We start from the raw sequence: 119,694 nt of genomic DNA on the forward strand, positions 1-119,694 counted from the left end.
TTTCTAAGAGAGAACTGTTAATTGTCTAAGAAAAGGTAGATACCTGGGGCGCCTGGGTGGCGCAGTCGGTTAAGCGTCCGACTTAAACCAGGTCACGATCTCACGATCGGCGAGTTCGAGCCCCACGTCAGGCTCTGGGCTGATGGCTCAGAGCCTGGAGCCTGTTTCCGATTCTGTGTCTCCCTCTCTCTCTGCCCCTCCCCCGTTCATGCTCTGTCTCTCTCTGTCCCAAAAAAATAAATAAACGTTGAAAAAAAAAAATTAAAAAAAAAAAAGAAAAGGTAGATACCTGGCTGAAATATTCCTGAAATCAAGAACATTTTACAAATACATACTGTCTACTTTTAGAGTACTTCTTTAACGTTTATTTATTTTTGAGACAGAGAGAGACAGAGCATGAACGGGGGAGGGGCAGAGAGAGAGGGAGACGCAGAATCTGAAGCAGGCTCCAGGCTCCGAGCTCCGAGCTCCGAGCTCCGAGCTGTCAGCACAGAGCCCGATGCGGGGCTTGAACTCGTGAACCGTGAGATCATGACCTGAGCTGAAGTCGGACGTTTAACCGACTGAGCCACCCAGGTGCCCCTCTAAGGACATTGTTAAGTGAAAATACATTTGCTGACTATTTCCACTGTTGACATTCCAGTGCAAAAGAAAAAGCAACTGTTGTGGATCACAGGTAATGATATTTTAAAAGTAGAAGAGAATATAGAGATTATAGAATCTTAAGATTTTGGAAATGAAAATCCTTTAATCCCATTTCTCAGATGGAGAAAATAAGACCCAGAGAAATTAGATGATTTTAGGACCAAGTTAGATAGAACAGTCACCTATCTTACAGGTTAATATCTTTTGTGGTGAAGTGGACAAGGCTAGAATTTAAATCAGAAGAACTGAGTTTGTATTGTATCTCTGCTTCTTCTAAAAGATGTTATGGGGTGAGTAACATAACATCTCAGGACCTCAGTTTGATTATCTGTAAAATGTTGACCATCACAAGTGTGTAAGATTCAAAGAAGATAATTCATATGAGACGACTTTGTAGAGCTACGAAGCATTCTATGAATGCAAGGTAGTACGGTGACCATTGAGTACTTACCTCGCACCATGCTTGATATTGTAGGACAAATGAAATTGAAGTCCTGGTATTTGCTTCTGAAGAATTTGAGGGCTACTTGAAAAGATATGACTATGTATTTAAAATAACAATTTTCTCTCCTTTCCAACTCTGGTACAATAAAAAATACACTTGGTCTTTTTTCCTCGTTCCCGGCAATCTGAAAGCTCCTAAAACCCTTGGATTTCCTGAGTAATAGGAGTGTTTTTCGTTAATCATAACAATGATGATTGTTCCAATCACACCTAAGTTTATGCTAATGAGGTAGCAGGGTGGGGCCCCCAGATGGCCCGTGACGGGGCTGGTCTCCTGAAAGAGCAAAGGGTAGAAACCTTTGGTTCCTTTGTTTTGGGACCCACTCTCCAACCTCCAGGGAGGAGAAGGGGTGCTGGAGATGTTAACAACTTCAATAATGAGATTTGCTAAGCTTCCAAGTTGGTGAATGTGTCCACCTGCAGAGAGACTGAGACTGAGGTTCCTGTGCTTGGTACCCTTCCGGACCTTGTCCCATGGACCTCTTCATCTGGCTGTTTTTTTGTATCCTTTATAATAAGCTGGAAAATGTAAGGAAAGTGTTTTCCCGAGGTCTATGAGCCATTCTAGCAAATTATCAAATGTGAGCAGGGGGTCGTGGCAATCCCTGATTTATAGCCAGTGGGTCAGAAGTATGGGTTGTTCCTAACACTTGAAACAGCCATCTACGATTTTTTTAAAGTTTATTTATTTTGAAGAGAGAGCAGGGAAGGAGCAGAGAGAGAGGGAGACAATCCCAAGCAGGCTCCGCACGGTCAGCGCAGAGCCTAACATGGGGCTTGAACCCATAAACTGTGAGATCAAACCTGAGCCAAAATCAAGAGTCAGATGCTTAACTGACTGAGCCATCCAGGCATTCCAAAACAGACATCTAAAGTGGAGGCAGTCTTGTGGGACCGAGCCCTTCATTTGTAGAGTAGTTAGTGTCAGAATTGAATGATAGGACACAGTTGGTGTCTGAGAATCAGATCAGCACATGGATTATTTAAATATAAGAATTTGCATATTGCAAAATAGTGAACATTCCAATCAATTTGAGAATACTACCAAATGATAGTTAATGTTTACACACAATTACCACATGAAGGACACTAAGTTGTTTTTATCTATTAACTAATTCCATCCTCCCAGTAGAATTATGCTATTATCCCAAGTTGAGGAAATTGAGGCATATAGCAACTTAAGTACTTGTCTCAGAAATGGTAGAACTGGGATTTGGGCCCAGCCTTCCTAGCCCCATACTCCATGCTTTTAACTCTAGGCTATTACTTCCAGGTAAAGACTAAGTCACTTGGAATTATTATAGCTTAAGGAGATAAATTTCAAGCTATCATGCCAACTTTTCCAGTTATGTATACTGTAAAGACTGTACTAAAAGTCTATGTCATACTTGAAATATATAAGAAGTAGAGTAAAACTGCCTATAGAAAGTCTGAAGATTTTCCTTTTTAAAAGCTTATTTTAGAAATGTCTTGAAATTTGCTGTATCCATTGATAGTGCAGTACTGAGTGCTCAGATATTCAGTAACTTCAAATTTATACCCTCTGTGAAAAAGTTGACTTGTTGCAGCTTAGTACATTATCTGAGTCTTTCAGATAAAATCACGAAATATGGCAAAGTAATGTAGGACCACTATAAGATTCCTTATGTCTATACAATCCGTAATATAGTGTTTGCATTTTTTAACCTTTTCACGATAAATGAAACATGCATATTGTTTTGTTTTTGTGTTTGCCAAGGGCCCATCGTGTGTTTTTGCAAAACCATTTGTCAAGTCATAACCATCTTGTCTACATAAGCACACAGATGAAATACCAGCTGTTCTCAAAAGTGTGGCCTGGGGACACCTAGTAGGTCCCAGAATATCAGTTGGTCCCTAAGATCCTTTCAGAGGCTCTATAGGTCAAAACTATTTTCAGATGGCAATAGTAAGTTCTTCCCCATCAGTAATTACTTTATTTTTATTTATTTATTTTTGATAGAGAGCACAAGTGGAGGAGGGGCAGAGAGAGAAGGAGACACAGAAACCAGGCTCTGAGCTGTCAGCACAAAGCCCGACACAGGGCTTGAACTCACAAACTGAGATCATGACCTGAGTCAAAGTCGGACGCTTAACCGACTGAGCCACCCAGGCGCTCCAGTAATTGCTTTAAATATAAGTGAATAAAACTCCCCAATCAAAAGACACAGATTGGCTGAATGAATTAAAAATAAATAAGCAACAACAACAAAAAGCCAGGATCCAAAACTATATGCCAACTCTCACTATTGCTGCTCAACATAGTACTAGAAGTTAAATCAGTTGCATTTCTATGTACTAATAAAGAACTACCTCAAAAGGAAATTAAGAAAACAAATTCATTTACAGTAACACCAAAAAGAATAAAATAATTAGGAATAAACTTAAGGAAATTAAAGATTTATACTCTGAAAACTACAAAACATTGCTGAAAGAAAGCAAAGAAGACACAGATAAATGGAAAGACTGCCCATGTTCATGGATTGGAAGATTATTGTTAAAGATGTCAGTACTACCCAAAGTGATGTACAGATTTAATGCAATCCTTATGAAAATCTCAATGGGATTTTTTTTTGCAGAAATAGAAAAATCCATCCTAAAATTAATATGGAATCTCAAGGGACCCCAAATGGCCAAAACAATCTGGAAAAAGAAGAGCAAAGTTGAAGGACTCACACTCCTGATTTAAAAACTTATCACAAAGCTACAGTAATCAAAACAGTGTGGTACTGGCATAAAGACACATAGACCAACAAATAGAATAGAAAGTCTAGAAATGAGCTTTCATATGCACAAATGATTTTTGACAAGAGTACCAAGACCATTCAATGGGGAAAGGATAGTGTTTTCAACAAACGGAGTTGGATAAACTGGAGAAACATGCAAAAAAAAAAAAAAAGGAAGTTGGACAGGCACACACATGCACACACAGATTATAAGTATGTGAGGGATAGATGTGTTATGTCACTTTATTGTGGTAATCCTTTTGCAATATATACGTAAATCACCATGTACACTTGCACAGCGTTATATGTAAATTATATCCCAATAAAGCTGGGGGACCCTTTCTTACACTATAAACAAAAATTAAAATGGATTGAAGACCAAACGTATAAAACTCTTAGAAGAAAGTGGATGCATGGCTAAACAAAATGTAGCACAGACATAAAATAGAGTATCAATCAGCCTTTAAAAGGAAGCAAATTCTGATACATGGTATAACATGGATGAACTTTGAAGACTATGCCAAGTGAGATAAGCCAGTTAAAAAAAAAGACAAATTGTTTGATTCCACTTATAAGAGGTACTTAAAACAGAAAAACTCATAGAAATAGAAAGTAGAATGATGATTGCCTGATGGTTAGGGCATAGAGTTTCTGTTTTTTAAGATTGAAAAGTTCTAGAGACCTGTTGCACAACGCTGTTAATATACTTAACACTACTGAACTGAATACTTAAGAATGGCTAAAAGGATAAATTTTATGTTACTGTAGTGTTTTTTTTCCACAATTAAATTTTTTTCTTTTTCTTTTTAAAGGTTTTTTTTTTAATGTTTACTGTTTATTTTTGAGAGAGATAGAGCATGAGAGGGGAGGGGCAGAGAAAGAGGGAGACACAGAATCTGAAGGAGGCTCCAGGCTCTGAGCTGTCAGCACAGAGCTCAATGTGGGACTTGAACCCAGGAGCCACGAGATCATGACCTGAGCTGACGTGAGACGCTTAACCGACTGAACCACCCAGGCACCCCAATTTCTTTTTTAAAAGACCAATATAGGGTGCCTGGGTGACTCAGTCAGTTGAGTGTCCTACCTCAGCTCAGGTCATGATCTCACAGTCTGTGAGTTCAAGCCTCATGTCAGACTCTGCTGACAGCTCAGAGCCTGGAGCCTGTTTCCGATTTTGTGTCTCCCTCTCTGACCTTCTCCTGCTCATGCTCTGTCTCTCTCTCTCTGTCACTCAAAAATAAACATTAAAAAAATCAATTAAAAAATAAAAAATCAATATAAACATCCCATTTTTCATGTGAAGTTTGATGACTTTGCTTAAATAAAATAATTGGAAAATTATTTTCATAATAAAACTAAGATATTATTTGCCTTTTTATTCTCTTTCTTTCAGTGTGAACAGTGGGGTTTTCCAAAGGCTGCATGATACGTGATGTCACCATGTATTGAGTATGAAGACACATATGTGAATGTAGTTGTCTTCCATTAAGACAAACATTAAAGAAAACTGCAAAAATGTAAAAACAATGCCACTTATCTCACTGAATTTTTGTTTTAAAATATTTATTTGGAGATCTCAAATATTAAATACTTTACTAAGATACAGCGCATTTTTGGTGTGTGTGCATGTGAGTTATCAGCAAGAAGTAGCTGGAGAGTGGCTGTATCCCTCCTCCTGTCACTACCTACCATCCCAAAATTTATTTTTGAGCCAACTTAACTTTTAGAATGCAAAATCAGGACTTTTCTCCTGCCGTTGACCTCTGTAGTACAATAATTTTGTAGTCTATTTTTCTTTTTCTTTTTTTCTTCACTTATATAAAAACTTAGTGACTCCCCTGTTAAGAAAAATGCTTCTAACCAATAACCGGATAGAACACTCCACATTGCTTGTATGTAGAGCTCAATATTAGAAGCCGTCAATTAGGGGTGTCTGGCTAGGGCAGTCCCTAGGCCATGGAACTCTTGATCTTGGGTGTGTGACTTTGAGCCCCAGGCTGGGGGTAGAGTTTACTTAGTTTAAAAAAGAAGAAGAGGAAGGAGAAGAGGAAGAAGAGGAAGAATAGGGAGGGGAGGGGAAGGGGAAGGGGAAGGGGAAGAAGAAAGCATCCATCAAATCAAAACTTTCTGAGATTGTGATAAAGACCTTTTATGTTTTTCCAGAGAACTTTCTGGGACTAACCCTATCACCAACAACCTGAAGACATGAGTTATTCACAGATTCTCACGGGCTCCAAATGAACCCACCTGCTGCAGGAGACCCCTCCCAGAACTGCTTTGTGACATGATGGAGGACTCAAGTCTAAGAGGTTACTAGCTGACGTGGGGTTTGCTGCACAGTTCAAGTGCATGATGCTACAGCCAGGCCATGCAAGGGCAGGGGGCTGTTGGGTTCACAGCACCCTCAGGAGCTTTCCTGATATAGATGGAAACTGGTCCCCATAAGCAGAGGGCAGGGAGAGACTGAAGAAAAAGGGGGCCACTTCAGGGTTGGTAGGTAGCAGGTTTTTTTTTTTTTTAATGTTTATTTTTGGGAGAGAGAGAGAGAGAGAGAGAGACCAGGTGAGGGGCAGAGAGAACGGGAGACAGAATCAGAAGCAAGCTCCAGGCTCCGAGCTGTCAGTACACATCCTGATGCGGGGCTCGAACTCACAAACCGTGAGATCATGACCTGAGCCGAAGTCGGTCTCTCAACCGACTGAGCCACCCAGGTGCCCCTAGAAGGACTTTTGGTATCAGCGCAGGTCAGGATCTCTCGCTTTGTGAGATCGAGCCCCACGTCGGGCTCTATGCTGACTGCTTGGAGCCTGCTTGGGATTCTCTGTCTCCCACTCTCTCTGCCCTCCTCTGCTCTCTCTCACACATACCCTCTCTCTCTTTCTCAAAATAAATAGACATTTAAAAAAATTTCTAAGTGCTCTGTCAGGTATATGGTGCAGTTGTTCTCGGCACCAAATCATTTCAAGGCTATGTCCCTGGAGCAGCCTCTGGGGGTGGGAAAAGCAAGTGGAACCCACATTCCAAGGGTGCCTGGGCCCAGCTCATAGGTCAATTGGCAGTCGTGTCTCTTTGATGACGTTCCCCAACAGGAGCGTCCCGACCTGGAAAACGGAATGACTTCTAAACAGCCTGGAGCTGCTGAAACGGAGCGTCCGTGGCAAGACTGGAAAGGTGCCGTTGAGAGAGGGGGTGTTAGCGGATGCTGCAGCGTGTCAGAATCCAGATCCTGGGCCATTGGCGGTGGTGGAGTGTGAGAGGGTCTGGAAGAGGGGTGGGCAAAAGGACGGCTTGTTCTTGGCCTGGAAGTTCCTCTCAAGCAAGCCTGCTAAGCCTTTTCGAGCCACATCAAGGGGACGAAATCCTGCAATTTCCTCTGGTTGTCGAGAAGAATCCAAGCCAGAGCTGCTCGCCAGCGGGCAGAGGATGACAGTGACATGCTTTCTTTTCTTTTTTTTTTTTTAAAGCTTATTTGTTTATTTTGAGAGAGACAGACGGCACAAGTGGGAGAGAGGGAGAGAGAGAATCCCAAGCGGGCTCCGCACGGCCAGCACAGAGCCTGATGCGGGGCTCAAACCCACGAAGCCACGAGATCATGACCTGAGCCGAAACCAAGAGTCAGACGCTTAACCAACGGAGCCACCCAGGCGCCCCTGATAGGGACACAATTTCTTCTGTGAGGAGGTGACACAGGCCAGTCCCTGGATGTTGTGGAAGGCTGGAGAAAGGAGGAAGCTCACCTGTGATAAGGTTGGGTTGTCTGAGAGCGACAACTCTCTTGTGACTCTGTCTCTGCCCTCCCCACAAAGGGGACCGTGCTCCGTGGCCGCAAGAGCTGAGAGGAATGACCGGGCTGGATTTTGATAAACCAGTGGGCGAGTGAAGGCCTATATCGCTGTCAGATGTCTGTGGGGACTGTCACTTCCCTGTAAGGGAGAATCTGCAGTGATGTTGCTTTGCCCTAATTCTTAACATTTAAACCCGTGGATGGTCACGGAAAAGTGGGATTAATTTCTGAAGTTCTTCCCGCAGCTTCTGTTCATGCTCTTGGTGCTCTGGCCTCGTCCTCAGATTCGTGTACACACGAGCAGTGCGTCTTCTTCGAGCAGCCGCCGCAGTAGGTGGCTGCCCCTAGAGACGCCTCAGGTGGTTCTGTGGCCTCCAGCATGCTGTCGTCACGCGGCGTGGCCCAGAAAGCACCTTCTGCCCCAAGTGCGTAATATGAACACTGGTACCTGGACCCCGTGGGCCTGAGTAGAACGTATTGTTATTGATGGCACCTTTTTTGCCAAGCATCCTAAAATATCCTGGTCCATAAAGCCTCCGGGTCACCTAGGCACTGAGAAGGACCTGGAACAAAGACAGGGTTCTTTGAACAACAGGAACACAGAGCAGTTGTTATCAGTTTTCTGATAGACACCCTGAAGGAGAGTGGGGAAAACCCCTCAGCTTCTGTAAGCAATCTCTTCAGTGGAGAGGGGGCCTCTTAGCTTTCAGTGGGTCCCTTGTGAATACTTTTTTTAAGACTGTGGAGGTGTTCAAGAGGCGCCTGGGTGGCTCAGTCGGTTAAGCGTCCGACTTTGGCTCAGGTCATGATCTCACTGTCCGTGAGCCAGAGCCCCACGTCGGGCTCTGTGCTGATGCCTCGGAGCCTGGAGCCCGCTTCGGATTCTGTGTCTCCCTCTCTCTCTGCCCCTCTCCTGCTCGTGCTCTGTCTCACTCTGTCTTTCAAAAATAAATAAATGTAAATAATAATAATAATAATAAAGAATGTGGAGGCGTTCCAAAACAAAAACTTTGAGAACCGCTGCTTTAGAGGATGCATCTCTTTGGAATAGCATCCTCTGATGCTAGGGCATGGTATTTGGCAAGAGCTGGGTTTGCTTGTTTTTGAACTACAGAAGTCATAATCTACCTCAGCCAGGCTGGTTCCCCTGTCGTAGAGACCAGCCACAGCAGCTGCATTTGGGCCTCTGCCCTCTGACTGTCGCCTCACCTGGAATAGGATCCTGTCTCCTGCAATGATTTTCCTTCTATTTATCTTCCAACAAAGCTCAAGCCCACTTCTTGTCAAAGACTGCCCCAACCAGTCCTCCTTACACATTTACTTAAAAGAAAGAAAGAGTCATATCTGAAGTAAAACTGTGTTCTTTCTGTAATCTTAAAGTAATTCTCTCTCCAGAGTTCTAAATTCATCTAAATCTGGAAGGTATTACTTACTACAAATGTCAACGTTTAAAAAAAATTATTTTTTTAAAATTTTTTTAATATTTATTTATTTCTGAGACAGAGAGAGACAGAGCATGAGAGGGGGAGGGGCAGAGAGAGAGGGAGACCCAGAATCCGAAGCAGGCTCCAGGCTCCGAGCTGTCAGCACAGAGCCTGACACGGGGCTCAAACTCACAAACTGTGAGATCATGACCTGAGCCGAAGTCGGTCACTCAACCCACTGAGCCACCCAGGCACCCCCCCAAAAAAAATTATTTTAAATAATCTCTACACCCAGCATGGGGCTTGGACTTACAACCCTGATATCAAGAGTTACACGCTGTACCAACTGAGCCAGCCAGGTGCCCCTACTAATTTCAACTTTGATGAAAGTAAAGACCTTAGAGCTTATGAATGGAATCAGATAATCCTACCTGCCTTATTGTGTTGTTCTGCAAAGACTCGTGATAAGTTTATGTAGAAATGCCCAGGGATTTTACATTCAAGCTTTGATTTTAAGCATTCAATCAATCTGTACAAAGTGATGCTCAATACCTACATTGGACATAATGCTGCTCAGTATATTTTTGTTGACTCAGTATGGAATGAACAAATATTAGGTGTCTAATGGCTCAAGAACAGAGTAAGTCATGCCATTCAAGGGTCCCTCAACAATTCTCCAGGGTTTTTTTGGGGGGAGGGGGTTGCATATACTGCAGATTTGCCTTAACGTTATAGAAACCTGTTTCTGACTATGTAGCTTCAACAGCACCTTCCTAGAATGTATAAATATAGAAGGAAAAACCTAAAAGAAAACATTGCAATTCACAGGTGATTTGACAAAGAATTCTTATTTTCCTCTCCATGAAAATAGCTTGCCAAGAAATTTTATGGACCCTTGGAGTGAACAGATCTCACTTGCAAAAGTACTTCACCAGCTCCCTCTGCTGTTTGTTGGTTTGATTTGGAACTCCAAGAAGCTATGGTACTTAGTATGGACTGAGTACCCCTAAGTATCGGCTAAAATAATGAATAGAATTCAGGATAAATTGTCTACTGGATTAGGCACAGACAAGTATATCATTATCAGTATATTCTGTACTCTATTCTAGAGTAAAGGAAATCAAACCACTAAATATATTTGCCTGAGAGTATTTCCACACGTATTCTTATTATCTTAATATCTGTTTTTGTTTCAGCTGTGATCACATAACGTAACCTATTATCGTGAAGAAAAAAGACTTGCAGCAGTTATCTATTTGTATTTATTTGGTATAAACTCTCTCTAAATACATACACACATACATACTTAAAAAAAAAGAGAAACAGGTAGCATTAAATGATTTCTGTAGCATTCGCAATCATCGATTGTCAGACACAAACATTTTGAGGTTTCTTTTATGAGTTAGAGAGATTGTTCTCTTTATTTTTCTCAAATAACCATTTTAACCTAGAAGTGATGAAGGAAGACGCAAGATTAGGTCTCTAGAAAGTAAACTTTTTTTAAAACCATTTTTTGGGGATTTTATTTTTTACAGTAATCTCTATACCCAACGTGGGGCTCGAACTCATGACCCCAAGATCAAGAGCCACAAACTCAACCTACTGAGCCAACCGGGCGTCCCTACAAAGTAAACTTCTAATTTTATTTTTTTATTTTTTTAAAGTTTATTTCTTTTGAGAGAGAGAGAGAAAGAGAGGAGAGAGGGAAGAGAGAGAATCCCAAGCAGGCTCCGCACTGTCAGCATGGAGCCTGACAGCGGGACCCAAACTCACAAACCATGAAATCATGACCTGAGCCAAAGGGTTGGATGCTCAACCCACTGAGCTACCCAGGTGCTGAAAGTAAGCTTGTAATTTTAAAAAATGAATTTGACCTGCTGAAATTTAGAAGAGCAGAAGATTCCAGTTAGCACAATAATTGGCCTTTCTGTCTGAATGGTTACTTCAAAAATAATTAACACATTAATTTTTTTAGAGACATCCTAGGAAGAAGTGACATTTTGAAAGCTTAAAGAGGTTCATATAAAAGGAAATTCATGGAAAGAATAAATATAAATGACCAGTAAACATATGTACAAAAAATGCTTGCCTTCACTAATATTCAAACAACTGGTATTTTTTTCCTATCAAATTGACATTTAAAAAAAATTTTTTTTTTTAAATTTTTTTTTTTTCAATGTTTATTTTTGGGACAGAGAGAGACAGAGCATGAACGGGGGAGGGGCAGAGAGAGAGGGAGACACAGAATCGGAAACAGGCTCCAGGCTCTGAGCCATCAGCCCAGAGCCCGACGCGGGGCTCGAACTCACGGACCGCGAGATCATGACCTGGCTGAAGTCGGACGCTTAACCGACTGCGCCACCCAGGCGCCCCTCAAATTGACATTTTTTAACAATTACATATATATGTATACATATATATACATACATATGTATATATATGTATATGTATATATATATATACATATACATATACATATATACATAAAAAGATAATATACATGGGGTGCCTGGCTAGCTTAGTCAGTAGAGCATGTGTCCCTTGATCTCAGGGTTGGGTCTCACCCATGTTGGGTATAGAGATTACTTAAAAATAAAATCCTAAATATCTAAAGCTGGCACAAAGGTAATATAGAGTAAATCTAAGAGCTCTGACCCTGAAGGCATGATTGAGGGTGTGGATTTGGGCAGTTAATTAGCCTCCGAGTGTCAGTGTCCTCATCTATAAAACAGGAGTAATCACAGCATCTGTATCCTAGGGGATTCAATTCATTAAAACATGCAAAGCTTAGAAGAGTGCTTGACACAAAGTGAAATTTAAATAAATGTTAGCTACTATTATGTGCATTAAATATCTCTAGGACATACAATACATAAGTATCTGTAGTTGCCTCCCTGGGTGGGAACTTACTGGCAGAGAGGGAGACCTACTTACTATTGAACGTTCTAGTCTGTGTATTCTAGTGTTTCAGGAATATTTTCTCAGGGCTCCGATGCCAAAACAACCACCTGATACTTCCATTTATTATATAGTTAGTTCTAAGCAACTTAGTATCTGTGTCCCAAAAACCTAGTAGTCGTTTGAAAAAAAAATTTCATTTAAACTGAAAGAAAAATGCAATTTTTATTTTATCCTTAAGTAACCGCAATTGCTAATCGGATGTGTGTGCTTCTTGGGCACTGCACAACTCCTCAAATCCCGGAACGAGACTAGATGCCATTGCCACTCCTTTCCCATTCCGCAGTGATCTTCACAAGGTACTTGCTTTTTGTCATGGCACCCACAAAATCCCAGCTTTGCAAAGAAATATGTCATTGCAAGGAAAGTAGTGTGATCTGATGTTGAAACTATGAGCTCCCCGGAGTTAGTAGAATGGTTACTTCTGTTTTCCTATCAATTTGTGAATTAAAGGGAAAAAAATTAGAACATCTCTTACTGCCCTTGTGAATTGACTGTGCACAGGGTACCTCAACATATAGTTTGAGAACCACAGTTAAACACCTTTTCATAACTTAACATTTTTTTAATTTTTTAAATGTTTGTTTATTTTTGAAGGAGAGAGAGATGGAGTGTGAGTGGCAGGTGGGGGGCAGAGAGAGAGGGAGACACAGAATCCGAAGCAGGCTCCAGGCTTGAGCTGTCAGCACAGAGCCTGATGCGGGGCTCGAACCCACGAACCTCGAGATCATGACCTGAGCCGAAGTCGGCCGCTTAACCGACTGAGCCACCCAGGCGCCCCTGTAACTTTTTGTAACTTTTGAATCTAGTTCATTTAAATCCATTAGAATGTAACATAAAATATAGTATATATCCCTCTCCCCCAGCAGTTTTTTCCAAAATCAAGTTACCTTTCCCACCAGGTAGCTATTCCCTTGAAGACATTTTGGGCGGATTCTTTACTTTCAAATGCAGGCTGCACAAATGCCTTGGAACCTGAAATGGGTGGTGGGTAAATCAACCTCCCCACCTTTTCCTCTTTCCTGGCATCTTTGATGCTGGAGAAAGAAAGAAGAGTGTAAGAGACAGAGGTCTCCTTATGTGACTGCCTGTCAGGTGCAGACCCAGGATTTAGGGCTAAAGCTTATAAAAATGTATGAAACATTGGAGACACTTGAGTACTAAAGTTGAAATGGGCTTATGCAGGTGAGGGGCCCTGGGGTTTCACTTCATTATCTCATGCTAAGTTCCTCCTTCGGTTGGTCATCCCTGTCTCTCTAGCCAGTCCTGATTGACATGAGCTCTGTGAGGTTGTCCCCCAAGGCTGGCACTTCCGTGGGAGCATGGGAGGGGACCTGTGGAGGGAGATTCACACGCCAGGAGCAGTGAATCTGGACAAGACCCTGACTTGGGAGGTCCAGCTCCTATCTGGCCTGTTGTACAGGCTTCTGCTCCCCTTGGCCCTCCACACCTGCTACACCTGGCTCGATGGGCGGCCTTCTTGGCTGGGCTTGTCAGGTACGGCTCTCACCCATGGCATCCACTCAACTCACACAATCTTACTTCACGGAAGGGCAGAAATCTAGCCACGTGATTACTGTGAACTGCTTCTTGCCTTCCCTCTTTCACCCTTCATCCCCTCCCTGGTGTCCTTCCCTGCTTAGATGACAGTTTCCTGATGAGCAACGACTCCGGCTGAGCCAAAGTCCAACGAGTGAGTAAAAAGCTTTATCCTGACTGGGGAAGTGAGAGGGTTTGGAGAGCTGACTGGTGATGGGGTGGGCTGTCCCCTGGCATTTCTCAGGAAGCCCAGAGGGGTCTCGAAGTCTCCCTGAACATAGAATGTGGAGTTCTTAGCATCCTTTGTGCATGGCTTTGGGCGTCAGCCACAATTCCAGAATGAAAAACAAAAGCCTACATGAAACATCATGTTGTATATATTCATGTATATACATGTTGTGGATATTCAAAATCCAGAAATGAAATATTTAAAGAGTAAGATAAAGACAACGTTCACAAGAGATATTATCAAGTCAACACTCTCATGGGAGTATAAATCGGCACAATCCTTCTGGAAAGTCAAGTTGAAAATATGTGCCAAGGGCCTTAAAAATGTTCTTAAGGATATAATTAGAGATGCAGAAAAAGATTTGTGTACAAAGATATGCCTTTTTCTGTTTTTTAGAAAGTATTTGTTTTCTGTTACCCTTACTTCTGTTTTCTACTTAAGAGCCTGTGGGAGAACAGCCAACCCTTCCAGTGGCCTGAGCAGTGGGAGCTACAGACCAGTCTTCGGCGGTGGGCTGGGCCCTCCGGGCTTCAGTAGGGAACCACCGGACAGGCACAGAGGGCGCTTGTGCCTTCACACTAGGCTATAACCTTGGGTTGAGTAGCAGTAAGTACCAACCTATCACAAAGGATGTGCCCACAAGATTGAGCCATCTTTGCTCAGGAGGAGAGAGGAACCCATGGCGGGGACATGGCAGGGGATTGTAGGAGATTTGGGTTCTGGTTTTAAGGGATCATCTACAAGACTGCTGTGAAAGAAGACAAAGAAAGGGCCTTTTGTGTAGGAAGATACAAAAGGATGGGACAGCTGGAGAGAGAGAAGGAACAAATCAGGAATTGCTGGGCTGGGTCACCAAAGGCCTGGGACATAAACCTGGACACTTGTTCCAGAAGGGGCCCCCACTCTCTTGAATGTGGTGGCGAAGAGCGGCATCGCTGTGAGGGACAATAGGCAAGAACTTGAGAGGCTTTGCACCTGAAACCCACCAGGACCTGACCGAATGCCCTGCTTTGACTTACGCAAGAGCCACTCTGGGGAGTCAGCCCAGGGCCTCAACCACTTCTTCCCACAGTGGCCCAGAGAAGGGAATGTCTGCCCCGCAGCTAAGTGCCAGAGACTATGCCCCAGACAGTTCCCTCACCAGCTGGGGGACCTCCTACCCTTCCCTGGAGCAGACGGCAGGCCCAGAGGTAAGACACCCCATTCCCTGCTTCTGGACACCTTCTCCCCAGGAGGGAACAAAGGACGAGACTTTGGGCGTGACAGGCACGTGGCCACACATCCAAATGCACTAGTGTTACCTAGTTGTTTATCATTCTGAGCAGACTGGGTTGATCTCCTTGTCTTAAAGAAATTATTACACGTGTTATTATAATGTAGTAAAATCAAGACGTCTCTTGGATGATTCGTGGCTGCATTAACTGTTATATTACCGGGAATGTCACATTTATAAGTAAAACTTTATCATCTTCTACTCATATTACTATCTTAAGGATTCGTCTTCTGGCAGCATTGACAAACTTCTTAAAAGATCGCAATCTTGCACTTAAGTTCTACAGACAGCATTGAAGTCTTGTCCAAGATCTAGAAATCTGAGGCAATGACATGCCACAACAACACTGCAAACTTGTAATATACTCGGTTATCATCAGTGGGGGGTGGGGAGGTCAAAAAAACCTAGTGATAAGAATGGGGACGCCTGGATGTCTTAGTCGGTGGAGCATGTGACTCTTGATCTCAGGGTCGTGAGTTTGAGCCCCACATTGGGTGTAAAGCTTACTTAAAAAAAAAAAAAAAAGAATACACTGTGAATTATAGCTCAAAGTAACCTAGTGGCCTTAGAGCCCAGCCCCTTTTATTTATTTTGAGAGAGGGTGAGCAAGTGTGAGCTGGGCAGAGAGATAGATGGAAAGAGAGAATCCCAAGCAGGCTCCATACTGGCAGCACAGCACAGACTCGGGGCTAGATCTCACGGAGAGATGATCTGAGCTGAAATCAAGAGTCAGCCACTTCAACGACCAAGCCACCCAGGCGCCCCACATTTTTACCTTCTTATAATTATATAAAGCATCATACTTTCATTGCAGAAAATTTAGAAATATATAGAAAATATAAAGAAGAAGGAAGAAAAAAGCACCCACGATTACACCACCTCAAAAAGGCAACCATTTTTTAACTTTGTCATATTTCTTTTCAGACATTTAAAATTTTGATATATTTCACTTTCTTTTTCTCTCTACTTTCCATAACTGAGATCACAGTATACATATAGCTTTATTTTACATATAAATAAATACATATAGCATTTTTAAACTTAACATTATATATTGATTATTTAGCTTGCCATTAAAAACTCTTTGGAAAATAGGGGTGCCTGGATGGCTCCGTCGGTTAGACACCCGACTTTGGCTCAGGTCATGATCTCACAGTTCATGAGTTCGAGTCCCACATCGGGCTCTGTGCTGACAGCTCAGAGCCTGGAGCCTGTCTCCCTCTCTCTCTGCCCCTCCCCTGCTTGTGCTGTCTCTCTCTCTCTCTCTCAAAAATAAACATTAAAAAAAAGAGACTTTAAGCAAAAATTAAAAAAAAACCTCTTTGGAAACAAGATATCTAAAGATTCATAAAATGTCAATATGGCAGTAGAATTAGATCATAATATTGTTCATTGTCATCATATTACTGGACATAAAATTGCTTTTTAAAAATACTGTTATAAAAGTGTTGGGGCACCTGGGTGGCGCAGTCGGTTAAGCATCCGACTTCAGCCAGGTCACGATCTCGCACTCTGTGAGTTCGAGCCCCGCGTCGGGCTCTGGGCTGATGGCTCAGAGCCTGGAGCCTGTTTTCGATTCTGTTTCTCCCTCTCTTTCTGCCCCTCCCCCGTTCATGCTCTGTCTCTCTCTGTCCCAAAAATAAATAAACGTTAAAAAAAAAAATTAAAAAAAAAGTGTTAAAATAAATACTTGTGTGCATAAATGTTTGTCCTCAGTTTTCATTGATTCCTTAGAAATGATCGCCAAATCATTCTCTAGAAGAGTTGTAACCATGTTTATTTTCATCAACAGCACAGGAGTGTCCATTTCAATGTAACCATATCAGAACGTCATCGTTTTTAGTCTTTGCCATAGTGTTAGGAGAAAATGGTATCTCAGTATTTTAATTTGCATTTGTTCACCTAATGGTGGAGATTAGGTGAAGTATCTGTCATACATTATTGGTGCCTTGTTTCCCTTCTGTGAACTTCCTGTTCATAATCCTCACCCATTTTTCATATCAGGATGCTGTTATTATTCTTTTTTTTTAAATTTTTTTCTTACATTTCTTACATTTTTTCTTACATTTTCTTACATTTATTTACATTTTTTTTAATTTTTTATTTTTTTTATTAAAAAAATTTTTTTTTCAACGTTTATTTATTTTTGGGACAGAGAGAGACAGAGCATGAACGGGGGAGGGTCAGAGAGAGAGGGACACACAGAATCGGAAACAGGCTCCTGGCTCTGAGCCATCAGCCCAGAGCCTGACGCGGGGCTCGAACTCACGGACCGTGAGATCGTGACCTGGCTGAAGTCGGACGCTTAACCGACTGCGCCACCCAGGCGCCCCTTTACATTTTTTTACATTACATTTTACATTACATTTTACATTTATTTACATTTATTTACATTTATTTACATTTTTTCTTACATTTTCTTACATTTATTTATTTTTGAGAAACAGAGTGAGACAAAGCATGAGTGGGGGAGGGGCAGAGAGAGAAGGAGACACAGAATCCAAAGCAGGCTCCAGACTCTGAGCTGTCAGCACAGAACCTGATGCGGGGCTCGAACCCAGGAACTGTGAGATCATGACCTGAGCTGAAGTCGGACACTCAACTGACTGAGCCACCCAGGTGTCCCAATTATTCTTGTCACTTTGTAGGTGTTCATTGCATACTAAACACATAAGCTCTTAGAATAAATTTAAGTCAGAGTGTCTTCTCACATCATACATGAGAGTATGTTTCAGATGATTAATGAGTGAAATGTAAGCATGAAAATAAAGCAACACTAGAATGAAAAAAGATTAATAGCCAATTTCTGGATAGATGAGAACACACATTTAAACATCTCAGAGGAAATAATGTCACATTTGACTTTATAAAAAATCTAAAAATTTTGTACACTAAAAAATTATTCACTTATTCTTCCAATAAAAATTAAAAGGCAAATCACAAAATGTTAAAAATGTTTTTCATTCTCTCCATAAAAGCCTGGTTCTTTTATCTATTTATTTTTTAATGTTTATTTATTTATTTTGAGAGAGACAAAGAGAGAGAGAATCCCAAGCAGCCTCCACACTATCCGTGCAGAGCCCGATGTGGGGCTGGAACTCACGAACCGTGAGATCATGACCTGAGCCAAAACCAAGAGTCTGACGCTTAACCAACTGGGCCATCCAGGCGCCCCTGGCCTGATTATCTTAATCCCAGAATTTATTACATTAAAAAAGAGTAGCTGTCTATGTGTTTGTCTTCCCTACAGTGTGAGCTCCCTGATGGCAGGACTGTGCCTTAGTTATTTTGTTTTCTTGTCTCCTGCACAAGGCCTGTCACTGGTGGGTGCTCTGTGCAGGTCTGTTGAAAGCGAGAAGGAAGTAGGGAAGGGGGGGGGAGTGCCGAGAGGGGAAACAGAGGAGGGAGGAGGAGCAGGAAGATGGAAAAGGGGGAGAGGAATGAATTATTTTCCAAGAAAAAGTGGGCCTGTTGAGGACTGAGCAAGGCTGTCCAGCAAGCGGTCTTGGATGGCTGAGCCCACCAGGGACTCACCGTTTACTGAAGGGGGTGCGTTGGCACAGAGCAGTTGGACCGGGAGAGGCCGACCCGAGTCAGACAGAAGGGCACTCTACTCCTTGGGGCATCGGTAAGGGACGCAGTCTCTTCAACCGCAGTGGGGAGTAGGCCCATTGGTGCTGAGGCAAGCGTCCAAGACGCAGACCTGGAAGTGACCTTGAAGAGTCTTAAGAGACAGCTCTTCTGGCGGCCACAGCCCCCGCAGCTGTCCTCGGTGCTCATGGGAACCGACCCTTCCCTGGACTGCGGCCGGCCTGGAGGTGAAAGGGCTGGGGAAGGGAAAGCAAGAAACACCGGCCGGTGGTGGCGTGCTTCTGCATGACACTTCCCTTCTCCCTTCTCGAACCCCTCCTGCGACAGTAAATACCACGTCCCCTTTGTCATGCAAGCCGGCCGCAGCTTCTTCAGCTCACCTCTGTTTTCCTGGCAAGACTGCGATTTGCACTGAAGATTGGCCAGGTTGCTTGCTATTGAACACAGCATCCTGATTCGTAAAGTTGAGGAGGCTGTGAGGACGGCAGTAAGACCACGAAGGCGATAAGCTACAAATAATGACACACGCAGCCACTTTGGAGAACGGTTGGGCACTTTCTTAGAAGGCTAAACATAAACCCGCCAAACGACCCAGCGGTTTCACTCCCGGGAGAGATGAAATCGTGCATCCGCACACAGACTCACATGTGAATATTCAGCCAGCATTATGCCCAATAGCCAAAAAGAGCAGGAAAAAACCCCGCAAATATCCGTCAGCTGGTGAGGGGACAAAATGTGATATCCTCACACAATGGAATACTGTTGGGCAGTAAAAAGGAAGGCGATACCGTGACATAGACGACACGGATGGACCTTGACAACGTTAGGCTGAGCGGAAGAAGCCAGTCACAAAGGGCCACATGTTGTATGATTTTATTTCAATGTCTGGAAAGGGTGAACCATAGGGACAGAAAGTAGATCAGTGGTTTCCTGGGGGTGGGGTTGGGGTTGGATAATGGTGAATGGGTGTGAACGATCTCATTAGGGTAACGGAAATATCCTAACACCGGATGGGGTGATGGTTGCACAGTAGAAACACTTACTTAAAAGCACTCAGTGCTATATTTTTTAAGTGTGAATTTTATGACATGACAATTATATAAGTTACATCTCAAGGTTTCAAAAAATTTGAATGGGATAAGTAAAAACTCAAAAAGAGGGAATTCCTGATTTCTCCTTTATTATGTAACATGTGTAGTAGATGAACTTGAGTCAATACAACAATTTCACACAAATTCCTTTAAGGATACAGACATACAGACTATATATTTTGAGAGTTTTTTTTTTTTAAGTTTATGTATTTATTTTGAGGGAGAAAGGGACAACGCGAGTGGGGGAGGGGCAGAGAGAGAAGAGAGGGAGAATCCCAAGCAGGCTCCATGCTGCCAGCACAGAGCCCAATGAGGGGCTCAAACCCACAAAGCCACAAGATCATGACCCGAGCTGAAACCAAGAGTCGGACGCTTGACTGACGGGGCCACCCAGGCGCCCCTGTATCTTGAGAGCTTTGAGAGAGCCTGAACACCCTGCATGGTAAATAATAACATTTTGCATAGTAGAAAAGAACGTCGCTTTGGGAAACCCTGAGGCTTTCGTTCTCGGGAGACTGCGGTGCTGGCAGCGGCTGCTTTGACCTCATCTTGTGGCTCTGAGTCCAATGAAATGGCAAAATAACTCACGAGAAGTGCCGCTCTCTTTTGAAGATCATTTGGCGGATGCTGAGAATATGGGGAAACGGCCAACTCTGCCCAGGCCTCGCTTCACAGAATTACAGTTTTGAGAGAGGCCTTGACCGCAAGGGCCAAGGAGCTAGTCGCCACTGGCCCCCAGCGCACCTACCTCACTGCTCCGGCTCCTGGGGGGGCTGCAGAGAAGGCTGGGCCTCAGCACGGCCCGTGGCAGGCAGGGAGGAGAGAGACACGTCTGCTTGCTCCCAAATCTCATTGGTCCAAGGCTGATCCCACAGGCTTCAACTTCCTTGCCCTCCTGGGTTCCCAGTGCGGGGGCCAGAAGTCCCAGGGTGCTGGTGTGAGGTGAGGGCCATTGGTGGCGCCACATGGGGCCGTGGAGTCCACACACAGCCGGTCTCCTGGTGGCGGTGCAGGGGAAGCGCCTGCCCGAAGGCACCAGAGACAGTGAAGGGCAAACACCTAGAGGGACACAGAAGGTGTCTCCTACAACCTCACAAGCAGGAGATGTTGGGCCTTCAAGCAGAGGTTGATGGAAAGACCGGTGCAAGTTAACCTGATTCTCCACCCTTATGCGGTTCTGAGTCACTCACCCGTCCACGTTCGGTGGTGTTTTGAACGCTCAGGACGACCTGTTGCTCTATTCCAGCTGGTCTCCAACTTTTTGTGCTCACGACCCCTTGACGCTCTTAACCATTAGCGAAGACCCCATGGAACTTTGTGGGTGTGGAGTGAGGGAGTGCAGCAGGGTTATGTCTATCAATGTTTATCATGTAGAAATTAAAACTTAGAAATTTAAAAAGTATTTGTTAATTGAAAAGTATTACGTGTTACCATAAACAACATGCTTTTTGCAAAATAACTATCTTTTCCAAGAAAAAAACCCCTCAAAAGTTATGGTGATGGGGTATCATTATTTTACATTTTGCAAATCTCTTGAAATATATGCTTTAATAGAAGACAGCGGGATTCTTATTTCTTCTTCTACTTTCTTAAAAAAAAATTTTTTTTTAAGTTTATTCATTTTTGAGAGAGAGAGAGAGAGACAGAGTGTGAGCAGGGGAGGGGCAGAGAGAGAGGGAGACACAGAATCCGAAGCGGGCTCCAGGTTCTGAGCTCTGAGCTGTCAGCATGGAGCCTGACACAGGGCTCGAACTCGCGAATTGCAAGATCATGACCTGAGCTGATGTTGGACGTTTAACCAACTGCGCCATCCAGGCGACCCTCTTCCTCCACTTTCAACCTGTTGTGATATGTTGTTTTTTTTTTTTTTGGATGACATAGTTGAAATGTAGTCGGAGAAGGTGACTTCATGGACCTCCTGAGTCCCACAGACCCCACTCTGAGAACTACTGCTCTGGCCTAAGTCACGAGTTGTTCAGTCATACAATGCTCTTAGCAGAAATCCATACTGCCTGCACTCAACAGAGACTGGAGATTAATTCTGTCTGAAAAAGGGTGTCCTGGGAGTTGCTGTAAACCACACAACTCCTTTGAACATTTTTATTACTTTGAAAAATGCTTTAGCTTTACAGCCTGTTCCTTTTTTAAACCAAAAACGTTTGCCTCGTTAAACAGCCATGTTCTGCACTACTCTGACCACAAGGTGGCTCCCAGCCCAGACTTTTCTAGATGGACCCACCCCGGGCCTTTGGTTCCTTCGCGGTGCATAAGCTGCTGAAGTCCTTTGAGGGTAACTTTCTTTGGGTGGTTCAACGCAAGAAAAGAATCTTTTGGTTATGAGGAGGCATTAATTTCAAGAAAAAAAAAAAGGAAAGTTAAGAAAGATTAGAACGATATTTTAACATGGTGCGGAGGGTGGGTAGTACGTAAAAAAAATTCCAAAGTGTTGTTCTAAATATTGTTTTAAATGTTGTTCCAAATAAGTACTATTTGGCACTTTCTCTCTCTTACCAGCGAATGTGGTTTTTTTCTCCTATTATTTTCAGTTGAAAATAATGCTTAAATTCTGTATTACTATCTCTACTAAAATGATTCTCTGTCAGAGCAAGGCATTGTCCTGGAAAACACATGTGATAAATAAATGGTGGCGGTGGGGGGAGGCACTCCATCCTGAGCCACTGGGGCCCGAGTTTTTGTCTTCACTCACTGTGACGTGGGACGGGTTACACACGTTTCCTCTGCTGGAGCCATCCCCTCCGTTTCTACCTGCCCAAAGGCTGCGTTCCAAACCAACGATGTCCGGAATTCCTCTCTGGCTTTGAGATGTATGAATCCATGACTCAGTCTGAATCTGGTAGAGTTCTTGAGTTGCAACACAAACCAGTGTTGGCGAACCCTGCCCAGTTCCCTTAACAAAACTCATATCGCCCTGCAGGGTCCGGGCCTGCCTATGTCTCTGGCCTTAAATCTCCGTTGGCACCATAGAGCTCCAGCTATAATCCGCCGTAATGCCTCCCACCCGTCGTGCCCCCCTTACCTGATCATCTAGCTGCTAGTAGGTCTCAGCGCGGGCATCACTTCTGCTGAGCTGCCTTCTCTCACCTCCCCAGTCTGGCTCAGGTGCCAGGTACCTCTTGTTGGTGCTCCCACAGCAGCCTGTACCGCCCCGTCACACCTTTTAGACTGTCCCATTGTAATTTTCTAAATGTTTTACTCCACTGTGCATCCTGGGGGACAAGAAGCACATCTGCCTTCTTCATGGGTGTCCTCAATATATAGCATTCTTTCTGGCACATAGAAGGCACACAAGAAAATACTTATTGTATGAATGAAGAAAGGAAGGGAGGACATCTTCCCTTGGGTGATGCCAGTCACGTAGTAGGTGATCATGAAGCGCTTGTTAAACTGAACCGAAAACACGAATATCCTTAAAATGATATTTTAAAGAAGCAATAAAATGAACAAAAATGCTAACAGAAAATTCTGATAATAGAGTGATTCCCTTAGCATCAGCCTAAGTGGCAGATCTGAGACCTGAGTCAAAATATCCTGGTTCCAACGTCTTTCACAATAATTTTGTTTAGAAAAGGAAAACGCTGCCTTCTTTATTGTACACAGACACAGCCTTAATAATTGCCTCTCAGGACACACAGTTAAGCACAGACTGCTCTCTTGAGATCAACCCCAAGGAAGGAGGAAAGGACACAAGGAGAGACTGAGGAAGGATGGCTGGACAGTTGGATGCTAAGATCGAAGCGAGGAGGTAGGGAGACTTTTCCGGTATTGCAGTCAGAATAGGCACTGCCTGATTGGGAAAAACAAGAAGATAAACAGACTGAGATAGCCTTTGCCTGAGCGTAAAGCACACTCTCGCCCGTGCACATCCTCTCTGCTCGCTTTTCTTGCCCTTGCTGCCCACTAATCCTGATGAAGTCACAGCAGATGGGTCCCCATTCATGAGCAGTGGTGTGAGACACTTCCCTTGCGTGGCTCTTGCACAAATGTGGTCTGAGCTTCTGAAGGGGCCTGGGCGTGGGACTGAGCAGCTCAGAAAGACGTGGCCCTTCAGTGTCAGACGCCAGAGACCAGCAACGCTGACACATTGACCCGGGATGACCGGACCCCACTGAAGGCTCCTGACGAGCGTGGCCCATAAGCAGGTGGCCTCAAGTCCTCCTCCAGACCCGTGTCCCCTGGAGGGTTATTTATTTATTTTATTTCTACTTGTCGTAAGACACACATAATATAAAGTTCACCACCTTAGTCATTTGTAAGCATACGGTTCAGCCCTCTTACGTGTACCCATGTGGTTATGCAACCATCATCACCATCCATCTTCAGAATTTTTCATCTTTCCAAACTGAAACTCTGTACCCAGGAAGGGACAGCTCCCCATGTCCCCTCCCTCTAGTCCCTGGCAACCACCACTCTACTTTATGTCTCCGTGATTTTGGCTACCATAGGTAACCTACATCGGCGGAATCACACAGTGTTTGTCTTTTGGCATAATGTGTTCCCATTCCATCTATTTTCATAGCATGTGTCAGAATGGGTTCTTTTTAAGGCCTGAATAGTATTCCTTTGTATCTGTATACCATATACAGATCTGTATATCTTGTTTGTTCATCCTCCTACCGACTGCCTCCGTATTTTGGCTACTGTAAATAATGCCGCAGTGAAGTTGGGGTGCATATATCTTTTTGAATGAGCGTCTTTGTTTTCTTCGGGTAAATACCCAAAAGTGAAATTGCTGGGTCATACAGCATTTCTACTTTTAGTTATTTGAAGAAACTCCATACTGTTTTCTACCGTGTCTACACCAAGTCACATTCCCACCAACAGTGCTCGAGCCTTCCCTTTTCTCCACATTCTTGTCCACCTTGTTATTTCTCGTCTCTTTGATACAAGCCGTTCTGACAGCTGTGAGGTGCTATCTTGTTGTGGTTTTGATTTGCATTTCTCTGATGATTAGTGATGTTGAGCATCTTTTCAATCTTTTCATGTATCTATTGGCCATCTGTATGTCTTCTTTGGAGAAGTGTCTATACAGGCCCTCTGCCCATTTTTTAAAAAGTTGGATTGTTTGTTTTTGTCGCTGAGTCATACGGATTCTTTATACATTTTGGATATCAACCCATTATCAGATATATCATTTGCAAATATCTTCTCCCATTCAGTAGGTTACCTTTTTGTTGAGGGTTTCCTTTGCTGTGTTAACGTTTTTTAGTTTAATGTAGTCCTGATTGTTTATTTTTGCTTTAGTTGTCTTTGCCTGAGAAGACAGATCCCAAAAAATATTGTTTAAAAAAATTTTTTAATGTTTATTTTTGAGAGAGAGAGAGAGAGAGACAGAGACAGAGCACGAGTGGGGAAGGGGCTGAAGCAGGCTCCAGGCTCCAACCTGTCAACACAGAGACCAACACAGGGCTCGAACTCACGAACCATGAGATCATGACCTGAGCCAAAGTCACGGGCTCAACTGACTACACCACCCCGGCGCCCCAATATTGTTAAGACCTATGTCCAACAGTTATTGCCTATGTTTTCTTTCAGGAGCTTTATGGTGTGGGGTCATACATTTAGGTCTTGAATCCATTTTGAGTTTATTTTTGTATATAGTGTGATAAAGTGGTCAAGTTTTATTCCTTTGCATGTGGCTGTCCAGTTTTCCCAGAACCATTTATTGAAGAGACTGTCTTTCCCACATTTGTGCCTCCTCTGCCATAAATTGGCTGTATAAGTGTGGGTTTATTTCTGGGCTTTCTATTCTGTTCTACTAATCTATGTGTCTATTTTTGTGTCGGTAACATACTGTTTTGTTTACTGTAGCTTTGTAGTAGTTTGAAATCTGGGAGTGTGATACCTCCAAATTTGTCCTTCTTTCTCAAGATTATTTTGATTATTAAAAGTCTATTGTGATTCCATACAAGTTTTAGGATTCTTCATTCTAGATCTGTGAAAAATACTACTGATAATTTGATAGGGATTGCAGTGAATCCATAGGTTGCTTGGGGTAGGATGGGCACTTTAACAATATTAATTCTTCCAATCCAACAGCATGGTATATCTTTCCATTTACTTGTGACATCTTCAATTTCTTTCAACAATCTTATAGTTTCCAGAGTACAGGTTTTTCACCTCCTTGGTTAAGTTTATTCCTAGGTATTTTATTATTTTGGGTACAATTGTAAATGGGATTACTTTATTACTTTCTCTTTCTGCTGCTTCATTATTAGTGTATAGAAAGGCAACAGATTTCTGTATATTGATTTTGTATCCTGCGACCTTACTGAATTCATTTATCAGTATTAGTAGTTATTTGCTAGAGTCATTAGGGTTTTCTATATATAGTTTCATGTCAAGTGAAAGTTTTACTTCTTGCTTACCAATTTGGATGCCTTTTATTTCTTTTTCTTGTCTGATTGCTGTGGCCAGGACTTCCAGTCCCATGTGTAATAAAGTGGTGAGAATGGGCATCCTTGCCTTGATCCTCATCTTAGAGGAAAAGCTTTTGGCTTTTCTGCTGAATATGATGTTAGCTGTGAGTTTTTCATATATGGCCCTTATTATGCTGAGGTATGTTCCCTCTATATACACTTTGTTGAGAGTTTTTTTTTTATCATGAATATATGTTGAATCTTGTCAAATGATTTTTCTGCACCCACTGTTATCATATGATTTTCGTCCTTTATTTTGTTAACTTGATGTATAATGGTGATTGATTTCTAGATGTTGAACCATCCTTGGACTAAAAAACGCACTTGGTCATGATGACTGTTCCTTTTGATTTATTGTTGAATTCAGCTTCCTAATATTTTGTTGAGAATTTTTACTTCTATGTTCATCAGGGCTATTGGCCTGTATTTTATTTTTTGTATTAGCTTTGTCCGGTTTTGGTATGAGGGTAATGCTGGCCATAAAGAATAAAATCATTCCTTCCTCTTCTATTTTTTGGAATAGCTTGAGAAGAATAGGTATTAACTCCTCTTTTCGTGTGTCTGTTAGCCATCTGGATGTCTTCTTTGGAAAAGTGTCTATTCATGTCTTTTGCCCATTTTTTCACTGGATTATTTGTTTTTTGGGTGTTGAGTTTAGTAAGTTCTTTATAGATTTTGAATACTAACTCTTTATCTGATATGTCCTGTGCAAATATCTTCTCTCATTCCTTTGGTTGCCTTTTAGTTTTGTTGATTGTTTCCTTTGGTGTGCAGAAGTTTTTTATCCTGGTGAGGTCCCGATAGTTCATTTTTGCTTTTTCCCCTCTGGAGATGTATTAAGATGTTGTTGTGACTGAGGTCAAACAGGTTTTTGCTTGCTTTTTCTTGTAGGATTTTGATAGCTTCCTCTCTTACATTTAGGTCTTTTATCCATTTTGAGTTTATTTTTGTGTATGGTGTAAGAAAGTGGTCCAGGTTCATTCTGCATGTCACTGTCCAGTTTTCCCAGCACCATTTGCTGAAGACACTGTCTTTATTCCATTGGACATTCTTTCCTGCTTTGCCAAAGGTTAGTTGGCCATACATTTATGGGTCCATTTCTGGGTTCTCTATTCTGTTCCATTGATCTATGTGTCTGTTTTTGCGCCATTACCATACTGTCTTGATGATTACAGCTTTATAATACATCTTAAAATCTGGGATTGTGAAGCCTCCAGCTTTGTTTTTTTTTTTTTTTCAGCAATGCTTTGGGTATTCAGGGTCTTTTATGATTCCATACACATTTAAAAATTTTTTGTTCTAGCTCTGTGAAGAATGCTGGTGTTATTTTGATTGGGATTGCATTAAATATGTAGATTGCTGAGGGCGCCTGGGTGGCTTAGTCAGTTAAGCATCTGACTTCAGCTCAGGTCATGATCTCATAATTTGTGAGTTAGAGCCCCACGTTGGGCTCTGTGCTGACAGTTCAGAACCTGGAATATGCTTCAGATTCTGTCTCCCCTTCTCTCTGTCCCTCCCATGCTCATGCTCTATCTCTCTCTGTTTCTCAATAATAAATAAATGTTAAAAAATTTTTTTTAAAACCCATGTAGATTGCTGTGGGTAGTATCAACATTTTAACAATATTTGTTCTTCCAATCCATGAGCATGGAATATTTTTCCATTGTTTTGTGTCTTCTTTGATTTCTTTCATAAGCTTTCTATAGTTTTCAGTGTATAAATTTTTCACTTCTTTGGTTAGGTTTATTCCTAGGTATTTTATGGGTTTTAGTGCAACTGTAAATGGGATCAAGTCCTTGATTTCTCTTTCTGTTGTTTAATTATTGGTATATAGAAATGCAACCGATTTCTGTGCATTGATATTCTATCCTGTCACTTTGCTGAATTCCTGGATCAGTTCTAGCAGTTTTTTGGTGGAATCTTTTGGGTTTTTCATATGGAGTATCATATTGTCTGCAAAGAGTGAAAGTTTGAATTCCTCTTTGCAGATTTGGATGCCTTTTATTCCTTTGTGTTGTCTGATTCCTGAGGCTAGGATTTCCAATATAAGGTTGAATAACAGTGGTGAGAGTGGACATCCCTGTCGTGTTCCTGATCTTAGGGGGAAGCTCTCAGTTTTTCTCCATTGAGGATGATATTAGCAGTGGGTCTCTTGTATATGGCTTTTATGATCTTGAGGTATGATCCTTTTATCCCTACTTTCTTGAGGATTTTATCAAGAAAGGATGCTGTATTTTGTCAAATGCTTTCTCTGCATCTATTGAGAGGATCATGTGGTTCTTGTCTTTTATTAATGTGATGTATCACATTGATTGATTTGTGGATGTTGAACCAGCCTTCATCCCAGGTATTCCACTCAATCATGGTGAATAAATATTTTAATGTATTCTTGGATGCGGTTGGCTAGTATCTTGTCGAGGATTTTTGCATCCATGTTCAACAGGGAAATGGTTCTGTAGATCTCCTTTTTAGTGGGGTCATTGTCTGGTTTTGGAATCAAAGTAATGCTGGCCTCATAGAATGAGTTTTGAAGTTTTCCTTCCATTTCTATGTTTTGGAACAGCTTCAAAAGAATAGGTGTTAACTCTTCTTTAAATATTTGATAGAATTCCCCTGGAAAGCCATCCGGGCCTGGACTCTTGTTTTTTGGGAGATTTCTGATTACTAATTCAATTTCTTTACTGGTTATGGGTCTGTTCAAATTTTCTATTTCTTCTTGGTTAAGTTTTGGTGTTTCTTTTTTTTTTTTAATTTTTTTTCAACGTTTATTTATTTTTGGGACAGAGAGAGACAGAGCATGAACGGGGAGGGGCAGAGAGAGAGGGAGACACAGAATCGGAAACAGGCTCCAGGCTCTGAGCCATCAGCCCAGAGCCTGACGCGGGGCTCGAACTCACGGACCGTGAGATCGTGACCTGGCTGAAGTCAGACGCTTAACCGACTGCGCCACCCAGGCGCCCCTGGTATGTGTTTCTAGGAATTTGTCCATTTCCAGATTGCCCAATTTATTGGCATATAATTGCTCATAAAATTCTCTTATTACTGTTTGTATTGTGCAGTTTTGGTTGTGATCTCTACTCTTTCATTCTTGATTTTATTTATTTGGGTCCTTTCCTTTTTCTTTTTGGTCAATCTGGCTGGGAGTTATCAATTTTGTTAATTATTTCAAAGAACCAGCTCCTGGTTTCATTGATCTGTTCTACTGTGTTTTGTTTGTTTGTTTTTTATTTTGATAGCATTGAGTTCCACTCTAATCTTTATTATTTCTGGTCTTCTGCTGGTTTGGGGTTTTATTTTCTGTGTTTTTTTTCCCCAGCTCTTTTAGGTGTAAGGTTAGGTTGTGTGCCTGAGACCTTTCTTCTTTCTTTAGGAAGACCTCAATTGCTATATACTTCCCTCTATGACCACCTTTGCTGCATCCCAGGGGTTTTAAGTTGTCATGTTTTCATTTTCAATGGCTTCCATGTACTTTTTAATTTTCTCTTTAACTTCCTGGTTAATCCATTCATTCTTTAGTAGGATGTTCTTTAGTCTCCAAGTATTTGTTGTCTTTCCAAATTTTTTCTTGTGGTTGATTTCAAGTTTCATAGTGTTGTTGTCTGAAAATATGCACAGTATGATCTCAATCTTTTTGTACTTGTTGAAGGCTGATTTGTGTCCCAGTATGTGATCTATTCTGGAGAATGTTCCATGTGAACTTGAGAAGAATGTGTATTCTGCTGCCCTAGGATGAAATGTTGTGAATATATCTGTTAAGTCCATCTGGTCCAGTGTGTCATTTAAAGCCAGTGTTTCCTGGTTGATTTTCTGCTTAGATAATCTGTCCATGCTGTAAGTGGGGTGTTGAAGTCCCCTACTATTATGGTATTATTAATGAGTTTCTTTATGTTTGTAATTAATTGATTTCTATATTTGGGTGCTATATGTTGGGGGCATAAATGTTTACAATTGTTAGATCTTCTTGGTGGATAGACCCCTTAATTATGATACAATGCCCTTCTTCACCTCTTGTTACAGTCTTTATTTTAAAATCTAGATTGTCTGATATAAGTATGGCTAGTCCAGCTTTCTTTTGGCAACCATTAGCATGATAGATGGTTCTCCACCCCCTTACTTTCAATCTGAAGGTGTCTTTAGGTCTAAAATGGGTCTCCTGTAAACAGCATATAGATGGATCTTGTTTTCTTATCCATTCTATTACCCTATGTCTTTTTTCAAAAATTTTAAAATGTTTATTTATTTTTGATAGATAGAACACAAGAGTGGGGAAGGAGAGAGAAAGGGAGACACAGAATCTGAAGCAGGCTCCAGGCTCTGAGCTCTCAGCACAGAGCCCTATATGGGGCTCGAACCCACAGACCATGAGATCATGACCTGAGGTGAAGTTGGTTGCCCAACCAAATGAGCCACCCAGGCGCCCCTACCTTTGTCTTTTGATTGGAGTGTTTAGTCCACTGACATTTAGAGTGAGTACTGAAATATATGAACTTATTGCCATTGTGTTGCCTGTAGAGTTGGAGTTTCTAGTGGTGTTCTCTGGTCCTTTCTAGTCCTTGTTGCTTTAGTCTTTTTTGTTTTGTTTCATCTTTTCTCCCTTAAAGAGTGTCCCCTTTAAAATTGCTTGCAGGGCTGGTTTAGTGGATATGAACTCCTTTACTTTTATTTGTCTGGGAAACTCTTTATCTCTCCTTTTATTTTGAATGACAGCCTTGTTGGGTAAAGAATTCTTGGCTGCATATTTTTCTGATTGAGTACATTGAATACATCTTGCCACTCCTTTCTGGCCTGCCAAGTTTCTGTGGATAGGTCTGCTCTGAGCCTGATCTGTCTTCCCTTATAGGTTAAGGAGTTTTTTTTTCCCTTGCTGCTTTCATAATTCTTTCCTTGTCTGTGTATTTTGTGAATTTGTGATATGCCTTGTTGATGGTCAGTTTTTGTTGAATCTAATGGGGGTTCTCTGTGCTTCCTGGATTTTGATGTCTGTGTCTTACCCCAGGTTAGGAAAGTTTCCCACTATGATTTATTCACATAAACCTTCTACCCTTTTTTCTCTCTCCGTTTTCTGGGACCCCTATGATTTGGATGTTGTTCCTTTTTAATGAGTCACTGAGTTCTCTAATTCTTAGATCTGCTCTTTTGCCTTAGTCTCTCTCTTTTTTTCTGCTTCATTATTCTGCATAAGTTTGTCCTCTATATTGCTGATTTGCTGCTCTGCTTCATCCATCCTTGCCACCATGGCATCCATGTGAGATTGCATCTCCGTTATTGCATTTTTAATTTCATCCTGACTAGATTTTACTTCTTTTATCTCCTCAGAAAGGGATTCTATGCCTGTTTTCGACCCCAGCTAATAATCTTATTACTGTGACTCTAAATTCTGGCTCAGGCATCTTGCTTGTATCTGTGTTGATTAAGTCACTGACTGTCATTTCTTCCTGTTCTTTCTTTTGGGGTAAATTCCTTCATTTCATCATTTTTGAGGAAGAAAAAGAATAGAATAAAAAGTAAAATTTTAAAAATTAAAAACAACACAAAAACATTCAAATGAAGGAAGCAAGATCCAAGGTGTGTTTTAGTCTGCTTGTTGAAAGATGCTTGATAGAATAGAGAAGAAAGGGAAAGAAATGAAAAGAAAAAAGGGGGGGTGGGAGAAAAGTAAAGTAAGTAAATATTAAAATTTTTTTAAAGCATACAATAAAATAGAACAAAATTAAATGAAGAAAGTAAAATAGACTAAAAAATTTACAAAAATATTTTAAAATATGTTAGAAAAATGAGGAAAAATCTTTTTTATAGAAACAGAAAATGTTTTTTCTCTTTCTGTATCCAAGAATGAGAAAAGAGAAAAAAGAAAGAATATATGGACGATTGAACAGAATGAAATATGATTGAAATTACATCCAGATTCCCCTAGGAGACAAACTATGAAGCACTTCACAAACTATGAAGGAGTCTTGTGGTCGTCCTTTAGGGTTTGATTGGCGCAGTTGGACAGGGCTTGGTGTAATGGCTCCGTTCTCCACTAGGTGGCACTGTATAGCTTACTGGGGTGGATCAGTGTGGTGCGCATGTGCTTGTATGCACATGTGCAGGGGAGGTGGAAATGGCAGCACCCAGCTACCCAGTCTGTAGTATCAGAACTCTGCTCTCCTGGCCAGCAATTAAGCACCCTTCCTTTGTCTTCAGCTTCTCCATCTTCTCCCCGATTCTATACTGTCCACAACCAAATGGTCAGCTAGCCAAGTGGCACCTCCCTCCCAAATTTTATCTCAGATGGGGCTCTCTTTCCAAACCCCTCACTTCTGAAGGCCCTCCGGCTGAACCTACTACAACCATCTGGGGGATGGTCTCCCTGAGCAATGACTGGGTGCCAGACCATTCTGGGAGCGCTCATGCAACCATGCCACGGCAGGGGCCCAGAGACTGTGGCTGGGTGCCAGCCCGCCTCAGAAAAATTTTGTGTGATTGTGCAGCAGCAGCAGTTCAGGGACTATGGTAAATCACAATACACACCTGGCACCAGGCTTCACCACATCCTTGCATCTTTGTTCCAACACCAGAAAACATGGCTGTAATCTGGAGTCTGCTGGGACCTTTTCCTGTGGGTAAAATGTATAGCTTTACCAAATGTCCTCCTGGCAAGGGAACTGCCTCTCACCGTGTGTCCCGAGGACCCCGAGGACCTCGCTGTCTTCTCCTGGGGATTCACCCTTCCCAACAGAGCTAGGAGTTTCCAACTCTGTGCTCATCTGTTTATAGAGTTCTTTTTTTTAAATTTTTTTCCCAACGTTTATTTATTTTTGGGACAGAGAGAGACAGAGCATGAACGGGGGAGGGGCAGAGAGAGAGGGAGACACAGAATCGGAAACAGGCTCCAGGCTCTGAGCCATCAGCCCAGAGCCCGACGCGGGGCTCGAACTCCCGGACCGCGAGATCGTGACCTGGCTGAAGTCGGACGCTTAACCGACTGCGCCACCCAGGCGCCCCTGTAATTTGTAATTTAAAAACACATTACTATTTACGATAGAACCACAAAAAATGAAGCACATAAGTATAAATCTAACAAAACATATACAAGAGCTACAGAGGAAAACTACACAGGTCGGATGAAAGAACTAAATACATGGAGAAATATTCCATGTTCGTGAATAGGAAGACAATGTTACCAAGGTGTCAGTTCTTCTCGACTTAATCTAGAGGACCTACACGATCCAAATCAAAATCCCAGCAAGTTATTTTGTAGGTATTTTTAAGCTGATTCTAAAGTTTACGTAGAGAGGTAAAAGACCCAGAATAGGCAACTCAATGTTGAAGGGGAATAACAAATTTGGAGGACTGACACGACCTGAATTTAAGACTTATTGTAAAGCTACGGTAATCAAAGCCGTATGATACTGGCAAAAAAGTGGACAAACAGATCAATGTAAAAAGATAGGGACCTTGGAAATAAATCCATAGATATCGTAAACTGATCTTTAACAAAGATGATTGGAGCAGAGATAATCTTTTCAACAAATGGTGCTGGAACGAGTGGACATCTGCAGGCAGAATCTCTAGACACACACCTTACACCCTTCACAAAGAATATTTTCACAAAAAATCGTGAACCTAAATGTAAAACACGAAATTAGGAAAGCCCTAGAACAGGAGGAAGCCTAGGTGAGCTGAGGCATGGCAATGACATTTTGTTTATTTATTTATTTATTTATTTATTTATTTAGAACATTTTCTTGGAACTTGTCATTGTAATGGCTTAAATTTCTTCTTAAAAAATAACTTTCCGTAAGTTACAATTAGCATTTTCACCAATACTAACAGGGTCACTCAATGAAATATCAACAGCAAAGGAAAAAACACGATTGACGAAGAAGTTAAATGTTTTAGTATTAAACTACTTATCTTCCTGAAAGGTTGTTGCCGCGTTGTATAAAAATGGCACCAGGAGGTCACCTGGGTGGCTCAGTCAGTTGAGCATCTGACTCTCGATTCTGGCTTAGGTCATGATCCCAGGGTTATGGGATCAAGCCCCCATTGGGCTCCATGCTGAGCATAGAGCTTGCTTAAGATTCTCTCTGTCTCTCTCTGTCTCTGTCTCTCTGTCTCCCTGTATCCCTCTCCCCCACTCATTCTCTCTCTCTCTCTCTCTCAAAAATAAAAATAAAGAAAAATGTTAAAAATGGCACCAGGAAGCAGTATATTGCCAAATTGCTCTTTATCTGACACTGTACAGCTAAGAAACCTTTCTCCATGGCCATTTATTTCCAAGCGGAAGATCATTTAGATATTTCCACTCCAATCCAGGAATACATGTAAGCAAGTTACAATATTCCCTGAGACTTAAGATAACAATGTTATCCTCGAATTACATAATTTTTATAACTAGTTTTTTTTTTTAACGTTTTTATTTATTTTTGGGACAGAGAGAGACAGAGCATGAATGGGGGAGGGGCAGAGAGAGAGAGGGAGACACAGAATCGGAAGCAGGCTCCAGGTTCTGAGCCATCAGCCCAGAGCCTGACGCGGGGCTCCAACTCACGGAGTGTGAGATCGTGACCTGGCTGAAGTCGGACGCTTAACCGACTGCGCCACCCAGGCGCCCTATAACTAGTTTTTAAGCACGGATACTTTCAGGCCTCTGAATGTTATAAATGGAACCTAGCCTAAAAATCATAAGGTTTTGCAAAAATAAACGCACGCTGTGTTTATCTGCAGTCATTAGAGAGGTAGGGGGTGTTTTCTTCCGTTAGCATTGTTGCAAGTACGTTCTTTGTCCGTTGGTATTGTTAAAAATTGCTATTTTAAAATCCTCTATGTACCACTAATTTAAGACATCTATGCTAGATTAAGTTCTTTCATAGTAGTTCGTTTAGGAGTTCCGTTTTCACTCCTCAGTAGGGTTTATGTATTTCTCATATGCTTCTCATTACTTCTCGTTACTTCACACGGTTCTGGAGGATTACTGAGTGTTATTTTGATCAGCCAACCATCTTCATAACAAGATTTGTTGACAAGTCCTGGATTTTCTGCAAGAGCTTCATTAATTTCAGTTACTTCTCCTGATAGAGGAGAATAGAGTTCCCTAGCAGCTTTCACACTTTCTAAAGACCAAACTCATGTTTGTTCAATTTTGTCCCAACTTCAGGCAGACTACAGTGAACAACATCTCCCAAAGCTTCCTGTACAAAATTGCTGGCTCCCCCTGCTCCGGTTCCATTTTTCGTTGTTACCCATTCGTGTTTGTCTGTGAATTTATGCACATAGAGCAGAGCGGAGCCCGCACACTGCTCCCAGACGGTGCCAGCTCCCAGCCCCAGGGTCGCAGCCTCCAAATTCCACACTGCTCCTAGTGCCAGGTTCTCATGTTTGCAGAGGTGTTGGGCTCACAGTCTGGCAATGACATTTTATTTCATTTTATTTTATTTTATTTTAATTTATTTTATTTTAATTTAATTTAATTTAATTTTATTTTATTTTATTTTAATTTGAGAGACAGAGAGAGAGCATGTGCACAAGCAGGGGAGGGGGCAGAGGGGGAGAATCTTAGGCAGGCTCCACACTCACTGTGGAGCCCAACACAGGGCCGGATGACATTGGGATCATGACCTGAGCCGGAATCAAGAGTCGGATGCTCAACCAACTGAGCCACCAGGCACCTCTAGCACCGACATTTTAGATAGAACATTGAAGGCACGATCCATGGAAGAAAGAAAGAATTGGTTAGCTGAACTTTATTGAAATTAAAGATTTCTTCACTGTGAAACACAATGTCAAGAGAATGAGATGATAAACCACAGACGGGGAGAAATTGTTTGCAAAGGACACATCTGAAAAAGGACATAATATACATAGAATTCTTAAAATTCAACAATAATAGAACAAGTATTCTGATTTTAAAATAGGCTAATGATCTGAAAAGAAGCCTCACTACAGAAGATATACAGATGGCAAGTTAGCATATGGAAAAATGTCCAACATTATACGTCATCAGGGAATCGCTAATTGAAACAGTGAGATATCACATTATACACCTGTTAGAAGGGCCAAGATCCCAAACACCGACCACACCAAATGCTGGTGAGGAGGTGGGGCAATGGGAACTCATTCACTGCCGGTAGGAATGCAAAATGGCTCAGCCACATCAATGGCTCACGAAACTAACATACTCCCACCGTATGATCTAGCAATCGTGCTCCCTGGAATTTACCCGGAGTTGAAAAGTACAGCAGTCCACCCTTATCTGTGCTCTCACTTCCCACGGCCCAGTTACCCACCATCAACCACCGGCTTAAAGCAGAAGATCCTCTTTCTAACTTATTGTCAGAAGGTTAGCATTAGCCTAATTCTACACCACCAATGCCTAGGTCGTTCACCTCACTCGGTCCCACTGCAGGGGCATGTTACCACCTCATACTGTCACAAGAAGCGTGAGCACAGTACAGTTAGGTATTTTGAGAAAGAGAAAAACCACAGTCACATAACTGTCATTACAGGAGAGTGTTACAAGTGTTCTATTATTAGTTCTTGTTAATGGCTTACCGTGTCTCACTGACAAATTAAACCGTATCACAGGTATACACGTACAGGGAGAGTATAGCATATATAGGGTTCCGTACTATCTGAGGCTTCAGGCATCCGGTGGGGACATTGGACACGTCCCCCATGGATAAGGGGAGACTACGTATGTCCACACAAGAACCTGCACGTGGGTGTTTAAAACAGTTTTATTCATAACTGCCCAAACTTGGAAGCAACTAAAATGTCCTTCAGCAGGTGAGTAGATAAATAAACCATGGTACATTCAGACAATGGAATATTATTCAGTGCCAAAGAGGAATGAGCCATCGAGCCATGAAAAGTCACGGAGGAACCTTAAATGCCTACTAAGTGAAAGAAGCCAGTCTTAAAAGACTATACATATTGTATGATTTCAACTCTATGACATTCTGGAAAAGGCAAAACTATAGACTGTAAAAAGCCAGTGGTTCCCAGAGGCTTAAGGAGGTTAAGTCAGTGAAGCAAAGGATTCTCAGGGCGTGAAACTACTGTGTACGATGCTGTGATGGTGGATACACGACACGATATATTTGCCAAAACCCATAGAATGTACAACACTAAGTTGAATTCTAATGTAAACTATGGACTTTGAATGAGAACGACGTGTCAGCATGACTTCTTTGATTACAACAAATGTACTCTGGTGGGGGTGTTGATAACGTGGGAGGCTATGCACGCGTCGGGGCAGGGTGTATGGGAAACTTCTGTACTTTCCATTTCATTTTGCCGTGAACCTAAAGCTGCTCTAAAAAAAAAAAAGGCATATTAGGGGCACCTGGGTGGCTCAATCAGTTAAGCGTCTGATTTCGGCTCAGGTCATGATCTCGTGGTCCATGAGTTCAAGCCCCACGTTGGGTTCTGTGCTGACAGCTGGGGGCCTGGAGTCTGCTTTGGATTCTGTGTCTCCCTCTCTCTCTGCCCCTCCCCCACTAATGCTCTGTCTCTCTGTGTCAAAAATAAACATTAGAAAAAAACACTAATACTGAAGACATAAAACAAGAAAAGGTTTCTTAGAGATTAAGAATGAGCTCTTGGGAATTAAAAAGATATTGCTTGCCCCTCCCCCCCAAAGGTTAATATGAAATCCGCAAGATAATGTCAATGAACTCTTCTAGAAAGTGGAATCAAAAGACTTGACAGCATATAAACAAGAAAATCGGAGGATAAATTGAGAAGTCCCAACATATGGGAGTTCGAGAACAAAGTGAATAAAATTCAAAGTAACACAAGGAAACTTCCCAGAACTGAAGGGCACAAGCCTCTAGGTTGAAAGCTCCGTGTGTTCAGGATAATCAATGAAAAACAGCATATATCAAGGAACGTCATCATCAAGTGGAGAGCGCTGGGTATACAGACATGACTCTAAATCCTTCCAGAGACAGAGATAAAAGGCCACTCATACAGGACTGAGAATCCCAACGGCATCAGACTGCTGACAGCAACAGCTGAAGCAGGAAACAAAGGATGAACGCCTTCCAAATGCATGTGAATTTTCATCCCGGAATTTTATGCGTGCCCATATTTTCAATCAAGTACCAAAGGGGTATTTTCAGACAAGCAAGGACTCTGAACGTTTTTTAGGTATAAATCCTGCAAAACGAAGATACAGCTTTTGGCAAAAATGGGATCCGACACAGGAAAGTGACAAAGAGAACTCCCAAGACGACAGCCGCTTGTCGGGTTTGGAGAGCAGCCGGTGCAGACTGGGAGGAGGTGGACAAAGCATTTGTGCTCCTGGAACACAGTCTGGCATTTGGCAGATCTGTTGCAGCGACTGGGAAGGAAGGAAGGAAGGAAGGGAAGAAGGAAGGGAGCGAGGGAGGGAGAAAGGAAGGGAGGGAGGAGAAAAGGGTGGATGGACAGACAAAAACACGTGTAGGTTCAAAGAAAACAAAGCAAATGGAAAAATGAGGTAGTTATTAAGAACAAGAGGGGACAAAATTTCTATAAGAAGAGAAACATAGTCACAATATAGTATTCGGTTCCAAGGCTACTTAGCATAGTCTTAGTAGTAATATTTCCATTGACAATTGATTTAAAAATTGTGATTGAACTCTATTAGGAAACAGAGGTTGGGAAGAGGACTGTAAGAGAATCAGCAGGAAATGCTATTGACAAAAATAGTTGAAATAAGTAAGTCAAGCAATAGTATTAAAAGTTTATTACAAATGATGGAAATGCTAGAAGAAATAACATAGAAGACATGGGGGTTGTGTCTGGGGAGCAAGAAATGGCAAGAGATGGACAGAGACTTTTTTTCAGTCATACAACTTTTTAAAAACTATACACATTTATTGTTTATAAAGTTTAAAATTAGCTTTAAACAAAAAAGAAAAGACATTACTCATCATTGAAACCAGTGGTCTTAAAACTTGTTTTGTTTAGAATGCTTTTTTGGGAAATCTCATGCAAGAAAAAAGCACAGTTAATATATGACAGAAGCAGGGGGCAGAGGCCCTCCTGCCCTAGCAGCCTCTGAGACAACTCTTAGAAGCCACTAATTCTTAAGAAGAATTTAAAAATTGGACTCTCTCTGACCCATGTTACTAATAAATCTGCAGAAGTTCTAACTTACCCAAAGTTATACAAAGCTGGGCTTTAGAATCAAAAAACCCCAGACTCCCTACCTAAGACTCTTTCACGTATACGGTCCTGCTTCAGAAATTTAAAAACAAAAGACACAGAGGCATCAATTAAAGCCAGTTCCTTTTTAGAGACAGGGAAAATGTAGACACCTTTGATCCTGTTGGTGTAGGAGTTAGAGGCCAGTGGAAAGAAATAAATGAGTGTTGAGGCTTTCACAAGACGTAAGGGACAATAAGGTCAAAGGAGAAAGAGAGGAAGTTAAGAGGTTGGCGTTATTACGCCGAGAGTGGCAACTAGGTATTATCTCAAGTACCTAGTTTGATCAAGCGATAAGATTTACTCCAAGCACTGAGTTGGATTTTGAGGCCGAGTCTGGGTTCAGCTGGAAGGTGTATCTTGGTTGATTAGTGACGTCTGGCAAGAAAAGTAAGAGATTGCTGTGGTAGATGTGCTACGTATCTGCTATTCTTGTCTTATTTCCACAAGCTGTCATGATCCTTTTGGAGACATTAGGCACCAGCTTCAAGAAATAGGAAAACAGCGATGCTGGGAAGTACCACATAGTCAGAGCAGCAAAGCAGCAAAGGAATAGGCAATGACGCTGCTGAACCAAAGACAAGTTGGGACGCACTGTAGATTTTTAGTTAACTCTGCTCCTTGAGGAATAATGTGGTCTCTCCCTTGCCCAAGTGTAAATGACACGTAAGAGATGAAGGGTAACTTACCCATCTTAAAATTCAGCAAGATGTTTGTCGATGCAGGGATTAATGCAAAACTAGAGAACTATTCTCTCGGATCTGAGCTATCCAATATGGCAGCCATTAACCACATGTCGCTACTGAGCATGTGAAATGTGGCTGGCGTGACTGAGGAATTGAATGCTGAGTTTTCATTGGTTAAAACTGAATTGCCTCTTCCAGATGGCGTAGACATACTTTTCCCTATTCCTTCCACTAAGTACAAGTAAAACTCTTAGACATTATATATAAAAGAAACAAAAGACACTGAAAGGTGGACAGGAGGAGGCAGAACAGCTAGGGACCTCGTACCCAAGGAATGACACAGTGGTGAATTCCCTGGTTTTCCTTCTGCCTCCATGATCCAGACTTGAAGCTAAAGAAGTCAGCAAATTGGAATGCCAACAAGCACAGACAAAAAGGGTCCCAACAAGGATCTGCTCTCTCCACCGAAGGAGAAAGAATAGGGTAGACTAGCAAGACGGCTTTTACACCATAACTGCTCTACTCCAGCCAACTGCCACAGAAAAAACGGTGGCCCCATATACTTATCCTAAAATGCCATGCCAGCAAAGGCAGAGTGGGGGAGCCTGGAGTTCTACCCTCGCAAGACTGAGATGAGGCTTCCTGCTGGGGTGATTTCAGAGAACTCCTAGCAGGATGCTGAGATGTTCATCCCCACTGGCTGGTAACGCCTTCCCCAACTTGGCAGTCTAAGTGGAAAATGTGGGGACACTGGACTTCGATACCTATGTCACCATAATGAGGCACCCTTTTCTCTCTGTCACTAGGGTGGTGTCAGAGAAGGCCTCCTGCCGGCGACAGGACTGCTTGGTGTTAATGAGGCCACCCTGACATAATGTCAGCAGACACAACTTGGACGGCAGGTACTGCACCCCTGCTCAGCAGTAACGATGAGACTTCTCTGTCCCTGAGCATCCAAAGAGGCCAAGTGGCGGCTTCTATCTCCACCAGGCAATGAGGAGGCAGTATGGCCCTCTTTCCTACCAGAGCAGTGTCAATGACAGCCACACAGAAGATCCAAAGTCTCGGATCATGATGCAAAATGGCCAGGTTTGAGGGGAGTATCATTTATCACAACAAGAAACAGTAAGATCTTTAAAAAAAAAAAATCAATAGACGACAACACTGAGATATCAGACTTGTCTAAGATAATAAACGCTTCAAAGAGCAACCACGCTTCTTAAAAAATGAAAGCTTCAGCAAAAAAGTAGAAGATATAAAGAAGAATGAAACGGAACTTTTTGAACTAAAAAATACGATCACTAAAATAAAGAGCTCGGTGGATGGGCTCAAGAGTAGAATGGAAGGACAGAGGAAAGAACCTGTGAACTAAAAGATAGAACAATAGAAATTATCCAACCTGAACAACAGCACAGAGGTGGGGGTGGGGAACGAACAGAGCCTCGGGGATAACAAAAGATGTAATACTTGTGTCCTCGGAGAACTGTAAGGAGATGGGAAGTGGGGCAGGGATGAAAAAACAACCAATGAGACAATGGCCAGGAACTCAAAACTTTGGCAAGAGAAGTGAACCTGCATGCTCAAGAATCTGAGCGCGGGGCGCCTGGGTGGCTCAGTCAGTTGAGCCTTTGACTTCGGCTCAGGTCATGATCTCACTGTTCGTGAGTTCGAGCCCCACACGGGGCTCTGTGCTGACAGCTTGGAGCCTGGAACCTGCTTCGGATTCTGTGTCTCCCTTTCTCTGTGCCTCCCCAGCTCTCTCTCCCTCTCTCCCTCTCAAAAAAAAAAAAAAAAAAAAAAAAAGGATCTGAGTGAACCACAAACCAGGTAAACCCAAGGAAATCCAAGCCAACACATATCATAATTAAACTTCTGAAAAGCAATCAGAGAAAACATGTTGAAAGCAGTCAGAGAAGAACACCTGGTCTCTAGAAGGAAAATAGAATGACAACAGATTGTCATCAGAGACCGTGCAGGCTGGAAGGAAGTGACACACTCTTTGTCACATGCTGAAAGAACAGCTATCAATCTAGAATCCTACATCCAAAATAGGATGATAGCTCGAATTTAGACATACCTAAAATATCTTCCAGAGCAAAAGGGGAAAGGAAGACATTCTCAGACGAAGGAAACAAGAAAATGTGTCGCCAGTTGACCTAACCCTAAAAGAGTGGATAAAGGACATTTTCTAACAAGAAAGGAAAAGATTAAAAAAAACCTCATAACATGGGGAGGTAAGACACGGTCAGCAAAACTATCAGTAAATGCAGCAGGCTTTCCTTCTGGAGCTTTCTGAAGTATGTTTGATGGTGAAAACAGTTTTCAATTGTCTGCTGTGAGTTGCAAAAGAAAAACAAAGTTGCCATTCAAGCTAACGTGTTCCCTTTAACCGTGGGTCCTATGTATTTCATCTCAATGTTCAACAATAGAATCTTTCTTCCTTTCTACAGTGAATAAGCACATTTTGCCCAGTAACTTTAAGCTGCCATTTTTGCAAATTGAAATTCTCTTACTAAGGAAAAGTTCTTTACTGATGGAAAACGATATAATTAATGGTTAATAATGCCAGCATAGTACTACTTACACGCACAAAGATCTTTTTTATATTATGCTGAATTTTTGCCAGTGGAAATAAGATATTAATGAAGTACCGGGGCTTTAAAGGTGGTTTATAAGTAAAATCTGGAAGATGCAGGATGAGTTTGATAAACTCCATCTTAAAAATTTCCAACTGAATAATGGTTTGGACCACAGGACGTTCAGAGGAAGTCTGCCACGCTGGATAGCGTCTTTCTCTCCGTGATTTGTGTTTAGATTTAGCAAGGGACACGTAACGTGCCAAGTGCGAAGAAGGAAACTTCGAAGGAATGTGGTATTTGTTCCCTCAATGCACTCCAATCACACCCAGCAATGACCACGGATGCACCGAAGCCGGGCCTGGCTGTGTCCTTGCAACATCCTGAGCGGAGTATTCACTTCCTGTGGAATTTGTCAAAAACACTGAAGCAGTCTGTTCGCGGTAATCTGTTATCTGGCCATCAGCCCAGTTAAACAATTCACTTCAGCTGAGCAGGAAGGAGACGTTGAAGAGTGAGAAGCGAATGGAAATCTTCTGGGATTCCCTTAGGGGCCGCCACTCAAAAAGTGCATAATATTAGGACCATTGCTTTTTAAGGATATTCAAATGAATATGAAGCATACACAAGTATGTTCTACCTCTTTCAAAATAAGAGGAACATCAAGCAAAAGTATATCAAAGGCGCACACACACACACACACACACACACTTTAGTCAATGGACAAAGATCAAAAAGGTTGGTAATACACAGTGCATTTGGCAAGGCAGTAAGTAAATACTCTTGTGTATTTTTATTGGGAGTACATACTGCCATAATACCTGTTGGCAGGTGAAAGATTTGCTTTTACCCTACTTATGAGCTAAGAAGTCAGTCTATTACTCCTTCATGAATCCTGAAATCAGACAAGGGACTCCAGGATCAGACACACTGGACTTTATTACTCACAGCACACTTGTGATGAGAAGTACCATGCGGTCTAATAAAGCATGACAAGTGTCTGTGAGTGCGGGCTCGGATTGCCAAGTGAAGGAAACAGATGCAGAAAAGTACACGTAACGTTCTCACATTTGTGCAGATGGGGCAAAATATACGTGCATACGTGTTTCCCTGTGCTGTGTGTGCGTGAGAGGTGTCCTTTCTCTAAGGACACGATAAACTGAGAGGTGAACTCAATGGCTGAGACAAGGAGTAGGAGACATTTCATTGTATATCCTTTTTACACGTTTGGATTTTTTTTCCTTTTTTAAACGTTTATTGATTTTCGAGAGAGAGAGACAGAGAGCGCGTGTGCGAGTGGGGGAGGGGCGAGAGAGGGGGACAGAGGATCCAAAACAGGCTCTGTGCCAACAACACAGAGCCCAACGCAGGGCTCGAACTCACAAACCATGAGATCATGACCTGAGCCGAAGTCAGACGCTCCACCGACTGGGCCACCCCGGTGCTCCTACATGTTTTGATTTTTAAATCATGTGATTGTACCTACTCAAAAGATTAACCCCAAAAAAAGAAAGTATTATCTCTTCTGAAATTCCACCAACCATTTTATTTTAATTTTTTAAATGCTTATTATTATTTTTTATCGTTTATTTATTATTGAGAGACAGAGGGAGACAGAGCATGAGCAGGGGAGGGGCAGAGGGAGGAGGAGACACAGAATCGGAAGCAGGCCCCAGGCCCCGGGCTGTCAGCCCAGAGCCCGACACTGGGCTCGAACCCACAGACCGCGAGATCGTGACCTGAGCCGAAGTCGGAGGCTCAACCGACTGAGCCCCCCGGGCGCCCCTCCACCAACCATTTTAAACCTAATCAGGGCACTACACCGTTCCCTCTCCATTTGAGCACTTCATGCGGGGGGATCGGCTCGTATCATGATTGACTTCATCACCCGCCAGACACGTTCAATATCTCACTCGATCCGCTGGGCTTCGACTTCTTGTGTATAAACTGAAAGCCCATTTTTACCACACCTCAGACCCTTCCTTCCTGAGCCAGCTCCCCCCCCCATCCCCACCCCCAGTCTGGGCGGCGCCTGTCCCTCCCCTCTCGTGACAGTGCCTCCAGCAGCTGGCAACCCTAGCTGCACACGGGTCACTGGGAAGCAAGTCACAGATTAAAGCGGGAAGTTACACATTCAGCACGACGTGACACCAAGGGATTTGGATTCAAACTTTTAATAATAAATTGTGCCAGTAGAAGCTTTTCAAAGGCAATGATGTATCAATAAATAATAGTTAAATTGAGTTCCTGAGAAAGAACCTACCACATGAAAGTATGTCAGCGCGGTAAATAACGGGCTTTACTGCAAAATAGCGAAAATACTGAGTCACAGTACAAGCACAGCAGACTTCAGAATTTGCCATTCATACAATGTAAACCAGTACAGTTTCGTTTGTTTGTTTAGTTTAGACACTGATAGACTTGTGAGTGTTGTTGCCTAGATATACACTAAATAATGGATACGTTATGCTAAAAACTTCGAGGAAAAATATGTGGAATAATATAATGAAAAATACGATGCGTCAGGTTTTTAAAAAGCAAAAAAGAATTGAACTTTTAACTCAGATATAAATCACTTTAAATAGGAATCATACTAATTTGAAAAAAGAAATATTTGGTGTGTTTATCTATGTAGTTATATATACATCTACACTTCTAAGAAAATATGTATGGCTTCATTTTTTTTTTATTCCAATGTCACTTTGAATAATCCTTGCTGTTTTACAAAGATTAGAAAAATGTACTGTTAAAACCCAGTTAAGTTTGATACTTCAAAGCACACGCACACACGCACGCACACACACACACACAAATGTGGAAGACCTAAATTCCATCCTGGTAGCCATACCTCGGCTGTCCAAGACCACAGGAGGAACGACGTCCCGAAACCTCTCAGTGGCAGTAGGTCGCTGCCACTGGGTCCCACGTGTCAGCGATGCCGGTGAGAGTGTCCGGACGAGCGAAACGGACACAGTCCCAGGATGAGCTTAAAATTTTTGGCATGGCTAAATTAATCCCTTTTGACGTGTACGAGTTTAGTATATGACAAGTGTTGAAGTTTGCCCCCCAAGACACACACACAAAGATCGCTTCTCAGTTACACATCTGCGTTTCTTTAACAAAACAGTAAGGGTTACTTACAATCACAGCGAAGAAGTCACCCACACGATACGTTATCAGCACACTGTCTAGAACATCTCATTTAAAGATACTCAGTAAAAACATATTCACAGAACCTGCTGTGAATGGCAAGATATGGTAATTTTATAATAGAAAAACCCTGCTCATGCAGTACTTTCTCATACCAGACATCTGAAATCACACCCACATGATCACCTTGCTCACACTTTCTATTATACTATAATATGCAAAAAGCAAAAAAAAAAAAAAAAAAAAGCAGCTTTTAACATTATATCACAATTTTGAAATGTGGGAAAAAATATAAAACAAAAACCATCGTGTGAATAAAATGGCATCAGTAATATCAGAACAGTGTTATCTTTTTTTTTTTTACACATTATTGCACAGAGATTTCTTATCACATGTTCTTCAGTTTTTATGTCTTTTCCTAAATGTGAATAAGTGCTATGGATAAAATACAAATGTAGAAAATAACAGCAGCATGATTTGTCAAAGTTAATCCCTATAATTTAGTAAGAAAATGGCTATAAACAAAATAAGTGCTCTTTCTAAACTGTACTAAGTTTTAAAAATATTGTTTTAATGCAGTGAAGGTCCTCGAAAGCCAATTCAAAGCAATGTCGACACCCGCCCCCCCAACCCCCATCATTCGGAACCTGTTAGGCTTGAGTCCTCGAGTAAAAAGCTTTCTTGCTTCTTTTGCGGGTTTTGGCGGAGACCAGAACTTCCACTGCCAGACTCAACCCACCTTGAACACGGCTGAGCTCAGCTGTCCACCGGGCCTGCGGGGAGACCGGCCGCGGGCACCCCGGGCCCCCGCGGAGGCAGAGCGTCGGCGAAGCTGAGTCTACACATACACTGGCTGGCACCCTTCGGTCTGATCCCCCATATCAGAATTTTCCACGTCAGAGTCCTCGGCCTGTGAAGCGTCTGCTCCCGAAGGCTTTGGGCACCTAAAGGGGTAGCCGTTGTCATCAAAGAACCTCCGGAAAGTGAATTCATAAAACGCGTGCTCAGGGTGTTTGTTGTTGGGAGAGGTGAGCGTGTCCCAGGCCTTAGTGCTGTCTTCACTAGCGTCGTTCCAAGGGCTCTCTTCGTCTACGGGGTCAAAGTTGGAGGTGTCCATGGGGTGGCTGATCTTGGGCACATAGGGGGCCGGCTGCTTCCGGATGTCACTGGAGAAGTCGATGGCCCCGAAGAAGGGGTGGGCCTTCAGATCGTCGGCCCCGTTCCTCCCCAGGCGCTGGTCAGCAGCACAGCACAGTTTGGTGATAAGGTCCCGGGCTTCGGCGCTCAGCTTGACCTGGGCTGGAATGTGGAGCGTGTTCTCCCAGTTTATCACCTGCAGAGACGACAGAACCAAAGTTTTCCTCTCTGTGCGCTTTTCACAGCCAACGTGAGGCCATTGTGAGACTACGTGACGAGGTGGCTTTTAAATACTTTGACCTTCGTGATGGGAGAACGATTAGAATAGGAGTACTGGCGCCACCCTGAGCAGCTGTCAAAGGCCAGTGCCGCCGAGGAGGGGGCTCACAGGCTGAGGCAGAGGGGCATGAAGCCAAATACAGACCAAAAGACACTGATTTTCTTGGATCAGGAATACACGTCAGGGGGAGAATTTTGTGATTTCCCTAAGAACCAAGAGTTTAACCCTCTAGGAGAATCATCACGGTTCTCATTCAGTACTTCCGGCTGAGACATGTTCAGCTGGAGGGTCAGTTAAACAAACAAACAAAGAAGGCAACCCTACAGAGAAGGAGAATAAAGGTGCTGGTCCTATGGCCTTCGCCTCATGTTCACAGTCAACTGCACAGACTAGCCATTGACATGTTCAGCAAATATACTGGTTACGAAACGTGGCTACCATGAAGCGGAAACCGAAGGGCCTTCTTTATCATTTATACTCAGAATCGGGATAAAGCAAGGCCAAACTAATGGGCTTCGGGCTGGGGTGATGGGGCACTGGGTGAGGCATGGAGGTAGCTGAGTGTACGGGTGGGAGGGCTGGTCTGAACTTGAGTAGATGTTCTAGTAGAGCTAAAACTGTAAAAGTCATAGAAGAAAATGGGAAAATACTCATGACATTAGATATGGCAATGATCTCTTGGAAGACACCAAAAGCACAGGCAACAAAAAAGTACCTAAAACGGACTTCAGCAAAATTTAAAACTTTTATGCACCAAAGGACACCATGAACAGAGTGGAAAGGTAACTCCCAGAATGGGAGAATATATTTGCAAAGTGTTTCTCTGATCAGGGATTCATGCCCAGAATATATAAAGAACTCCTACAATTCAACAACAAAAACCACCTGATTTAAAAAGGGCAAAAGACTTAAATAGACATTCTCCAAAGAAGATGTACAGATGTCCAATAAGCACACGAAGAAAGGCTCAGTTGCTAACCATCAGGGAAATATAAATCAGAGCCACGATAAGATACCACCTCACACCCACAGGATGACAGTTTAAAGTAAGTCGATGAAGACGGAAGAGACTGGAACCCTGGGCACTGGTGACGGACGTGTACAATCAGGCAGCCACTGTACCGAACAGTGTGGTGGTTCCTCAAAACGTTAAACACAGAATGACCCTATGATCTGGCCATCGCACTTCTGGGTATAAAGCTGCAAAATCAGAGCAGGGACGCAGATTCTTGAATACGTTCTTCGCGTTAGCCAAAAGGTAGAAACAACCCAAGTGTGCACCACCAGATGATGGGTAAATAAATGTGGTTTACACACACAATGGAATATTCCTCAGCCTCAGCAAGGAAGGAAGTTGTGACACATGCTACAACGCGGATGAACTCTGAAGACGTGATGCTCAGGGAAAGAAGCCAGTCGTGAAATGAGGTGCCTCGAACAGGCAACTTCCCAGAGACCAGAAGAGGGGTTACGGGGTCCGGAGGAGGCAGGAATGGGGAGCTGCTGTTTCCTGGGTACAGTTTCTGTTTGGGAGGATCAAAGTATCTGGAAATAGGTAGCGGTTAGAGTTGCACAACACTGTGAGTGCACTTAATGCCACTGGACTGTAAAATTAAAACTGGCTAAAGTGGTAAATTTTATCACAATAAAAATATTGGGTTATCATCACGCAGGCAAATTAGTAAATTAGTGGCTGGTTTGGCAATTCAATTAGGATGCAGATAATGTCAAGTTCCAATTTTATTGTTACCAGAGTGGAAACTAAGCCTTCATTTAGGGTTTTTCTAAATAAGGGATCATTAATTTAGGGTCTAACACAGACTCTGGGACACATGAATACTTCACAGAATTGTTAGTAAACACGCACGCTGGTGGGTAAGTTCTAAGAAGTACCAGGGCGCCTGGGCGGCTCGGTCGGTTAAGTGTCCGACTCTTGATTTTGGCTCAGGTCATGATCTCAAGGTCTCAAGAGGGAGCCCCGCACTGGGCTGTGTGCTGGGTGTGGAGTCTGTTTAAGATTCATTCTCTCTCTCTCTGTCTCTCTGTTTCTCTCTCTCTGTCTCTCTCTCCCCCTCCCCTGCTCACACACACATGCTCTTTTCTCAAAAAAAAAAAAAAAAAAAAGAGGTTCCAAAGATTCCATCAGATTCTCAATTCAATCCTTCTTAAGTAATCAAATCATTTATATCAGAGGACAAATGGCTATCACTCCTTTTAAATGTTTATTTACTTCGGAGAGAGCACGAGCGGGCGAGCAGGGAAGGGGCAGAGAGAGAAAGGGGGACACAGGATCCAAAGCAGGCTCCGCCCTGATAGCACAGAGCCTAATGTGGGGCTTGAACTCATGAACCGTGAGATCATGACCCAGGCCGAAGTCGGACGCCTGACTGAGCCGCCCAGGTGCTCCTAAATAGCTATCATTCTAAAACTATTTAGTATTAAATGATGGACAGAGGACTTAAGTATTTCAAATTAATATTAGAAATACGTACTGCAAGCCTGACCGCATAGTTGATAATCTGCGGACAGATTACTGTTGATAAAACATCCAAACAAACAACTGATTTCTTTAAATCCAGTTCCTGAAGGTTTCAGTGTCTTTTGCCTGGTAGGCACAGGTGGCGACAGAAAATGGAGGTACACGGATCTAACGGTGCGGCTTCACTTGATTAAACAAAAATTTTATAGAGCTAATAATAGTAACACTTTGACAGCATGCAACTGACACTCCTACGCTACTCAGAATAAAAGGTCCAACGTTGACCAGACATTCGGGGCTTCATCAGAAAACCACGTGTGTTTGCAGCAAGCAGGTGCATGCCTCCTCCACGGGGCTGCTTAGTTCCTACCTTCAGCTGGGTCTCCGTGGGAGTCGGGGCCAAGAAGGGTGGCTGTCCCACCAGCATCTCGAAGAGAATCACGCCAACACTCCACCAGTCACAGAGCTGCGTGTACCCTGAAAGACAAGGGCTCACTCAATTCCAACACGGGCATGGATGACTCTTAGAGAAGAATTTTGGGAAATTCTCCAATACTAATTTACTGGGAAGGGGGAAAGCGTGTTCGCGCAGCATACATGTTTTGTGGCTCAGATCAGAAGGCTGGATGGGACACCTGCCAGGGACCTGACAGATTTTCTCTTATTTTCTCTCATTCGTCTGTGATACCCACGGGATGCTTTTGTAATAAGACTTCTTCATCTTAAAAGATTATTATTATTGTTAGTAACATTACAACCGGGATTTTAGGTTCTTAAAGGACACAAAGACACAAATGAAAATAGTACTGACTGAAAAACAGGGCTACGCTGGTGAATGGTCAGCTGCGGCCAGTCGCGAGGGCTTCCCGGGGACGCTGGCGAAGTCAGTTTTGGAAGGAGGTGCGGGACGAGAAGAGGAAGAGAGAGAGTGCCCTTTGGCAAAGCAAACAACTGTCCCCTGAGACCCGGCAAGAGGCGCTACCTGAGCCAGGCCCTTGGTCACGGAGCTCCCGAGACGCGCCAGCTGAGGCCAGGGCACCCTGCGGCTCGGACAGGACCAGCCTCACCGAGGCAGGAGGACAGGCTCATTTTTCTTTGATCTTCTCTCGCTTTGCCTTCAAAGCTCTGCATCCCAGTCCCAGCTACGCTCCAGTCTTGGTGTCACCTCATCCCCGCTAACCTGAACTGGGCCTTGGGACGTGCCAGCAGCATTTGCCAACTCTGTTCTCCCTCCGTCCCATGCCTTCCACCCCAGCCTGGCACTGGAGGCAGGGGGGTGGGGATGGGGGAGAAGGGGAAGTCTGCCCCCTAGTTCCCGGACTCCTGCACGTGTTGGGGTGCTGGAGACAGTGGGAAGGGGATGGGGGAGACACCGCCACAGGAAGGAGAGAATGAGGCTGTTACTGGGCGGTGAGGCTGATAATCACAACCACCTCTCAAGGTAGTTCTTGTGATGCCTGTGGCTCTGAGTGGTTAAGTGATTTGCCTTGGATTTCCACGGCTGGCAGAGAAAACTCGGGTCCGAACAAACTCCATAGACCTGAAACCACACGTGTGAAAAGACAGGTCACCGATCTCTGGACGTATCACACTGTTGCCGTGAGCCACGTGACTGATCACTGAAAGCTTCCTCTTGTACTCAACCAAATGTCGTCGTTGGTAGAACACAGCATCCACACGGAGGCCGATCTTACTGAACACTTGTACTTTTATGCGCACCACCGTCCCCAAATGTCACCCTCCAGCGATCCTGGACTAGCAGAGAGAAGTGGAGGGAAGCACTATTTGTGTTTTGACATACCGGATCACCAGTGGAATTTGGTAGGAGCAGCTGGGAGCCTGGGCAAGGAAGAGTCAGAGCGAGAGCATGGCTCAGGCAGACCGAGAAGTGTCCGGGTGACCTCACGGTTGGTTCTTAAAAACCAGGCGCGAAGAGATCTCTCTTGGGGTCTAGATGGAAAGCCCACGCCCACTCTACACCCTACACCCACTCTATCCCTTCCCGGCCCACGGAGGGGCTAGCGAGGTAGGCCAATGGCGGACGTCGTCTTTCACGCTGATAGCAACAGCAGCTACAGAACCGACGGGCGGTGCTGCGCTGGAGGCCTGCTTGTTAAGGAAATCGTTTCCCTCTCAGGCTTCCGTGAGAATAAACATACAACGAGACTATTCGGAGTCTCAGAAAGCTGGAGCTCGAGACTCTTAGAGGTCATGGCTGTGGCCGGAAGCGCGTACCTTTTCGCAGCAGCACTTCGGGTGCGATGTAATTTGGGGTCCCGACCAGGGAGTGGGCCAGACACCTCTGGTGCTGCTTCCGGGCTCTCTGCTCCAGCGTCTTCAGCCGGTCTCCACATCGACAGTTAGACACGTCATCCCAGAGGTCGCTGGGCTCCATGCTGTCCTGTCTGATGTGGCTCCCTTTCACCGCGGAATCGGCGGCAAAGAAGAGAATAAAAACCCAGGTGAATTTGCACTATTCAACAACGCAGCAAATCCACAACTTCAAAGGGGAAAGTAATTCAGTTCAGCTCCCGGCATGTTAAGAGAAAGAATCCTCCCCAACTGCTCTGCAGGGATGGCCTGTGATTCCTGGGTCTGAGACTCGAGCCGTGAGGAGCCGTGAGGAGCCGTGAGGAAACACAAACACTACGACAGAACACACGAGGGGCGCCTGAGTGGCTCAGCTGGCTAAGCATCTGACTCTTGGTTTCAGCTCAGGTCGTGATCTCACGGTTCGTGGGTTCGAGCCCCGTGTCGGGGTCTGCGCTGACAGCGCAAAGCCTGCTTGGGATTCTCTTTCTCTCCCTCTCTCGTTCAAAAACAAATACATAAACTTAAAAAAAAAAATGACAGAGGAAGCGATGACGAGCTGGGTGCTACACGGGGTAGCAGTGTGATGCTATGGAAGAAAGGCTCACGTAACTTGGGGACATCATGCGTAACACTCAGGCCCGTCTCAGAAGTCTACTACCTGTTGGACAGGACGTGTTTCAAGAGGACCACGGAAAAGCAGGAGAGGATTTAAAAAAGATAAACAAAAGTGACTGAAATACCAGAAAATGGGAACGCATTAAACGTATAGGATTAGTTTTGAGTTAAAAAATAGAAGGGCTCTTGGCTGGCTCGGTCCATACAGCGTGCAACTCTTGATCTTGGGATTGTGAGTTCGATCTCCACATTGGGTGTAGAGATTACTGAGAAAAAAAAATAAGGTTAAAAAAAAGTAACAGAAGCCTGAGCCATCGCATTAAGACCACTATTTCCAGAAACTGAGCCATAAATAAGATAATGGCCAGCAGACCTACAGCAGATGGAGTTACACCCAACCTTCACCATGGATGGTGAAGTGTCATCACCTGACGCCTATAGATACATTCACGTTCGCTATTAGGACTCTTTGCGAGGTGGTGAGACTTTTAAGGCTCATTTTATAAGGGCAGAGTGATGGTTCCTAACCACGTTCCCATGGCACCCCGTAGACTACTGTCCTAAAAATGCTACAGTAAAACTTAAATCTGTTAACTTCAAAAAACTTCTTTTACACGTACCACGCTACTGCTTTAGGGAGAAAAGGATGTCACGCTAAGTTATATTAAACAGATAATTTCAAAATGACCAGGAGCCACCAGGATGCGAAACAGCGGCCTGAGTTTGGTCCTATCTAGACGTAGAAGGTGGGTGCGGCGTATCTAGGACAATACCTTTCTGGTAGTATTTGGAATTGTGAGTCCACCTGAACCCAGTGCAGAGGCCAAAATCCGTCAGTTTGATGTGACCATCGAGATCTATCAAAATGTTGTCTGGCTTGATGTCTCGGTGGATGAAGCCCATCTTGTGGACGCTCTCAATGGCCAGGGTCAACTCTGCGATGTAGAACCGGGCCAGGTGCTCGGGGAAGACCTCCATCCGGATCAGCAGGCTCATCATGTCCCCCCCCGGGATGTAGTCCATCACAAAGTACAGGCTGTCCTTGTCTTGGAAGGAATAGTAGAGCTTGACCACCCACTCGTTGTCTGCCTCAGCCAGGATGTCCCTCTCGGCCTTGACATGGGCCACCTGATTCCGGTTCAGGACGTCCTTCTTCCTGAGGGTCTTCATGGCGTAGAGGGCGTGCGTGTCCACCTTACAAGCAAGGCACACTTCTCCAAAGGCACCGATCCCCAGGGTTTTGATTTTCACAAACATGGACTTATCCATTTTGGCCCTCTTCAGCCTGTTGTAGTTAGATTCCTTCTGGTAGAGGATCTTCCTCATCTGTGCCTGTTCAGCTTCACAGAGTCCAGCCTGTGGAGAAGGGGAACAAGGAAGTCACGTCAGAGGACCCCACGGGAGGAAACAGCCAGGGCGGGAGACGGCTGAGAACCGCGAGGGTCCTGACTCGACTTACGGAACCAAGAACACATATGGGTCCAGTATACTACAAGCAAGACAACAACTGGGTCTGCTCTTCATCTACTTATGTAGACACAAATCTGGACTCTAAAGGGAGGACAAAACCGGTGACTTTAGGCTCTCAGGAAACCTCTATAAACAAACACCGGTGGAAAAGGAGACAGACCACAACATCCCCGGAACTCTCAGCGCAATCTAATATTTTACCGGCTCAGGGAAAATGGGAACAAAGAAAAGTCAATGAAAATGGGGCAGCAGACAGTAAGAGCGCAGATCTGATTTTTAGAATTTGAAATCGCTGGCTTTTTTTTTTTTTTCAACGTTTATTTATTTTTGGGACAGAGAGAGACAGAGCATGAACGGGGGAGGGGCAGAGAGAGAGGGAGACACAGAATCTGAAACAGGCTCCAGGCTCTGAGCCATCAGCCCAGAGCCTGACGCGGGGCTCGAACTCACGGACCGCGAGATCGTGACCTGGCTGAAGTCGGACGCTTAACCGACTGCGCCACCCAGGCGCCCCTGAAATCGCTGGCTTTGTGTGATCTAAATTTACTGTAAGATTTTAATTTAAATCATTTCATTAATTACCTTCTCTAGCAGTTTAGTGTCAACTAAGGTATATTTAAAATACTATTTGCTGGGGCGCCTGGGTGGCTCAGCCGGTTGAGTGTGACTTTTGATTTCGGCTCAGGTCATAATCCCAAAGTTGTGGGATTGAGCCCCGCTTTAGGCTGCGCACGGAGCACGGGGCCTGCTTCGGATTCTCTCTCCCCCTCTGCCCCTCCCCTGCTTGCGTGTGCACGCACGCTCTCCCACTCTCTCTCTCAAAAAATAGAATAAAATGAGTAAAAGGAAGTAAAACAAATAAGTAAAATAGTAAAATGAAATGAAAGAAAATGAAATAAAAATATCGCCGTGGTCACGTGCCCACCGGCGGGGTCAGGCGCAGTGCTCACGGCCCCCCTACAGAGCCGGGGGGACCCGTGAGGGAGCCTGCACCATCGGCCATCCCTCCAAGTCGTTGGCCCCATAACCACACCATCGCCCGGGACGCGAACCGTGCGTAATAACCGGGGCAAAGCAGAAGCAAAACAGAGGTTCCGCCGCGAGCGCCACCGCCAATTAGAAAAGAGCCGGCCCGGCGGCGGGAACACGAGGACAGCTTACTTTCGCCATTTCCTGCTCCAGCTGCAGCCTCCGGTTGACCTTCTGCTGGTAGGTTTTTATGACATTCTCCACGTGCTGCTCCATGAAGAACTTGAACGCATACGGTGAGTAGCTCTTGATGCGCGACTCCCTCTTCTCCTCGTCCCTGCTGGCTTTCCGGACGGGGACAGGAGAGGTCTGGATCTGCTTTTTATCCTTCCCCGGCCTCTCCCCTTTGGCGCCTTTGTGGCTCTTGTCGCTCCGGTCGGCGGGCTCGGCGGCCGGGCCCCCCCGGAGGCTCTGCTCCACGCCGGCGCACAGGCCGTCCACGTCGTACTGCTCGGACTTGCTGTGCAGCAGCAGGTGCTTGGGGTAGGGCGGGGGCGGGCACCTCAGGTCCGGGCCGCCGTACTCCACGTCCAGCGGGTACGCACCGGCGCCCCCCAGCGGCAGGGAGTGCTCGTCCTTCGAGTCCAGACTCTCCACCCCGGGCGCGGGCGCGGGCGCGGGCACCCAGGCCGGGTGCGAGGGCCCCACGGCCGTCTGGGGCTCGGGCCGCATCACCCTCACGCTCTTGACCGGGTGCAGGATGTGGGCGGCCGTCACGGCCGTGATGGTGTTGGGGGAGGGCACGGAGGGCTCCGTCTTGCCGGGCACGCCCGCCCGCATGGGCACGGCCACGGGCGGCTGGTGGCTGTTGAAGGAGTTGGTCCTGCTGGGGACCGGGCCTTCAGGCAGGAAGGCCACGTGCTGGCGGGGGGGTGCCTCCAGGCCCGGCTTCTGCAGAGAGTCGCGGCGGGACAGGGTGGAGGCCTGCCACTGCTGGACGGGGGCACCGCTCAGGTCGTACAGGTCCACGTTGAGGCTGTTCCTGGAGGGCGCCATCAGACTCTGCGGGGGGCTGTCGCTGGCGAACACCTGGCCCCGGGAGCCCATCACGTGCACCTGGTGGGCCTGCTTGTGGTGCGGGTGGGGCAGGTACAGACCGGCCGCCGCTCCCGCGGCCGGAAACGCGTGGCCGGCGCCCGGCTGCACCTGCACCTGCACCGCGGGGCCCTTGGCGGCCGGGCTCGCGTACGCTCCCGCCTCCTTGTTTTGGAAGGAGGGGCTGCGCTGCAGGCCGTAGCCCAGCGGCTCCCCCGGCACCAGCAGGTGCGGCCTGTAGGGGGGGCCTTGCAGCGGGAGGGCTTGGCCCGCCGGCGCGGCCACCGGGAAGCTCATCCCCGCGGACTCCAGGTTGGCCGCGTAGCCTTTGGGCTGGTGCTGATGGCCGCCGGGCACGCTGCGAGTGCTTCCGGAGAAAAGAAAGTCCATGTACTGCCGGGGCACCTCCTCCAGCGGACCGCTGCCCTCGTAGGCTGCCCCGCTCATCTGATGGTAGGGCGGGAAGGGGTCGCCTGTTCCTTCGAAGCTCGGCCTCCGCGGCCCGGGGGCCGGCGCGATGCCCTTCCCTGCAGCGGAAAGAACGCGGACACGGCGTTAGAGGGGAACGGCTCTCGCGGGCTGGCTCCCGGCGCTGGCCGCGTCCTTGGGGGTGGACGCCGCTGCGCAGGCTCTTCCACCGCTCGAGGCCGCCCGATGCAGGCTGAACTCTGCTCTGGCAAACCCGGGCTGCCTTGTGGGTCAGAGCCCCTCGCGGGGGGACCCGGCAGAGCCCACAACCTGTCTTCCTGGGCTAAGAACATGTGTCAAAGGCACACGTAGGAGGGAATCGTCACAGATGTGGGTCTGCAGTTTCCCTTTGGGGCTCTGCGGCAACACAGACCCTGGGACTCCAAGAATCTGGAAATGGACTGCCAGCAGGCAGCAGTTTAATACGAGTCTCCTATCAACGAGAAAACAAAAGTTTAACAACGAAGACGCAACTTCTCACTCGACAGACGAAGTGGGAAAGCTCCTTTGGCTGAATGTCGTGAGTCCCTTATCACACTCAGGACCTCACCTACCAAAAATTCTCCCATCTGTCCATCCTCTAAGAGGAACATTCACTGACAGCCAGTGAGGTACAGCATTTGGTGCTGGTGCCTCTGGCCCTTCCCGGGGGACACTAGGGGGGCTGTCCCAGCGCCACTGCCCGTGGCATCCAGCCCAGGGAGGCGCCTGCCAGCCTGCTCTGAGGCTCCGGTGTGAGAAAAGGTGTGTTTTAAAAATCCGTGAAATAGGGGCGCCTGGGTGGCGCAGTCGGTTAAGCGTCCGACTTCAGCCAGGTCACGATCTCGCGGTCCGTGAGTTCGAGCCCCGCGTCGGGCTCTGGGCTGATGGCTCAGAGCCTGGAGCCTGCTTCCGATTCTTTGTCTCCCTCTCTCTCTGCCCCTCCCCCGTTCATGCTCTGTCTCTCTCTGTCCCAAAAATAAATAAACGTTGAAAAAAAAATTAAAAAAATAAAAATAAAAATAAAAATAAAAATAAAAACCGTGAAATAAACCTTCCTTTTAATAAACAGACTCCCTCACAGGCCCAAGAGAAAGTAAAAAGCCCACTTTAGATCTCACTCTGCACGTTGCCTAACTTTAATATCCACTGAGTTTTCCAATCTCTGTAATGTCCGCAGCCACCGGCCGCAGGAAGTACCCCAGGTTACTTCAGACGGGGAGAGGGAGCACCCAGGGAAGTCCCAGGATCTGCCCCTGCTGCCTCCCCTTCTAGGCCCTGAGTGCAGAGCAGGGCAACATGCCAAGAGATAATCTGCTGACCTGGGCCACACTGAACCTCCCTTCCTGCAAACGGATTTGTGCTTTGCGATGGCAAATCTTCCTCCCCCAGGGCTGCGGGTCTGAGCTCACCTGGGGAGGTCTGCTTAATGACTCGCACAATCTGCTCATTTCTGGGGTCCAGGTAGCCCATCTTGCTGATGTACTCCAGGGCGGCTTCGATGCTCCGGCTGCCAGTCTGCTTGAGAGCCCTGCCGGCCATCTCCTGGGGGGAGGGGGGGGGGGGAAGCACACAGATGCTTCACTGGGAGGTACAAACGCATGACATCTTCCCACAAAGCCCCTCGGGGACTTCCGATGCTGCAATGTTCACCTCTCTGTGCCTGCTGGGGGCCTGCACCGTGAAATGTCTGCATGAGATGCCCTCAGGTGCCCACGACAAACGCTTAACACACACTGAACCACAGGCTATAGAGAGTATGTGACGAACAAACAGGTGTTCTGATGGTGGACCAGAAAGAATCTAAGTTCTGCTTCTCCTTAGAAAACTTCCGGTTGGACTGGTAAGTTCTGCTCTGTGAGTAAACCTATGACTAGAACAGTTTAACGTGAAAACTAGTTGAAGTCAGAGACCCTGGCTGCAGCTCCAGCCCACCTGCAGGCTAACTGGGAGAGGGAGTGACCCGCCCCCAGGGGAGGGGAGGGTTGCCAGAGTCAATTATGAAGAGCTGGCTGAAGGCCTACTGTTCGCAGTGCCCAGTGCTCGCTCTGGTAGTTGGGAACTTGCGGCTGGGCTCCTGGTGTAGTGGGAGAAAGAGACAGACCCCGAAAGAGCCCTTGGAGCAGTGCCCAGCACAGGACACGGCCTCCGAAAACTGCCTGCGAGATGAACAGGAGACAAGCTGGACCCACCATGGGAGACACAGCAGACAAGGGTCGGGGAATAGGAAAGAGGGTCAGAGGAGACGGATTCTTCCGGCTCAGAGCGAGGGCACCAGGGACTGACTGTTCGTGGAACAGACGGCAATACACCTGGCTCCCCAAGGTCGGCCCAAAATTGGGCAGATGGAAGGCACAGCAGAGGAAAGGTATTCTTGGCAGGTGGAAGCGTCAAAGCAGCAGAGGCCTGGGGCGGGGGGGGGGGGGGGGGGGTGCGTGGAGAACAGGCTGAGGGGCCAGCAGGGACATGAGAGACAGCAGAGAGGGAGCCACAGACTGGGCCCGACTGTCCCCAGGTTTTGGCCCTCTTGGAAGGCAGGGACACGGAGCCACGAGATCGGTTTGGGGCAGAACTGGAGGTGTAAGACAGGCCAGAGTGCACGGGAGACAGGAGGGAACACGCACCTGTGAGTCGGCTCAGCAGGGCTGTGGGCAAACAGGATGGACGGGACAGGAGAGAGAACGCCTCCTGGAGACAAGGGCGGAACACACAGAGGGAGTCTCAGGGGCGGGAGAGCATGGCCAAGGGGACCCCGTGGCTCAGACAGGAGAGAAAAGGGCTGAGGGTGCAGGAAGACCCCAGGACAGTGAGAAGGCAGCTTGGGGCTGTTCTGGGCAGAGAGCGGCTGTGCTGGCCAAGGGCCACTCTGGAGAAACAGCACTTGTCCCCGACACTGAGAATGCACCAGTCTCCCTGCCCTCCGAGCCAAGCATTGTCCAGGCTGACTCGGATCTGTGCTCCTGCCGGCCCCGGGAACGAGGCATCACACACCCGTGACCTTTACCAGCCCCATCTGTCTGTCTGAATGTCTGCCTCCTCCTCTAGGACCGGGAGAACCCACTGGGGCCTGGATTCCACGTCACTCGTGGCTGTAGCCACCCGCCCAACGCATCAGCCGGGACAACGTGAGTGCTTGCGTAACAGCAAAATCGAGTTTCCCGTTCCTGGCCATATCCCCAGCGCGTGGCAGGACAAAACACGTTGGCTGTAACCTGTGCCTACGTTCTGGGTGATGCCAAGAGACTCGGCAAGACAGCGGGGGGGGGGGGGGGGGCCGAGACGGGGGGCCCAGCGAGGCCGTGCCGGAGAGCAGGACGGGCAGTGGGACGTGTGGGTGCGTGTGAGGGGGCCGCGTCCGGGGCCGAGGGGCCCGAAGAGACATGGCGAGGCAGACGGGGCCACGGCAGTAAGGACAGAGCTCCCGGTTTAGAAGCAGAGCTCGGACCGACAGAGCGAGTGCCTGACGCGCGGCGGCGGCGCTGTGGAGAGAGAGGTGCAGGGTGAGCACGGCGATGCCCACCCGCAGACGGGAGGCAACGCTGCACCCCCCCCCCCCCCCCACAGCTATGTTATGCGATGAGGTCATGGCTGCAGAGAGCTCTCGGCGGCTTGGAGAGAGACACGGTATAGGGCCGCATCTTCTCAGGATGACCCTGGAGTTCTTGGCACCCATTTAAAAACTGGGGGAGCCGACCCCAACCGCAGCCCCTCGGTCAGCACCGACCGCGCCACCTGCCGGGTCTGAAGCGCGGGCGCCGGCTCCCGCGCCCTTCGGGGGGACCCCAGACACGCGCACCACCTCGGTGCCTGCCCGTCGACCGAGTCCGAACGAACAGCTTCTCCACCTCTGCCCGTTGCCCGGGCACTCGCGACTCCCACGTTTGCATGTTTACTGAGCTCTGAATCCAGGAACTTAACCGAGCAAGATCAACGGGAGGCCAGAAACGACGACTGTGGTCACAGCAGTGCTTCAACTCGTAAAGCCCAAGCGACACGATGAGACGACTTGCTTGTCAAGAACCACCGAATAATCCAGCTCGGCTGTGTCCCGTCCTCGACGTCTGCTCCCCGTGCTCACCTAGCAGGTCAGTGGTGCCTCGACATCAACTCTCGGAGACACCACCGTGCGTGCAGGTATCGCTAGGTCCCACGGCTGCGGGAGATCCAGGGTCATTTCCGAACCCACCGGGAACACGCACGCTGTCTCTCCTCCAGCCTCACCGTCAGCCGCAGACTGCGAACAGACCCCCCGCAGGCGCCAGTCAGAGAGCACTGAACGCAGCCACCGGCACCACCTGCTGCCTGCGCGGTCGCTCTGGTGACCTCTCGCCCGCTCCAGGGGACTCCGGTTCTCAGACATCAGGCCGGCAGCTTGGAACGTCGCCATGGGCAGTGGCCCCGGGGCTGCGTGGGGACAGGTGCAGGGAGAGGGGAGGGACGGGCTGCCTGGTGGGAGAAGGCCTGGGCCTCTGCCCTACAGGTCGGATGCCCCTCCTGGCACAGGTCAGCGGGTATAGTGGAGCCAAGGGGCCATTACATACAGCGTTTCTTTTTCTGTTTCCTTTTTTGGTTTCAGGAGTAGAATCCAGCGACTCATCACTTACACACAACACCCAGTGCTCTTCCCCACAAGCACCCTCCTTAATGCCCATCACCCGTCTAGACCCCCCCCCCCATAACCCTGTTTTTTCTCTCGAGCTAAGAGTCTCTTATGGTTTGCTTCCCTCTCTGCTTTTATTTTGTTTTTCCTTTCTCTTCCCCTATTTTCATCTGTTGTATTTCTTAAATTCCACACGGGTGAAATCATACGGTATTTTTCTTTCTCTGCCTGATTTACTTCGCTTATTGGCAAGATTCGCTTATATGGCAAGATTTTATTTTGTTGATGGCTCAGTAGTACTCCCGTGTATATATAAACCACATTTGCTTTATCCATTCATCAGTTCATGGGCACTTGGGCTCTTTCCCTAATTTGGCCACTGTTGGAAGTGCTGCTATAAACCTTGGGGTGCATGCACCCTCTTCAAGTCTAGATTTTTGTATCCTTTGGATATATACCTAGTCGTGCAATTGCTGGGTCATGGGGCAGTCCTCTAACTTTCTGAGGAGCCTCCACACTGTCTTCCAGGGTGGCTGCACCAGTTTGCATTCCACCGACAGCAGACCAAAGTGCCCCCAAGAATGCCCAAATCCTGCCCCAGCGCTTGGGCACTTCTCCGGGACGGTACGCGCTCAAACATCAGCATATTGCGCGCCAGGTGCCTGCTCCTCCAAGCATCCTGCACGGGCCGGCGCACACGGGCCCTCCTTGGCCCTTCCTCCCGCAGCACACACGCATGGCCCAGGGGCCTCTGAACTGTCTCTTCCTCTTGCCTGTCCCCACGCCACCCCTGCACCCCACCCCACGTGCTCCTCCGTCCCTCGTGCTCCTATTACCGATCCGCCCCGGGACAGATATAAAGGCGTAAAGCGCAAGGCTTTACGCTTTGTTCTTCTTCCCATAATTCTAAAGAGGAAGGGAACGCGTTCTTTCCACCAGGTCTCGACGGACACTTCCGATCTCTTCCACTCCACTTCACCTTGGGATGCCCCTCAAAAGTAAGTACGTTCTGTGGGTGCGGAGATGAGACCGAGGTGGGGCGGCCCTGCCCTGAAGCGAGCACGTGGCCCCAGTTTAAAGGGAAGGACAGTCAGGCATCCGGTCCTGTGTCTGACACTAGGAAGACACGGCTAAGTGATGGAACGGCTGAGTGGGACTGTGACCTGACATCAGTAGAGGAGGAAGGAGCCGCCAGCTGGGAGACAGACGGGAGAGGCCGTGGGTTCCCTGGGCGGGCTGCCTCCCGCTGTGTGGGAAGACAGGTAAAGCGCCCACGCCAACGAGGGCTACCCCCAAACGCAGGCTGGGAATGTGATAATCAACCTGTCTCCCTAATTTTACTCTATGACCCAATTTGCATACCTGGGCCCTTCTTCAGGAGCCTCTGCTACAGAAGTTCACAAAATCTTAAAGCTGTCCCACTGTGTGTCTCTGAACCGCTTACCACTCACTGACGCAGACGGAGCGGTACGTCCGTCGACAAGACTTTGATGCCTTTATGTCATCCATCACCGTGCACCAAGAAGATCTTACGTACAACTGAATTCTCGAAAACACTCTAGAAGGCTTCAGTTAGGGCTGAACGTCTCACACGAAAGGCCTGCTTCCCCAGCAGGGACGAAGGTTTCTCTTCGAGACGGCCGCGCGTGCCGGGATGGGAGCCGTCGTACGAGGTGCGTGAGCTGTGACACAAGATGCCTCCAGGGTCCCCACGAGCTTCACGGCGACTGCTCCGTGCCACCTGCTGCAGACCCGACCTGTGCGGACTCGACCTGTCCCTTCCAGGCCTCCGTTCAGGAAACAGCCACGCCTCCCCCCAACCTCCGCGTCCCGCACCCAATCTAGAAGCTCTGTTTGTCTGCTTTACCCACACCAGGGTGGTGGACGCTCGGTGCTCTGAAGGCGAGAGCATTCCACCTTAGGCGTCTCTCCCAAGAGGTTTCTCCTCTTACGTTTTACCAACAAACGGCTGGGAACTGAAAATGGCTTCTAGCCACAACAAATTCTGGAAAGCGGGAATCCCCCACATCTTGTCTGATGTGCAAGGGGCTGCGGAGAGGCAGTTTAACAAGTGGCCAAGTGGGTGAGGTTGGGGGCACGTGGCCACACCGCTCTCCCGCTGCCCCGGCAGGATCTGGGGCGGCTCCACGCTGGGACCGTCCCACAGCGTCCGCTGGGATCGGCCAAGGCCTCCACTGCAGGTGCATTACCACCTGACATCCCTGCCACCTGGTCCAGATCCTGCCCCTCCCTCTGAGCCTCCTCCCCAGCAGCCTTGCCCAGGGACCGGCTCCCTGGCAACCAGCTTTGCTGTCCCTCGGCCCCAGACGCATGGGCTCTCGGTCCGGGGAAGGGGCTGTGGTCTGGCCAGGTATGTGCCCCACCTGCCTTTGCTCTCCTGACGTGGTCACCCTCAAATGGGTGCATTTTCTCCACCACTCACACTCACAGGTCCTCTGGGGAAGAGCTGTTGCAAACCTAGTCATGCTCCTGCAATTTCTGACTCAGAACTCATAGGAAGACGAGAGTTGGGTTCACATACTGTATATAGCTCGATTATTTTATGGGCATCGACACAAGACTGAGAGTAATTGAAATTCAGTGAAAAGTTATTATGTATGAAGGAAGGAATTTCCTACGGAGATCTTTCCCCCACCTCCTTCCTGGTTAGGAAGCATTTTTCAAACATTAGCAAAGCCATATCCCCAACATTTTAACATTCCAGCTATGAATTTTGGCTGAAAAACTAGAAATGTAGAACTCAGGCCTTGCTGGCTCTATGTGGGCCTGTGTCTCAGTCCTTCCCATACCCACTATCGATTTAAGTTCAAAGTTAAAACGGAGGGAGAGAGGGTCTGGCCGTCGCTCACTGGAGGCCCCATCTCTGGCCACCCGAGCACTGCTGTCCTGGGACTCCAACACCCGCTCTCTCCCCAAGTCCAACGGGCACTTGCTCAGCTTGCCAAGGAAGAAGACAGCACAGCCAGCTTTGAAACTGGGCGGTACTCCTCTTCTCCACCTTAAAAAGGAATGGGATCCAGCAGACTCGATTTCCTGAGAGAACAGCGGGAGGAAGATCCGGAAATGCTAGCAGGGTAGGTAGCCTTGGAGGAAGCGTGCCCGCAGGGGAGGGGAGGTGCCTGGGTGAGCAGGGAAGCGACAGCCGCTCCTGGGAGCGCCAGGAGGCAGCCCAGGAGGCCCACACACTGCAGCAGGGTCTGCTGTTGCCTCTCATTCCCCGAACCAGATGCTTCCAAGAGTTCTTCTGGAAACAAAGCGGAACACAGTGTTTCGGCGCATCCGGCCGCCAGTCTGTCAAGCCTTAATCAGAAACACAGGCCTGGGGCGGGATGGATGTGAATCACCAGCCAGCCCCGCGGACCGGCCTCCCACCTCCCGCCATTCTTTGCACGGTATGTACTTCCCAGAGAAGGAAGCACGCTCTCCGCGGGCTTAGGAGAGCTTCTGTGCGCGTGCGCTCCAACGACGGCTGGAAAGTCAGGCGGGGAACGAACGGAAGCAACCTTTAGATTAGAAAGGTGAGGTGTGTACAAGAAAAGAAAATCAGTCACCACCGCACATCCGTGTGACTCACAGAAACATCAGCCCCTGGTGGTGGCCTCTCAAAGGTCTGCTGGACGAAGCCACGGCACCTACACCGTGTTTACACAGCAAGTGCCTCTGGGGAGGGTAACTGCTCAGCACGTTAGAGGGAAAAGAAACTCGGAGGTAGGGAATGAAGAATAAATTCAGCCTGAAATTAAACAAACATGAAAAAGCTGCAACCCAGCCAACGATGAAAGAAGCACGAATACACTAGCATTTGATAAGTAGCATTTGATAACCAAGATAAAACAAGTGATTATAAAGATAAATGGGCCAGTGAAATAGAAACCATAATTCTCCTTTGAGGTGAATGCTTGTTAATAAGTATCAAAAGTTAGGGGTGCCTGGGCGGTTCAGCCGGTTAAGTGTCCGACTTCTGCTCAGGTCATGATCTCCTGGTTGGAGGGTTCGAGCCCCGCGTCGGGCTCTGTGCCGACAGCTCGGAGCCTGGAGCCTGCTTCGGATTCTGTGTCTCCCTCTCTCTCTGCCCCTCCCCTGCTCATGCTCTCTCTCTCTTAAAAATGAACATTAAAAAAAAAAAATGAGAAAAAAAAGTTTTGACTTAATTTTGTTTTATGTTGAAACGTCTTTGTTAAAGACAGGTCACAATAAGAGTATTTATTTATGCCTATGCCATGTTCCATTAAAGTAAACCTGCCTGTAGTGTGTAGCTACATCATTGTGGGCAGATGACCAAATTCTTCAGATCCCAGTTGAGTCCAGTGAAAGACCAAGATTTCACAAGGGAACCCCTCGGTTTTGAGGGATATTTGCTAAAATGCTAAAGATGTTTAGTTTTGCCACTTTGGAGATAGGTGGAGAGAGGTATAACACACTCCATGGAAACGTCACATAGCAAAACTCCCTTTGGCTTTCAAACACACACGACACACGGTGACTGTCCAGAAATAAGCACCGACAACCGCCTGTCGCCTGGACACGCGGGCTGCAGCCCCCGGAGGAAGGCGAGTCCCTCGCCCTCCCCTCCGGTCGCGGCCGGCCTGGGACTTGCTCCAGTGAATGAACCACCACCGATAACCGTGCCAGTCCCGAGCCTCGCCTGGCCTTTAAGAGGCCGGGCTGCTTCCGTCTGGACTCTATGGCTCCCTGTGGAGCGGGAGAGAGCCCCATCCAGCCTCGGTGGCTCCAGCTGTCCTGCCGCAGCCCTGGCGTGTGGGTGGCGCCGTTTCGGATGCTCCGGCCTGAGCTGAGCCCCCAGCGGAATGAGCTGCACTGAACCCCGGGAGAAGCCACGCGGAGCAGAGGAACCGTCCAGCAGAGGCCAGCCAAGCCAGACGGTCGTCATAAGTAACACGTTATTACTTTTCGGGATGGTTTGTTACACGGCAGTAAAAAACTGGGTCCGAGGCTGCTACTTCTGCAGCCTATAATCTGAGAAAGTATGTTCACCTATTCACCTTAAACTTTGAGTGGTTTGGTCTGCTAAACTTTTAAACAGTTTAACTTTGCAGAAATGTAAGATTATTACTATTAACGGGGACCTAACAAAATGCCAAGAAACAAAACTTCATCAGAAGGGGAGATGATCTCAATACTGATTGCTGGTATGCTTAGTGAAGTTTGAGAACTTCTGTAAACATCTTTATTGTAGTATATCCCCTTAGTCGGTCTAGTTTTCTGTAATGGCCCCAATAATAAAATACTTGTTTCGTCTTTGGTTATCGTAACTGGGCTGCATACTCAGCAGTAAGCACTGCCTTTTTACATAGTCTTGTAACGTTGTAGGCCCTCAAATAAATATTTGCTTGGGTTACTACTTGACCACAAAATTATTATTATACCTTTAAATGTTCCTGTTCTCTCAAGGGTACTAAATTCCTGGGTGTGACTTATGAGAATTTAGGTCCAATCCCTTTTTGAGAAAAAATACACAATTTTTTTTGGTAATGGAAGTAACAGGAAAATAGATGTAACACACAAAGTGTGTTCGGGAGGGGAGCCCACGTGGCTCCGTCTGTTGGGTGTCCGACCCTTGATTCTGGCTCAGGTCACCACAGTCGCGGGGCTCTGCCCTGACAGCTCGGACTCCGCTTGGGGTTCTCACTCCCTCTCTTCCCCTCAGCCGCTAGTGCTCGTGCTCTCTCTCAATAGATAAATAAACATTAAAGAGAATTAAAGTGCTTCAGGAAAGAATGGGCCAATGAGGTTTTTTTTTTTTTTTAAGTAATCTCTAACCCAGGAAGGGCTCAAACCCACGACCCCGAAATCAAGAATTGCCTGCTCTGCCGACTGAGTCAGCCAGGGGCCCCCGGGCGACTGTGTCAGTGTCTGCTGTGGGAGAGCTTCCTGGGTCCCGACCATACGTGGGCATAGGCATGAACTTGTGTGTGCACACGGCCCGCCGCCCGGGCTTAGGAAATGAGTACTGCACTGGGCTTCCCAGCCCCAGCCCCTGACCTGCGGGCACCCTGAGCTCTGGCAGGAAGCCCTTTGGCCCCAGCAGCGCCACGGAACAATCCCGCAGCATCCTGATCCAAGGAGTAAGAGCCAGGGCCCAAGAGAGATCACCCAAGGGCCTCATGAGGCAGAACTGGCTCCGGCCGCTTCCAGAGCACAGACCCCAGTGTTCCTCGTGCCTGGGGAAGCAAGACGTCTTTGGCCGACGCCCCAGGAACGGTGCGGTGGAAGCAACGAAGCCGGGAGCCCCACACAAGGCAGAACTGTAGGCACAGCTCTGGGCACCATTAGCCAGAGGGCCTGACGTCACAGGCAGGCAGAGGTCCACGTTTTCCCAACACAAAAGAAGACCTAAGTGGAGCCGCACATGTTCAAACGACGAGCTGAAGGCTGCCAGGCGGAGGGTGGGGCTGGGTGCAGGTGGACTTCGGAAGACAGATCAACCAACCGTGCGGTAGACAGGACAAGGTGATGTGCAGAGACAGGGCGGAGGGCTGGGCAGAGGCCGCGAGACCCAAAGCCGGCCTTCCTGACCCCCGCAGCTGCACAGGGCTCAGGCTGGCCAGGGCCGCACCGACCGCAGGCTCTCCCGTGGCTTCCTCTTCCCGTGGCTCAGACGTCAGGACAAAGGTGCAGTGGGAAGGGCTCGCCGTGCGCGCAGTTCACCCACAGACTTAACTCTGAACCTCCACCGTGGTCTGACAGGGACGGAGGTAAGACACTAAAGGCAAGTTAAGACAAAAGGCCACCTGCCACGTATGTTCTGCGGCCTGGAGGAGCCTTGCTCAGTGGTAAGGAGAAGGATGAAGGAAGGTAATTTGGAGATTTTTTAAAAAAATTTCTCAGATGTTTATTTATTTTTAAGAGAGACAGAACAGAACGTGAGCAGGGGAGGGGCAGAGAGAGAGACAGAGAGGGAGACACAGGACCTGAGAAGCAGGCTCTGGGCTCTGAGCTGTGAGCACAGAGCCCGATGTGGGAGCTATAAGATTATGACCTGAGCGCAAGTCGGACGCTTAACCAACCGAGCCACCCAGGCGCCCCGGTAATTTGGGAGTTTTGATTCACACTCTTGGTGGGAACTCTACCTTGAGAGGAAAAGGTCTCCAAAAAGGAAAAGATTCAGTCTCTACCTCAACCCGTGAAGCTTTAGGAAGAAAAATCAGAGCAAGAATGATGACAGACCAGCGAGTGAGGCATGGAAATCTGTCATCAGTGAGCAAAAGAAAACTGTTGCCCGAGATGTGCACATTTCTGCTGAAGACAGCACTACCCATCCCGGGTCTCTAACGCCACTGTATACACACTTGAAGAGGACAAGTGGGTGGCCGGTTCGATTCTATGAAGGACCGTCTGCCACCAAAGTTTGCGTGCTGTGACGAAGGACCAGCCTGTGCCGGCACTGGACACCAAGCCGGCCGACAGATGCGCCGGAGTCACCGAAGCTGAAGCACAAACAGCTTAAACGTGATTCTGGAAGAACAGATTTCTTCTCCTGGGCTCCGAGCCAGCCCTGGCTCTTGCAATTAAGCCCACGGGATACGTGGGAAGCCTGGCTTCTCTTCACTTGCGGACAAATGCTGCCTGTGAGCTTCTCCCCTGGTCTGTCTCTGCACGACCCACTTACCTGGAGGCAGCACCTGGGCCTACTTCGCTGGCACATGCCTCTGTCACAGAACCTGAAGCTTGTTTCCTCTGCTTTTTGAGTCAGTAGCTGTTTTTGTTTTTGTGTGTTCCGGGCCCTCAATGCCTCTGTCGCACGCTGTTGGGGATGGCCGGCCCACAAGCATCAAGGGCAGGGGTGTCTCATGCCGTGCACCCACAGCTCTCTTCCCTGTGGTTACTATTTTTTTTTAATATTACCAAGTAAATGGGAAGGTCTAGGAAGCTAAGGTTCATTTAAGAAAGAAGACAGTAATCTGCTACTTTTACAAAGTACCCTTGAAGGATACAGTGTAACACATTAAGTACACTATAATTTACTAAAATGTATAAATATTTTTGTTATGAAACCTGGTAGTGAAAACTAAAATTCCCTACTTTTTATGTATTTTTCACAAAAAGTTACAGTATAACTTTGAAATGGATACATATCGGAGAGTTAACTTTTAATTCACATCCTCAAGGGCTCAGAAGCTCTGTAACAATTTTCATTTTCCAACAATGTTTTAAAACCCACTCACTTTGTTTCAAATCTGGCTGTGACTACCAGTTATAATTTTTCTGGATTCTATGCTGCTGACAGTGAAATCCCAGGACACGCATTGCCAAGTAGCGTTACAAATTTTATGTTAACAAAATACCTATCTGTTCGGCGAGAATGTGGAGAAAAGGGAACCCTTGTGCACTGTTGGTGGGAATGCAAACTGGTGCAGCCACTGAGGAAAACAGCATGGAGGTTCCTGAAAACATTAAAAATAGGACTACCATATGGCCCGGGATTCCACTTCAGGGCATTTATCCAAAGGAAACACACACACTAGCTCGAGAAGATATTTCCATCCCCACGTTTGTTGCAGCATTATTTACAACATAAGTATCCACTGATGGATGAATGGATAAAGAAAATGCTGTGGGCACATCCACACACACACACACACACACACACACACACACACAGAATCTTATTCGGCCATAAAAAAATAAGCCAGATAATGACAAACGCTACACGACCTCACATATATGTAGAATCTTTAAATACCCAAAACCTAAAGAGGGGCCTTCCTTTAAAATTACAAAAGGACCCAAGAACACCCAGCTCCAGTACCAGTGTTCTCCATGCCAGTAACTGTCCCCATCACCCCTCAGCGCCTTCAATCCTGCCGGCCTAACCGTCTCACAAAACTTCGTAACTGGAACTGAGTTATGGGGCGCCTGGGTGGCTCGGTCCATAGAGGGTCCGACTCTTGATGTCGGCCCAGGTCATGACCCCAAGGTCATAGGGCTGAGGGCTGAGCCCCACACTGGGCTCCATGCTGAGTGTGGAGCCTGCTTAAGATCCTCTCCCTCTTGCTCTCCTTCTCCCTCTGCCCCTCTCCCCTCCTCGCTCTCCCTCTCTAGAATAAAAATAAAACAGAACTTTGTAATTGGAGGAAAGTTATCCTTATTAGTGAGGATATATAATTAACTACATAGTGAAGGAACCAATCTGAGATGTTAACGCTGCATCATCTCTCTGTGTGGCAGGATCAGGTGTGAATTTTATTTCCTTCATACTTTTCCTACACTTTGCAAATCTGTAATGACTTTGCATTGGTTTTGTATTTAGAAAATAAAATCTCAATAAAAATGCATCAACCCCAGGGGCCCCTGGGTGGCTCAGTCGGTTGAGCGTCCGACTTCGGCTCAGGTCATGATCTTGCAGTTCGTGGGTTTGAGCCCCGCGTCAGGCTCTGTGCCGACAGCTCAGAGCCTGGAGCCTGCTTCACATTCTGTGTCTCCCTCTCTCTCTCTCTCTCTGCCCCTCCCCTGCTCACGGTCTGTCTCTCTCTGTCTCTCAATAATAAATAAACGTTAAAAATTTTTTTTAAAATGCATCAACCCCACACTCTCATACATATACGCAAACACCCCACCGGTAATGCCTGAACTCAGTCAGGTGCTCCTCTCCCCCTGGCCTTTCTCACTCTGGCTGGAATCTCCTCCCCGCAGGGCCCGCCAGCACTCCTGCCCTCTTTGGCCTCCGTCCCCTCCCCCCGAGCTACGATCCACCACGTGGCTGTACTCTCAGTGGCTTGCCACTCTGAAATGCACCACAGACATCTGCCCTGTGGCTGAATGTCCTGGGACCCTTGCTCACACGGCTTCCAATGCGGGAGTGTCAGCTCGCTCCCAGCTCCAGCTTCACAACTGCCTACACACTTCTGCAGCCTGGGCTCAAGCCCTTACCCCAGCATGGGCACTCCCCGACGCCCGTCCCCTCACCCTGCAGCCAGCACCCGGGAGAACGGACTTCTGTCTCCTCGTATCAGAATGCCTTGTACACGCCACCGTCGAACCGATGCCCCTGAGTTGCACTTACTGGTTCGTATGCCGTCTGCCCCTACTGGACTGTGGGAACCTTGAATGAAAGCCCACTACTGAGTCATTTCGAGAAACGTACCTACTGAGAGCCCACCACATGCCAGGCATCATCATAGGCCCTGGGGAGACAGAGGTGAACAAAACTGAGGAAAATCACAAAGTGACGACCGAATGTGTAGGTGTTGCGACGGTGACAAGCGCTAAGTGGAAAAGTCAAATGAGGCTTATGGGGAGAAGGTGACGTCAGGTCAAGGGTAGTGGGGCTGATGCGGAGTGTGTGAGGTCAGGTCAGAGGTATTGGGTTGCCATTTTATAAAGGAGGCTCAGGGTGCCCGGACGGCTCGGTCAGTGAAGCAGCCGACTTCGGCTCACGTCATGATCTCGCGGTCCGTGGGTTCGAGCCCCGCGTCGGGCTCTGGGCTGACAGCTCGGAGCCTGGAGCCCGTTTCAGATCCTGTGTCTCCCTCTCTCTCTGCCCCTCCCCCACTCACACTCTGTCTCTATCTCAAAAATAAATAAAGGATGTTCCCAGACCTCTCTATTATGGGAACATGTGGACAGAGATCTGAAGGAAGGGAGAGAGGGAGCCCAAAGGTTTCTGCAGGAAGGGGGCAGTGACTAAAAGGCCTTGAGGCAGGCAAAAGACTGTTGAGGAAAAAGCAGGCTCGGGGTGGCTAGAACAGAGCAGGGGGTCAGGGTGCTGAGACTCAGGCCCCGAGTTACTGGGACGCTGCTCACAGGAAGCAGTGCGTTTACGTGAAACCAACCGATGCAACTGATTTCACCCCAGCTGCCAGCGGCACCCTGCCCTCCCCTCCACTCCCCTCCACATCGTGGTTCTGACGTGCGGGACCTGGTCCCCCAGGCTCATTTCGGCATTTCAGCAGTGACAAGCCACCGGGCAGGATCTCCGTGCACACAGGCCACGATGAGGACCTGGCTTTCACCGAGTGAGATCAGAAGCCACCCGAGAGCACAAGACCTGCTTTCTGCTTTAAAAGGGTCGCTGCGGCCACTGTGCGAACGGACTCTAATAGTACGCAGGGAGAGAGGGGGTCAGCCGACACCCCAGACCCGACTGGCTGTCCACATGCTCTGCCCTGCGGCAGGGGCTCTGCTGGGCCTCCTGCTGGGCTCTCAGGAGGGTCCTCTCAGCTCCCACAGGGCCTCGGTTACCGGCTCCTTTGGCTCCAGACCACAGCCCTTGCGGGGGGGGGGGGGTGTCCTCCTCAATGTGGGGGCAGCCTTCTGGGTGTTGTTGGAAGAATGACTCAAGACTGAGACAGAAACAGAGCCAGGAACTGTGCACGTGGTCTCCAACCCTCAGAATGACTCCAAAATGTCGGCATTCACGTTTTATGAAAGCCAGGAGACTGAGGCTCGGAATGAGTAATCATGTCTCAAGTTCATGCCATCGGTGGTTCAAAACCCAAGCAGTCAACAAAAAGTCCGATGTCCTTAGTAATCACAGAAACTGCATTTTTCTTTTAAACAAGGGGCTATTTCACACCCCTCAGATTGACATATATTTAAAATGTCTGGGAGCTCCAGTGGTGCAATCGGTTAGCGCGTGGTACTTACAAAATGTCTGATGTCACCAGGCATTGGGAAGGAGAGAGACCTGCCCCGATAAACCGAGGAAAGAAGTGCGAATTGGTGTAACCATGTAGGTGAATACTTTGACAATACCTAGGAAAGTTAAAGATGCTCCGATCCTGTGACCCTAACATCCTAACATCCTTCAGAGAAATTTCCATGTTCATAAGGAGACATACAGAAGAACGCTCACTGGACTTCTGCTGGTAAAAGAAAGCTGGAATCAATCTGAATGTCCGTCGACAGAGTAATGGATGGATAAGGGGGGGACATAATTACACGGTGCAATACTGAGCAATTAAAATGAAGTACAGCCTCTTCTATCAACAAGGAAAAATCTCAAAAACATGCTGAATAAAAAAAGCAAGTCGCAAAATCGTATCGTATAGAGTTTTTTCGAATTTGTAAAACAATAGCGTAGATTGGTTATAGTATGCCAGGGAATGAGAAGATGGATTCAGGACAGTACTTGCTAGGGAGAGAGGGAAGAGATCAAGGTTGGAGAAGCCAGAGAAGCTTGATTACATATGTAATACAGAGTTCCTTTAACAGTCTCTGAAACAGTATTGCAATTCCAGACTTCAGTTCTATTACACAGCTGTAGAAACCAAAACAGTATGGTACCGGTACAAGAATAGACACGTAGAACAGACACAGTGTAACAGAATAGGAAACTCAGGAATAAATCCACAATTATAAGATGAATACTATATGATAAAGCATATCTAATGGGAAAAAGACAGTCTTTTTAGCAAATGGTACTGGGAAAACTGGACAGCAACACGCAAAAGAATGAAACGGGGCCACTTTCTTAGACCACACCCAAATATAAACTCAAAATGGATGAAGGACCTAAATGTGAGACAGGAAACCATCAAAATCCCAGAAGAGAGCTCAGGCAGTAATGTCTCCGACATCAACCATAGCAACATTTTTCTAGAGATGTCTCCTGGGGCAAGGGAAACAAAAGCAAAAATAAACTATTGGGACTACATCAAAATAAAAAAGCTTCTGCACAGAGAAGGAAACAATCAGTAAGACTAAAAGGCAGCAGTGTCCAAAATACGGAAAAAAACTTCTGCAACTCCACACCCCACAAACAAATAATCGAATTAAAAAATGGGCAGAAGACACCGAACGCACATTTCTCCGAAGAAGGTATACAGATGGTCCACAGACACATGGAGAGATGCTCGACATCACTTACCATTGGGGAAAGGCACATCCAAACCACAGCAACATGTTACCTCACACCTGTCTGAAGAGCTAAAACCCACAACACAAGGAGCAAGTCTTGGAGAGGATACTGAGGAAAAAGGAGCCCCCCCTGCACTGCTGGTGGGAATGCAAACTGGTGTAGCCACTCTGGGAAACAGCATGGAGGTTCCTCAAAAAGTAAAAATAGAACTACCCTACCCCATGACCCAGTAAGTCCACTACTGGGTATTTACCCAAAGAATACAGAAACACTAATCAAAAGAATACAGGCACCCCAATGTTTACAGCAGCATTATTTATAATAGCCAAATTTTGGAAGCAGCCCAAGTGTCCATCGATAGACAAATGGATAAAGAAGAGGTGATCTATCATGGATAGATACACACACACACACACACACACACACAATGGAATATCGTTCAGCCGTAGAAAAGGATGAAATCTTGCCATTTGCAACAATACGGTGCTAAGCGAAACAAGTCAGAGAAAGACAAGTACCATGTGATTTCACTCCTGTGTGGAATTGAAGAAACAAAACAAAGAAGCAAAGGGAAACACAGAGAGAGGCAAACCATGAAACAGACTCTTAACTACAGACAACAATCTGAGGGTTGCCAGAGGGGAGGTGGGGGGGGGTAGCGGGGAACCAGGCGAGGGGACTAGGGAGTGCTCCTGCTGGGATGAGCGCTGCGTGAGGCATGGGACTGGGAAGCACTGGACTGCACACCTGAAACTAGGATTACACGTATGCTAACTAACTGGAATTAAAATAAAACTAAAGAAAAGAGGCTCTGAGACAAATGGGGGGAAATGCTCTCTTTTCCTCCGTTCACAAATGTTTGAAAGATGACATCATCATCGTCATCAATCACCAAATATACTGAACAATAAAACCAACACCCAGTTTCTCTTTGTCCCACGGTCTTTCTTCACAGTCCTGCCTCCTTATCCTGTAAGCATTGAGGGCCAAAAACTGAGTCATATTCATGTCTGTATTCCACTGTGCTTGGCGAACAGGGACTGCTCACGGTTTGGTTAAGTACCGAGCGAATGAACACATGTGCAGAAGCACAGCCCTGCATCCCGTGGTTTCCCCACCACCTTGCAAGTTCTCGGAAGGCAGGAAAAAGCACCATTTCCCATCCGAGTCAGTGTCCTTGAGACCTTTTCAAATAACCCATTCTTCCTTTGCACCTGTCCTATCTCCTCACCTCTCCTCTCAGGCAACTATCTGAAATCCCTCTTGCAAATTGGTCCAAATTCAAATTGTCTGGGGACAACTGGCCCAGCAAATAATGTCTAGGAATGAAATAGTTAATTAGAAGTATATCTATCTGGGTGTTGCCTATGGAGTGAAAAGTTACAAATGGACTGAGTGTCCCAACATAAACTAATGTCTATCATTCATGTAGTGAACTACAACACCATTTAAAAAAAAAACAGTGTGAGGGAATAAAATTTCATGACATGGGAAAACGTTTCTACTATACTGCCAAGTAAAAATAAACCAACAGGGGCTCCGGAGTGGCTCAGCCGGTTAAGCGTCTGACTCTTGATTTTGGTTCAGGTCATGATCTCAGGGTTGCTGAGGTCAAGCCCTGCGTCTGACTCTGTGCTGACAGCTCGGAGCCTGCCTGGGATCCTCTCTTTCCCTCTCTCTCTGTCCCTTGCCCCCCTCCCCCCCACCTTTTCCGTAAAATAAATAAATATTAGAAACAAAAAATGGTAACAAAGATACATATACGACTTCAGCTCATACTTGGTGCATTAGCCGCAAGTCTGGTTACTCTTGGTTTACGTTTCGTTTTCCGTCATAGCTCTTACACGACAATCACGGTGAAGAAGGGATCTCAGTAGCTGGTAGAACACAGAACTAAACGCAGAAGAGCTACAGACCCCACAGATGCCCAAGCGCGTGACGTGAGCCCACAGGGCAGGGGAGGGTGAGGTGTGCAGCGGAAAACAGGTGCTCTGCCGGAGGTCCATATGCAGGGCACCTGTGTCCTCAGGTCCCCACCCTGGGCAGGAGGCACTGAACCAGAAGCACTGGCATCGGAGACCGTAGCGCAGCCAGGGGCAGACAGGAAGCACCAGAAGGAAGCAGAGACCGGGCCAGACATGCTGGATCGACGATGGCCCGCCAGCGACCCTCTCCTGTCCTGTGGACAGACCTCCCAGAGCCACTGCCCATCCCCCCTGCATCTCACAGACTTGAGGGGCTCCCCTGGAAAAACCCAAGTGTCCCCGAGACGAGCCTCCAGAAACAGACAGTTGTGGGACTGGCTCTCTGCCTGATCTCCCTACAGCGAAGAGCCCATCAACAGGCGCCACCCCACAGTCCCCCCGCTCAGCATCTCAGTGCGTCACTCCCAAATATGAACAGCCCCCGATCACCAGACCCTCGGGAAAGTCTTCCAACAGGAAGTCAGCACAAATCAAACAGTACATGCGACAGGACCCTGTTCTCGTGAGACCTTACGAAATCACAGCTTATCCCACACATTCACGGTAGCCGCCTCGCGGTGGCAACAGCATGACTCTCCTTAAACGTGCGCCAAACACCCCCTGAGGGACCCGTGACCCTTCCTGCTTCCTCTCGCTTCTCCTTTAGCCACTATTCTGAAACATCTGCTCCCCCTCACTCAGCCTATCAAAGGCTGACACGGACTTGTCAACGCGGCAAATGTGTGCCAACTTCTGGTTGAAAGAATCGACACATCGTCTCCGCCCCGCCATGGGTCTCAGACCTTCACCAAATGCGAAGGCACGCTGACCCTTTGCTGCAAAAGACGTGGCTGGAAGTAATGTTTCTCGTTTCAGGGAGGATCGTGTTCTTAAACTGGTCACTGGACCCACAAGTGGCAGAAAGCGGATTTAAAAAAAATCAGAAAATGTACAACTTCTTAGGCGCATTAACATTTTCTCTGAGAAAACAGCGGTTTTGAACGGCAAGTGACCCCATGTGATGGATGATGAAACAGTTCTCAGTACACGCTACTGCTGGGAGGCTCTGCCCCGGTCCAGGAATTTCAAGATCTGTTGTGCTTCTGTCTCGACTGGACAATCTGGGGGCAAAATACCACCGGCAGGCTAGGACAGAGCTAAGAGTTCCAAAAATGATAGAACACTGCACTTATTAATTTTTGCCGGAAGCTTCAGCCCTCCCACGAGGAAATTTTCTATTCCTGTTTTCTACCTAACAGTGCTCCGACCCTCAGAGTGAATTCTTAGGAAATGCCATTTATGCCACCGGCCACAGCCCACAACTATAAGCGGTTTGGTAGATTTTTGAAGGAAATGGGCAGCTTGAGAGGATGACGTTGGCACAGGGCCACGTGCTGTACAGGACCCTTTACCTAAATCATCTGCCGTCAACCCCACAACTACCCTGTGAAATGAGAATTACCCACCACGGTTCCGAGACGGAAAAACCGAGACTAGAACAGATCAGTAATTCACCTAGAGTGACAGAGACAACACGGCTCTCTGCCTGATCACGGACGGGGCTGGTGTTAAGAAGCTGGTGTTGTTTCTGTTACAGAGCAACTAGTTGAGGTACAGGGGTTTTGTTCAAGCCAACGACTTTGTGATTTCAGCTGTTAACGTTTCGTTTGTTCGGAACAGTTACTAAAGCACCAACCAGTAAGGGGCCCTGCTCTGGGTACTGGGGCTGCAGCAGTGACAGAGCAGACCAAAGTCCCTCTGCTCATGGGACTTCCATTCTGGGGGTGGGGAACGTTCCTACACCTAACGATTCTCGTTGCTTGCTCACTCAGGCCAGTTACGTCAACCAGCTGTAGCACTTAGGTGCAGTGGGGGCTGCTTTTAGGGGTTACTGGTAACTACTCAGTAGAGTTACGGAAGCATGAGGTTGGTCCCGGTGGGACCTGGCCCGTTGTCCTCGCTTGATGCCCAAATCATAGGCCCGTCCTCAGGGTGCGAGCAACGAGCTTGAGCCAGGACTATCATACCTCGGAAAAGCAAAACCAAGTGTGTGCTAATTCCAAAACGCATGGAAAGAGTCGAATTCTCCGTAGACAAGATCTAAAACAGGCAGGCAAGGTAAAGGTGGGGTTGTTTGAAAAGCTGCACTCGGAAGTCTGTGATACAAAGTCTTGACCTTGTTTCAAGGCCGCAGCAGAGTTCCATTTTAACGGTTCGCCTTTCACATTTATGTTGGAATGCTCTTTGCTCTTACTCTCTGAAACGTCCTTGTCCTTGTCCTCCATGAAGTTTGTATAGCTCATTTAAAAATGAAATAAGGGAGCGGATTTAAAAGGCTAAACGCTTTAGGGGGAGCAAACGGATAAGAAGAGAATTATTCTAAAAAACCAGAACAGGACAATACGAAGTCTGTGATGCTGGGGAGCATCCCTGGAACGCTCCCTGGACGGGGACGGGGACGGGGACGGGGACACGGATGGGCCGTGTGTGGCGCTCGCGAGCCCAGCGGCCTTCCTTCTCACTCGTGCTCTCAGATGGGAGCAAACCGCAGAGGACAACTGGCAATTCAAGCGGCTATCCTCTCAGGTCAAATGATCTATCTGAAACAAGTTCCAGGACTCAGACACAGCAGCCAAAGAAAGCAGTCACGCAGTCCGCTTCGACAAACCAAAAAAGCCCGTTTGCACTGCCGTATGGTTTGGCTTAGCTCGAGACGCGAGTGTGAATACAGCGTAACCTTTGCTAAGGAACGGGCACGAAGCAAGTCTTTTCGGATGAAAGGCATATGTTTGATGTGTGTTACAAAATTCCACGCCGGGAGGGTTTCACGGTAGCTCTTTCAGGGCGCTGTGGAGGCAGCACCCTCGCCAGCGATGCCCGCCTTGGTCGCGGTCACGGCGTCAGAAAGACACACACCAGCAGCCCGTCCGCTAATGTGTGTCCTGCTGGCCTCGCTGAACTGGGACGGTCCGTTTCTGGAGCCAGCTCTGCCGCTATCCAAGCTGAGCAACACAAACAAACATCACGGGGCCAGGGAAGGGATGAAAACGATCCTCTAAAAAATGTGTGTGGACTGGTTTAACTTTAGAGACTCAACCACATGAACACTCCTCTCTCAGAAATTCACAAACAACACCTAACGGTCTTTACCCAGCTGGGCAATCTGAGCTCTTCTAAGATCTGGTCTGTTTGGTGACAGTTTAGTTTTTTTTAATTTCTTTTTTCTTTATGTTTTTCTTTATTTTTGACAGAGAGAGAGAGACAGAGCATGAGCAGGGAAGGGGCAGAGAGAGAGGGAGACCCAGAATCGGAAGCAGGCTCCAGGTTCTGAGCCATCAGCACAGAGCCCGATGCGGGGCTCAAACTCACAGACTGTGAGATCATGACCTGAGCTGAAGTCGGACGCTTAACCGACTGAGCCACCCAGGCGCCCCGGTGACAGTTTAGTTTTGAAAAAGGTACTGAAAATGTATCTGTCAGCTGGCTGGCTGTAAGCCCCAAGAGGGGCCATCAGGTCTCGTATGTTCACTACGGTACCCTTGGGGGCCTAACACCGTGCCTGGCACACAGCAGGCCCTCCCTAATACACGCTGAATCAGCGACACTAGGAATTTATTTTCAGGCTCAAACACCTGGTGTTCTAGCTAAAACTGTCTAACCCTCTTGGTCCAGTAACATCTAGGTTACCGTGAAATGACCTATAGCGAACTTCGGCAAGCGTGGTTTTAGCACTTTCTTTATTCTTTCATGTCAAAGTTCAGACGTCAGACGGTGGTAGGAAAAAGTCCAGGTCGGCTGTAGAGATGAAGGGACAGCCAGCCGGAGGACCGACCGCGGGAGGGTGCTTGTGTTTGGTGCGTTTCACTTTGTGCTGGTGGTTGTAACCCTTAGGACCCTGCCCTGGATGAAGGTCTGTGTTTCACACACAGCAAGGACCAGGACTCTGGCAGAGAGCAGACAAGGTACCCTCTCCTCTGCACAACTTCTGAGACGTGGTGAAGGAATCATCCACACATAATTAAAGACACCTAGCAGACCCGCACAGTAATCCACATGATGCACAGTAACTCACCTAAAACCCAAATAAAACTTACAAACTTCTGGAAGAGGACAACAAGCAAAATACCTTTGGCTTCGCTGACGCCCAACTTTAAACATTTTCCAAGGTGGGTGCTATAAACAGAATTCCGGGGATTGTCAAGAATTAATTTGGGGGGCACCTGGCTGGATCCAGAGGTTGAGCACGTGACTCTTGATCTCAGGGTTGTGAGTTCAGGCCCCATGTCGGGTGGAGAGATTACTTAAAAATAAAATCTTTAGAAAAAAAAATCAATTTTCTAGGATCAGCAGTTTCCCTTTTTATACCGGTTCATTCCTTTAAAAGTAGCCAGGAAAAAAACGATCTTTCTTCTTATTTCACCCTTGTCCTACAACCAGGAAATATCAGCACCCTGCCGTAAATACTAGGACACTAAGCACAGCCTCTCTTGTGACCTTGAGTAAAAACAAGTGTTTCTCCACACCAATAGCAAATGACTGGTTTGTTCACTTCACAGTTGAGAAATGAGCCGAAAACCTCCTGCTCCTAAAACCCCACAGAAAACCTAAAGTAGGGGTGCTTGGGTGGCTCAGTCGGTTAAGCGTCCGACTTTGGCTCAGGTCATGATCTCACAGCTTGTGGGTTGGAGCCCCGCATCAGGTTCTGTGCTGAGAGCTCGGAGCCTGGAGCCTGCTTCGGATTCTGTCTCCCTCTCTCTGCCCTCTCCTGCTCGTACGCTGTTCTCCTCTCTCTCAAAAATGAATAAAACATCAAAAAGATAGTTAAAAAAAGAAAAAAAAGAAAACCTAAAGTAACTGTCTACCACAGCAGGGCCCATGACTGCCCCCTTGCTTCCTGTTCCATCCACCTCCCTGACATGAGGGACCCCAGGACAAAGGACAATACCTGCCCAGCCCTTGGCCACGTGTCTGTTCTCAGAGAGAAGCCTAAGTGGGACACCAAATTACTCCGGAGAAAGAAACACGCCCCGTGGAATATAGCAAAACCGGAAACAAATTCGTCTTCGTTGGAAGGGCTTCTTTCTTTCTCAGGTTTCTAAGGAAAGTGAAGCAGTGGAGTAGTCACGGGAGGGGACAAACCATCAGGGAAGCCCTCAGCAGAGTGCCCAGCACTTGAACAGCAGCTGGGTGATGAAGTAAAACACGGAGCCCGTCCCCAAGTCACTGTCCGCACTCTATGCAGAAGTGTGTATGGTTGCCATTTTGTTTACACCGGGACTCACAATTTCATGACAAGGTGCCCTTATCTACATGTGATGTGCTTCTCCGCGCTGTGATTCACAGACCACAAAATGCTTGTCTGATCCATCCGAGGATCTCGCTCTGCAGTTTGAAAGACACTTGACCGAAAATGCTTGGGTGCCATCAGCAACCACCACCTTCCACCAAAAGGAGCAGTCATTGCTTCATACCAGTGATGTGAGACTTTTGAAAATGCCCTCCCTTCAGTGTCGGTGCCACAGTCCTCTCGTGTCTTCTCACGTTCGAGCCGCCACGTAGAAGTGGGAAGGCGTCGGCGGGCTGGCTCGATTCTCCAGGATCAATTTTACTCCCGCGGAGGACCACCAGCTAGTCGGTCTGCAAACTCACAGGGCAGAAAGGTCTGTGGACCCTAGGACGCTCCCTCAGGCACATACAAGGACTTAAGAGGTCAGTGAGAGTGAGGATTTATTTGAGAAACAGGGAAGCGAGTTCCTTCCTGATTGGGAACAGACGACCCTATCTGGAGCTTCTTGTGACCTGCGGGGTCTGCAATGATGCGGAAGGAACTTACCAGCAGCACGCGATAAGGCACTGACCCGGAAAAGCGAAACCAGGTCCCAGGGCCCCTGACGCTGGGCCCGGAAAGCAGGCTGGCGCGCACGGCCTGCTCTGGTCCCACACCCCGCACACACCCGTCCACCAGCCTGCGACAGGGCTCCAGGGCGCCTTGCACAGCACCCCAGAAACCAGCTGGGGTACCGAGCAGCGCAAGGTGAAAGGTCCTTCCTCCCAGCCTTCTCAGCTCCACACACGGAGATAGCCAAAATGCGCCCCTGGACTGCCTTTCCACAATGACGTCCCCACATCAGAAGGGCGGACTTCATTTGTGACACTAAAGCGATTAGAGCAAAGGGTGGTGAGCCCGGCGGGAAACAGAGGACCGCCGAGAAGACTAGCCCCGTGGGCGCCCACGCTTGCTGAGGACTTTTTAAAAATACCAAGGCCCGGAACCCATCCAAGACGGATGAAATCGGAACCTCTGGGGCTGGGTGTGCGAGCCTGTGTGTGTGTGTGTGTGTGTGAGAGAGAGAGAGAGACAGACAGAGAGAGAGAGAGAGAGAGAGAGAGAGAGAGAGAGAGAGAGTGTTCGCACATGTTCCCAGAGCTCCCCGTGAGTCTAAGTGCTCAGGGCTGAGAACTGTTGCTTCCAGCATTTGCCCTGAGGTTCTACACTTCCCCCAACACACCCTCTACCTCTTCTCTCCCACTGGCACTGGAGCTAAGCTCCCTGACACCCCACCTTCAGACCGCGCTGTCGGAAAGCAGGCGTCCGCGTGGCCCTTGCTCCCCTGTGCCCCAGTCCAAACCGCTGCCCCCTTCCCGAGAGGCAAAGTGAGTTCTGCCAAAGTCAAAACTGAGCTTTTTATCCCAGGTGCTTCCAGGAATCCCGGGCTTGCCACCCGAGTCCGAGAAATTGAATCTTTGAGCAAGCGGGGGTCAGAGATGAGAGGTATTAAAGGTATTAAACAATCAACCAATTTAGATATGAAAATGGGAGTTTCATTCGCCGGTTTTTGGGAAACTGAACTTGATATAAACAGAATTATTCACCATGATAGAGAGTAAAAGGTTTTCATTATATTCACGAAGGGATTTTCCAGCTACTCTTCAGGGAGGCGGGAGGGGCCATAATATCCTGGCTTTAAAAGAAATAAGCACTTTTTCTGAGACGCATTTATCATCTTGATCATATATAAATTAAAGTCATGGGGCACCTGAGTGGCTCAGTAAGTGTCCGACTTCGGCTCGGGTCATGATCTCGCGGTCTGTGGGTTCGAGCCCCGCGTCGGGCTCTGGGCTGACGGCTCGGAGCCTGGAGCCTGCTTCACATCCTGTGTTTCCGTCTCTCCCTCTGCCCCTCCCCCACTCATGCTCTGTCTCTCTCTCTCTCTAAAAAATAAGTAATAATTTAAAAAAAAACTTAAAAACATGATAAGCCATGAACTTTCCCCTTCTTACTCTGCATGCTGTGCCAACGCTCCCCCCCCCCCCCCACCCAGGCATCTGATCTCCCTGCTTTAGCAAACACTAGAGGCAGCGGAGCAGCCGGTTTTGAGCCTCGAGCCGCTGGCAGGGGAGTAGGGAGCCGCCAGAGGGAAGAGGGCTTGGCCCGACCCCAGCGAGGGGGCCTGACGCAGGACTGCAGGTGGCCGGTGGTGGCCAGTGCCGCCTCGAAGCCGCCTCCGCTGCTGTCTCGGCGAGCGGCCGTTCTGGGGCTTCGTGTCTCGATGCCGTTAGACCACACTTCGGCCGTGTCAACACTGACCCAGAGCTCAACACCGAACAGAGGGCTCACAGGTCACCCAGAAGCCCTGGGACCAGCTTCTGTACAAGACAGACAGGTCCTGGGCTTCTCCTTTTCAAGGGAAGACAAAATTCCAAATTTTAACGTGGAGCATCCTGGTTTCTGAAAGTTGGGAACCGATTTTTTTTGTTTTTTTAACTGTCAGGTAGTGTGTGGGAGTAGAAGAGAAACGCCACTGCTGAAGACGGAGATCCCTAGGCTTCCGCTCTGTGACCTCTGCTTTCCACAGACTGGAACCCGAGCTGCCAAGTGCACCGACCGGCCTTTGACTGTGGGGTGTGAGCACGTCACCCAGAACCACCCAGGACCATCTGCGAGGCATAACCAACCCACATCGGGTAGCGAACCGCCGTTCCTGAGAACGTCTGGTCCCTCGGGCTTCTGAAGCTGAGGGTCAACGATGAAACAAGATCTTAAAGTTCCAAAAGGACTGGAAGGAGGTCCAGCGGACGACACATTTTGTGCTGCTGGCGGAAAGAAAACAGTCAGGGGGCCTGGGAAGAGGGCAAGCGGGCAGCCTGGCACCTTGTGAGGGAGGGGCCCCCACGGCAAACGTACAGATTTTCACGGAGAAAAGTTACATCTTTAACTGTGAAAAATAAAACGTCACATTCAAAAAACAAAACAAAAAAACACAAACAGATTTAAACCCAAGAAGAAAAGGAAGCGGAATACGGAGAGAAGCAGCAGCTCATGAAATGATAAACCGGGACCGTGAAACAATGCGATTCCAGTTTCTCTGTTTTTCTATAAAATGCATACATACAAAAAGACTGAAGGGATAAGTCAACGTATTCATGGTAAAAAATGTACTTTGACCAGTGGTTGCTTGTCAGAAGTAAAGTTTTCAATGGCTTTTGTCTTATTCACCTACGGTGTCTGAAGTTTTCTGCAATTAATAGAGATTACCGTTTTAGAAGTGATGAAATGACAATACAATTATAAAAGCTGCCCCTTCTAAGATGGTTGAACTTTTAGCGAGGACACTTATAAGCAAGCGGTCCGAGCGGAGAATGTCCAAAGCAAGAGCGCCCTAGGGAGCTGGCCCCGACCACGGCGTGACCGAAGGATGCCCCACCTCGCTGTTACCACTGACTAGCACCGCACTGTCCACGTGGTAATTTCCATTTTTCTTGTAGCCGCGTTTAAGAAAAGCCGAAATACAAGTGGAATTAATGCTGATGTGTGTACTTTCATGCAATGTATCTTTCAGCACGTGACCAATATTAAAAACACAGAGAGGTTTCACATCCTCTTTCTCTCATGAAGTCTTGCAAATCGGGTATATATTGACTCACGCATCTCAACTCAGATAGGGCACACCCCCGGGGCTCCGCAGCCGAGTGGCTCAGGTCCCGCCCAGGCAGCGTGGCCCAAGAGCACCAGCCGTGTCCACTAGGCCACTCAACGGTTACACAGAACCCAGCAGACTACTCTCCCCAAGTCACGATTTGGTTCTGCTTTGTTCACAAGTTCTTATTTAACAGATTCTTATCAACTATTATCAATATTGTTAATATTGATAATACATATTACTCCCTGTATCTTTAATGAAGCATAACCTACATACACTGGCAGAAAAGAGTTTCTTGTTGGTGGCTGTGGGGGTGGGGGGTGAGGCATGGACATATTGGCAGGAACACCTATGGGAGGCTTTCTGGAGACAACAGGGACCCAGATGAGTGGAACGATCTTGTTCAATAACTACCTTTCAGAGTCTTCCTCCATGTATGATTATTTAGGTGTTTCCCTCTAATTCATGACACATGTATGAAGTAGCATACCATGAAATTCTTCTGCTTGGCTTTTGTGACCTCTGGACTCAAAATTATGGATGGCTATTGGATTTTGTGAAAATGCTTTTTCTGCATCTATGGAGATGGCTTTACTCTTCACTTTGTTGACATGGTGAATTACATCAATTTTCTAACGTTAAAACAATCCTGCATGTCTGGGATAAATTCCATTCAGTCCTGATATATTTTTACTGAATGGCATTTGCTAATACTTTGGTTAGGATGTTTGCCTTTATATAGCATTTATAAAAGATACTGGAATATTGGTCTATAGTTGTCCTCAGTGGTTTTGTCAAGTCTTGATATCAGAGCAATATTGGTCTCATAAGATTAGTCAGGAACCACTCCCTACTCCTGTCTTTTGTGAGAAAGTTTGGCTCACGTTACGATTACTTCTTCCTTAACTGTTTAAGAGAATGCACCAGTGAAGCATCTGAGCCTGTAGTTTTCTTTGTAGGAAGGATCTCACTTTTAAAATTTATTTATTTTGAGATAGAGAGAGAGAGAGAGAGAGAGAGAGAGAGAGAGAGAGAGAATCAGTGGGGGAGGGGCAAGAAAGGGAGGAAGAGGATCCAAAGCAGACTCTGTGCTGACAGCAGAGAGCATGATACGGGGCTCGAACTCACGAACTGTGAGGTCCGTGAGATCGCGACCTGAGCCAAAGTTGGACACTTAACAGCCACCCAGGGACCCCTTTGTAGGAAGGACTGTGATATGAATGAAACAGGTATTAGGTTATCAGATTTTTCTATTTCTTCTGGTTTTAATTTGGTAGTTTTTGTCTTCCAACAAATGTGTCCATCCATCTCATCTAAGTCACATTTATTAGATCACGAATTTATTGTTTACATATTCCCTTACAATCTTTTTAGTGTCTTTGGGCCCCTTGGTAATATCCCTTCATTCATTCCTGAAATTGGTCATTTGCTTCCTCTGTGTTTTTTTCTTATTTACTTTTTTGGGTAAGTTTGGCTAGAAATGTATCAATCTTATTGATCTAGTCAAAGAACCAGCTTTTGGCTCCACTGATTTTCTCAACTGTTCTTTTTTCTTTAATTAAAAAAATTTTTTTTTCATTTATTTATTTTTGAGACAGAGAAAGACAGAGCATGAATGGGGGAGGGGCAGAGAGGGAGACACAGAATCTGAAACAGGCTCCAGGCTCTGAGCTGTCAGCACAGAGCCCGACGCGGGGCTTAAACTCACAAACTGTAAGATCCTGACCTGAGCCGAAGTCGGACGTTTAACCAACTTATTTGTTCTTATAGTTTGTTTTCTTTATTGTTTCTTTTCTTTGACTTACCTTGGGTTTAATTTACTGTTCTTTTTTTCTATCTTCCCAAGGGAGAAGGTTAGATAATTGATTTTAGGCTTCTTTTCTAAAATATACACTTAAAACTATGAATTTCCCTCTAAATACTGCTTTAGCAAAATCTCACAAATTTTGATATATAATTATTCAGAACAAGTACTTTACAATTTCCTTTGTGATTTCTTTTGTTTTTTAATTTTTTTTTAACATTTATTTATTTTTGAGAGAGAGAGACAGAGCATGAGTGGGGGAAGGGCAGAGAGAGAGGAGACACAGAATCTGAAGCAGGCTGCAGGCTCTGAGCAAGCTGTCAGCACAGAGCCTGATGCGGGGCTCGAATCCACAAACTGTGAGATCACGACCTGAGCCGAAGTCAGATGCTCAACCGACTGAGCGACCCAGGCACCCCCCTTTGTGATTTCTTTTCTAAGTCATGACTTGTTTAGATAGGAGCTGTTTAACATCCAGATATTCAGGGCTTTTAAAGATTTTAACTTTTTTCTAATCTAATTTCATAGTGGTCAGAGAACATACTGTTAAGATTTCAATCTTTGAGAAGTTACTGAGACTTCTTTCTCAACAAGCGGTCCACCTGTGAACATTCTACACGCACTAGAAAAGAACACTGATTCTGCATTTACTGTGATGTTTACAAATGTCAATCACGAAGTTCAAGTGGTTGACGATGTTCCGGTCTCGTCCACGCTTACTGATACTCTTGTCTCCCTGCCCCACCACCTGTTGAGAGGCGGGCCGGGGCCCCACATAGGACTGGGGCTTGGCTGATTTTTCCTTTGCTCTTGCTCTGTCTACTTCACTTCACATGGTCTGAAGCTTCGTGTTTAAATGCACTCTCGTTACTGCATCTTCCCGATATACGGGCCCTTTTATTATAAAGTGGCCCTCTTTGTCTCAAGTAGCACTCATCTTGAAGGGCACTTACTCTGGTATTAATGTTGCCACTACATCTATCTTATGTTTACTGTTTTCATGGCTTATCTTTCCCCAGAATTTTGTTTGAGGTCTAATTGTGTCCTTGTATTTAAGAAGTGTGTCTGGGGGCACCGGGGGGGGGTCAGTCAGTTAAGTGTCTGACTCTTGATTTTAGCACTGGTCACAATCTTTGTTCACTGGGTCAGGCTCTGCACTGACAGCACAGCGCCTGCCCGGATTCTCTCTGCCTCTCACCTGCTCACATGTGCATTCTATTGTTCTCAGAATAAACATGTGGAAAGAAGGAAAGAAAGAAAGAAAGAAAGAAAGAAAGAAAGAAAGAAAGAAAAAAAGAGAAAGAAAAGAAAGAAAGAAAAGAAAGAAAGAAGAAAGAGAGAGAGAGAGAGAGAGAAAGAAAGAAAGAAAGAAAAAAGAGAAAGAAAGACAAAGAAAGAAAGAAATCAAGAAAGAAAGAAAGAAGGAAGGAAGGAAGGAAGGAAGAAAGAAAGAAAGAAAAAGAAAAAAGGAAGGAAGGAAGAAAGAAAGGAAGAAAGGAAGAATGGAAGGAAGAAAGGAAGAAAGGAAGGAAGAAAGAAAGAAAGAGAGAGAGAGAGAGAAGTGTGTCTTACAGACAGGATATAGTTGCTTTTTAATACAGTAGGACAACCTCTAACTTTTGATCGGAGTGCTTCACCCCTTTGAGCAAATGTAATTATTAACATGGCTTTATGTAAGCCTGTCATTCCTATTTATCTCATCTGTGGTTTGTTCCTTTGTTCCTCCCTCCCTGCCTCCCTTCATGGTAATCAAAATTTTCTTAGTATTCCATTTTATTCCCTAATTGGCTCTCTAGCTTTAGCTCTTTGAATTGCTCTTAGAGCAATCTACAAACTGCAATGTGCATTTTTAATTTATCACAATCTACTTAAATGTTAATTTGTAATTATGTCAGACGAAATACAGAAACCTTGCAATAAATAATACAATTCCAGGAACGCCTGTGTGGCTCAGTCCGTTAAGCGTCCGACTTCGGCTCAGGTCACGATCTCACGGTCCGTGAGTTCGAGCCCCACGTCGGGCTCTGTGCTGACAGCTCAGAGCCTGGAGCCTGCTTCAGATTCTGTGTCTCCCTCTCTCTGTCCCTCCCCCACTGGAGCTCTGGCTCCCTCTGTCTCAAAAATAAATAAACATTAAAAAAAAAAGTTTAAAAAAAATAATACAATTCCACTCAATCCCTTGTCCATATGTACTATGTTATAACTATATGTATGATAAACCCACTGATACAGTATAGTTTTTGCTTTAAATACTGATGTCTTTTAAAGAAATTAAGAGAAAGAAAGGAATACATTAGTCTTTCATACTTGTTGATATTTAGTATTCCAAGTGCTCTTCACTCCTCCCTGTATATCCTGTATTTCTTTTAGTGCAAATGGTTACAAATTTTCTCAGATTTTTGTTTCTCTAGAAACGTCTTCACTTTCTCTTTTTATTTTTTTAAAGATTTTTAATGGTAATGTTTTGAGAGAGGGAGAGAGTGCACAAGCAGGGGCGGGGCAGAGAGAGAGAGGGAGACACAGAATCTAAAGCAGGCTCCAGGCTCCTAGCTGTCAGCACAGAGCCTGACGCGGGGCTCGAACTCACGGACCGTGCCGTGAGATCATGACCTGAGCCGAAGCCAGACGCTTAACCGACTGAGCCACCCAGGCGCCCCAAAGAAACGTCTTCACTTTCATTTCTGAAGGGCAGTTCTGCTACGTATAGAATTCTCAGTGGACAGATTTTCTTTTTACTTCAGCGCTCTGGTAAATGAGAGAGTCCAGCCAGAAGCAACCAGGCATTGAGAGGAAGGATCTCAGGCCTCAGACCTCTCTGAATCCTCAGTGCTTAGCACAGTGCATGACACCTTACAGGTGCTCAATAAGTATGTGCTCACAGGACTGCAGACGTTAGTTGGGTTCACTTCTGATTCTGCCTTTTACTCCTACTGAATGTTACTCAACCTCTGGGCAAAACTAACTTGCATGAAACAATTATAGAACAAGACTCCTGGAGTGATTTCACTTTTAAAAATCTAACGTTGTTGGATTTTTGTTGATAATAACGAAAACCTTGAAATAATCTCATTGCCCCAAAACAGGGGAACTGTTAAATTCTGGCGGATGGCAGTCCACCGCGACGGCATATAAACGTTTTAGACTAATGTTTTCACTGATATGAAGAAATGCTTTGTAAATAAATGTGGAGGGAAAAGAATTCAGGACACAAAACAAGAAACAGCCAGATGTGGATTTCTTAGTGTCACTACTTAGTAGACGCGTTATCTGCCGTGTGCACGGTAACCTGTGAACTAGTTCTCTCCTCTGCAAACGTTGACAGTGACAGAACTTTCCGCATGGGCTTGATGAGAGGATTAAGCGATATTCACATAGTAGTTGCTCAAATATACTATTTTCATTGACAAGTAGTTCTAGTGGGTGATGGGCACTGAGGAGGGCACCTGCTGGGATGAGCACTGGGTGTTGTCTGGAAACCAATCTGACAATAAATTTCATCTTAAAAAAAAAGTAGTTCTAAAATACTAACCACGTAGTCATAAAAATTATGTTAAAATTAAATCTACATGTTTATTTTGTTGAATGTGTTAACAGTATTGTGATTATGTTTTTTATTCTGTTGTGTTTTGTACCTTTTTCTGTCTTTTAGAGATACATTTAAGTATACATGAGTGATAGGGGTACCTGGTGGCTCAGTCGGTTGAGTGTCTGATTCTTTTTTTTTTTTAATTTTTTTTTTTAAACGTTTATTTATTTTTGAGACAGAGAGAGACACAGCATGAACGGGGGAGGGGCAGAGAGAGAGGGAGACACAGAATCGGAAGCAGGCTCCAGGCTCTGAGCCATCAGCCCAGAGCCTGACGCGGGGCTCGAACTCGCGGACCGCGAGATCGTGACGTGAGCTGAAGTCGGACGCTTAACCGACTGAGCCACCCAGGCGCCCCATGATTCTTGATTTCAGCTCAGGGCATGATCTCATGGTCGTGAGATCGAGCCCCACACTGAGTGCACAGCCTGCTTGGGATTCTCCCTGTCCCTCTCTCTCTGCCCCTTCCCCACTCACCCGTGCTCTCTCTTCTGTCTCAAAATAAATAAATAAACATTTTTTAAATATAATAAAAACATATATGAGTGATAAATGAAATGATGCTATGTTTTTTAAATATCCTAGATACTATATGTTTTTTAAATATCCTAGATACTATACTTCCATTAAGTAACATACTTTCTAAAAAGTTGTCCAGAGAAAAATATTAATGTACTTTTAAATTTTTTCCAAAATAAAGAGTTAACCAAAACAACAAAGGAAATATAATATGGTAGGGGCGCCTGGGTGGCTTAGTCAGTTAAGCATCTGACTTCGGCTCAGGTCATGATCTCTCTGTCTGTGAATTGAAAGCCCCGTGTTGGGCTCTGTGCTGACAGCTCAGAGCCTGGAGCCTGTTTCAGATTCTGTGTGTGTCTCTCTCTCTCTGCCCCTCCCCTGCTCATGTCCTGTCTCTCTCTGTCTCAAAAATAAATAAACGTTAAAAAATAAATAAATAAATAAATAAATAAATAAATAAATAAATAAATAAATAAAATATGGCCAAATACCAGTGATTATCCCTGGACAGTGGGTTGATGGGTCAACTCTACTATAGGAAAATGTCTTCCTCTTATAAATGGCAGGGTGACAGTTATTTCTCTCTTTCTCTTTCAAGTTTCATGGGTAAAACTGAGAGACTTCCAGCTTTGGGTCTGCCCCTCACCTGCTGTATGGCCTTAAACTGACCACATCATCTTTCTGGGTCTCCGTTAATTCAACTGTGTAAAGAGTCCTGTGGGCTAGATAGTCCCTATGACCGTGTAGACCACGGTTCCCTGGATGGTGCTGAGAGAAACAGGAATTCAGAAAAGGGAGAGCCCCGCTTGTGCTGGAAAAGGCCACAACGATGAATCATGGCAGAAGTGGGGTGGGAGTGGGTAGACACGGCTGGGCTGGCGGGGAGTGCAAAGCCAGCGAGTGAAGCCAGTGTGGGAGAGAGTCGCATAGCTTGGTGGTAGTTGCCTCTTGTGTACAGAGGCAAACACAGCTGGAGCAGGCGGTCCGTACGGAACGAGAGAGATAACGGAGTCCGGTAAGTTAAGTGGAGATCAGATGGCGGGAAGAAGACGGGAGTGGATACCAAGGGAGTGGCTGACTGTCACCTTTTAGGAAAGCGATACTGGGTCAAAGAGACTGTTGGAAGAATCCAGATGGAGAGCAGGGTGTTAGCACTGAAAAGACAAGGATGTGAAAGCTACACAGGAGAAAAAAATAGGAACTGGGGAAAGTATTCATTGGTGACTGAAGTAGAGATTATAGTCAAAGAGAAGTCAATGACAGAGGTCTCAACTTTTTTTGACGAACCCTCCCAGACCTTCTTGAGAGAAAGCGAGAGGAAAAAGGAGAGACAGAGCACACGTTTCATGTTGTAGGAGGAAGAGTTCTGAAACTACCAGTGAAATCCTGAAGGAAGGGCAGGCTGCGTCTGTGCTGACTTGAGTCCTCTTTCTACTGGAGATCTCAGGAACCTTGGCCCAAAAGGTGGAGACCAAATATGGCAGACTGGAACCAAGCACACAGGACTTCGGAACAGATCGCCAGACACAGGAGGGGGCCTCTTACGTGAACACTTCCAGCCAAAAACACTGGAGGAACAGTGGGGATGCCAGAGCAGCAGTCGAATGAACCACGTGGCGTCCAGGGAGAAGGAGGAGGTGAAGGGGCACACGCACTTTCCAGAAGCCTCCTCTAAGGCCCTGGAGGCTGACGGCTGCCACAGAAGCCGATCCGCTCCAGTGCACCCCACTCGTGGGGCCCCACCTGGGCCTTCTAGATGCCAAACGCCACTAGCTTTACAACGGCCCTCTGCGCAGTAAAAGCTTTCATAACCCAACGAAATTGCTTTAAACTTACATTGAATGTTTACTTGTTGGCCGGAGAAATGTCGGTACCGTTAATCATTTGTTTTGAAACAACCTTTATTTCTGCCCAAGGTAATTCTTCTAATGTCGTGACTGACTGGATAGATATCAAAGCCACAAGAGCACACGCCTTGCACAGGTCAGAGCAAACCTCCTCCGTGTGATTACCACTAAGGCTGGCGAGAGGGCGACGCCGTCCCCGTGAAGCTCCCTGAAACCCTGCTCTCCAGCCACCTCACACACTTCCCAGACCGATGACACACAGCACTGTGGTTCAGCCACCTTCCCTTGTGTGCCCACCACGGGCCGGGCGCTTTACGTTCTTTCTGGTCTGCAGCACAACTCCTACCCCGGGACTGACGGTTACCCAAAGCGTAGAGATGAAGAACCGTGGGCTCAGACAAGTAAGTTGTTAGCCTGTGGTGACGGCCAGCGGGACACGTGGTTATGTTCTGGTCTCCTGACCAAACCCATCGCCTGACTTACCGAGATCCTTTCCTCCTTACTAAGAAAAGCCCGGTTCTATCAGGGGCAGCCATGTGCCCAGCTAAGTACACATTTCCAAGGCTGCTTTAACCTCCTGTGGCCAAGTGACTAGGTTCTGGCAGGTGAGGCGTGGAGGAACGCGCCTCAAGGAAGAGCCAGCGCCAGACGGGCATCTTTGCCGCTGTGCTCCTGCCTCCTGCAAGCATCGCTGACCGGAGAGGTGCCAGCTGGTGCACCGGAGCTGGAAGGCTTGAATCGTGGAGAACAGAACCAAAAGAGGGCAGGAGCCTGGGTCCTCGAGGACACTGCAGGACCACCAAGCTGGCCGTGTCCGACCAACCTGCAGCCTTCATCATGTCCCCTATGGCTATTAAGCTCTGTAGCTAGGGATCTGTCACCAGCAGCTCAATTCGATTCCCAAATCATACTCCGAGCAAGCTCCGTCTGAACTGAAATCCAGTCTGTCCAACTCTAATAGCTGGAGATCTCTGCTGAGCCTTCACCGTTTAGCCACAGCTATGCTAGATGCTCGGGGTAAGGGGGAGGGCATAAAGAATGGCATCAAGGGAAGAGAAAGTTCCTACGGTTTCCCATATCTCCAGGAAAGACACCGAGTACACTTACAAAAATTCAAATTGTTGCGCGGAAAGATGAGTCAATTATACAAAATCACAAATCTGAAAAACAATTATGAAAAACATCTCCCTTCCCAATATACTTACTAAAGAAAATTCTAAAAATCCAAGATGAGTAGAACTTCCATAAAACTTGCATGATGAACGTACTCCGCGTTAAACTTAAGAACTACGAAACCCTGGTGGTAACTGAACGTTAACACCAAAACAAGGAGCAGCTGGGTAGTGACTATGCTAACAAATGTGGCTTTTTTGTCGTTAAGTTTGAAATTTATAATAACTGCATGAAAAGTTAAAGGACGTACAAAAACCCTCAATTTCCTTGTTGAGTTATCTCACAACGGGTTGGCAATGACGGGGACAGTTTAGGGAGCCCTGAACGGACGGCACGCAAACATCAGATTCGGATGTCGGAGCCACTTCCCAGGGCCCACTCTACCGAGTTCAACGCAGAGCTGAGGCTGCAGGCAGTGGCTGCGCCTTCGTCACCATCCGGGCCCCTCAGGAAGGGCTCACACCCGGCGCCCACTCCTCACCGAATGCATCCGATCTCTAATGCTGGGGCTTGGGCAGCAGTACTTTTTCAACGTTCCCAAACTGGAAATCCACTGGGCGCAGGGAAACGGAGGACCGTAGCATTCTTCCACACCCTCTGTAGCACTTGCCGTATCTCCGGCACTTGCCGGGGGAAAGCGCTATGCAACAGAACATACTAAAATGCTCACTGATCACCTACTAGGGTGGCGTGAGCCAGCTAACGGCCACAGACATATCTGTAGCGGCAAATAACCATCCCGGTAGGAAACGGCCGGTTTTAGGTAAACAATTATTTGTGACTCCCAACATTCTTCACATTATGGCACATATGGGAAACACGAATAGCTGTACCGCATGCTTGGATAAAGGGGAAAGGGTGTGCAAAGAGGAGGCCAGGACCGGGGCCCCTGAGGGCAGCCAGACCCAACACCTGCGCAAACTCGTAGCCCGTCGTTCCCAAAACCCAGCCAGAGAGCTCCGCTCGGCACACAACACACTGTGGGGCACACACCAAGCTGAACGTCCAGATGTTGCTGCCCTGGGCTTGTTATGGCCTGTCCTTCTCCCCAGAGGGCAGGCCTCGCCGACCTGTCATCCAACTACTCTCCAGGACGACAAGTTCCCGAGTCGGCTAGCAGGTGGGCCACGCACCGGGAGGAGAGACATGGTGTTCCTTAAGAAATGTATTATGGTCTTGATGTACTAGACTCTGCATCCTGTTTTAAGAGGAAGATGGACCAGGGCACCGGGGGGCTCAGTCGGTTGAGCATCCGACCTCGGCCCAGGTCATGATCCCGCACTTCGTGGGTTCGAGCCCCGTGTCGGGCTCTGTGCTGATGGCTCAGAGCCCGGAGCCTGCTTCGGATTCTGTGTCTCCCTCTCTCTCTGCCCCTCCCCCACTCACACTCTGTCTCCGTCTCCCCCCAAAATAAGTAAATGGTAAAAAAAAAAAAAAAAAAAAAAAAAAAGAAAAGAAAAAAAAAGAGGGCGATAGATCCAATCTCAGACACTTAAATAAGGGCCTCCCCTCAAAATCTGGCAGTTTTCCGCTACTTACGTCTGCAAAACTGTCACCACTGTCTATTACCACACGCCTACTGCCACTGTTAAGAATGCAGAACAAACCACCAACCTGACAAACAGAGGTGTCGTTTTGTAGGAGTCGCAGAACTCATTGTTGGCAGGGTTGGAAACAGAAAGACGGTTTAAAAAATGTTTAAAAGAAACATGGCAAAATAGAAACCGTCGGAATTTGCCAGTTGTCCGAGTACTCGTTTGTCCGAATCCTTCCGTTTCTAGAATGTTTTCTGAGTCAATCAGGGATATCTATGGAGGCTTATGCAAGAGGCTGTTCATCACAGCGTTAACTGAACGAGGAGCCATCACACCGAGGCAGCTCCTGTGCCTCCATCGATGCGAGCAAAGCAAACCCGTGCCCGTGATGCCGCCAGGAGAGGGAATCGGAACCTGAGGACAACTGACCATCCAGAGCCGGCCGGGCTTTCCCGAACAAGGTAACCGCTGAAGTGTGGCCACGCAAATACTCCTCTTGCTCTGCTTCTGCGTCTTCCCCCACGAAAGTCTCTCCCTGAGCACCCGTCGGTGGAGCACTCGTAGCCACCTCCGAGTTGCGGCCGCCAACTGGAGTCATCTTTGCTCGGGTCAGCTTCCAAAATGTTTAACGTGCTTCGGTTACCCGTGCACACCATTTATTTACAATGAACTATAACACTTCCATTTGGACAGTGGAATACAATACAGGTGTTGAAAATGGAAACGTTTATAACGAATCATCCGTCCCTCCGTTTAAACAGCAGATGTTTTTGAGAGTTTGCGGTCTTAGGTCCAGGAGAATGAAGACCAGAACAAAACCACTGCCTAAGGGGCTTAACTCCGAAGAGACAAATGGATATTACACAACACACACAACGAAACACTCAGGAACAAATTGTGATGAACGCTATGAAGGGAAATTGCTGGAATGACAGAGAATAAAACAGAGGGATCTGGTTTAGACTAGGGGGGTCAGAAATTACTTTTCTGAATCTGTGACAGCAAGACAAGGCTTCAAAAGGAGTAGGCAGTTCTCAGGCCAGACAGGGCCAGTGCTGGGAAGTGGGAGGGAAGGCAGTGAAGCCCGCGGGGCCACAGCACCAACTGCAGGACACGGGGTGTGACCGGAGGCTGTGACATGGGCCCTGCCTGCGGGTCAGGAATTCATCCCAAGAGCAGTGGAAAGGTCTCGAGGAGGAAATGACAGGATCCTTTCCTTTTCAGAATGACTACGGGGAGGGGTCTGTGCAGGGGGGCCGGGAGGTACCGTAGGCAGTACCATCAGGCAAAGGCGGAGGCTTGGCAGGTGGGGGGACGGGGCGGGGGAGTGTGAACACGCAGGGCACAGTCTGGCAGGGAACTGACTGGCCGCGACGATGGGTAAGGAGGGTGAGAAGAGACAGATTATACACGTATGCTTTTTGTAAAGGAAGAAGTGGGATCATCCTGCAAATACTGTTTTTCCCACCTGGCACATCCCTCCTTTCCTTAAATTCCTTTAGTCGGAAAAAAACTTGGTCACTTTTATACCAAAATGTTCAGAGCGATCATATCTGAGCTGTCAGAACTACAAGCAATTTTTCTTTTCTTCTTACACTCTTCTGTATTTTTCAAGCTTCCACAACGAACACATACTACTTTCAAAACTAGGGGGAGGCCTGTGTGGTGTGTTGGGGGGCGGGTATAAAACAAGGGTATGATGTGCTTGCGTCTTGTCAAATGAATTTTAAATAGCCGACTTTAATAAAATATACAGTTTATCTTTCGCAAGGCCACATTTAATTTGAGAGGCAAAGGCAAAAAAAAAAAAAAAAAAAAAAAAAGAGGGGGAAAGCAAGGAACTGCTACACCCAAAAGCCATTGTAATACAATTTCCTGTCACATTACTGGCATTCCTAAACTTAAGTGTTTCTTTTTTCCTTCTCCTCTTATTGACATTTCTGGGCAGTACCGGGTGGGTGTTGGTAACCCTGAAAAGTGGTTCCCTTCCCAGAGGAAGGGACAAGGAGGAAATGTGCATGTTATCTAAACTCCTTCTTTCTTCATTAGCAAAACCCCTGCATTACAGAGAAATGATCTCGAGGCAGGGCTTGTCACCAGGATAAAGAACAGCACTTCGGGGTTAACACTTCTCTAGGTCAACGTCTGGCGCTTTCTGGAGGACGCCTCCCGTCCGAGCGAAACACGCTACGAGGCCGGGTGGTGTTTGTCCTCTTCCAGCCCCGACGAGTCCCGAGTCGGCGAGGCCTCTGTGCGGCCGGCCCAGGGGGAACCGCCTCTGCAAAGCGGCCCGGCTGCACCCACGGCGCGTGCGCAAACTCGCCCCGCGCGCACGGCCCCGGGCACCGGGACGCCAGGTGGACGCGGCCCCCAGAGGCCAAGTGCAACGACAGCGTGACCACCTGGCCGCACAACGCTAGGCTTCGAGCCCCCGCGTAACTATGGAGGTCCGAGTAGGACCAGCTGGAGCCCAGGAGGAAGACTCAAGCCGCTGCAGGAGGGCTCTGAGCTGAACCGTACCGTCAGGTGCCCGGATCCAGGCAGGGGAAGGTGGAAGCCGGTGTCAGCAGCCAACAGAAAGGCTGGAAAAGCCCCCGGAACACGCGAAGCAGAAGGTGCGGGCGGCGGCGGCGGCCAGGCCAGGGATCCGGGGGCCAGGGATCCGGGGCCGGTATGTACAGTGGGCGGGGCATCCCTGGAGAGGATCGGATGGGGCCTGTGGCCGGTGGGCGAGGGGTCCTGGGGACAGGAAGGGCTGAGCAAGCGCCGCCAGCCCCAGAGAACGAGAGGACACAAGGGAAAGGAAAGGGCCAAGTCACGGAGCAGAAACGCCCACCAGGACCGGGCGCACAGGAGCCAACACAGAAAATGGCCAGCAACACGCACACTGCAAGTTAAAGCCAGAGCTCTGCATGACCACACTAAGGGAACACTGAAGTCTGTCCTCTCCAGTGTGTGTCATAAGCACGTCTAACAACCCTTACCGAAGACACAAGGTCGGTAGGAGCTGGGGGCGGAGGGGAGGGGGGCAAAAGAGAGAACTCCAATCACCTACCACAGTTTCCTGGGCAGTACTGGGGTCCACGGGAATGCATCTCGAATGTTTGCTGTGTAGTTTCAGCGAGGTTAGCTGTGCAAGTGCTTGGAGCAGTACTTGGCCAGGAGGTAGGGGTCCACACCAGTGTCTGCCCTTTGTTCCTGAGGCCCCCAGGCCCCCCAGGCCTCGCCCCTGTGCAGCGCCACTCTTGTGGCAAAAGGACCAGGGTCCCCGAAGAACTTGTGGAATGGGTTGAGAAACCGGATTTTTCTATACTTTTTGGCTTGAGAATGAAAAGAAATTCACTCCCCCCCCCTTTTCCTATTAACCAGATCACCTCAGATTTATTTGGTGCTGTGATCATTATTCTCAGGAAACCTGCCTCTGAATATACAGCCTGACCGTGGGCTTTTTTCTTAGGCCACATTTGGTGTAATCAATCAATGTGTTTGTTTACATTTCTTCGTACCTTCATTCCAATAAAGATTTAAGTCACTTAAACATTCGCAATAAAGTGAGGAAAAACTGGATTAAGTCAGGATTAGGAAATTGATGCTAACACAGAAATTCAGGCCTAGAAGAATATGGCGATAAAAAGCCAGGGCCCTAAAAGAGGCTTGGAAGCTGCCAGACTTGGCAACCCTCACAGGGGATCAACAAGGGAGGTGCTTGAAGGTCAGGTTATGGGGCGGTCCCCAGAGAAAGTGCACGTGCTAAATGCTCCAGAGAAGCAAAAAATGTCTCCTGGTACTCGCTTCTGAGAGAAAGTTCTCCTCGAAGTCTTCCTCTGGAGGACACAAGGTGATACCATGCTTAGCTGTTCTACGGAGCGCAGGCTACTACTGAACAGGAACCTCGCCACCGCGAGGCCCCCATGCCATCCGTCCATCCGTGCGCCCCGAGAAGCCTGGAGTGTGGCGAGCCTGCCCCGTCAGACGCTTCCACCTGCTGACCCGCCGCGATTCAGTTAAGAACACACAAATCACATGCTTCTGAGAAGCAGACGTGTCACACGTATTCACATCACTGCAACATCAAATTAGTGGTTTTTAAAAATTTGTCAGGAGGGACACCTGGATGGCTCACACAGTTAAGTGTCCGACTCTTGATTTTGGCTCAGGTCGCGATCCCACGGTCATGGGAACAAGCCCTGTGTCAGCCTCTGTGCTGACAGCACAAAGCCTGCTTGGGACCCTCTCTTTCCCTCTCTCTCGGTCCCTCCCCCCTCTCAAAATAAATAAACATTAAAAAATAAATAATTAATTAAAATCTGTCAGGGAGAGAAAGAGGGAAAAACCTGGTAATATCATCACTTGACAAAAATGAAGTACTGGGACCTCATGAAGATAAAAAGCTTCTGCACCGCAAAGGAAACAATCAACAAAACTAAAAGGCAACCAACGGGATGGGAAAAGATATTTGCAAATGACATATCAGACAAAGGGCTAGTATCCAAAATCTATAAAGAGCTCACCGAACTCCACACCCGAAAAACAAATAATCCAGTGAAGAAAGGGGCAGAAAATATGAATAGACACTTCTCTAAAGAAGCCATCCAGATGGCCAACAGGCACATGAGAAGATGCTCAGTGTCGCTCCTCATCAGGGAAATACAAATCAAAACCACACTCAGATACCACCTCACGCCAGTCAGAGTGGCCAAAATGAACAAATCAGGAGACTATAGATGCTGGAGAGGATGTGGAGAAACGGGAACCCTCTTGCACTGCTGGTGGGAATGCAAACTGGTGCAGCCACTCTGGAAAACAGTGTGGAGGTTCCTCAAAAAATTAAAAATAGATCTACTCTACAACCCAGCAATAGCACTGCTAGGAATTTACCCAGGGGACACAGGAGTGCTGATGCATAGGGGCACCCATACCCCAATGTTTATAGCAGCACTCTCAACAATAGCCAAATCATGGACAGAGCCTCAATGTCCATCAACTGATGAATGGATAAAGAAATTGTGGTTTATATACACAATGGAATACTATGCAGCAATGAGAAAGAATGAAATATGGCCTTTTGTAGCAACGTGGATGGAACTGGAGAGTGTGATGCTAAGTGAAATAAGCCATACAGAGAAAGACAGATACCATATGTTTTCACTCTTATGTGGATCCTGAGAAACTTCACAGAAGACCATGGGGGAGGGGAAGGCAGAAGAAAAAAAGGTTAGAGAGGGAGGGAGCCAAAACATAAGAGACTCTTAAAAACTAAGAACTGAGGGTTGATGGGGGGTGGGGGAGAGGGGAAAGTGGGTGACGGGCATTGAGGAGGGCACCTGTTGGGATGAGCACTGGGTGTTGTATGGAAACCAATTTGACAATAAATTTCATATTAAAAAAATACATATCATCACTTGAAACCATTAAGAGTACAAGAAAAACTGAAACTAAATTTTATAAGATAAAGTAAATGCTAAATTTAATTACCAATGCCAATATTAAAAGTATCCAATGATACAAAACATGACACTCATAACCAAAAAACTTATCTTTACAATTCCTTAAATCTAAATTGATTTGTTTCTAGAGAGAGAGAAAGAGAGCATTTGTGTGCAAGCAGGGGAGGGGCAGAAGGAGAGGGAGAGAGGCTCAGTCCCAAGACCCTGGGATCATCACCTGAGCTAGAATCAAGAGGCCGATGCTTAACGAACTGAGCCACCCCGGCACCCCTTAAATCTATAGTTAAAGAACAGGGGCGCCAGGGTGGCTTAGTCAATTGAGCATCCACTCTTAATTTCAGCTCAGGTCATAATCCCAGGGTCCTGAGATCAAGTTCCTCGTCGGATTCTGTGCTGAGAGTGAAGCCTGCTTGAGATTCTCTCTTGCTCCCCCCTCCCCTGCTCGTGTTCTCTCTCTAAAAAAAAAAAGAAAAAGAAAAAAAGAACAGCTCCTTGCATAAGTAATATTAATCGATTGGCCTTTTTTTGTATAGAAATTTTCATGAGCCTTTAGTCATGTATGTGTGAAATATTTTAGACACTATCATTTGACATATACACTATATCATTACACAGAAAATACTTAGTCTTTTTCTAGAAATTTCTATTTAAAGATATTTCAATTAAAAACATACCCAGGAGCGCCTGGCTGGCATGCGACTCTTGCTCTTGGGATCGTGAGTTTGAGCCCCACGTTGGGTGCAGAGATAACTTAAATTTAAAGAATAATTTTTTTAAATATATACCCAGTACATGCTAGTTACACGGGTGTAATTCACTGGGTGAAATTCACCCAGCTGTACACTTAGGAATCATGTACTTCTCTTATGTAAATTTTGTTTTATTACGAAAAGCCTAAAAGAAAACACTCCCTTATAAACATTCGGGCAAATATTTCCAGTTAGTCTCAGGTCAAGTAAAATGGGGAAAAATGTGTGCGCATGCATATACGATGGATAAAATGGTGCATATAAAAGTGTGTAAGACCTCGGGAAAACCTGGAGTTTACTGCCATTCTGATTAATATTAGGACTAAAAATGACACTTAAACTCAAAATACAAGAGAACATAACTGAACCTACATTAAAAGGCAATATAGTAGGAGACAAAGGAAAAAGGAAAGCTGCAACACTAGAGGTCTCTGTGCCTATTACACTGGATCTGGTCATCTGAGCTATGGGAGAGCGAACTCTAGAGCTACTGTTGATCCTTTCCACGCATGCTACTTGGGTTCCCGTCAGGACTTTCTGACCGCAATTCTCTAAAAGCAAAACGCATCCTGTATACAGACCAAAAAACGGTCCAAAGTGGACTGTGAGGGTGAAGGCAGAACTGTTTTACTTTACAAAGTAACACTACACACTGAAGTGATTGAATTCTTTCAGGAGCATTAAATACGGCAAATGGAGTCCTTTCTGCCAGCAATTAACATAAATTAAATGTTGATGGGAACTTCACTGGTGTCACGATCCTTAATTTTACTGTATTTGTATTTTACTGTCTTGGATACAGCACCGGCTCCATTATTTCTTGCACTGTAATTATCACTAATGGATTCTGCCATAATGAGATCCCACCTGTATTTTGGATTATTTGCTTCACTTGTTTCTTTTTAGCACAGCTGAAACACAACTGCAAAGAACACCCTGCTCTGATTACCTCTTTTGTTTGCAAGCGATTTACAGAAGATTTTAGGCTTTGCTGTTGGGTTTCAGAAGTCTCTGCGATCTTACTGGTATTTCCCCAGGACTGCTCCTTCCTACTTTCAAAACCATCAAGTTCTGTTTGTCAGGGGATAGCACTTGGCAGCGTGTTTAACTTCATATTTTCACAATGAGAAAGGTCATGCCTCTGCTGTCAGCTTCCACGGCTAAAACACTCGGCACCACATTATTCATGATCCTGTGCTTTATAAAAGCAACTTTCAACTCAACAATGCTTGCTTTACACAAGTTAATCCCAGTATATCCCAAAGTGTCAAGGAAGTGCCCTGCAAAATAGCACGATTAGTTTCACAAACATATCATCTGAAAAATGTAAATTCTCTAGCTCAGTTCTATGGTAATCACCTGCAACCAGAAGGCTGAGATTGCTTTTGGAAATAAGAGGGCATTGTTAGCCTTTTCCTGTGACTGTGAGGCCAGGAGTAGGTAATTAGGTTATTTCTAAGAAACTAAAAGTGCTCAAGCCATCTTGATATGCTTTGAGCATGAAATCTTACTAACTTTCCAAGGCAGCAAAAATGCCTAGCTTATTTCCATTTTCATGCAACTGTGACTTTTAAGATGACAGATGGTAACAAAGCATTAGCCTTCAGACGTCCCTTTAGAAGGCAATTACGTTTTTACCAGTTCCATTTTACTAAAGACATTTTTACCTGGCCGGACACGAGTTCCATTTTACATGGTCCTGCCCCTCAACCTGGGTTTTACGTAGCTATACCAATCACGACAGGATCATAAATGCATAGCTGTCAGTTGTGTGCTTCTATGTTATTGGTACCACCTCCTTCCTTATTAAGGTGTCTCTTATTCTTAAGCAACCGAACAGTCAGACCACACGTGTTGCCACCAGTCTGATGACGTCTCAAGCCTGCTCACTTCCCTAACATAGCCACATCTCCTCTACCAGTATACACAGCAGGAGAAAACAGAGTCTAAGAAGAGCCAACTCATGTTAATCAACCTTCCCCTTCACTAAGTAAAAAAATGCACAGACCAAAAACAAGGGAAGCCAGTGTCTTCCCCATGACCGTTCCGAATAAGCCCAAATAAACCCCAAAGAAAGGGCAAGTGTGAAAGCCCTTCACCCCTTTACACGGACAGAACCGAGAATGCACGTGGTACGACTGCAGTAGAGTTCACAAGTGTCTGGATCCTGCGTGAAAAGGAAAAGCAGCCAAGAGACCCTTCTGGAGAGAAGGTGGAAAACAATACAATGGCACACCGCAAGGGCCTTGGATTTTGGCCTGGAAACGCTTTTCTTAGTAGCTAAGTCGGGGCCTTGGAGGGGCGGCCGCAGGACCTTTGGCTGCCTCCACTGTGCTCCGACGGCTGGCTTACTGTAACTGCCCCCACGGGAGCCTCGGGTGCACCCACCTGGTCGCATCCCGCGTTCACCAATTCCTGCAGCATCTGCCGGTTTACTTCTGCAGCTGCGGAAGTGCCCGATTCATTAGCGAAAGGCAACAGGGAGTATCTGATTTCTCTCAGGGCTTTCTGGTAAGGTCCGAACTTCGGGGTGGCTCTCGTCTGCTGCTGCCGGGCAGCATCCTTGCCCCCCAGGACTTTGGCAGCCAGGGGAGCGTCACTGTTTGGTCCCACCGGCAGGCCCTGAGCGGAAGACTTGGACGGCTGCTTTAAGCCCTCTCGGATCTCCTGCAGTCGCTGGCGGCTGTTTCCAGAATAAGTCGTGGCAGGAAAAGTCTTTGGCCTCATTGTTAGTCCAGTTTCCTTTTACCATAAATACAATCTTCTTAAAGTGTTTTATTATTAAAAAAAAAAAAAAAAAGAAGAAGAAAAAAGAAAAAAAAACTGTCAACAGTATCAGTTAGTTGTAAACATACTTTCAAAACAATTTCCTTTTGAAAATTTTCTTTCCTTCAATATTTGTAGTTCCTATGGAGAACCTAAAATTTTCCAGAGACTTCATTCCGAAGATCATCACTATCTGAAAAAGAAAATGGAAAGAACATACTCATTGATGGTCCTCACATACTGTTGACAATACTTTTCAGAAACGGGCAATGATCTTGAAAATATTCCACTTGAAAGGATTAAGAAAGAACACATCACCTCTCAGAAATGATAAAAATACTGTTCAGCTCTAGTCGGCGCCCATGACATCTAGGGCTGTCCCAAGATGTTTCCTGTAACATGTAATCTGTAATAAAGTAAATCTCCACAAGCTCATATTACTTACAAATATTCACCTCAGAGTAAGAACAGTAAGTAGTATTAACGGATCGTTCACTCGAAATACTTCATTATAATATAATTTCACTTTGAAACTTGCAGCTTGAGTGTTTAGGGTTAAACCTTCCACCTGAGGTCTTGGATTTCTGGCTTGTTCCTAATAGCCACTCAGTTCGCAGCACACACCTTTGTCTCTTATCTCTGTGGCTTTACTAACCCTTCCCCCGACCTGCACCTGTGGTCCTTCCATGTCTTTGCAAAGTTTGCCGTCTAAAGCCCTCCCAGACTTCCGGAAAGACGCCACAAACTTGTCACATTAAAAGTGTCCTATATCGCAAGTGAAAGAAGTTCTAACACAATGTGTTATGAGACTTTGAAGGTAACAACTCCCTGGGTTGTTTTATAAAATGGCCACCTTCTTACCAGCATTTTGACCTAAATACCAAAATAAAAATATGTTTCTTGGAGACACTGATCCTTACGCGGACGGGGACTGGTAAAATCACGTGCGTGATTCCGTTCTCAGAGCGCACCGCGACGGTACCGACAAGCGGCTGTACCAGTAAAGGTGATCCGTGCGGATCGCCTAGCACACTTGAGCACAGAAACGGCCCCCACGCGCAGAGCCAGAGACCCCAAAGCCATTGCCGGTAGTGAACGAGACCCACCCCAGGCCTAATTGGCTGAATACTCCGTTGTTGGTGCATTCGGAAAACAAGATGCTGCCCTTGGCAGCCAGCTCCCCCGGAAGCAGGATCTAGCTCAAGCCACTTGCCGGCTGGGTGACCTTGAGCGAGTCCTCTAACTCCCCGTGCGAGGCACCGCACGAAGCCTGGCAAGAGGGCGGTGGGGGGCGGCGAGAAAGAGCGCGCATGCGTCTGGCTCCGTAGCACTGGCGGCACAGCCAGTCTTGGGGGAACCGCGCCGTCTGCCACTCGTGGGAGTCCGGCTTACGTCGTCAGCTCTCGCGACCCGCGCGCGGGTGCCCACGGCGGCAAAAGCGAAGGCCTGCGCGGCCGCTGGGCTCACACCCCAAGTTCCGGGGGCCCGCTCCCTCCTTCCACTCCTTTTGGCCCATAGGACTCGGGGAGCAAACTGTAAAGGACAAGCATTTTGCATTTTAATCAGCAAAGAAAAACTGAGCACCCTTTAAAGGGAAAGGAGCAGCGGGATGTGAACTTTTTGTTTCAGCGAGGAATTTTGGAACTGTAAAACGGAAGTCTGCTTCACAGACACTTTCACGTCGAAGAAGAACTGACGGCCAAGATTTCTCCGGGATCTACTATGTGCTGGGCTCTGCGGGTTCTATGTGAATTTACTTATGTAGATCTACCTCATAACCACACATGGCCGCAAACCTGAAGAAACGACATCAGGGGCGCCTGGGTGGCGCAGTCGGTTAAGCGTCCGACTTCAGCCAGGTCACGATCTCGCGGTGCGCGAGTTCGAGCCCCGCGTCGGGCTCTGGGCTGATGGCTCAGAGCCTGGAGCCTGTTTCCGACTCTGTGTCTCCCTCTCTCTCTGCCCCTCCCCCGTTCATGCTCTGTCTCTCTCTGTCCCAAAAATAAATAAACGTTGAAAAAAAAAAAAAAAAATTTAAAAAAAAAAAAAAAAAAAAAAAAAAGAAACGACATCAAAATTACTATTCTTTTCTTACAGGTGGGAAGGTGGAAGGTCTGAAAAGTCCTACCACTTTCTCAACAAAACTGAGGGAAGAGTCTATTTACGAAGAACCAGACTCAACACATTTCCCAACATGGAATTCATATTCTGATCCACAACATTTAACACAGCAGTCCCTGACACGACTGTTGTAAGACTCTGCAGACAGTGAACAGTCAGATCCAAGAACTGCTGAGATTTCCCCAGGGCCTGGACCAGAGTGTTGGCAGGGAGCCAGAAACCCAGAGCTCTGCTTAATTGGTGTAAAATGGGGCATACTGTAACCACACTCATTTTCAGTGACTTCGTGGTCTAAGCATCTGTTTTGAAATACCTAACTTTCTAAAACCAGGGGCTCCCGTTCCAGCAAAAATAGAGAGGTTCTCAGGGAGCTGCCAAGCACGTACGGAGGGTCCTGAGTGATTCGATATGTCTGAGGACAGGCAGGAGACTTAGCTCTTTTCCTGCGGGAATTTACACAGATCACTTTGTTTCCCATCTCTAGGGTCTTCTTACCCTTTCTTTGAAAACTAAAATACGGAAGACGTAAATCATACTATCTTCTCACAACGCATAATCAGGGAGGGTTTCTTCGCAGTCGAAATGCACTCAAGCTTCCTCTGCCACCGACTCATCTCTGTGCCATCCGCCCACTTGCCCACCTGGCAAACATTCATCCAAAGCCTACTAACTCTCAGGCAGCGCTGGGACAAACAAGAACAAAACTCCGCCTCGGCAAGGTGAGGGTGAGGGAGCCAAATAAACAGCTTCAAAGGACAAGAGATGCCCAAAGGAGAAAAAAAAGAAACCATGTAAGAAATGGGTGAATAAAGGAGAAAGCCAGAAAAAAGCTCTGAAGCAGAGACAACTGGGTCTGAGTGTAGGGAGGAATGGAACTCCAGCCAGAGGGAACAGCATTCGCGAGGGAGCAGAGGGACAGAAGTGTGCAGGCCCCGCCCTCCCATTCACGTCTGGGTGGAGGCTTTTCCTGGAGGGTGATGGAGGCTTGAGACCCTGGAGGTGCACAGGGCTCCATCTGAAGGACCTGCACGGACACGCTGTCTGCACTCCTTGCAGATGGTGGCAAACTGTCGTCTGTGGTTGAGCTCGGGAGGGACACGGCCAGAAGTGCCCTTTTAAAGAACTGAGTCTGGAATCTAACTGGAAGGGACAACCACACACACCAGGTAGACGAAGAAAGCCTGGGTGAGAGGCAGCAACCGCAGGGAGGGAGGAGAAGAGGGCTCGGAGCTAGCTACACCTTGGCCAGGTGTCAGGGCTTGAAGACATCAACAGAGCCACCAGCAGGTGGGACACTTCCGCAGCTCGTGACTGTCCACGAAAGAGAGCAGTTAGGTGAGTGAACGGAGAGCTCGTATCCCGCCCACCCGGCATGTCTTAGGGAGCAGCGGTCTGTAATAAGCCTCATTTTACCTTCAGGCGCTATTAGCAGAGTGAGGAGAAGGTACCAGGTGTTTTGCACTCAGCCAAGAAGGGCAAGGGCCGCCAGAGATGGTCCAGACTGAGGAAAAAGGAGCCGTGAGAAAGCCAAACCAAGGCGCCCTCTCTGCCCAGCCACACGGGCAGAGGGAAGGGGGGAGCCAGACGCAGGTGAGGGAGGCCCTGGCTGGTCCCGAGGCTTAAGAGCCACCACCTTTGAATTTACTTTCAAAATGGGAAGCTGGGGCTCCCGGGTGGCTCGGTCAGTGAAGCGTCCGGCTCTTGGCTTCAGGTCACGACCTCGTGGATTGTGGGACGGAGCCCCACGTCAGGCTCCGTGCTGATACCGTAGAGCCTGCTTGAGATTCTCTCTCTCTGCCCCTCCCCCACTCTCTCCCAAAATGATAAAACTTAGGGAAAAAAACGGAAAGCTGCTGAAAGCTGGGGAAGAAGTAAGGCTTTGTTTGGGGCGGGAGTAAAGTTTGACATCACTTCTTAAGCTAAACAACTCGTAAGATCGACGAACGTTCACAGAGAACACACCCTGATGCGTAGCATTCAGATCAAGGAGTGTTGTCATGACAACTCCAGAAGCCCCCAGCCTCCCACAGACCCACGCTTCAAGGGGAACCGCGGTCACGACTTCCAGCACCAAGGATCAGCCTGGCCAGTTTGTGAACTTCATGTCCGTGGCATTCCACGCTCCGTACTCTTTGTCCAGCTTATCTGGGCCAACACCGTTTGGCTATTCACACACCCGGTATGCAGCAAGAGGGCCACTTTTTCACTGCCGTGTCGTGTTCCATTGTGTGAACATCCTGGCCATCCACTCTGCCACCACAGGACACGTGGGTCGGTCCCGGTCTGGAGCTGCGGCAAACTGTGCTGCTGCCTTAAGGCTGCTGAGCCCCCACGGCCCCGGCCCCAGATCTGAGGTGCTGAGTCCGCGGCCCGCTCTACGACACTGCTCCCACCGCCCTACCAAGTACTTTGCGCAGTTGCGGGCAGAGCCTTGGTGGTTCATGCGGTACCTTTGCGGGGCTATAAAAAGATGCCCCTTCGTCAAGTAAGTTCTTTGCGACTGTATTGTCGTACAACGCGAGCAACTCCTGCCCTGGGAGCTTTCCAGAGCTCTGGGGACAGTGGCCTGGCTCGCTCTTAAACATACTGAGGCCACATGTCACGATCTATCACACACCCCGGGTGAGGGGGGCAGGTAAAGTCTGAACCACAAGGAGGGTGGTTCTTCAAGGCAGGTGACAGAGGAGAGATGTGATCGTACGTACTGTCCAGAATATGTGCGTATCGTGTGCGTCACGTGACTTTATCCGGGCAGGTAACTCCCCGCTGCTGCTCAGGTAATCTGCAAGCGGCCCAGAGTCTGCACACAGGCTGCACACGCCCTCACGGAAGTGAGCACTTACACGACGTGAGGCATGCCCTTTTACGTGCAAGGCCCTTGAACCGTGCACAACATGAACACTCACCCAAGGCGGTCCTGTTACTAGGTCTTAGGGAAGCAGAAAATAATGACAAGCCTCTGACTTTAAGGCGCTCAGAGTCTAAGATGGGAGACAGAGGCGAGGATTGGTTACTTACCTACTGTGACAATAAAAGTCTTCCCAAAGAATTATGGGGATCTGAAACAGAATAGCAGCCGGAGAACGGAGAGAAGTGGATGGGTTCAACAGCAGCTAAGAACCAGAACCTGTCAGGGTTGGTGACGTTCACCAGAGGACTGCTCTGGAAGAGGCGGCCAGGTTTTTGGTCTGGAAACCAGAGCTGATGGCAGTACCGTCCTCTGAGCCACGACAACCGTCGGCACAGGGAGCACCGTCCAGAAAGCAGCCTCGGTGGGGATGGAGGAGGGCAGTTATCGGGAAGTGAGGACACGTCTGGGGGAGGCTGATTCAGAAGACTGCCGTTCGGTGCAAAGGAAACAGCAGCTGGAGGTGAGAAGCCGGGCTCCCGCCCCCAGCTCTGGCACTTGGCTCCGTGAGCTGGGCCAACACTTCCCCTCTTGGAGCTTCGGTTTCCGGCTGGGCAACAAGCCTCCCTCTGTCTCCTTGACAGGGCTGCTCGGGAGATCACAGGTGAAGCCGCCTGTGACATCACTCTCCTCTGTAACGCACAACACCCTGGCCAATTATTAGAGTTACTAATAAGTTCAGGACTCAGAATCAGTAAAAACGGCTTTAATCAAGTCAAGAGACCACACCAGGGCAAACTGCAGACGGGCTCAGTGGAAAAGGCACCAAACTGAATGTAGAAACACGGGTATTTCATGCTCACTCCGTGTGCCTCCTCTTTAAATATTCGATAACCGTGCTTCAAAAGTTAAAGTATCTTCCTTGTTAAAGAAAAAAAAAAGGGGCACCTGGGTGGCTCAGTCGGTTGAGCGTCCGACTTCAGCTCAGGTCACGGATCTCACGGTCCGTGAGTTCGAGCCCCGAGTCGGGCTCTGGGCTGATGGCTCAGAGCCTGGAGCCTGTTTCCGATTCCGTGTCTCCCTCTCTCTCTGCCCCTCCCCCATTCATGCTCTGTCTCTCTCTGTCTCAAAAATAAATAAATGTTAAAAAAAATTAAAAAAAAAAAAAAAGAAAAGCAGAGAGAGAGAAAAACTTAAGTCATTTGACTTCATGTTTAAAACACATGCCTTCAGCCGGGCCCAGGATGTTCAGTTCTGAGCTGTACATGAGTTTCGAGAAGCCGACTGCTTCCCGACCAGCCAGAATCCGGTTCAATCTGTAGGACTCTGGGCAACTTAAAAGCAACAAATTCTTCCTTCCTTCTGGAGCCTGGCAAGACCGTTGTCTCTGCTAGGAACAAATACCATTCCCGGCCCGATTCACTTATGCCTCCCAGAATTCTCAGCTTAAAACTCCCCTCCGCAGAAGGACCTTCCTGCCCACCCAATCTCAGAGACCCTGCTGTCCACTCCCAGCCTTCCCACAGTGCCATCACAGCGTATAGTGTGGGACTCCTCTGGAGTCACCTCCCCGGGAGGCTCCGGGGGACAGGAGCACCTGCGGTGGGGTACAGGCAGTGCAGGAACACGGCTGGCACAAGGCGGTGCACACGGGAGGCCCCCAGGAAACAGCAGAGCTCTGCCCTGGGACTTAAGACGCGGCCCAAACGAAACATCCCCGAGTGAAGCTCACACATAACTATGATCAAAGTCACACAACTACAGTCCGTCAGTCAGCCAAGAACAGGAACGCAGCTGTGACACAGGCCACTATATGGCTGGACCGTGAGAACATCATGCTAAGTGAAATAAGCCAGACACAGGAGGACACACACTGCATCATTCTGCTTACATGAGGCATCTAGAACAGGCAACCTGAGAGAGACAAAGCGGAAATGGAGATGACCAGGGCCCAGGGCAATGGGGAACTACCGTCTAGTGCGGAGAGTGTTTGTATGGATGATGAAAAAGCCTGGAGGGCAGACGGGGGTGACGATTCCAAGAACAACGTGAATGTACCTCATGCAGCTGAATTATACACTCGTGAGTGGCTAAAATGACACGTACTATGTACAATTCACTTTCATAAAAAATGGGGAAAAACCATCTAACGATTCACGTTTAACTAACTAGCGTTTGAAGAATGGTTCCCTTTCTAAACACAGCTACACATGCAGAGACTGGACCTCAGGATGGGGAGCTGACAGGAGGGCAAAGTCCCCTCCCGGAGTGAAGTCTAATCTGCCGATGGCACGCACGCCCATGCAAGGGCACCACCCCCCCCCCCCCCCCGCCACCGCCAGGATGCTGACCGTCACCCCCACTGTCACCCCTGCCGCCAGGATGCTGACCACCCCCCCCCGTCACCCCCACTGTCACCCCTGCCACCAGGACGCTGAAACACATGACAGGGAACAGCTTCTGCAAAGCCATGCTCCTAAGACACTTGGCAGCTTTAGGCACTCGAGTTTCCCACAGACATCCCAGTTATAAAGCCAACCAGCAGCACAGGTGAGACCAGCATTTCTGTGTTGCCGTCTGAATTTATTCCTGAGCCGAAAAACACCAAGTGGATGAACCCTTAAACAGAATCTGATCAGAGGTCTTGGTTTCTTTTCTTCTTGTTTGCCCCTCAACAGCTTATTATGAAAATTTTCAAACTACAGAGAAGTGGCAAGAATGACTCGGTGACACCCCATAAAGCCACCACCCAGGAGAGCCCCTCCGCGCGGCAGGGAAGGAGGGCAGCACCCACTCTTCTCGTGTTCTTTCCATCTTCCACCGTCGTCTTACAGCAAGCGCTGGCCCTGCGGCCGCCACGGGCACCGTCCTGTCTCCGCAGGCCAATATGTAAAACAGCACCTCTGGGTAAACTGTGTTCCTGCCTGAACAATCTGGAAAGCAGGAAACTTTCCTTCAGTCTCATAAAGAGCGAAAGGATTTTCGCAGCCTGAGACCTTGTATTTTAGGTTTTAGTTTGAAGACAATCGATTTCATGGCCAAATTATGAACTTAGGAAAGAATTTTTCGTGGGAATACTCACTAAACTAAGACTGCAGCTGGAAATTAGTTCCTCTGACACACCGCCATATCATTTTAATCAGTCCTTTCATCAAGAATTTCCTAAACACGACGACCCTACGGCCTCGTGGACACGGGTTTTAAGAAATGAGGGTACCAGGCAAGGTAGGTCTGGTTTTAGAAACTTGTTTGGTATCATCAATCGATTTGAACATGCTTTCAAAGAAACTATAAGACCCCAGAATTTCGAAACCACAGCACAACCCACAAAACAAAAACTCCTCATTTTCAAACCTGGAGCTGAGACGACTACTTCAGCACAGGTGGCTCACAGAAAACTGTTACGAGCGATTATCTGAAGCGTCTGTTAATTTGGCGCCAGCAACCCCAATCCCGATCCTGGAAAGTGCTAAAGGTGTTCACGAACCTTTACTCTGATTTCTTAGTGCTTCGTAGACCCACACTGGTTGCTTAACGCCTATCAAGCACCAACCACGGAATCCACCAGACCCACGTCTCTCAGGACCCACACTAATGATAAACATTGGCATTTTTTAAAAAATGGTATTTCTTGGGACTAAAATTCCACTTATAATTGAAATCATATCCTTCCCATAATGAACTAGCAAAGCTGGAACTACATCAGGCGGCCGGGCCAGGCCTCCGGCCAGATGCTGAACGTCAGAATCACAAGCCACCACGCTGATGGGCCTCTCCATTGTGTCCAGGCCAGGAAACCACACAACGGGGGCCATACCCCTCATAACGAGGGTCTTGGAGGAAATCAAGGATTACATTCCTCTGGGGAGCCAGGAAAACTCCCCCCCAAAACAGTGCCATCACAAGGCTGTAGTGGGCTGAGAAGTGCCATAGGTGTGCCAAAAACTTTGCTGGATATTATGAGGTCTCACCCAGATGGAACAAGGTCTCACCTCTAAATAAGCTTACTATCTAGAAGAAAAACAAACCATCACATTCTCTACAGTTCTGCACCCGATATCTGTAGGATACGTATGTATGCATTATGAGCAACGGCATAAAAAAAAAAATGGAACCACAGAAGTCTGTACTCAAGATTACTCAAGTGACCAGGTTGTAGATAAATTTATTATCCGTTATTTGCAGCATTCCTAACAGCAAGCAAGAAGCTGTACAGGATGGGTCTCCTTATCTTCAACTCCATACCCGAGCAAGGGTTTTCAATCTTTGGGAAGGCCCTGCTTCCTCCCCCTCCAAATTTCAGACATACGCCAGCTAGGGAGTCAGGACACCCATCCCATCTGAGAGCCCCTGCTATGGACAGAGGTAACACTGTGACTGTGCAAAGAATCCGAGTACATGTGCCTGTTTGGGAAAAATCTGTTACAGAAAGGATCATTTCAGCAAAACTGGAAAGGCTAAAGGGCTATGATTTGATGAAGGAAGTGTGAAGCTATTCTTAGAGCCTGGAACTTCCTGTGAAAAGGCTCAAACATACAAGAGAAAGATGAACAGGCAGACAGTGTCGGGGAGGGGGCAGGTACCGTCTGGGTACATTTAATGAAAACACAGGAGTGAGACTCCTGAGGTAGGATGAGGTTAATTAGTAATGGAACCCGCTGGTCCTTAGCATTCCTAATCAGGAAAACTGCCTGGAGGCAGGGAGGCCAATACTCCAACCAAGGCCCACTCCAGTCAAAAGCCAGCTTACATCCGTAAGATCTTTGCCATCCTTGCTAACTTAGAGGCTACAGAATCTACACTATGCCAAAATATAACAATAACTAGCTGTCCATAAACTTACACCACTGCTACAAAATACGAGATGTTTCACTTGTCTTCCAGAGAAATTCCTCTGAATGTCAAACGTTAGCACATGAGCGAGAAGTATTTAATTAGCTTAAAAAAACTGCTTGTCACCATTAGGTGGCCATGGTCTAGATGGCAAGCAACATAAGGTTTTGTTTTCATGTGGTGACCGGCCAACATTCAGCAATGTCAAATTTCTGTCCTAATTTTAGTATCACCAACATTATCTTTATTTCCACTATTAACCCGTTTGAATAATAGTTCCAAATGAAACGATAAATCGAGTAACAGTCGGTTAAAAAAAAACAATCCTGAGAGAATAGCTAACACTTAATGAAACTGGTGGTCCAAGCAGGGCCACCGTCAAATACCAGGAGCCGTTCAAAGGCGCCGTGTGTAATAATGGCCTGCTTCCTAGAGCATCATCCACCCGACATCCAATAGGAGCGGTGACCCCTGGACTTGTGCCACAGAGGCCCAGATCTGTCCAGAGGAATTACTGAGCAATAGGCTTTTTTAAAAAGGAAGGAGATTCAGAGACTTTTTTCAGCTGGAAGTCAGTCACTTTAGGGATTATCAAGCCCGACCCCTTCATTCTGCCGATCGGGATTATCTTGCTCCTTCTTAAACAGATTTACAGTCAAGACAAATTAAATGCGCCGAGTTCTCTTCTGTATTTCTTCAAGCCATTTTTTAGAGGTCAGGAAGGAATACTGTTGAGAAGTTTTACATCATCACCATGAAATAAAATATAAAAACGGCTTTTCGAAAACTGTGTTGGTCTGGTTTTTCCAATACAAAGCAGAACGCCCCCCCTCCCCCAAGCTTTCCAAATCCTACCCAGTGTTTGTGGCGAATTTATCAGCTTCAACACCTTCCCCCCACCCCACACACACCAGAATAGTGGGATCTAGGAGCCTAGGGCTGGCTATTTACAACACAGCATTTAAAATAACAAGTCGTAGTATTGTAGAAACACTCCCCTCCCACCAAAGGAAAGTCCCTCCCATCAACCCTGTGATTTGCTACGGAAAGAAACATGTAGAATTCCAATATACACTCAGGTCAAAACCATTTCCAACTAGATGCAGAGGCTAGTAGAATCTTTTCCAATTCTAAAATTTCATGATTCTAGTAATTGAGCTTAATAATTTTGTGTGATGTCTTCTGCAGATACTATCTTAAACAGCTTGACATTTGGAGACTTATTAAATGTTCGGCAATTTTAATTTCAAAGGAATGCTGGTGTATTCATGAAACAGTGTTCTATATACCTGGATAATGAGTCTAAATTTTATGAGACGCTGAATAACGTAGTGTCTTGTTAATTATAATTTAAAACAGACTTTCTTAAACAGTCTCTGCATTCTTGTTTTGTAAGATTGTTGTTACTACCTTACTACAACAGCCGCTAAACAAAAAATTAAAAGATACAAAGCCTCTTAGTCTCTTGACTTAGCCCTCAAAATCGGTGGTCCATCGTGGAGGGATTTACCCTGAGATTCAACTAAATATATGGACCAAGATGTACTTATACAAATTTCCTAACAATAAGCCATTGTTAAAGGAAGGCCCCTCATCTACTAAACTTTAAGTTTAAACCGAACACTTGTACAAAGACAACACACGTTTTGTGCCTTTCATGTCAAATTTCAGTATATTTAAGTTTCTTAGTAAAATGTGGGTAAACATTCCTGTAAAAATGTAACGTATGTGCCGAATACTTTGGGAAACGCGTTCTTTGGCCCCTGAATTTTTATCTGCAAACTCATAGTCTCTGCTTAACAGCACTATTAAACGATTTTTTAAAAGTCTGGATTACTACTATATTGAGAGCACGCTCACTTATATCCTACATGGTGCGAAAATGTAAAAGTTCTTGTTTAACATTTTGTCATCACAAAGCTACAAATAAAGGGTACTTTCACCGTTACGCTTGCAAGAAGAAAAAAAACCCTTCTAATTCGAAGGGCTCAGATCAGGTGGCCAGCAGCCCTCCAACACCGGGGCCCCCCGCGCCGTCAGGTGAGTTTCACCTCCTTCGGGGACCGGCCTTCCCCTCCTCCCCCCCGCCCCCCCGGGGCACTGGGGACCCGGCATCAACAAACTACAGGTTTGCTCCAGGCTGACACTCCCGCCCAACCCCGCGCGCCAGACTTCACCCCGAGGGAGATGCTCTTCCAGAAGTTCCGAAGGCAGGCTTGCGCAGAAGCGACTGGCAAAACTCGCCTTAACTCAGAATCCGCACCTCCGGGGTCCGGCAGGGGAGCCAACTGCACGTGAGGTTGCATCAGAAAAGACGAGCTCCAGAAAGTCGGCTAAACTAGGGCGCAGGAAAGGCGTGTTATGCAACGGCCGCCGCTCTCGCGGCCGAGAAGGCGCCCCTGAAGCTCGGGCTGCGACCCGCGAGGACCCGGAGGCACACTCGGAGAGGTCGGGGCGCGCGCCGGCCGGGCGTCGCCGGGGGCCGTGCGGGCGGCGCGGCCCGCTGGGAGGAGGGTGGGGGGACGGGCGCACGGCCCGCGAGGCCACGACGCCGAGGCCTGTGCAGGGACGACGGCGCGGCCCCCGTAGACGGCGGCGCGGTGCACGCGGGATCCCGGCGCTGTCGGGCCGCGCGGCCGCGCCCGGCCCGGCCTGGGGATAAAAGCCCAGCTCCCCCCGGGGCCGCCCCTGCCCCGCCGGGAGCCCGGCGGCCGCCGCCGCCGCCGCCGCCGCCGCCCGGCGCACAACAAAGCGGCGCAGCCCCGCCGGCCGGGCGCTCGCTCCCAACTTGCCCGGCCCCGCGGACGCCGGACGGCCCGCGACGACGCGCCGCCAGCGGAGGCGGCTCCGGGCCCGGGCCGGGCGGGGGCCGTGGCGGGGGAGTGGTGGGGGGGCGGGCAGGGCGCAGGGCTTCGCTCGGGACAAACTTCCTCGGCCGCCCCGCTCCCCGCCCCTCGGCCCGGCCGCCCCGCCGAGTCGGGCGCCCCTCCCGGAGCCGCGGCCCGCGGCGGCCCGAGGGCGGGCGCGGGGAGCCCCAGGGCCCCGCCGGCCCGCGGAAACTTCCAGCCGCCCCGCCGCGGCCCCTGGCCGCACGCCCCCCGCCCCTGCCCCTTCACCTCCTGGGGCGCGGTCTACACCCTCCGGGGCGTCCTCGCCCGCGGCTCCGGGGCCTCGCGCGCCGGGGGACCGGGCGCCGGTGGCTGGAGCTGCTGCTGTTGGCCCCGCGGGGACGGGGGAGCCCCGGGCGGCGGCGACGCGGGCGGCGGCTGCTCCATCTTCCCGGGGCGCTCACGCCGAGGTTCCAGCGCGCAGACCCAAGTGGGACATTCGCTACATTGTTGGCATTCCACGGGCGTCACGTGACCCCGCCTCCCGCGTCACTCTCGGCCGCATACCAGCCCGGGCGGGGCGCCTGCGGCCCTGGCTGCTCGGCGGCCGGCCCGCCCCGCCCCGCTCCGCCCCGCCGCCGCTTCCTGCCTCCCGGTCGCGGCCGCCCCAGCCCGCCGCCACCTGCCCGCGGCCTCCCCGCCGGCGCTCGCGGACCTTTCTGCCGCTCTGTCACCCGCCCCCGGCTCCAGTACTGCCCCTTCGTCTGCGCTGGTATGAAAGTTGGTAACTCCGTCCTTAAAGCCGCCGTTAGGCATCTCAGAGCAGCCTTGGTGGAGAAAGTAAGTTAACAGGCCTGAAGGAGCCACCGAGTTACCAAACAGACGCCAGCTGCTGAGGGTTAAGGGCAGAAGAGGACAGACGGCCGTTTGTCCGTGGCATCAAGTACTAAAGAAGGACGTCCGGATGTGTATCCAAATGTAATCCGTTTGAATTCAGTGCAGCCCCACGGCCGTGGCGATTTTGTCTGCGGGAAGTGTCTCACGACGCGCGTGTTTCAAGACCATGTGGATGGTCTCGTAGACCAGCAAGTGGCTTTTGCAATCCAGCCCCTCGACTGTCTTTCCATTTGTGAGCCCTGGATGCGGTACAGGGCATATACAGGGATTGTGCGGAGATGTGAGCTCGTGCTTCCTGCCACGCACAGACTGCGGCAGGTGATGGTAGGGACTAGTATCGTTGTAAAAGCAACTCCAGTTTCCTTTTTCATTAACAAACTCTTGGGAAGTTTTTAAATTTTAATTTGAAAAGAAACGGTAACGAAGGTCATCGTGTCCGGACGTTTTTCACGACCTTACCAGTCCCCGGTCTGTCATCCTGTGCTCTCGCCTCTCTCCCTGCCACCTAGGCTTCCAGCCCTGCCTCTGCCTTAGCTCTTCCAGGGGACCTTCCCACACAGCCCTCCTGTTTTCTGTCCGCTTTGAGCTCTGGTAATGAAACCGTTCTGGTGCAATTTACAATTCAATTTTATTTTTCAGTCTTATCCCGCACTCTATCCAGGCATCTTGCGCGGTTAAGTCCCCCGCGGATAATCCGTAATTACATCCCCTTTGCCCTCACCTGTGTACCTCTTCACTCCCCCAGCGACCTTACTTTTTCCTCCCTGGCCCCCAGCGGGCTGGGCTGGTTGACATTCTTCTTTGCGTGTGTTTTAAGGTCCCGCCCTTGCTGTCTTCAAAGATGTCAACGTAATTTTTTAAAAAATGTTTTTTTGGTCAAAGAAATATTGTAAATAAAAGGAATTTAGTGGGCCTTAAAATTATGTGTAAAAACCCTTACAAAATGTTGTAATTAGTTACAGCATTGTTTGCAATAGTGAAAAATCCAGAAGAACGTAAAATATCCAGCAATAGGGAATAGTGGGAAAATAAAAGGTAGATACTCACAGGACAATAGAGCTAAGTGAATGAACTAGCTGTATACTTTTCAAAGGATGAATGAAAGAATTCAATTGGAGAGTGGAAAAAAGTAAGTTGCAGAACTATATATATACTATGATACCATATTCATAAATAAATACCACAGAACCTATACTAATCCCGTACTTTTATGAGTATAGACGTGGAGACTGCAAGAAGATGCACCCAATTCAGGACAGCTGTTGCCTACGTGGAAGGAGGGAAACCAGACTGAGGAGGGAAGAATGAGGACTTGAACTTTACCTCCAGTGTGTTACTTCTTGTATTTAAAAAAGCGATGCAAAACTGTCAAAACCTTAAAATGTGTTGATTCCGGGCAAGTAGGTTCAACCATGCGTGCTGTGTTATCCTTTGTGCCTTTCTTTGAAAAAAAATCTTTTGAAAATTTTCAAATATATATGGGAAGCAAAGTGGAAACAAGTAAGTTTCTAAATGGAAGCTTGCTTAGGGAAACTGACACACCTATGCAGGAGGATATTGTGATTAATGGTCATGTTTATTGTTTTTCTGGGTATGTGTTTATTGATGTGGAGTCATTCATTCCTTTGGGTTTTTTGTTTTTTTATTTTTTGAGTACTGCTATGAGTCATGGGCTAAAAGCAGACACTGGGGATACCATGGAGAGCAAAACCACATGATTTATCCCCTGCTGGAGCTGACAGCCTTGTAGTGACATAATAGAGTACACTATCCAATTTTGTAAAATAATATAAGTGTATATAT

The 119,694-nt window shown here is 47.1% G+C and overlaps 2 protein-coding genes across 4 annotated transcripts; one reads left to right on the forward strand and one right to left on the reverse strand.

Moving 5' to 3' along the window:
- Nucleotides 1-44,815: 44,815 nt before the first annotated feature.
- LATS2 (large tumor suppressor kinase 2) lies at nucleotides 44,816-117,458 on the reverse strand. Of its 3 annotated transcripts, none has more exons than XM_043574920.1 (8): nucleotides 117,283-117,458; nucleotides 103,987-104,557; nucleotides 58,025-58,157; nucleotides 55,263-56,692; nucleotides 53,405-53,987; nucleotides 51,939-52,121; nucleotides 50,074-50,180; nucleotides 44,816-47,140 (listed from the first exon to the last, which is right to left on the reverse strand). In XM_043574920.1, exons 2-8 carry the CDS (start codon nucleotides 104,323-104,325, stop codon nucleotides 46,646-46,648), a joined length of 3,270 nt encoding a protein of 1,089 aa, XP_043430855.1. In that variant the 5' UTR covers nucleotides 104,326-104,557; nucleotides 117,283-117,458; the 3' UTR covers nucleotides 44,816-46,645. The 3 variants fall into 3 exon arrangements, with proteins under 3 accessions (XP_043430855.1, XP_043430861.1, XP_043430868.1); XM_043574926.1 differs by lacking the exon at nucleotides 117,283-117,458 and adding an exon at nucleotides 116,411-116,526; XM_043574933.1 differs by lacking the exons at nucleotides 103,987-104,557; nucleotides 117,283-117,458 and adding an exon at nucleotides 60,691-60,865.
- On the forward strand, nucleotides 111,268-119,301 carry LOC122496214 (basic proline-rich protein-like). Its single transcript, XM_043602277.1, has 3 exons — nucleotides 111,268-111,387; nucleotides 116,509-118,215; nucleotides 119,112-119,301. The coding sequence occupies exons 1-2, from the start codon at nucleotides 111,268-111,270 to the stop codon at nucleotides 117,841-117,843; spliced, it is 1,455 nt and encodes a 484-aa protein (XP_043458212.1). The 3' UTR covers nucleotides 117,844-118,215; nucleotides 119,112-119,301.
- The last annotated feature ends 393 nt before the right edge of the window (nucleotides 119,302-119,694 follow it).

Source organism: Prionailurus bengalensis, chromosome A1 (genome assembly GCF_016509475.1).
Source record: "Prionailurus bengalensis isolate Pbe53 chromosome A1, Fcat_Pben_1.1_paternal_pri, whole genome shotgun sequence".
Classification (NCBI taxonomy): Eukaryota; Metazoa; Chordata; class Mammalia; order Carnivora; family Felidae; genus Prionailurus; species Prionailurus bengalensis.

What these genes read in the sequence shown, in the direction of transcription:
- LOC122496214 (XM_043602277.1), top strand. Translation starts at nt 111,268, where the DNA reads ATGGAGATGACCAGGGCCCAGGGCAATGGGGAACTACCGTCTAGTGCG. An exon ending in ATTCCAAGAACAACGTGAAT is followed by an intron (nt 111,388 to 116,508) that starts GTACCTCATGCA and finishes CGGCTAAACTAG; the next exon opens with GGCGCAGGAAAGGCGTGTTA.
- LATS2 (XM_043574920.1), bottom strand. Translation starts at nt 104,325, where the DNA reads ATGAGGCCAAAGACTTTTCCTGCCACGACTTATTCTGGAAACAGCCGC. An exon ending in TGGAGCAGGAAATGGCGAAA is followed by an intron (nt 53,988 to 55,262) that starts GTAAGCTGTCCT and finishes CCTTCTCCACAG; the next exon opens with GCTGGACTCTGTGAAGCTGA. An exon ending in CCACGGAGACCCAGCTGAAG is followed by an intron (nt 47,141 to 50,073) that starts GTAGGAACTAAG and finishes TCGTCTCTGCAG; the next exon opens with GTGATAAACTGGGAGAACAC.